General features: G+C 37.4%; 1 long non-coding RNA gene across 1 annotated transcript; it reads right to left on the bottom strand.

Moving 5' to 3' along the window:
- Positions 1-51,856: 51,856 nt before the first annotated feature.
- LOC146768338 (uncharacterized) lies at positions 51,857-124,533 on the bottom strand. Its single transcript, XR_014952808.1, has 3 exons — positions 101,405-124,533; positions 59,422-59,605; positions 51,857-58,159 (listed from the first exon to the last, which is right to left on the bottom strand). It is a non-coding gene; the product is annotated as an uncharacterized LOC146768338 (long non-coding RNA).
- Positions 124,534-144,179: the final 19,646 nt, after the last annotated feature.

Genomic DNA, 144,179 nt, shown 5'->3' with positions numbered 1-144,179 from the left:
TTTGTGCTGTCTTTCCATCTTGGTAACATAGAAATTGACCTCTTTTTTGGTACAGGAAATAAGTAGGTCCTCACCAGCACTATTTTTAAGAGTTCGCCATGGTTTCTTTTGATCAGTATGTATTTTTCATGATTTTTGCTCCCAGAACAGGCTGTGCAAGAACTACATTTTGCAACAAACTTTTGTACGTTCTTAGAGTTCATCCTTTCCAGGACTTTTGTGCATGGATGAATGAGCCTTTTTTAATTTTATTGCAATTTTTTTAGAAAATCCCTTTTGTTGAACACACATTGAATTCATCTACTGCTTATGCAATATGACCATTACGTTTGGGCATTATCCTGTTTCTGGAAAATGACACAACCTTCACAGCTTTTAGATTTGATCCATCTTGGATCCATCTCATGTCCTTGCCTGATCTAGAACCCTGGTGTTCAGTATATGGCATCATAAATTTTAAGGAAAATAATGCTAAGTCACCAACTTGCTTGATATTACCTATCTACCTGTGTCTTCCACTTTTTGAATAGTCATAAGACGTTTTTCTTAGCACTTTCTGCATATAATTTAAAAAGTTCAACAGATAAGTATACAGCTGGATATGTGAAAGTCTATTCACTGCCACAAACTGCTGACAAGTATGCAGGTGATTATTAAAGCAGGAACTCCAGGAGATGCTTTGGAATTTGGGTAATCTGACAGCATCTGTCCAATACTGACCTTTTTCAGAAGTATCAAATGTTATAAATTATCAGCTAAACAGGTGGTTAACAGGTGGTCTCATTTGTATAGTTAAATTTTGCTTATATGTTTTCTCTGGTAAACACCAAAAACAATACATCCCCCTTCCTTTTGCTGACCTGATGGCTCTGCTTCACCTCATCACTTTTGTTCTCTTGGTCTCCAGCACAAGTTGCTCTGATGAGCATCCGAGTGATCAGAATTTACTATGAAGCAATATAAAGAAATGAGAAATCGCCTAAGAAATTACTCTCTGAATATTTTAACATAAACAAACCCTATTTTTTGTGGGGTTTTTTATTTTAATTTTTATTCATATGGAGGTGTAAGGTAAATTAGCACAGAAACTTTGTGTTTGAAAGTTGACATTGGTTCAAAATATAAATAACTGCCATCTTTAGTAAGAGAATGGTCTGGCTCTGTTAATAAAGAATGTTGTTCATATTCATATTTAATAAGCTTATTAGTGTGTACAAATAAACAAGTAAAAGCATTTTAGGGGAGGTAGAGGTCTTTCACCTTCTGATTGATACATTAAATCAGGCTTTAATTGCTCTCATACACATACACATACATGATATTTTTAGTAAATACAGTGAGAATTGTAAACTTTTTTTTGATAGAAAATAAGCAAATGACACAGTTTGATGAAAAGACTGTATTTCTTAAATAATCCTAATCGTGGAATCAGCACTCATTTGGCCCATATGCATGCACATGGGTAGTTACGAGGATGGAACCAGCAGTAGGTTAGAAATTTATGTCTACTTGGATGTATTTCAGATCCTATATTCACCAAAATCATGAATTAGGACAGTCCCATCTCTGCTACAATGCAGGAACACAATTAGCCTAAAGGACTAATTTTTATCAAACCACAAATTAGAACAAGACAACTCTGAAAATACACATGATTTAAACTGAGCTGGAGAACAAGAAAATGGCCAAAAAATATTTGAAGAGGAAATCTGCTGCCCATTACCCACAGCCACCCTTTTCTCAGCAGCTGGCAGTAGTCTCCTGAAGAGCACAAATTCTCCCCACTCCCTCCTGCGAGGGTCACCTGCCTGTGGCCACCCCTGCCTGGGGCATGGCTGGGGGTCTGTGCCGTGCTGCAGGGGACAGACCACTCCAACCCCACTTCCACACAGCATAACAGTCTCCTTGTGACAGAAGTATTTTCTCTTGTGCCCACCCTCTTACAGGTTTTACCACAGGAGGGAGTGATTTTTCACATTTTATATTGAAGTTTCCATTAAATTATATCTTTTTTAGAGTAACTTCTGTGGAAACCTATTAATCTCTATAGCAGGTTTTTATCCCTATTAAGTTACATATAATTTATTTTTTCCATAAGGATAGTCTTTTATCTTCATTTTTACTGTACGAGGGGGAAAAAGAGGAAAGATTTCAAAATCAAGGGATAACAGGAATATTAAAAAAGCAGAAAAGAGGACTTTATTTGGTATTTATTTTACTGTTATGGGAGTGAGTTTTTTCAAAGCTTGGTTTTTCACAGTTTCAGGGACCAAACCATTTTTTAAAATTAATTTTTAATAATGTGTAATAATCTGAGTGGCTCTGGTCTGTGTGTGGAATTAGAATTCCTCTGATAGAAAAAGAAATATTTGTGCAGAGTTTTATGAGCAAAGTTGACCTGAGGCTTCCCGAGGCTGATTGAGAAATTGCAGTCAACGAAGATCCTTAACCCCTTCCCAGCTCCATTTTTCAATATAATAACAAAAAAGTCTCTGTGGTTTAACATACAAAGAAACCAACAAAGGCTTGAAAAGAGAGATAAACTCATATATGATTACCAGAAATTCATACTCCTTTTAAATTTACCTTAATGACCAAACTGGTTTTGAAGCACAGAAAGTTGCAAACCTTCATTTATGTATTTCAGAGCTTTATTTAATAGAGCACTACATTTCAAACAAAATGTCCTGAGGTCAATTCTCTACTAACCAAGAATTTTCTGTTCATTTCCCTTCCTTTGGTTAAGAGACGGGAGCAGCTATCAACAAATCACATTTGATACAGGCCCAAAATAAGTGTCCAAGAAGCTGGGCAATTCTGAGCCAATAGCCAGGAGGGGAGAAACCCTGAGCTGCATGTGCCTAATCCTGACAATAACCATGGAGCTAGCTGTCCTAATTCTTTCTAGAAAAGCCTGAAACATGGGTGTTAGCAGGGGTTAAGGAGAATATTTATGAGACCTAAAGATAAAGACCCTGCTAATGTTGTTGCCTGTTGCCACACATTTCCATTAACCTGCAACAACCTACCAGTGGGCTAGCTCTGTGGGTGTTAATCTCCGTAAACTTTTTCATCCAGTCAAATGTGTTCTGCCAGGGCATTGTACTCACCTCAAAGCTTCCCCTGTTTCGGCACTGCTAGTGATAATCACATTTATTAATGATTTCCGGTTACTCAAGGATACTGGATCTGCAGTGCAAAGAATGCACCCTGTAAAACAACGTTGAAAAAGAAAGTAAAACCATCCCTATCAAGGAACATTCCTAATCTCCAAATGTTGCCAGATTTAAAATTGATATTGTTATGTTTAACCCAGTGGGAAATATGATCAGGAAATCATAATGTAAACCAAGAAGCATATTGCACAGCTAGTGAATTATTTTGCATATATTGTTATTAAAGAAAATTATTTTCAGTGTAGAGGTTTTGTAAATTTGGTAAGGTTTTACACAAATTCATTTTTTAAATTAAGATTTATTGCAAAATTTGCTCAAAAAATTGAAGATATGGAAATTCTTTAAAAGATTGTAACTAGAAATTAACTTCTCCTGGAATATGTCACTGTATGTTCATTACTTAAAGGAAATAAGCATGATGTGCAATTTAATTTTCACCCGTTATCTGACATCTTTGATATTAGACGACTTGAGGCCTACATAGTAGAAAATTTATAATGCTGGTGCAAGAAAAAAAATGAAATCTAACAAATTCTGCTCATCTACAATGCTTAACTCTATACTAGCTGATTTAGGAATTAGAAGAATGGGGAAGTGGCAGAAAGACCATTCTCCTAGGTGCACTCTATGCCTTTTCCTAGAAAGCCTAATGAAATTGTGAGTGCCCTGGGGCAAATGGGATTTTTGTTGCTGAACTTCTCTTGAGTAAGGATATTACTGGAGATGAGGCTTGAAGTGTCTGCCAGGAAAATTAGGAATACTTTGTAATATGTTAGCCACTATGATTTAATTCATATGCTTGATATCATTATCCACATCTGCTGGTGTTTGCTGGTCCAATCTGAACTCACTGGCAGTAGCCTCTGCTCAGACACCAAAGTATTGATAGGAGATACTGACACATCTATCTGAGAGCAAGAGGAGGAGTCACTTCAAGAAAGTAACACTTTTCTGTAGTTAGGCCTTAAATAAATGCACACATGGGGAAGTATGTTAGAAATGTGTGTTAAGATAAGAGAAAGAAAATTTCCTGCTCATCAAAGAAGACAGAGGGGATATCAAGGCTAGCAAGGACGATACATGTGGAAGAAACCTGCACGGTTATCTACCACTACAAGTTTTCTTGCTCTGATGGCACAGTGAGCTTTGTGCAAGCTGCAGTTTGGCTGAATGACACATGAAGGAGGCCAAAGACAGGGATAAGGGCTGTAAGGCTGGTACATTACTGGTTCTTAGGAGGTTGAATGCCCATGATAGTGAATCACAATAAAGGTATCAACTTGCTGTGCAAGATTCAAAGTGGGACCAAGATGAAACAAAGTCAGACACAACAGACTTGGATGAAGGTTTCTTCATTAGTCCTCACACAATTTCTTCATCTGTTACTTGCTTTCATACCTATCTGCCAAGGATTCTTACGAAGTTTATTGCACAAATGTTTTGTGTATTAATAATAAAAATTTTCAGCTAGTGTAGAAACTGCATAATTTGCTTTCCTAATCATGTTTGTATTAAAATTTTACCTATACTTTGTAAAAAATATATAGATAATAGCACCATTTTTACTGATGCATCCAAAATAGAAATTATGTTGTCTTCAGTAAAGAAGCTGGAAAAAAGATGGCAGACAAAAATGAAAAGGTTTCTGTTTGAGTGGAATTAAAAAATTATAGCTGTTAGTTACACATCCGTAAACATGTACCTTTTTAACATTCAGTTTTTCCACTTTTGGGCTGGGGTTCCACCATTGCATTAGGCTCATCTAAATAAAACATGAAAATTCGACCTCCACCCAACCCCCAGACAAGGTATCCTTTTTGTGCTGAGGTTGGCTAGTAGGACAGGCAGGTGAGGGCAGCAGTCTAGCTTACCATGGGCATGCACACATGCCAGTGCTAATGTTGACATGAGAGAAGTGGAAGAAAAGCATGGTGAGACACAACAGATAGCAGACAAGAATTACCAACTTTAACAGCAGCCAATATTTTGATTAGCTTAAACCAGTTACAAATCACCAATCTCAGGTTTCACCCAAATTGAAATTATCTCTTTGATGAGGAAAAGGCTATCCTTTTGTTTATATCAAGGATAAAGGTGTTAATATTTCAATTTATAATAGTTTTAATAAATGAAAAGCATAGTCTTACTGCAAATTCTCTAGAAGTCAGAAGGAAAAGCAAGCAATATTAATTTACAAAGATTAAAGAAAATAACATGCTATAGTGAATGTTTACTCCTAAGAGAGCAGGAAAGACCATCTAAGTCTACATAAATATCAACAATACTTGTGTTCACAAAAGCAGAAATCAGTTTTGCCATTTCAAGCTCCTTATGTTCCTGATTTCATAGACATACAACAGGCCCTTTGAATTTAAAGGAGTACTTGGAAACATGTTCCAATTCAATGGCAGAAGTGTCAGCAGGAGAAATGGGCAGTGCTGCCAATTCTGGGAGAGAAAGGAGGCCAGTGACACTCTGGAAGGTGAAGCTGCTCCGTGCTGCACTGAGCAGGGCGTTCTGCAGAAGCCACTGCAATTTGGCAGCAGCTCAAGGGCCAGAAGAAAATGCAGGGTTATGCCACCACTCATAGTTTACCTTCCCTCTCCCAGGCACACCTGTCTGTCAAGTTTCCCTCTGCACAGGTTTTCTTTGCGGGACACATAAGTTCTTAAGACTGGAAAAGGAAAGATATGCTCTCTTGCTTCCCTCTGTGTCATAGCACTGGAGAAGGAAGAGTTCAGAAGGAGCAGGTGGCTGTAGAGCACTGAGGGGAAGCCTAACATCCGTGCCTGTTGTCATAAAGGTCCTGGAAATCCTGGTTGTTGATAAGAAAGGGAAAATGATGGTACCCCCAAGACCCTGTCACATAGTGCAAAGCAGACTGATTATGCCAATTCAGTTACTAGAGTCTCCATCTAAACAGCTGTCTGAATCTCTACTGCTCATTGTACACACAACTGAGTTTCAAATGTCTTGACCATTCAGGCAGCTTCATACAGGCTTCAAAATACCACCACCCTCACATCATCTTGTCATTTTTATGTAAAGGTGAGTTTATCCTAATAAGAAGGATGCAGGAGATGTAAATCAGTCGATGTGGCAGCTGATACCCTGGCAGGGTTTGTGAAACAGAGACATCTACTGGCTAAGCTTCGGGGGGAAATATTTTGTTTTGTTTTGTTACTTCACACTGCAGTGCTCTCCACCTTTTCTTTGATCTGAAACATTAATCTGTTATGATAGGCCTGTCACTAATCCATGGCCTCAGAAAATATGCACACGTGTTAAAATGAGTTTTGCCATAAATTATTTAATGAATTACAAAGCAATCTTCAATACGTGCCACCAGGTGATTTTTAAACTTCTTTATGCTTACAGTATTTTTTAAAAAGGCCTTAGTGAAAATTAATCATTTATCACAACATAGAATCACTAAAGCTTGTGGGAGGGCTACAAGGTTTTAGGGAAGCCCATAAAGAGGGAAAGGCAGAATTACAAATCTCATCATTTTTAGCTCAGCACCATAACCACTCAAGTTACAAAGACTATATCTTGCTTACTTATTAAGACTTAAAGCATGATATAGACGAATAAAAGATCCTTAAAAATAAAAGGAATATTGTATTTCATGTTTACATAATGACTACATATTCCTACCTTCTGAAAAGTAATAGAGGATCTTCAGAGGCTTAGGGGCTTGAGACATTGTAAGCAAAAGCTTGATTTTCTATTTAAACTTCATTTAAATTATCTGTTCTTCATATGTCTGCAAAAATAGTCTGGACATTCTTGTATGCACATTTTTTTGAGGTTTTCTCAGTATCTCTTTACGCTGGGAAAACGAGAAATAATATAAGACTTGTCTTACTGACCAGAGTCTTTTGGGTAAAAAGCATTTTTACATTGACTCCATCTGGATTTAGCATATAAAAGAGAGAAAAATGTTGTTAGAAAATAAAATTCCTATAATCCATGAATACAGTGAAAAAATCAGCTAGATTTTTTTAAATGAAGGCATTTAATTCAATAAAAAATAACTACTTCCTTGAAAAAGATTGAAAGGGCTGTATACCATCAGACAAATGCCACTTCCATTAAACTTAAGATTTTCAGTAAGCCAGTGCTCTGTGCATTTAAGGAACTAATACTCATCTGCAGTAGTAAGGACCATGTAAAATTATTAGAGAGGTTGTGAAACAGGTAAGTAGACAGATAGACAGGCAGGTATGCAGGTAGGCAGAATCCTTTTAGCTTTTCACCTTTCAGCTGATTACATTTCATTTCAGAGCCTCTTAATCCATTATGTCCTCTTGTGGAAAAAAAAAATAGCTTATGCTAAAATGCAGCACTGCTTCAATGAATTGTATTTATTCACCAAACTATTATGCCTGCTGGAACATTTCCCAGAGGATAGAAATATCATCTAAATACTTAAGTGGGAAGAAGTTCCCTATGAAACTTTCTTCCCTCTCTAGTAATTCTATTGCTAAAAGTGAGTACCAGTTGTGGCTCACCTCTCAAAATGTATGTAGTATCATGACTGATGTCACTCTTTGGGGTTAAGCTAGGGTGGTAGGAGCCAGTTTGGGTCTAATTGTTGAAATGTATGCTCAGTTCAAGTTAAACAATAGACCCATAGGGGAAAAAAAATCAGCACAGAGGTGCTGAGCTGTGAAAAGAGTGTTGTTTTGGGCCCAGTCGCCTGAATAGACTTGTTAAAGCCCATGGCTGATGTATGCTAAGCAGAGCCAGGCAGTATGTGGAGAGAAAGGGAGGGCAGGCCAGTTGAGCGGGCACATCACTCTCTGAGCCAGGGCACACACACTTTGATGGCTCCTTTGGAGGTATGAGTGAAAGCCAAACCTCTGTTCCCTCCTTTTTTTCATTTCTGCCATGCAAAGATAATCAGGTTTATGTAAAGTATGTGTGCTCTTTTGACAGTCCACGATATCTCATTAATTCAATCACACCAAACACCATTGTTCCCAAAGTGTTTGAAATGCGGATAGGCATGGAGGCTTTCTTAATCCTGTCAATCAATGTTAACATTTTTCTTGCAGTTGCCATGGCCAGGGCCAGAGTTCATGAAAACACAGAATAAGAGCCAACAAAACAAGAATAAAGACTTATTTGAGATACTCTTTTTAAAGGACATCTACCATGCACAAAACATGGGAAGTAAATGTAGACAAGTTTGGACACTATGGCTCACTGAGAGGAAAAAGGGGGAAAAAGAATTTGAAAATCAAATAGGCCTATAAAAACTTGACCCAAGAGTCTCTGGGAAAAACCCGATGAATTGCTCCCTAGTAGAACAATGTTCTTTCTTTCGTGCGTTCTTCAGGAGTACAATGCTCAATATATTATAACACATGCCACTGATGTCTTTACACTGTTGTAAGCCAGCTCAGACCATCGGAATGCTGATCACCGACAACAAGAGATTGTGCGGCAGTAATTCTCTCTTTCTCCCGCTCAGCTACAAACAAGCACTGGGAAAATTATTCATGCATATAGACCAACAAAGCAGAGATGGGAGATTTGCGATGTCACGCAGCGAGATCATGTGACAAACGTTAAAGTAAAACCCCCAAGCCTTCACCCTTTGAGACTTTGTAAAATAACCAATTTATCCCTCTGAATGTAGCAGCCAACATGTCTTATCACGCTGGTGGAAATCACGGCCACTTTAGTATTGCTGCGCTGATTAATGAGACCGCGGAGCACATGCTAAACAAAGAAACACAACAGTTACATAATTACCCAATTGCTAAAGCTATGAGACAAAAGTCTTTACTGAGACTTTTTTACAACTCTGCTTGTTCCTTACAGGCCTCAGAGCAAGTTTTTATATACTTCTTAATTAAATAAGAGAAAAGCTGTGCCATGAAAGTGTATACAGATTTTTACCCAAGCACATACAGAATCTTTGGACATCCATGGGGGTGCCCTGTTTCCACTTTAAATTAAATTTCATTTGCTGTCTAAAAAAACCTAGCAAAACAAAACAAAGCACACAACAAACCAAACAATAAACTCAACAACAAGAACTTGTGTGTGGTTGGAGGTGTACCTAGAACAGCTGTTATCTTAGCTGTGCAAAGGAGAAAAGCACTAGCTCCTTGGAACTTGTCCCAGATATCACTTCAAGGTTTGCTCTTCAAGATTTCTGCTGGGGAAAAAGTCCTTTCATCACTGGCAATTATGGCGTGCTCTGTTAGTATTGTGGCAGATGTCCACTGATCTAGAAATATACATCCACACATATCAATAAAGCCTGATATGATACAGAGCACATCGGTGGAATGGCACAGCAGAACAGCCTCTCTACTGAGAATAGCCCCTCAGCACAATAGTGTCTGACTCTTGTATTTGTAAGCATGTAAGGAGAAAAATTAAATTTTTACCTTTGCTCTAGAGAAATGGAACTGGGATACAGTGTCTACATCTGATGATTAGGCTCTTTAAACAGTAGTGGAAATGTTTGAGCTGTATTTATGTCCTGTCTTATAAGAAGGCAACACCTGCTGCTCCCACAGATTCCAGGCTTGTCACTGAGTATTCAGCTGCCAGGTATTTATAATATATCTTTCATCTTAAGAAGTCAAGGTAAAGCATCTGACCCCAGAGGTCATTCACATTAGATTTCCCAAAATCACCATGAGTACTGAACCTAGAGGAGTTAAGTTTAATTATCTTTGTTCTTCATTCCCATAATCTATTCTTTCTTCTCTCCCTGCTTACACGCTGGGTTGATGTTCTCTAGATGAAGCCATTGCAACCACAGCACTCTCTGAACTGGGCTGTCAGCACCATGGAGCTGTAAATATCTCTACTGCATATTTCCAGGGACATTTCAGGTAAGCCAAAGGCCACATCACAGAGGCAGAGCATGTGGCTTAGAAACCCTCCCAATGAAATGCCAGGAGTTTTTGCACAATTTTAGATCTATTTAAATTAGCAGATTTCTTAACAATGCAGAATTAAGTTATTTGGGATGGAAGATTGTTTGGGGTTTTTTTATTTATTAGTTTTATCCTGAAACATCTGCAAGATCAAATAATTTAATATATGGGAGGTCTTCTACTGATGGATGTAGCATGAGACTGTTTTCCTTTGGTAGGAGAAAAAGAATAAAAAATAGCAAAATTTATGGCTACATGTCTACTCAGGAAAATATAGCTACAGTTGACCTAATGAAAGTAAGTTTTCAGTTGCAGAGTATTCCAGGAGCTTTTGTCTCCTACTTTCAGCTCTGCAGTGCTTTACTTACTATCAAGCATAGTCAGAATATTCCATATTCAATACACATGAATTCCTGAAATCAACACCTAAGAAATTAAACGTACAAAAGATGTTATAGCCAAAAATGGATAAGTAAATATGTTCTGGAGAATGGATGATTATCAATTGAATTTTTATGATTGCCTTACACTCAATTCCAGTGGATAGATCTTATTTCTGCAAATATCTTCAGCTGAAAATGAACTCTGTGTCTGTCATGTTGTTTTCATCACTGCCCATCTCCTTTTTTTTATCCCTTGCCCTGCATCAGCTTTCCCTCACTCCATGTTTCTGTTTGATCCCTGTTGCTTTCCCCAGTGTCTTGTGCATAAAAGAGAGTGGGAAGCTTTGGCCACTCCATTATTCTTTCCCCACTCCTCTAGCTTCAATAATATTCCATTTTGGAATATTCATTCAAGATGACAGGAATAAATACTGACTGCTTTTTTAATGTCTCTTTGATGCTCCTATCTATTTAAATATTCACCTGGAATTATAACTGATGAATCCACCTTGGTCACACCCCAGGAATGACTCACCTCTTTAGAACTTTGGACCATGAGTCTACGTTAGTTTCCCAATGTGGTTGCAGTGATAAAGCTGCAAAACTAATTTACTACAAAGGCAAGAAATTACATATTTAGAATGCTAAATGAATGACATTGATACAGTTTCTGCAGATGTCATAATGATACTTTAAACAGTGTTCATAGCATATATAAACATTAATAGACAGCAGGTCCATTCACTGTTTCCTAGTTGTCTGATTTCCAAAGGAGTCCCAAAGAATTATTGTATGTATTCTAGACATCATCTTATGAGTGCTGAGTTTGGAGGCATAAACAATTCCCTCCATCTATTTTCTATTGTCCTGTTGGTAACAGCAAGTTATGCTGTGGACTCAGTGCTGCCAGGGTATGATGGCTCCTGTCCAGTCTGCTGTCCACCAAGCCCCCGAGGCACCTGTCCACAGAGCTGTTCCCCCACATTCAGGCACAAGCCTGTAGTGGTGTAAGGGGTATTTTATTCTCCAGCACACAGCATAATATTTGTCCCTGTTAGAATTCAGAAGGTTCTTTTTGGCCCCCTCCTCCAGCTTGCCTGGATATCTCTGAATGGGACCCCTGTCCTTGAGCAGAGTGAGTGCTCCTCACATCTTGTTGTCACCTGAACACTTGGTAAGGCTGGTGTCCATCATCTCCACATCATTACTGAAAGAGTCCAGTCCCTTGTAGACAGCATGGCAGTTCTCCACTGGTCACCAGCCTGAAGGCAAAGCTTGACCCATTAACCACTATCATCTGAGCCTGGACATCCTACACTTATTTTCAACCATCTGGTTAAGTCTGATAACTTGAAGATCTTTGTAACATAAAAAAATTACAGACAGACCTCAAAATTGTGAAAACACTGTCATGATTTTCTCACCATTCTTCTTCAAAGAGTGAGAACACACATAAAATAATTTGTTTCTGAAGCTACAAATTTCTCTGGAGAGGTGTCCTTGCAACTGACTTCATGTTTCTGTAAGCTCAGGAAAAAAAAAAGAAAGGGGAAAAAAAAGTAAAGAGATAAAACTTTAGAGAGGCTTAATTACACTTTGCTATAACATATTTATAGTTACCAGATGAGCAGTCACAGAACTAATTTTAACACCTCATTAGAATATATATTTCAACACAAATTAACTAAAGGCATTGATCTTCTACACATATACATAAATCCAGACTGCAATTCTTTTAACGTTTTCCTTTATTATAATTTAACACTGCTTTTAATTTAGAATGCTGTAAGACTATTGGTTACACTTTTCCATTTGCAAAACAAAAAATATTCCATAATTCAAGAGCATTCTAAATATTTTACCTGTAATTTTTAATTTAAAGACCCAAGTATACCTCAGAACATAACCCTGCCTTCAAAGGGGGATGAAATGAGGAAGATCATATCTGTAAGAATGAACATACTTGAGAAAGTATGAGAACTTAAAAAAAAAAAAAACAAACAATGATCTTTATAGATGTTGTTCTGAAAGTCTAATTAGAGGAAAAAACAGACACATCAAATACTTTTGGTAATCCCTTCTCTCCTCCTCCATCCATTTCAAAGTAGCTTCTTTCTCCACTCCTACATGAGCCTGAAGGACAAGCAGACAGCAATTCCTTCTCCTTCATTACTCACACCTCAATAGCTGGACAAACCTTGACTCTTAACTACCAACTCAAGATGAAGTTTTCTAGAATGAAAGCACCCTGTTCCTTCAGTTCATCACACATCTTCACTTGAGTCATCCTTATTTCTGCTCTTCTGACAAGGAGAATATTAGATGCTCATTTAACCTCAGATCATGGTCATAAATGCAAAGCAGCTACAGCCATTTAAGAGATTGCCAGCCCACATCAGTGACTCTGGTCAGGGTCAGGGCAAAGCAGGAGAGATTAGCTCAGTAAAAATCCTGGCACTGAACTGAAGTGAAAGTCTCTGATGCTCTGTGAGTTGTGATGTCTCATCTAGGGGCAATAGTGGGCAGGAAGATGTGGTGATTTCTTCAGCTGTGACAGCAGCTTTAGGAACACACCTGCTTCAAGGATATTGTGGACAGGTTCTAACAAGTACAGCAGGAAGAGCTTACAGTGCTATAGGAGTAACTACAGGGCAAAGAGATATAAACAGGCACCAAGGTCAATAGTAGTTTAGGAGATTATCCCAAGTGATAAGTTTTAATGAGCTGAGGACTGTAGTGTTTACCAGAATGTAAGGAGAAAAGACAGAGCTGGGCATGACCACCCCAATATGCTACTACTAAAGGCCTCACAACACGTCTACCAAGGTTTTAAGTCTCACAATGCTGTTTTCAGAAACAGATGGCAAAATATCCTGAAATTTATTATAATCACATTCATATAAGCACAAAAGGTTTTTTGAGTTTTGCTGTTTGTGTTTTAGAATCCTTTTTGTGTGATTTTTTTTTCTCCCTGGTGGTATTCTCTTCTCTCTGTCAGGTATATTTTGAAAAATAAAACATCTGCCTGAAAAACCAGAGCCAAACACAATTAAGCAGAACTAGGTAGCTCATACTGGGAATGCACATTGGAAAAAAACATATTTTTCTTTGAATTTCTTGTCTTGAATTTTTTATACTCAGAGGCACTTAAAACCACAAATGTTTTTAGGACGCACGGGTATCTCTCCTAAATAGTCTTAAGGGATTGGAGAACAGTTGTATTGAAAGATGGCAACTGAGACATGGCTGTTTGTAATTGATTTTCATAAGGTTTAGAAAACAAGCTTGGCAAGACTCTGTAAATGCAGCAAAATGCATAGCACCTAGTGGAGTAGTACCCTCTTTCTGTGAAATAAAGAACCTATCCTAAGACCTGATAATGGCTAATATGAAATTGCACTCTGACATGTAATAAATCCATCAATTAAGAGGGTAAAAAGAGCTCAGATTTTTGAAGAATTTTCATGTACAGAATGCTCTGTCAGTTTCAGTTAGACAGGTTTTGGTTTACTTTTATGACACCATATAAAGAAGTAATAGGTTATAAAGCTTTCAGAACCCTAGCATAGGTGGCAGAGTCTTTATGCCCTCTCTGCTCAAGTGGATGAGAAACAGATGCCAGAGCACTTTCCTACACACTCTCCTCCATGTCAAAAACTGTCAAAGGAGGAGAGGAATGAGCTGTTTGCCCACTGCTTTGTAAAGCTGATATATTCATTTTGGCCACAGCCTGTACAGAGATATAAGACTACAACTGGACACATATCTGATTTCCAACAGTAGCTTCTAATCCTTTGCAAGCAGTGAAATTACAGGCACCAAGTTTATTTTAGCTGAAAAGAGTTTATTAGGAAAGTATTACTTCATATGCAGTTAAATTTTCTTTCAATCTGACAGAGGTTTCAATCTTCATCTAGCACCTCCTTCACTGGAGGGTAGACTGAAGATTTTACTGTTACATGCTTCAGTTATTGCCAGGAAAGACAAAGGCACACTGGCAGAGCAATATCAAATAGCTGGTGGTCGCAATATCAAATAGCTGGTGGTCGCAATATCAGGTGGTCCTAAAATTTATGAACAAAAATATTTTCAAGCTTTGAAAAGGAAACAGCTGACCAGAACTTTTCGGTACTTTTGGAATGCATGGAGGAAAACAAAGGTTTTATACTGGGAAGGATGACCTCTCAGCTGTCAAGAACTGTTTACCTGCTGGATGTTACGCTTGTTCAGCACATAGAGCGCAATGCTTCCACAGCCCTCTCAGAATTTCTCTCTGTGTGCATGCAGTAAAAGGGGACATGAACATGTTGTACAAAATGTTAAATAACTAAAAATGCCCCAGAAAATTAATAGGAACCAAAGGGAACAGAGTTCTTGATCCACATGAATGTGCACAGCAAAAGTGTAGATAAATTTGGATTAGCAAGCAAAACTGAGCCCTGTTGTTAAATAGCACTTGATTCCATTAGACTGTGTCGGATTGTTAAAAATGCTAACATTATGTGTGACTATTCATTTTCATCACCTGCTCTTGATTAATCCAGTCCTAAATGGCATCTGTGGACCTTGCCATCTCATACTACTTAATTAAATTAGCAACACATTTGTCTCCCCCGTTTTCCTATCAAAGGGTTGTGCTCAGGAGAAATAAAACCTTTGTTCACTGCATCTCCGTATAATTTACACTCCTTTTTCCCTTTTTCCTCCAGCTCCTGGCTCAGATGCTAAATTGTAACTGGTAATAGGGAGCTATTAGGTCTAGTGAAGCATGTCAAAGAAGTCAGTAGAAAACTAGACCTGAAAGGAGGCCTCAGATCTCATAAAACAGGGTCAAGATTCTAGATTCAGGATTACATTGTACCAACTTTCATTCATTTTGCAATTTAAAAAAAATTTATTACCTTCACATGTATATATTTGGGGCAGAAAGATGGGAAAAAGGCTGAAAGAAAAGAGGAGAGAGAAGAATGCTGAAACAGGTATAAAACCTTTTATTTAGTTTTTTGGGTTTTTTCCCAAGAAGGTAAAAAATATACTTGTCAATAACAGGCACCCATGTCTGATTAATGGGGTACAGTATATTGTATCTCCAGGATAAAGAATTAATATAATTTGCACCACTATAAAACAGCACCAAGAAGTACAATCATACTGGACAATATGTAGCCAGAAAATGTGATGTATGTGAAAACAAAGCATCCACCTTATAATTAGTCACAAGCTTCAATCATGAATTAATATCATCTTCTATGTAATTTCCTATGTAGTTTCCTCCAAACTTTGGTCCTCATCCCAAAAGTGAAAAATCCTTTCATCCCCACCAGTCCCTAGGGCAACCTGTGGTATGTGTTGCACATCAATCAGGAAAGGATAAACTAAATACCTGCAACTGGTTCTTAGGTTCTTTTTTTTCTTCCAGTGAATATGAGCAGACTGAGATAGAGAGCACTTTTGTTCTGAATTGCAAGTGAGCTGCAGAAGCCAGGCTGGCAGGAATATTCCACAGGCTCTGCCATGTTCCTCATCCAGTTATCCCTTCACTAAAAGTCATTTTCCCTGCTGAGACATGAACTTAGTGGGTTGCAAATCTTTCAACCACCCTTGCCTTCCTGCAAGTAGCTCTCTGCAAGCAAAGGATGGGGAACCTGACACTGCTGAGAATGGGACACCTTCACCTTTCTGTGCCACTCTTCCCTATTTGGAAATTACCCATCAAAGTAATTTCACTCATATTTGTGAAACGCTCTCAATAGGTGTGAAAATGCAGGGTAATCCATGAAGACAATGATACACTGAGGAATCTGGGACAGGAATAATAAATTAGATCCTGCAAGATACAGTGCTTTTGCACACTTTGTAAAAGTATTCTGTATCCTTCATTTGGTATGTGTTCTTACCATATACACACAGGTGAGCAAGAGTCCTGACAAAGAGGTTTCCAGAAAGCTTCTACTGAGGGAAGTATCCATGCTAGGCAGTGTGAGACACTGAAGACAGACAGCTTCCTCAGTGTTTCAGGTCTCTTCCACCTGTGATTAAATGGCAGAGAAATGACACAAAGGCAACACCCAGTAATCCTGATTGAGGTTCTTCATTGGGATACAAGATCTGCATTTTCCAGTTTTTTATATTTTTATCATTTTGGGTCAGGGATGTGAACTTATGTCTTTTTAGTATCTCTCAGCCCCAACTCTGTTAGTATCTTCTTCACTTCTCTGTGTAATAGAAATATTTAATAGGTCTGAAGAGGAACAACTGTCTCAATAGCACAGCGTTCTAGAAAGAGTGACTCACATCCTTCTTGAAGCAGGAATACATTTCCAATTCTCCAACATTGCAAGTCCATGAAGGAGGCAGTCTGCTCAAAGCTGTCCCTGTCCTTTCTGCCCCATCTGCTTTGAGCACACCCAAAGGGCAACACCCAACTTGTCAAAGAGCCATTCCCCTAAAAAACTCAGAATCTTGCGTCAGGGCTGAACAGCAGACCAAGGCCAATACTGTGAGATTCCATAAGGCAAGGTGCTGGGTCCTGCCTTTGGACTGCTTACAGCACTACAGACAGAGTGGCTGGAAAGCTGCACAGCAGAACAGAAGCTGAGGGTGCTGGTCAACATCAGACAAAAATGAGCCAGGTTTGTGCCCAGGTGGCCAAGAAAGCCAATGGCATCCTTGTCTGTATCAAGACTAGGGAAGTGACTGTCCCCGGGCCTCTCACTTAAAGACAGACATTGAGATGCAGGAGCATGTCCAGAGAATGGCAAGGGAATCGGTGGAGGGTCTGGAGAATAAGTCCTGCGAGGGAGATAGGGGGGTTTAGCCTGGAGAAAAGGAGTTTCTGGGGGGTCCTTACCACTCTCTACAACTGCTTGAAAGGAGAGTGTATCCAGGTGGGGCCAGTCTCTTCTCCCAGGCAAGTAGCATCAGACAACAGGAAATAGCCTCAAGCTGCACCAGGTGAGGTTCATGTTGGACATCAGGAAGAATTTCTTCCCTGAAGGGATGGTCAGGCATTGGAACAAGCTGCCCAAGGAAGTAGTAGAGTCATCATCCCTTGAAATGTTCAGCAAATGACTGGATGTGGCACTAAGTCCTATAGTTTATTTGGCATGGCAGTGTTTGGTCAGAGGTTGGTCTTAATTATCATGGTGGTTTTTTTTCCAATCTCAGTGCTTCCATAATTCTATTATATTTCTGGCAGAACTAAAACCTGAACAGTTCTGAGCATGCCAGCCTGTCAAAACACCAGTAGTGAGCAGAGGGCTAAAGCATCTCTGTAAACTTGTGAAAAGGGAGTGCATTTTTCTGTTTGAGACAGAAATATGTCAGAAATACATATGCATCTCTCTCATCAAAATGTGAATGGTTTCTCTTAGAGCAGAATTTGGAAGAAATCTGAAGAACAATTGATGTTCCCTATCCACTGTCTTCTCTATCTATTGGATAAAACAAAGACCAAGTGTATTCAAGTAATTTTATAGTGATCGTCTACTTAATTGGGTCATAATTTATGTGCATAAGCAGATGAGTGAATTTTTTTGTGTCCAGCCTTGGGCTTGGCATATTCTATTTTCTGGGTGCTTTAATTTTTAGCAATATTTTTTTTTTTAGTTTGCTGATTGCTGAGTAAATAGTCTCAAATATACAATGATGTCAAAAAAGATCATGAAGAAAAATACAGAGCTTTCATCAGAACAACAGCATGATGCATCTTTAAAACTTCTATTTTTAAAAATGTGATTACGTTTCTCCTTTTTTGCAAAAGTGCATTTGGTGCTGTTGCAAGTATATGTTTTGCATTTAAGTCTTCTCATATTGAGGTGACATGCACAATCAATCTTGCTGGTGACATTGTATCAAAGCAGAAATTATTAATGCTTACTAGCTGCAGGATCATAAATAAGGAAATGGAAATTGATGCTTAAGTGATAAAGTACTTTCCTTTCCACTTAATAAAATTTCTAATTGCCTCATAGAAAGACAAAAAAAGCTAATGAATGCATGTGGACAAACATATAGAAATAAAGGGTAAAAAACCCCCAAAACATTAACCAACTTTCCATGTGGTCTTTATTTTTCAAAAAAATCCCAAAGAGCCTTTCATGTGTATTTTCTGTCCTCTGCATATTAAGGATAAATTTCGATTATTTGGCTAACCATTTTTTATTTAAGTCACTTCTTTTGTTAGTTTATCCTTTATTATGCAAATGTTTGATGCAAAATAAAAGTGCCACATGTTCATCATGTTTTGAGCTCTACCAAATACTCAGTAGAGATTAAAGCTCCCACTAAGGAAATCATTCCTGTTGGGATACTTTAATATTAATGCTAAAAATATGTATATGTTTTGTTTTCCAAACATATGCATATTTATATGTGTATGTTTTGTTTTGTTTTCCAAAGGGTTGAATTTAAACACATGCTTTCTTTAAATGGCATCTACTGTGGAAACACAAGCCTAACTCTGTTATTTGGATTTGATTTTGAAAATGAAGAATATTAAAGATGAGGATAGCATCTTTATAACAAATATTTATAGTGAACAATCATAGCCAGATAACTCTAAAAAGGCAAGTGTCCTCTGACATTACTGAGGGATGTTTCCAATAAGTCAGCAAACAAATCAGCTTCAGCTGAGTGGTTGAACATACCTGTTTCGCAGAGAGCTGATGGTGCCTTTCAGGTGAGAGAGAAAACAGAGCACCTGAGTGGTGCTGGTCTGTTTCGGAGTAATTTTTATCAGTGCAGTGCTGCCTGATGTATCTATATATCTTATCTCCTCTCCTTAATTGTCAACATTTATTCAAACCTAGCTTATTGACTTATTAAGCATTAGTTTATAGACTAAACTGATTCTCAGATAATACAGGAATTCAAATATGTATCTGTGTATTTCCTATGGAACAAAACATCCCGAGAAATAAAATCTGAAACAATATCTCAAAGATCATTACTTCATTACTTCTGTGAAGTCTTGCCCTTCTGTTCCAAGTGGTAACAAGTAATGGGAACGTAATAGGTAACAAGTGGTCATTTTGCTGCTCCCTTGTGGATATGCTGTGGCAGAAGTTAATTCTGTTTTTATATCTTCCACTCAAAGAGCATAACTTCATTGGATCAACAAAAGATTTTTTTTGTAATTAATACATTTATCAATCCAAATCTAGCATTATATGTTGATGACAGAGTACAGACTGGAGTATGAAATTTTATGAGTTCAGGAATAACCTTCATTAGAAACATTTCATAGACCCATATACTATCAAGAAGCTGTATCATACAGATCTTATCTGTTGTATAATAAATCAAAGAGCTTCCCATTAATTTATATCTTCTAAAGTGCCTTTTGTGCTGTTTCATTTCATATATTCTTGGATTGATTTGAAAATTAAGAGACAGTGATAGATTTTTAGTTTGTATCCTTAAGGCAAAGTCAAAATATAATAAAATCAACATCAATTAAAATTTATCGTCACATGCTTCCATTCAGAAAAATAGCAGGAATTTGAACACAGGCAAGCAATTGCAAAACCCTAACGCAAAACACTCTGATCATGACACAGACAGTTATAAAATAAAAGAAGGTGTAAATCAGAGACAAAGAAAAGCTACAGAAGAGTAAAAGATAATAACAGTTTTAATAAGAAATCATTACTTCTTAGGAAAAAATAACAGAAAATACTGTGCAATATTGTCACCTGCACTATTTATTATTTTAGTTTTATTTTGTTATGGAGAAAGAGGACTTATTTTAGTGAAAGATATATTTTAGAGAGGAAAAATATAGTAGGTTAATAAAAATGTATATTAGTAGAGAAGCACAACTGTAAGCAAGTCATGTCACAGATGTTTATGGGTAAGTTTGAAAACTATTTTCTCCTGTGGAAAGTTATTTAAAGTATTAGAAGATTCCCTAAAGCCAAGAGCATTTGCCATCCTTTTGTCTGCTGGAAAATATGGAGAACTGCCATGTTTTGTTTAACAAACTCTTTCTGGGTAATACAACTTTACTGGCAAAGTTAAGGAATTATATTAAGTGCAGTTCCTGTGTAATATTCTCAGGTGGTTAAAAAGTCATTCTAGATCTACTACTTTGATAGTACTTCACTGAACAGCTAGGACTGGAGGCATGAACAAAATGCAGTTTTACTGGTTATTTCTGGTCTTGTAAGCCTGTGTCTGCTTTAAACAAATAAGAAAACTATTGCTTCTTGGCAGGAGGTTTGCCAAGAGCAGGGATGTAGTTGTGTGCAGCCCTACCCCTGAGTGTCTGAGAAGATGCAGACCATGAAGCAGCTACAGCCACATTGACCTACCCAGGAAGCCAGCAACTGCCTAAGACAACATGCATAAGTGATGGCATGCAAACATACCTCTCTCTGTTCCAACGTGGTTATGCTGGTATTTTTGCTAAAGTTACTCAACAAACCAAATTTTTTATTATCTATCCTATTGATCTTAATACGTGACATGCTGTGATACGACATTGTGTGTCTGTACGTGTTTTCCAGTATTGAAATTTCCCAGTTGGGAAGCACTCTGTGTTTCCAGTAAAACATTTTTTTTTATCATCTGTTCTTTTACAGCTTGTAAACTCCAGTCTTACAGTTTTTCTTAGGGTGCAGTTTGCTGATTGCTGCTTTGCTTTGTGGAATGTTTTCATTGCGGTTATGTCACAATCAAATGTTCCCATTCAGACACAAGTAGGCCTAAGAAAGGCCTCAGAAAATTGTGTTTCTTTACAGATTTCTCAGGCTGAGTCCCAAAAACAGGAAAGGAAGGAAGACAGGGAAGTGGACTGCCTCCAGCTTTCATCTCAAAATGGAGACAGGACACAGATTTGGAATGCACCTTGAATTTGCAGATAAAATACAATCAATGTGAAACAGTATCTGTGGAGACCTGGCACTGAATCATTAAATAATTTATGGTGGGCTGGACCCCGATCAACACACCAGGAGATGGCTCAAATTGAGCTCAAGAGTGAGTAAAATACACATAAACTCTGCTGTGTCATTGGATCCTACAGTTCTTCTCACTGTCTCTGGCAGCAGTTTCTTTCACATTTAGATAATAATTTAGATAAATTATTATCCCAGGCATAGTAGAGATCTGCTCACAGGTACAGCAGTACTTGCTTGTCATAATTCTTGGTCTGGGATGATCTCTGAGGGTGGAAACAGAACGGACATTCGGCTCAAAGCTAGTCAGAACTTGGCATCGGACACGCTGACACCATTCCTGATTTCATGCTCTTAGAAGGCCAACTCAACAGGCAGAGCTTCGATCTTGAGCATCAGTGGTGATGACTGCCTAACCAGTTCCTGAAGTAACCATTCTGCAGACAAGCTGAATCATTTAAATCCCAAAATTGCACAGTTCAAGAAGCATTTGGACAATACTCTTAGGCACATCGTGTGACTCTTGGGAACGGTCCTGTGCAGGGCTGGGAGTTGGACTCAGTTATGCTTGTGGGACTCTTGCAATACTGTTTATTCTGTGATTCTGTGATTAAACTTTCACAAACAGGGTTCATGTCCTATAATGCTATCCACGATCACATGTAGACTGTTATTTTGAATAGGTTGTGATTTTACCACTTTTGAGAGGTGAAAAAATATTTTATGGGAATCTTTTTTTGTTTCTGGTTATGAAAATACCTTTATTTTATTTGTGAAAAAACATTAATATTGTCAAATTAAATGAATACGGGGGAAAAAATCAGGATTTTATGCATAAGATTTGTGGGTAAACTTTTGTTTGGGGAGATTTTGTGCTAGGCACAGTAAGCATAAAAGGTAGCAAAAAATTCTTGTTCTCTAAATAGACAAAAAAGTAAAAGTAGCAGAAAATAGCAAGTGTATTCCATTATATCTTTGGGGGATGGAGGCAGGGATGTAAAAGAAAGAACTGGGAGGTTACCTGGGGGTATGTGAAAGGAATAAAGAAAAAGAGAATATTGAATTTGAGGCAGAGGAGAAAAATAGCAAAAGAACCAGGTGAGCATAAACATTGGATACAGAGACTATGAAAAAAGAGGAAAGTCAGACAAAGTAGAGAAACAAGAAAATGGCCAGATTTTAAATAGTCTCTGAATGTAGGAAATCTCAGATTTTGGATACAGCTGCTCTCACTGACTAGTGTTTCTGACCCTATTTTTTTTTACCTGAGAGACAAATAAAGTGAGGTGGAGAACAGAAGAGGAAAATATTAATCTCAGTGTGTTAGCCTTAATCCAATTAAATTCTGGAGCTATTGAAAAGCACAAAAAACACTTGGGATCCAAAACCAAACTAAGAACAATCAAACTCCCCCATTTCCTAGCTGGATAAATAGAGTTAAATTTTAAAAAGCAACTGTAAGTATTCATGTGTAGCTCTTTTCTGTCCTCTGTGTAAAGAAATCCACTATTAATCCTCAGACTATATTTGCATATATGAGTTACATACATCTTGAATGAAAATGCAGTTTGTATATGGGTTACATGGTCTTCTGAATATGCGCCAATTTGGATAAGACAAATTGCACACACACAGTTTTAGATACTGCTTAGAGGCACCCTTGAAAGGCACCCTTGATTCAAAAGCTATTAGCTACTCATCTTAAATCTCACAAGTCATGCAGGATTAGTCCTAGTATTATTAATGCAGAGAACAAAGTGATTGGAGATTCAAAAGTCATTTTAGATGAATTTAGTAAATTTTATAGCAATCTTTTCACATCAAAGGGTTAAGAGGATAATGGTTATGAATATATTCCTTGATGTTTAAAGGATCCTTCAATTCTACCTGAGGACAGTATAGGTCTGGAATAATCTATTACCCATAATCAGATGGATCATGCAATTTATTTTGGGTGAAATTCTCTTCATCTGCATAATTGGTCTTTATATACAGGAACTTTAGGGAAGGGAAATTCATCTTGACTACTTGGGGTCAGGATGCATCATATGCCCCTTTGCAAAAATTCCACAAAAATAACGAAGGGAAGGGAAGGGAAGGGAAGGGAAGGGAAGGGAAGGGAAGGGAAGGGAAGGGAAGGGAAGGGAAGGGAAGGGAAGGGAAGGGAAGGGAAGGGAAGGGAAGGGAAGGGAAGGGAAGGGAAGGGAAGGGAAGGGAAGGGAAGGGAAGGGAAGGGAAGGGAAGGGAAGGGAAGGGAAGGGAAGGGAAGGGAAGGGAAGGGAAGGGAAATTTTTTTCATCATGATTCATGCTCACCCATTGACATCTAAGATCTATCACACAATATCAGTGCATTTTCCTCCTTAATCTTATCTGTAAATGGAGTGTAGGTGTTTAAAAATGTTGGTACATAACCTTTATACTAAAAAACTTCCCGATTCCTTCCTTTTCAATAATTTCAATTTTAAAAATTATATTTATTTATATTCAATGTTCATTTGCGTGTCAACTTTGTCTACAAGTTTTTAAGCCAAAAGAGGACTCACCCATTTTTAAATTCCTATTTTAGGCATTTAAATATCAGGCATCGTTATTAAAGTGTTGAATCCAGTGTTACATCTGCATAACTACAGTGTAATTATATTGTAATTACATTGCAATTCAAATTCTGAACTGATGAGATATATAGATACAGATATAGATATAGATTAGATATAGATGTAGATATAGATATATAGATATATAATTTCCACTTATGAATAAACTGCAAAAATCTCTTTCTCTGACTTTAATTTCAGATCATTACATTAAAATTTTAATTGTTTTATTGGTTTGGGCACAAAGATTTTTCCAAAGATCCTAAAATCACATATTTAGGTAGCAGGCTGAGTTTGTTTAAATGCATATTTTTCAGTTCCTTTCCACTACTTTCTTATGGTTCTTTTTTGCAGTTTGACAACTTCTGTGTGCTTCCTTGTGTAGCCCACCTGTACTTTGTTTTCAAGCGAAATTCTGGGTCCGTGTAAAATTATGTCTAGGGTAATCAATCTACATGTTTCTTCAGTAAGAAAAAAAGTAATTTGTTCTCTTTTATCCCTTTCATACAGGTCCTTTGGAGAGTAAAGCTGTATTTTTATGTTTGACACCCTTATATATGTGCCACTACATTATGAAAGTGAGCAATTCTAGTATGAAAATCTAAACATCATGCAGCTCCACATAGGTTCTTCAGGACAGAACAGTGAGGGATGGCTTCTAGGAACCTTATCTGAGAGTAGTTATCAAGCCTTATCTGAAAATATCTTTATAAATAATGAAATCAAAGTTCCTAAAGGCATTTACATCCTGGCTTCCAAGGATAAAGGATAGGCCCCTAATAAAGAGAGAGGAGTCACAATTCCGGAACACTCCATTTTTGTTTTCCAGCCAGCACAGCAAGCAAGCACATGTGGCCATGTGGATTGTGTTTAGGACTCCAAAGAAGCTTCTTTTTGAACCACTTCTGTGGTAAATATATGTGATTAATTTCCAGATCCAGTACGTTAATTATGAGGGAAGGAACAGGATGCAGAATGGAAATATCTAAATGAACATGCACAGGTTTTTGAGGAATTCCTGATATGTTTCATCTGTCATGGCTTAAAACAATCTCAGCACTGCCATGGTCCTAACATGGTCAAGCATGAAAACGCACATCTGCTTCACTCATTTTTTTCAACTTTATTGTGGTTTCTTTGCTTTTTGCTTTGTTTGCTACAGCATAATGATTTAAATTTTCCTATGTGGCTTTCATAATTTTTTTTAAATACATGTTTATTAAATTAATATTATTGTCCTTGAATTTATTGTAAAAAGACACACATACATGGATAATATGAATTTGTACTTTCCATCATCCAAATCTTTAGATGAGTTGATATACTATTTATAATCAAGGAATGTTTTCAAAAATCATATCTCCCAGGAAGAAGCCTGAAAACTGCAGATACTTCCTATTTATATTATTTTTCAACAACCATTTTTTTTCCATTGGAATTGGGTTGATGAGGAAACAATGTCATAAACTCTCTTGTGCAAAACTTTGCTAGAAGTGAAGTTCCTTCTTAGTTGGTGCTCCACCACTTCTCCAGATAGTCACTGCATATGGTTATAGAACAAGAAATGGATTCCTCTGAAGTGTAAGAATATTTCATATCTACCTCAAAAAAAAACAAAAAACAAACAAACAAACAAAAAACAAACAAAAAAAAACCAACAAAAAAAAAAACATCTGCTTGGAGCTTCCGCTATAGCCCAATTCTCAACAAATTACCTCATTATGTTTGTGTTGAGCATAAGTAAAACTCTCTGACTACTTACACAGCTGCTGGGAATCACTGAGTTTTGCAATATAACAGCCTTGTAAGTTCAGTGTAGCTGAGCTCTGGCTAATGAACTCAGTCTCTGACTCCAAAACAACAGGAGGACACAAGTTCAATTCACTAAAAATCCACAGAAGTTGCTGTCACTACCATCCCTTCAGTCCATCTCCCTTTCTATTTAAAAGGGGTTTTACTTTTTAGCCTTAGGAGATGTCTTCCTGGGCTTTTGTGGTGTCTTGGGCTTTGGTGATTAGGGAAATAATCATCTTGTAAAGTGCTGGAGATAAGGAAGATATTTAAATAGTGGTTTTCTTCTTTGTTTACCTCTGCAAAAAGCTGAGGGACCAGACAGCTGAGGGAAACATTTTGCAAGCTTTTCAAATTTACAGAGTAAATACAACAGAGATGCCATGAATGTTGTCAGTTTTTGTATTCATGCTTGATTCTTTACCAAATTAGCTCTTCTGTGAGTAAATATATCATTCTCAGTTGCACTCCTCAATCTATGTCCTGAATGTAACAAAACTGATGGAGTAGGTTCCAGATATGCAAACCAATTAGCCTACATAGCTAAAAAAAAAATCAGTAAAATAAGTGGTATCCAGCTTAAAAGAATCAGATATGAAATCCAGGTTATATAATTTTCTTTGCATCATTGTGTGCCAACTATAAAATCTTACATTATTTAATGAACAGTTACATCATTAATCTTGTATACTGCAGTGGAAATTTGTAGAGAGCTGAAAGTATATTTGAAAACAAAACAATGCAATGAAAAGAAAACCAGTACACTTGTCAAAAAACCCACCCTACCTCTAATTTTTAATTTGTGATCTTTTCACATCTGATTTATTTAGTAATTAAGATTTGAAGGGGAAAAAAACATGCATTATCAAATTATTAAGTTGTAATAACATTTTCATGGTATTTTCTTCAAAATAATAATAATAATAAGGAGTACACAATCTTTGCATTGTGACAATATCATCAAATCTGAACAATAATGTGTAGATTATATATATATATACATATATATACATAGGAAAAGATAAAAGCAACATACTCTATCAATAGGTAAGTATACTGATGTGTATTATTTATATCTATTTGGGAGAAAAGAAGGCAATAAAATGCAAAATTTAATCCATCATGGCTTTAGTTTTTACAGATCCCCAAAACATTATGCACAGATCTTTTTGGCAATAACAAAAGCTTGGATTTTCCTTCCAATTTCTGCATAGAGCTTTTAACTGAAAATCTTCTGTTCCTCCAGAAGAATGCTGCCTCTCTCTTCAAATTAAATATTTTGATAGGTTTGTTGTTAGTATGAATAACTCCCACTACTTTTTGAATATTATGCTATAATTTGATATTTGTCCGATTTCAGTGTTACTTTTGCAATTACAATATATTATAAAAAACATATGAAGCCTTCTTTTTTTTTTTTTTAAATAAACAGTCATCATGGTATTCACATGATGCTACCTCCAAAGAAAAAATAAATAATTTCATGCACAGTACTTTCATGACATGGGTCTTCTAACTTCATTGACTTTAGGACCCAAGGGAAGCCCAGGCACAATTGTCAATAGACCTCCTTGAAATAAAAACATCATTTTTCCTTCTGCCCATTGCAAGGAAGACTGAAACTGCCACTGATAATTAATCCACTGAGAGAAATCAATATTGCAACCGGTTGGAGATGAAACAACCCATAGCAAAATAAACTTTTGCCATGACAGTGCAGCAGTTCTTCGAAGCATACTCTGTCTGTGGGCAGATGTGGAATCTTGAAAAATGATTGTAAAAAACTAGAAGGCAGCTGTATCAAACTCTTGTATTTTGTGCCATAAAATGCAGTTATTGTTCTTGTATGTGCTGACTACTATGTTCAAGACATAGTAATGGCCCATATTTGTAAAGTCTGAAAATGTTGTGAATAAAAGAAGACAGCACAGCTTGCAAACATCCAACTGACTGTAAGAAAAAGCAGCAGTGTGATATTGCATTCCACTTGTACCAGTTCTAGAATTAGCCTACAGGAAGTTAGATTTTGGTATGAAACTAGATTTTGAGTGAACCGCTCAACATGCAGAGTTGTGTATTCATTTCAGGTGAAGGTTCAAATATTTATTGTAGAAAAGATTTAAATATGGATTAGAGTTTCAAAGAATTGAAAAGTAGCTGTTTTAATATAGACCTTTGATTGAAGACAAAACAGTTAGATAAAATCAATGAAAATAATAATGAGCTGTGTGCCACTACACATGGAAATCAAGCCTTTAGCTGCTCTGGGAGTGGCATTTAGCAGGAAATACTATGGCAGTCAGTGACAGAGTTCACTGATGCTGTCTCCTAGGAGCCCAGACTTTAGGGCCAAATGGCTAACACTAGATCCTGTGGTCTCAGCACAGGTATTCAGTGAGCACAGGATCATCCATGTTCCTTTGTACAAAAGGTCATTGCATCTTATCCCCTGTATAGACCTATGTCTTGGTTTGACAAGACAGGAGTCTGTGAAGGAGGGCAAAAGCCTCCTGTGCAATGGAGAAGGTAAACCCCCTCCCTCGAATTACTAGGATTTTTAAATTAAAAGGCTCTCAGGCAAAGATATGGGAATGGGAGTAACAATTCTTTACTAGGAGAAAACCAGATAACAATTTAAAAAGGCAAATGCAATTGGCACAAACAAAACTAGTGATAAAGTCCACAACCTGAGGAGTCGGGATGTTGGTAGCAGTCCGGTTGAAATGATAGCTGCTCCTCTTGCAGTGGCTGATGAATTGCAGCTGCAGTGGTGATCTTTAGAAGGGTATAGTTTTCTCTGAAGATCTGGTGGCAGTTGGGCCGGTCTTCCTCTGCGCCGGAGCCGCCTCTGAGCTCCGCCGCCGCCGCCTCACCGCGCTCCGGCTGCTTCTCTCGGGAGTCCTGCCGAAGGAGCTGCTTCTCTGGGAAATCCTGCAAAGAGAGAGCTGCTCTGTCTCCCAAAAAGGTACCACTTTATACAGTAAAAGAGTGCTTGGCTTCCCCTTCTGGGTGGAGCATCTCACAATGGGATGGTGTTACGTTAGCAGCCCTGCAGTGAGTCAGTCAATGGCCCATTAACAAACCATTACCTCTTCGAGCAAACCATTGTTCTTGGAAGAGATAAAAAGCCAGCCCAACCTCAAACAGATGGCAAATAGAATACAAGCTTATCTTACAAACCAGGACAACCTAACAGGTTGATTTAGCTGATGCATAGCTTCCAGAAGGCAACCAGGATAGGTTTGCCTGCTATTTCCTCTGGCACCTTTTATCAATGGTAAAAAGATATGCACCTTATTTCAATTTACAGGCATTGTTTTGGGACATTTAGGATGTTCCACAGCAATTTAATTTCCTTTATCAGCCTCCTCCTCATCATAATGTCTGGTCTACATTGTTTGTTGTAACCATTTTATCAATTTATCCCTTGGAATTGGGGTCCTTCTAATTGGATTACAACTGAATTTTGGCTGACCTAAATAAGGCATATGCCTTTGCTGGCAATACCATTTTAAGAGCTTAATATTTTTTCCTTATATTAGTCACACTTGAAAATATCATGAAGATATAACAAATTAGAATTCATTCATTTGCCCTGTCTGAAACATTTTGTGGGTTTGTTTTGTTTGTTTTCACTTTGGTTGTTGGCTGATTTTTGGTTTGGCTTTTTTGTTCTGCTTGGAATTTTTTGTCACTTTCTCATTTTGAACACTATTTACTGCTGGCTTGGTCATTCTACTTTTCTGTACTGAACCTAAAGGGATCTTTGATATCCAAGGAACCATCCTCTTCCATCTCAATGATTATGATGCCATAAAGAATTTCAAAACAGAGTTACCACTTACTGTTTGTAAATTCTTTGATGTGGAAATAAATTTAGTTTCCAAAAATTCAACCAACAACATTTTGTTAGACTGAATACGTTTTCACATCTACATATACACAAATATGCAGCATGCAAACGTGCATGCATACACATATATGCTGTACTTTTATTTAAGTCTGTCAAACTGATACTTCCAGTAGCCTCTAAAGGGTTCATCCTAAGTGCTCCCTCCCTGCCCAAGGCAGCCACACACTCAGGACACCCAGCTCCATATCTCCTTTCAGCAGCAGAGAGAATTCTGTTTCCACATTGCAGCAGGTTCTAAGAAAATAAGAAAGGAGTAAAAAATGATTGGGAAAAATCATTTGCCTTTGAAAATCATTTGACTTTGAAAATAAGGCAGGAATGTTGCAAAAACAGGGTTGGGGGTGTTTTTTCCCCTGAGAATGAACAAGTAATATAGCTTCACTTTCCAATGAGAGTTCTATTATGAGTAGCGTCCAGCCAGCATTAGAGGCCAGAAAATATTTCTGCAAGTCCTTTGGAGGTTAGAGTTATCCTTTTTCTTTATACACTTTTCATCATAGGGTAATCCATTCTCTTATCAGATCAGGGAGAGATTTTTCTTCAGTCAGTAGCAAATCAGAAGAGTCCTTACAACAAGCTTGCAACAGACTGGAAGACAAAGGATCACTGATAAAGGCTAATCTGCCTTGGTTTCCATTCAAGTTTCAGTTCCAAATCAACATCCCATTATGATACGGGCTAAAACTGACTTTTCAGTCTCCACTCTGCCTCTAGTTTCAAGATTTTTTGATCTTTGGGGAGATTACAGCTGAGCTTTTCAGGCACAGAAAAGTCTATGCCATTAGCCTCAAAGTAGTGGCTGTTAGCAAAGCTCAAGTACATCACAGGAGATACCTGGAACATCTGAAAATGTCTGTGTGTGTGTGTGTGTGTGTGTGTGTGTGTGTGTGTGTGTGTGTGTGTGTGTGTGTGTTTATTTATGTGTACATGTATATTCTGGTACATAATCCTGTGCTCTGGCATCTGAAGGTACAGATTTTAAAACAGTTTTCACAAAACCTCTGCAAGTCATATTTTTCTGTACAGTTTTTAAAGGAACAAACCTAAATGCAGCAAAGCAGGGAAGTCACCTTCAAGCAGGTAACAGGGTGCAGAGCTCTGAGTCTTGTGATTCCCACTCCCCTTTTATTAAAAGCAACATTTTAGTAATGGCAAGACAAACAGGAATGCTCCTCTAGAGAGAATTTTCTAGTGTTATGTTGTCCTAGTGTTGTTCTAGTGTTGTGTTTTTTAACCTCTCCTGTCCTTTGGAGAAACTGCAGTTTGAAGTTAGGTTTTATAGAAGCCCACAGCACTCATGGAAACAGAATAATGATGTGTCTGATCTGTAGATAGCATGAGCCTGGGCATAATTCATTACTTTACTTGTAGCTTCTCTGCTTGGGTAAGACTAGTGGAAAAGATATTACAAACTTCACAGGAAACATCTCTTTTCATCAGAACTGAGTTTCAGAAATCAGACTGTGATTCCTCCCCTCAGTCACATAGAGGGGAGCTTTCCCCAGAGGGGACACTAGATTGAACCCAGTTTGGAATCTTCCTCTGAGAAAGGAGAGTGTGTGCTCCTTTCTAATCACAAGTTACCCTTCTCCTGTTGATCCTGCTGTCCTACACCACTCAATTCTCTGGCCACCCCCTTTATTTACTACTTGCAGCTTTTCTGGTTCCAGATATTATTTCCTTGATAAATATTCATTATGTCCCATGATTTCTGTTCTCAATCTCACCAGCAAAGTATAAAAAGCTTTTTCCTTGGGCTGCAGACACTACAGTAGCTTTCAAATTCACTAGTCTCTCTACAAGAGGATATTTGTCTGCAGAATTGGCCCTAAGGGTAGTCAAACTTGCCTGATGAGCCAAATTTTGGAGGAAAGGTGTGGCTCACAGAAGCCGTTGCACACTGAGCATTTATTGTCAGCGTTTCTTCTGTTCAAATGAATCACCACTGGGTATTGTGACTAGAGGAGGAGTTGAAACTTACAGGTTATGAATGTTGGCTAAAACATTTTGATCTCATCTTCCCCCTCTAGGATGCAGGAAGCCTGACTTGGCCCTCAAATCACATGCCCTTGAAGGAAGCACACAGTGCTACAGCTCAGGCAAAGGTTGCAGCAATACAACTATGGGACAAGTAAGAAAGGGAGAGGAATCAAGCCTCTAAACCACAGGGCAGGCCCCATTTATCTGACAGCGAAGCACAAGCAAATGTGTGGTCATGTTCAGCACTGGTACTGAGAAGCTGCAGCGGGATGCCCCGGTGGGATGCTCTCACCTCTGAGTAGCAGCTCGATCTGTGTTGTTTCTGGGCTGAAGTACATCTGCTAACCCACCACATTCCCAACTCCATGTGTTGACCTGAGGAGGTTTGATGAGAAGGACTGATTTCAAGAATAGATGGCCTGTGTGGCTGATTTATTTCTGCTGAAGTAGACTACCAGATCCTCTGAAGCTGTCTCAATTACCTCTATGTAAAGGCTGTTATTCTTCTCCTACAAGTAGTAGTCATGTTTGAGTGGCCCGATTTGTGCAGATTTGGCCTGCCTTGTCCACTTAAAAGACTATTAATCACCACTCCAGTTTATAAATCAAGGAGGCCAAGTTGCTGAGAGCAATTGAGAGGCTGAGGCTCCGCAGAAGCACTTAGCCAATTCCCAGACCCAGGCTTAGCATTTCTTTCTCCCCGCCTTTAGTCGTCAGACAATTCATCATCCTTCTCCCACTGAGGCAGAATGAGCCTGACAGAAGAATGCCTGAAAGCTAATCAATATGATCAACTTCAGGGGGAGAGCACATCAAAATTTTTTTTTGGTTTCTAAGTCCTTTAAATAAACACAACCTATTCACTTTAAGATTTGGTAGTTTGAATTTATAGAAGGCAAAACCCAAAGACAAAGAGCAAACCAAAGAAAGCATGCGGTAACAGAGGAAAAACATACCACAGTCAGCCTTCTGCAGTAGCTATCTGTGAAGAATAAAATGTCAGGCAAGGAATAGGACTATTATGATTGTGGATTATCAGTTTTGGGTACTACAGTCACACAAGATCGCTTTTCTTTTACAGCAGTGTCAAGTGCAATTGGCAGGCCAGAAGTCACAAGGAGGTCTGCTCCTGCTAAATAAACATCAGCCTGTTCTGTGCTTGCATGTGGACTAATGAGGTTATGATAGAAAATGGATCTGCTCTGTAATAAGGCAGATTGAGGGAACTTGAACAGGAGGTTTATTTTCCTATTCTGTGATAAGTTGCTTTTACATATTTCAAGCACAGCCTTTTTTTGGAAAGAGAAAAAACATAAATTGTTCATTGTACAGAGGAAAACATGAGTGACAACTGTAAGTGGAATAGACAGTTTCCATTACCCCCTCACACTTGCTGAAGAATAATTTGCAAAGGCTGGGTAAATTGTGTTTTAAGAAGTGTAATGACGTGTAATAATTTCCTGTCAGCATGTCAGTTACAAGCAGAGTGAGTTTGATAATTTTGGGATAGGAGATAGAAAGAATTGAGGATGGGGGGGAGGGAAGACAGAAAGAAGAAATGGGAAGGTCTTTTAGGATCGCTGGCTTCAGAAACTAATGAAAGCATAATTGTAAAAAAAATAAAAAACAGGTGGAGTGCTAGATAAAAGCAAGAGCTGTGCAGCAACCCGCCCAGATACTAATTCCCATTTGCTTTCCCATTAATCTTGCATAAAGATTCCAGGTCACAGGTCCAGCTACAGGGAGTATTAAGCAATTTAGTAGGATGGAAAATGGCTCAGAAATCAGAAAATGGATGATCAGAAAAAATTCCTTTTCTTGTCCTGCAAAAGGCATCTGTAGCATAATGAAGAAAAATGTTTCTGCACTCAGTCTCTCTGAAAAAGGGAAAAAACCAAAACAAATATGAAAAAAAAAAAGAAGGACAAAAAAAAAAAAAAAAGAAGAATAAACAGTTGGGATGTATTTGACTGCCTACTCATCTTTGAGGATGCACAGTGTGGTAGAGATCAGTAAATGCCACAGCTTATAGATCACCCTAAGATGAATGAGCCAGTTATTTTCACACTGTTTCACTCCTTCTTCTCATTTTTATCTTAAAGACAATATTGTCTGAGATTTATTATTTATTAATTTTGTTATTTTATCATGTTGGCACTTCTGTCAGGAGCATAATATTTACTTTAATCCAGCCATGATTTAATCAAATTTCCACTCTCCACTATACATATATTCACCTAAAGTTAGTCTGCTGACCTCATGACACTTATGACTGATTTGCATTGTTGCAAAGTAAAGGAAATTTGACACTCAACATGCAAAACTTATATTATCCTCCCCACCTTCCTGACAGATCCTGATTTCCCTTCTTCAGTACATATGGTTCTCCATACCCTTTTCTTAAAAATAAAAAGGACTGTTGCTACCATTTCTTAATTTTTGGTGGTGGATTGGGTGTAAAATAAACATTTTTCTTAAAGAAGCTACTTTAGTATTGAGTATAACAATTGACAGTATTTTCTGAACAATCTATTTCTCTTCTTATTGCTATCTTAATGGTGGTCTTGCACAACTTCCACTGCTCTCTGAGATTTGAGCTTTTAGAGGATAGAGTACTTTCAGTCTTAAATGTGCCTTAGAAAGTAGTCTTCTTTATATCAAATATTGATATAAAGAATATGTTGATATATATATAAAGAAGTGTTGATATATATCACTGGTTAAAATAGAATATTTAGCCCTCCATATGCAGCAAGGTGAGTCCTTTGTTTTTATTTATGCCACTTTGTGGCAAAACAGATATTAAAATGCTCTGGGTTTTGTATTTTTGATTTGGGTGGTTTGTGTTTTTCTCTATAAAATATCAAAGGCTTTTGCCTCCAAATAGGTTTGAATGGAAATGTCACATCAATTTCTGGGGTTTTTTTCTAATATTTAAGATGTAGTCACATCTTGGGACTGAGCATGGAACCACTCAGCACTGCTGCATGCTGACTTCAAGAAAGAACCTGACATATCTTAATTGTGTGATAGTGCATTTGTCACCACTGATTTTGAAACTGATTGCATTGGAATAGTTAGGTTATGAATGCAAACATATGCCAGACAGCTGGAAAAGTGTGATAAGTCTTGTTTGTCTTCAAGGTGTGCCACTGAAGTAGCTTTCCTCTTCCTTCCTTATACTCAACTAGCATCATCTGAAAAAAAAAAAAAAAGAAAAAAGCAACAAACCAGAGGAAGTTGTTTTAAATAAAGTTAAAAAACAATACAGACACAAAATAACTATAATTGTCATTATGTTACACATCATACCAGATGAAAACATCTTATGAATGTGACAGCACAAGTAATAGCTCCCAAGAGGGAGTTTCAATGAAGAACAGTTTTCACATGAGTGTTTTTTCTGTGAGAACCTTCAAGAATCATCATTTCAACTCCAATCCTACAGAATTCTATCAACACCCATTTGGTCATTCAACCCAGGTTTCCTTTAAAATGTCACAATGTAAAGTTCTATGCACTGTTGCCAGGCAAGTTAAACCACCAGAAGGAGACATCCTATTCTACTAAGGAACAACTCCAAGAAACATTTTGGGATCTGGACCGAGAAGCAACCAAACATGGACTACAAGTAAAATGTAATGGTAAACAGCATATAAATGGGGAGAGGGATGGGATGCAGGTGGACCAAACAGGGGACACCTAAAGGAGCCAGGAATCCACTTTACTTCTGTGAAGAGCTTCACCAAAGTGGTGCTGAATCATTGCAAATTGTCCCATCTTTTGGATGGATGTTGATGATATTGTGAGGTTACATAAAGTAACAATAGAAATAATCCATATGCTGTATAATCTGCCATGTGGTAAAACATTAAAGGAAATCAAGCGGTTTGGCTTATCAGAAGACAAAAAATAAAATATGAACGTGGCTTAATTATAGTTGTATAAGAACTGTGCACTCAAGTGTCTTCTCATCTACTAAAGAAAGAATAAAAAGAATCAACAGCCATAAGATAAAGAAGACAGATAAATTCATATTTAGTACTAAGTTATGCTTTTACAGTGACACTAACTACCAAGGGAAGTGGTGGATTCTCCACAACTTAATATATCTAAAGCAGGGTCTGGAAGTCTGCCTGGAAGATACACTTTAGTCAAACATAAATCACTGAGCTCAGGAAATAAATCTATATGATCTAATGGGTTTTTTTCTAGCCCTTAGATCCAATGTATTTATAAAATATGGTATAGATTAAAATTTAACTAATAGCTTTGAGACTTTCTTTGGTTTCTGTTAAATTATTTTCTGTTTTTAAATACTTAGTGGGTATCATGGCCTGTCTCTGTTTTCCCTAAGGCTCTGGGGTCGATTCAGAAGTATTTCTCTTAACTTTAGAGAATAATTTTAAAGGCAGCTTAAGCCATACTACACACAGATGGTTCATACCGGACTGAAGAGCAGACCATGAAAAAAAAAAAAATACATGTTTCATATTAGAACATCTCCCTAAGCTGCACAAAAAAAAAAAAAAATTGAAGTGGTTTGAAGTTTATGTTCTTTCACAGGTTACAGAATTTATTTCAAATGAGAGAAGGGAAAGCACCAAAGTTTATTTTTAATTCCTGCTCTTCTTTGGCTAGAATTTGTTGAAAAATAATTCTTCAAGAGTCTTCTTTTGCAAAGAGTTATCACTGGGCCTCCCTTCAATCAATATGGAGATAAACAAAAAAATACTTAAATGTCTAAGGCTTTCACTGCTGTAATATATAAGCATGGATTAAAAGGTTTGTAAAATTGCACCTTCATGTTTCCAAAGTGGCTATCATTTTCAATTAGGAAAATAATCTATTATAATAAACTATTAAATATTCTTTAAGGAAAAATAAGTATAAATGTGATCCCTGAAAAATCAGAATTTCAATGGAAGAGATATAAAGGAATCTAAATACAAATGCAAATCACAGATAAGTGGAGAAATTAGCAAGTTATTAGTGTTTTCTCTAATTCCTCAATTTCTCTCCTTTTAATATTGCTATCATTACTGCAGTGGTTCTCATTATGTTTGTGACTATAATTAGAATTTTCCATGTGACAGACACTCTTGAGATAGAAAGGAAGATGTAGATTCTGTTTGGAAGCGCATATTAATGATCACTGTGTTTCATATTGTTTCCATTTTTAAGAATATCTAAACAATGAAACTTTAAAATGTTTTCACTTAAATGTGGTGGAAGTAATCACTGTTTGCAAAAGAGAGATCAAACACAGACTAGGCTTACAAATCTTTCTTTCCCATAAAGATCAATTCTGCCACACATGGAAATAAGGAGCATGCATTCTTGACAGATACGCTGATCCTTGCTATTGTTATGCAGTGAGCTCGGACACATGGTGTGCACTGGTCTGTGAATTGCCCTGGACTGACAGGAAACTGAGCAGATGCTCATCAGGACTGTTACAGATATTTTCACCCTCTCTTGGTGGCTTCAGGCATGACCATATTCCAAGCCAGGGTCTCTCCCACCACAAAGAAGTTTTGAGTGAGGGAGGTTAAACCCATTGATGATGGAACCCCGGCCTGGTTCAGGGGTTCCGTGTGGTGGAAAGTCTCTCCTCCAACCCGTGCTTCCAAAGAAAGACTCAGCAGTCTCCTGTTGTTTGGTCTCAAGGCAGTTTATCGTAAGCTATCTAAAAGATTGTTTCCTCGGGCTGCTGCGGTTTGGTCGGCAGCTCAGGCAGAGGCACACACATTCTTGACACCCTCTCTGTCCCTTGACTTCTTGTTCTCTCCCCCCACCCCTGGCTGCTGCTCTCTTTTATATGGTACATTACGTGATAAATGTTTATAGTTTTTCCCCAATGGCTATTACCTATATTAAATGATGCTTTTCTACTGTAAACCAATCTGTGAATGCCAACGTCACCAAAAACATGGAAGTAAGGAAGAAGAAAGAGGAAGGACAGGACCGGCCAAAAATCCCTCCATCTTAAAACCTCCAACCCCCATGTACAAAGTAAAACCCCCCCTGCACAGGTGTTAAAACCCCCCTGTACAACACTAAAAAATTCTTCCCTCTACTTTGTAACTACTTATCCTATAATATCTAAAGTTTTGTGACTTCTTGTTCTTCCTGCAAAGTTGGTAAATCATTCCATGACTCAAACTCAAAATCACAGCTGTTTCCAGCTGCCTGCCAGGGTCTCAAATGCTTCTGACCGAGGCCTGGAACCTCCAAAAATGTCTGAGGGACATTTTGAGTTCCAACACATTGAAGGAACCGCTTTGTCTCAGAGACATGGGTTGACCAGCAGTGGATCTGGAGCGTTAGGATTCCAAACCCTCTTCTTTGAGAGTTTATATCTTCCTTCCAGCACCAGTATAATATCTTCCACAGCTACAGCAATCTGAAAATTGTCATTCTTTTGATGCAAATCAGACAAACACTTTGTCAGAAATATGGAGTGGCTGAGGTCTGCTCTTTGCCTCTAGAGATACTTTGCTCCTGTACAGTCCTCAGTACTGTATTTCTCCATGTCATGTGGAACTTTACTCATCTGACAGGATTCACATGGCCCTCACATCAACCTTACACTGTTGAAACGGTGGCATCTTGACTACATCAGTAGTTACCCTACTGATTTTGCATCACCCATTCTGTTTACATCTTGGAGTCTGATGAAAGGAATAGATCAATTTCTTCTTTCTCCAGAATACACTGTCCTCCAAAAAGTCAGGATTCTAGTTCATGACGTAAGGAACACCAAAAATTCTCTATACTCCGAATCACATAGCTATTTCAAATATTTGAGGACCACAGCTGCTTTATAACAAGGTCCCAAACTCCTGTACAGTCAAGGTGAAAGGTTAATTCAGGTGGTCGAGTGAATAACACAGGACAGAGCTCTGAGATAGATACACCTGACCTTGGATAGGAGGGTAAGTGAAGTCTACTGAGCCGTGACCCTTCTGCACAAGGGGGATGACCAGCCATATCACAGCATCACACCCAGAGTTGGAAGGGACCTCCAGAGACTATCTCATCCCAGCCCTCTGCTAAAGCATGTTCACATACAGCAAGTTGCACAGGATCACATCCATGCACATTTTGAATATTTCCAGGGACAGAGACTCTGTAACCTTTATGGACAGTCCCACATTCTTCTGTCATGCCTTTGAGCAGCCTGATAATCTAGATAAATCTTCAGCTAAACAAGAGCCAAAGTTACAAAATAAAATGCAGACAATTTTGGCCATATTGGTCTAATGGAGGCTGCATTTACATGTGCAGTGCATTTCCATTCAGTATGCTTTAACCATAAACCCCTCACAGTAAGCTATGGGAAGGCAGTAGAGCTAGAACCAAGCTCTGCTCACTGCAGGTGCCTATGACAGCAAGGAGTGTGACAGTGACACTTTAACAGCATTAACTTCATACAGTACTCCATGCATCCTTGCCAGCTTCCTGAAGGAACAGTACCCCAACACAAAAAATGTCTAACAATGGGCAAAACAGTAGGTTAGTCTCACTGCTGGACATGTCCAAATAAGAAGAGAAATGTGAAAATGCTCTTAGGCTGCTCTGCTGTGCAGTTGCTGCACACTGCTGTTACGTGGGATTCTCTGACTGAGTGCCAGCACGGTGTGGCAGCAGCACTGCTCTGACCATTGCACGGTGTCTCAGCTGATGTGCAATCACTTGCACCCAAGTTCCCCCTGAGATAATTGCAAATTCAGAAACAGCTGGTCTCATTTGATGAGGTATACAAGGCCAGTTCTGTTTAAGCTGCCCACAGCTGCATTATTTCTGTTTTATAGACACTGTGTAAAGCTAGATTTCTACTCAAAATTTCAGAGACTATGCAAAACGTATGATGAAATCCTGAGCTGCAGGCACTCTGGCCATGTTACAAGTATAGAAATTATTTCTAAATGCATTTAAAATTATGAAAGCTCTATTATTTATGATGACACTGATTATCTTCCCCCATAGCTCACTGACAAATTCAGCCAGTGCTTTTAGATGAGATATCATACTTTGTCCACAGACAGCCCTAGAGGTAGGAATTAATTATTAAATACTGGTTGATGATAATTACATGATAACTTTATTGACCAAAATCAGAAAGGAATGTGTGATGTGTTCTAAATCTTCTCTATAAAATGAATCCTTAGAGAAAAGAGAATGTCTATTCTGAAACAAAAACTTATCTCTTATATAAACCATCTTTAGAAACCTCTTTGTCAAAAATACTAGCATCATGTTTTTAAAACATAAATTGGGAGAACACATTTTAGTCCAAAGGTTTTACTTGTCAGCATTAAATGAAATCTAGATAATAAAACAGAACAGTAATTCAAATTCAGTACTGAGGCTCACATACAAACTGTGTGTCCCTGCAAAAATTCATATTTAAATTTAGGTTTGTATATTCTTGTGCCTTTCAATATCCTTTTTCAGAAGGAACATCTGACTTAAGGCTCTTTAATGAGACTTCCAAAAAGGCTTCTAAAGTAGTCTTCCAAAAATCAGATAACATGTACCAAAAAAAGGAAAAAAATCAAGTTTCTACATTATAATACACTACATTATTATTCCTTACAATTACAGTCAGTAAAAATTTAAATGCTATTGATTAGTTTTCTGTAATTTTAGAAGAGAAAGTGCTTCATGAAGTACAGCTACTACTTTTCTAGTCTTTGTGGATATCATTACAATAACAGAATTTCCAAATACAAAGGGGAATACAAAGAGAATTTAGGTTTAAAATAACAGGTTTGATAGCTGCATATTGCCTATTTCAGAATTATTTAGACTATTATTATTAATGATAATTTAGATTATTATTAATTATTAATTATTTATTATTTATTATTATTTATTTCAGAATTATTTTTAATTTAGATCTGGGGACCACTACTTTCGCTTTACAGTATTTTACATATATACAGAACTAAATTAAGAGAGGAGGCATGGCAGGAATAAAAATCCACAAATGTAGACGAGTGTGTGTGACAGTAGTATGAGAAGTTAATTTTAACATGCATAAAAAAAAATCAGACCTAGAAAAAAAAGGTGTCTCAGAAGCCCAGGAAAATGCTGCCCTAGCATTTGAACAAAGCTTTAATCTTAACATATCCAAGGTGGCAAATTCTCCCAAATAATGGGCCTAGAGAATGAAATTAGAATCACATGGATCTACAACTTTATGAAGTTAGATGCAAGTGACAATTAAAGGTAGGGTTAAACAGTTTAGTGAGGCTCTTTCTCAAACCTTGGCAGGCAATGTGGCTCAGTCCCTGTTCAACTGCAAATCCCAACCATCCTCACCACATAAACTCTCACTCTGTGCCCAGATTTGAGCTGAGCACAAGACAACCATTTCCTTCCAAGAGGAAACTCAGCTGAGTTGAGAGGATGATTTGCAATGGGATCCATGCCTTACCAATAGTCTTAGGGCACACAGTGCCATCCATGTTACCTACTGAATCAACACAAACTTGTTTCAGCTGGGGAAAAGGGCCTGATTCTAATGAGACATCAAGGACTCATACACATGGCATAATACAGCACTGCATCCATCCCTCTTACATTCCGAAGGACCAGCTTTCCCAGGATGGTGACATCTGTGCACACTTGCATAGCTTTTCTCCTATGGCCTACTCAAGCACATGCAGCAGAGTCAGGGATGGCAGAAATGGCAAGCAGTTGGTGAACTCAGAAGAGAGCTCATTGCCTCAAACAAGGCTGCCAACATGTTTTCCCCATGGTTTCCTAACTTGAACCCTCTCCATGTGGTCATGTGCTAGGTATGAAGCAGGGCACACCAAGCAGATTTGTGGGTGAGAAGATGCAAGAGCATAGGGGACAGGTACTGAGCCAGGCCTTGAGAACAAGGGATACACCCTGAGGACATAACCAGTCTGCCTTTAGCCAGTGCCTGCCTTGAACACAGTGGCATGGACAGCATCCCCATCCAGCTGCCCTAGAAGTCAGAAGTTAGCCCTGGAATGGGTCACATGATTGTATAGATATATCTTTGTCTTAATTTTGGATTGATAGCCCCAAGCACAAGTGTAAGGAACTCAGAACCTCCTTCACTACCTGTTCTTTCAGAGTACATGACAAAAATCATATGCCTTAACATGAGAGATATTGGAAGAAGGTTGTGGGGGATACAGAATAAGAACTGTCTATTTTTATTCTGGAAGTGGGCCATCCACCCATTTCTCCAAGAAAGTAATGCTTACTACAAGTGTAATCACTGCAACTGAATCATTATGTTGTCTGGATTTCTTTTTTTTTTCCTCTCCTCCTGCCTTGTTCAATACTCTGTCCTTGACAGTATATCTTTCCAAAGTCTATTTCACTGAATAGTCTTTAGACAGTTCTGGTACTTTTTAAATACCAGACTAAAAGTCAAGATAACAGATAGAAATCATATATAATGACAAGAGAACAGAATTAGTGGAAGCTCTCTAACAAAAGCGGTATTTAGAAAAGAAATTATTAATCAGTATCGGTTGGAATCTCCTATAATGAATAATTCAATATATAACTGGTAGGAGTATCACTAGCCTGTATCCCTATACATTTGGTTCATCTGAGAAAATCACAATGTAAATAGAAAGAGCACAGAAGCACTCTAAGGCCTCTGTAACAATGGGAAATTCTTTATTTAAATGATGGAATTAACATCAGCCTGAGGCTTTCCTGTGAATTTCTGATGTAAAGCTGCAATTTGCATATCTGTGAGTGTGTATGATATAGATTATCACATATAATCTCTGAATTTTTCCTGTGCAGATCTATGAGTAAGTAATAATGTATTGCCTATTTTGGATTTCTCTCTGTGCAAAGGAGCATTAACTTCTGAGTATACAAGAGTAATTTAAATTAGTGGTGTATAATATATGGGTGGACAACAGACTCTCCACAGTGGCTCTGCAGTGCTCCTGTGCAGAAGCAGCAACAGCCCAATCCAAACTGAGAGTCTGCACCCAAATACCTCCTTTCCCTGATTTCCCCTATCCCTGAAATTACCTGTTAGTACACGGTGGAGGACAACTATGCCTGTGGTGTTGCCTCCCTGAAACTCCAAGCAACAGCAAGCAAGCAGAACAAACCCACAAACTCACAGCATCCCATCCTTCCCAGTGACTGACAAAAAATGTCACCATCACCTGCACCCTGCCTCAGGCAAGTGCAGAAGAGAGCCATCACAGTCAGGTGACAAGCTCTACCTCTGACAGGGGAACCCAAAGATAGGGGCTAGGGGTCCTATTGCTCCTTTGGCATCATCTGACAAATGCAATGGGACAAGGCAGAAAATGGCCTCAGAGTACAGACTGTACAATCCTAGGTCATGCATTAGCAACTGTCTGATCATTTTGCTGGAGTGGTAACCTTACACTAGTGAGGAATTAACACCAAGGTGGAAGATAGGGATCTCCCCATATGTAGGAGGCAGTCTTCATACTCTAATCCACTCCTAACTAGGATTTGAACTGCTGGTAACATCTGCATCCCCACTAGTAATTCATCCAGCTGTCCATGCTCCCCTTTGTTTATGTGGTGCCCCACTCTGCTCATCTAATCCTGCACTGATAATGGGAATCATTATACAAATGAGAGGATATAGTACAGATGACAACATAATCTATCATTTCTTCCTATAACTGCAATGTTGTATGATATTCATGCAGGCAGATACAGAAAGAAAACCTTGACATATAAAGGGGCAGTACCACACTCACTTTGCCCATCTTTGAAAATAAACACAAAGAGTATGAAACGCAATTGCAAAAAAGTGTGAACATAATTGCAAAAAATTGTGCAGAATATTGGTGTTATTGCTCATAAACTTGACTTGTTTGACTTGCTCACAGACCATCGATTGGTCTATGAACTGCCACCAGTTTAAATGAAATAACTAATTTTTTCAGATATTAGAATTCTAGACTAGCTGAAGGATTTTCTATTGAAAAATTTTAACACCTGGAAGTGAATTTGGATTTTGCATTAATATTTCGCAGTTACATATTCAGGGATAATACTTAGGCTAATGAAATACAAATTTTCAAAAAAGAATAGAGAAGTAGAGTGTGTTTAAGACCTCACTTATGATATGGATGGACTAGTTTTTATGCCAGCTAGATAAGGTGTTCACTGAGAAGGAACTTACTTGAAGAAGATAACTAAAGATAAAATTTTTTCATAAAAAATTATAGCAAGGATCCTTACAGAGGTCAGTAAAAGGTACCAGGATCATATGACATTCCTAAAAGAGCCTTAAAGGAAGGTATTATGTGAACAAGTACTAGTGACACATTGACTATAATTTACAGAAATTGGGAAGAATATCCTCACTTTTATTGGTGTGGTAGACAACTGCAAACAGGGTGCATTAGCATATTGTGAAAACCTCCAATGAAACCTGCTGATAAAACCAGAGAGGGGTTTGATGCAGCTTTAGTAAGAAAATCATGCCCTAAAGATCTCCTTGAAGATGTTGAAGGTATGAGCAAGTATGAGTAAGCTTGAATAAAATGATTGAAGTTTCATAGGTCTTATCCAGGATTCCTTACCATTGCATTCAAAAGAAAGCAAACTCTTCTGGAATAAAAGGGAAGATGTAGGGATATACAAAGATAGAAAATAAAGAGTGTGAAAGGAAGGTTACCAGGGTGTGCCATGAGACTACACTGTCATCTATGCCCTGCACCATACTGCAAAAAAAAAAAAAAATGTTGAAATAAGGAAAATACCGAGATGACAAAGTCTGCAGAGACAGAAAGTTATTTACAGTAGTCAGAACCAACACTGTTTATAAAGTATGTCAGGGGAATGTGCAACTTAGTGATTGATCACATGACAGAATGTAATTAGAGATGCAACACCAATGCAAGAAAAAGGGAGGCATACACAAAAAATATTCTTAACTACACAGTTCTGGACTCTCTGTTATCTACTACCACTCGCAAAGACAGCAGTTCACAGTTTATTGCTCTGTACCAGGCAAAAAAAAAAAAAAAAAAAAAAAGCAAAAGTCACTATTAAGAAGGAAAAACAGCAAACCAAAGTAAACTCATTCTACTACCATTATATTTTTTTAGTTCATATCCTGGATACTCATGAGGTGCTAGTTGTCATGTTTCACAAACTGACCTTACCCCAAAACACTCCAAAAGTAATTTAAAGAAAAAAAAAGTAGAAAGAGGAAAAAAATACAAAAGGGTGGAGAATAACACAAGGAAACACATCAAACCCAGGATTTTTGGCCTGCAAAATAACCTGCTGAAGAAGGATGTAATGAAGATCTGTAAAATAATAAATGTTCTTGATAAGGTAACTAGGGAACCATGGTTCATTTTCACTCCTGGCAAAAGAATTAGGAATACCAAAGCAAATAATAACTTTGAAACAACAGAGTATTTTTTTAATACAATGCACAACTAAATACTGGAAGTTAATGTAAGATGAATTTATTAAACCCAACAGCTGTAACAAATGATTTTCCAAATATGATACATGGATCATAAATGAGTTAAGTCAGTAAATTATAGAAAATCAAAGGTTAAGTCAAGAGGATTATCACTCTGTGTTGTTCTCCTCCTTAATAAAAGCTCCATTTATTTTTCCACTGCCCAAAAGAGGTTAGACAGATCTTTGACAGGGCCCAGACATCATGGATCACCAAAAATGACCAACACTTTATACTGGCAACCACATCTCCCCCTTGTTCTTGATTCAAACTTGGTGCACTGGAAAAATAGAAGACCTAACTGCTTCAGTTTTCATCTGAATACTACAGTACATTTTGAAATACTAAAAAAAAAAAAAAAAAAAAAATTGCAAACACATTCAAACAAGTGTAAACAAAGAAAGCAGTGTAGATTTGCAGTGACTGAAGGGGACATGGTCACATACAATAGCATTACTCAAAAACACAGCTTTGCACTACCTCACCTGGGCTGCCATCCATTATGCATCCTGGGATGCATCCATGATGATGGAGACTCAGGAATGAGTACTGGAATGAGCAACAGATGAAAAACAAAAGTTAAATGCTTAGTTGCAAGGCTTTGTCTTTTGATAAAGTTGCTGGGAGGTCAGCCAAAAGAAATGAAAGAAAAGAAACAAGCAGCAAGCCAGAGGAGGTTCATATTTGGTAAAGAGGAAATGTGTCAATACAAGGGTTTGGAGGTGACTGTGCAGAAGCAGAAGTGTAAGTGAAATAGCTTATTTTGATGTGACAGCATTCTTGCTAGATTTAAAGCAATAAGTGAAGTGTTGCTAGAAGGTTTCTAATAAGCAATTTAAGAAGTCCCAAGAGCCTGAACAAAAGCTGTGTAATGAAGGGCATGAAGGGGATTCAAAGATGTTAAACAGGAAGGAAAACATACAGCACTATATATAGGAAGAGGCAATGAGAAGGGAGAAGTACAAGGAGCATTTGAACACAGTAATTTTAGGTTTTAGTTTTCTAGACTAGAACTTTTGCCATCTACAGCAGTGAAGGCAGGCCAGAGCAGAACAGAGTAACTCCAGAGTCATCAAGAGAAATTAAAACAGATTAGAAAAAATTAAGACAGAAGAGAAAAAACCAAAAAAGCAGCGATTACAGATAGAACAAAAGAGGGATTAGATATACTTTTTTTTTAAGCTTTATGTTTTATATATTTTATTTAAATGAAGCTTTGGGTATTTCTAATAAGAAAAGATGTTACTGAGGTAGCCAGAAATTACTTTTACCAAGGCTTGATGTTATTGCTAAAAGTTGCCAGAACTAGGAAGCTAAGGATAGTTAAGAATAGGAAAGCTGGGGTAGCAGCTGTAAACATCTGTAGTGTGAAGTAAAATCACATAATGATTGAACTCTATCAGGAGTTTCTAGAGGGCAGAGAGATATATAATTCTACACTAGAGGACAGAAATAGCCAGAGTACTAAATAACACAGCACATAATGTGATTAATGAGGCAAACATTTTAACAGGTTTGAGTTACTAATTGAAACCTTGCAAAAGACTGCACCCAAGAAACAAGTTCATTTGAAGTCATCCTTGTTTCATTTTCTAATTTTATGCAAGGACCGGAAATTATGCATTTGTGCAATGCCCAATAAACTTTTTTTTTAATATATTAACTAAGAGATAAAAAATGAAGAGGTTTTTCTGTCTGAAGTTTGTGAAGCAGCTGTTTACAGAGCGTTCTGAGGTTGAGAGAGGTTTCCTGGTATAAATCAAAGCCGGTCACATGCTATGTGGTATTTCCACTGTGTCCTTGATTATCTAAGAGCACAGCAAGTAATCAAGAGTATCTTTCTAGCTCAGCAGAAGCTATTTCCACTGACTTTCTCTGAAAAAGAGGCTCCACTTCAGCTGAAGTATCTGCTGCAGCTGGAAAAATTGAAGGCTTTCTATTTTCCCCTAGGGGCTATGTGGCTTGTGTCCATCAGTAACCCAGCACATTATTAGCTACAGAAGTATTTACCACTTATGGGAACCTGCTTTTCTTCTTCCTCCTCACTTACAAAATGCTGGGTTTTATATAACTGCTCACAGATTGAATTCACGCCGCCCTCGCTGTTAAAATCCCTTTGTAAACACACGCTACTGTCAAGAGCTGCGGGCGCGGCCACCAGCGCTGGAAGCGGCGGCTCCGCAGGGAGCTGGGAGGCACCTGAGGAAAAGCAGCTCACGGAATGCTGCTCTGCTTCTGGTGCTCCCCCTGCCCAGGCAATGCTTTCTCAGCTCACACGGGATGAGGCACCTTCTTGCCACCACCCCGCATTAGCTTCACAAAGGGGCCTCTTTCCCTAGTCCTGAGTTTCCCCTGAAGGACCAGAATGGTATAATTTGAAGTCCTTATCCTTCTTTTCCAGTCTTCCTAGTCTAGTGCGGCAAGGATACCTGTGTCTTTATCTCCTCTGGTATCTTCTCTGTTGAAAGTGAAAAAGGCATCCAATGCCAGACTGCAAACATCCAGAATTAGCTGTCCAACCATCATTAAGCACACAACATCCAGCCTGGAAATGCCTAACTACTAGAAACACAGAGCAGTTGCAAAACTTTCCTAGAAATATGTTACTATGCCTTAATTTTCCAACACCCAGGAGTGCTAACTCTCCAATCATACTGAATTTCATCTCCTAGTTTTCCCCGGGCATCGAGAAAGACGTTATTAGAAAATTTCGGTTTATACACATCATCAGAAATACAGTTATTTGAAGTTTTGCATAGATCAATTTATCATTTCAGGAAGAAGCATTACATAGGATAGTACCTTCCAAAACTTAAAAAAAAAAAAAAAAAAAAACAAAAAAAAAACACAAAGAAAAAAGAAACAAATTAAATTTTCCCATGAAAGCTACTTAATATAAAGAGTGCCATCTGCTGGCACTGTTGAAGTGAGGCGTTGCTCATAGGCATTGAGGTTCAATAAAGTTTTGCTATGCCCTGGTAAGGGCACATTTCGACTCTAAGCTGTTTCACACTTCCAGCTTTATTTATTCATGGTATTGCCTTCATGGAATAAAAGGGCAGTCAAGCACAGTGGTGTAGACAGCTCTTGTATGAACATGGGGAAGAAAAGCATCGTCTATTAATTCACATTTTTATATTCAAAGACTGTCTTTGTTATTTTGGGATTTCTGCATCTATTTTGCCTTCTTTATAATTAATAGATTTTTGAAACAATCATTTTGGACAACATGAAAATTAAAAATATAATATAAATTTCTAAAATATTGTGGGTGAGACTTTCAAAAGAACCTACTTCACCTTGTGCCAAATGTATTTGTGCAAATGTCAAACAGCTTCAAAAATCCAACTTGCAGGTCTCAGGTTGAGAAGCACATTACTGATAAAATACTATTGTATACCTGCTTGATCATATGAATTTTCTACAAAAGCATGTGGATCAAGCCTCCTAAAATGTTACATAAATGTCTTATAGTATTACTGCCTCCTCCATAACCAGGATAAAAAAATGATGCCTGCAATGAGATGTTCCCTGTGTCCCGGGTCCTGAGCTGTGTCAACAATGAGCTGAATAGTGAGAATAACTAGAGGGGATGAGGATGAAGGAAAAAGGGAGATAATGTACTACCTTGCAAAATACCCTTTTGTCTAAAACCAAATTTAAAGTAACATTTTAAAGTAACATTCCCCTTTATTAGCTCAGTAACTGCTTACTGAAGAAGTCTACTTTGCTCTTGAGTGTCAGCATTATTTTTAACATTTACACTTCATGCTGCCCTGATGAAGTTAAAAAAAAATATCTTAGAAAGACTACATCCTCTGTGGAGACAACAGAGATTGTTAATATTCTGAGACATTTGAGTTCAGTTTCTGATTTCCAGTATGTTCACAACACAAAGTATTTTATTGTCTTCCCTAAAAATTTCCATTTCGATTTCAACTCACTCCCACTCCCTCCTCTAACTTTTTTAGAGGCCATTACATTACAAACTGTACCAGATCAGTTCCTGAATATTTAAGATCCTTCCATCTCTCATACTGATAACAGCTATTCCATTTTGCTTTTCTTATAATGTTTTTTCACATCTGACTCTCTGTTTGACTTCCTCCACTTTGTTGTGCAGTTCCTATGAATTATTGAGGCAATTTCCAGTTAAATCTCTCTATCCAAATTAAGCACCCCTGTTTTTAACTACCCACTTTGCTATTATCCTCATAGCGTTTACTTCCTCTCTACTGTCCATTTTCTTAACAGTCAGATTAGCAAAAAGCCAAGAAGGTTGCTTTGCCAGGTACTAAATGAAGCAAATATCTCTGCATTGGTGCTTTCACAGGTCTGATGATACACACTATTTTCCTAAATATTTGCCCTCTAGGTCTAGAAAATAGAAGAATTCCAGCAAACCTCTTTGAACATCTTCTCCCATCTAGCACAACTCTTTGAGCTGCTCCAGCTAGTTTCTTATTCTTACAGTCAAATGAAGAACTGACGGTGAAAGGATTCCGCCCCAGCCCGTTTAGAATGACTCTCACACTCTCCCAGTCCCTCACAGCATTATACTTGGACAGATTTCACAAAAGACTGTTTTCCATTTCCATCCACTTTGATGGTCAGTGTCTTAATATTTTATAGCCAAAAAGTCATCTTTCAGAACAGCCTTTGGTTCCTGTGAAACTTTGGCCATCTTTCTTCCTTTTTGCTTTCTGCTTCGTCTTCTTTTCTTCTTCAGCCACTAGCCCCTGCTGTTACCATTTATTCAATCTCTTCCTTCTTGCTGCTCAATATTCTGTCTCTAGAGATTGCACCTCATCATTCCTTTCACCGAACTAACTCTTTCCACAGAGCAAACTCCTTCCACAGATTTCCTTCACATTCTGGTATTTTCCTCTGCCTTGTCTTCATTTTAATATATTTCTAGAGGTCTCCTTTTCATCTGGGGATCTGCCAATCAACTCATCTGCAACTACAGTTATGTTCATGCTCTTTCCTTTCATCTTATCTGTCACATTCAAATGCATTTCTGTATTCTACCCTCATTTCTAGCTGCATTTCAATCTCTCACATTTTTTTTACCTGAACATTATGAGATGACCCTTCATGCATATGTAAATTCTGTCAGAAACTCACTGAAGGATAACATACACTTACAGCTTCTGCATCCAGTCATCTTCATGGTTTCTGCCATATTTTGGTCTTCTCCACTGGTGCCCAAGCTACTACATTTTTTTCTTCCTTACTTTAGGTTAAAATTGAACAAATCATCTGCATACCAGTGACCTCCCCAAAATTCTTTTACTAGACTCATACCAGCCTCTAGTTGCTTTGATTCTGACACCTTCTTACCTACATTAGTCCACCACTTCATTTAGGGTTAACTCTGATCAAAGGCCATGATCAAAGACTTCCTCCTTGTGCTGTTTAAACTAAGCCATATGGCTTTGAAACACAGCTTATCTAGTCTTGTTTGAACTGGTTGTGCACTTCCATGCACAGCAATCATTTCCAATCATACTAAGAAATTCATGTGGATTTTCTGATGCACTTATGCCAAAGCTCACATTCCAGTTACCCCAGGCAGAGAAGCTGCCTGGTGCTTTGGAAGTCTGAACTGGAATTTTATAACTCCTCACTCATCTAGCAGTAAACACCTGAAAGAAGGTGGGTATGCTTTGCTTGTGAGGTAGAGTTTGTTGGAATTTCTGCTTTTTCAAAACTAAAACATCAAAGCAGAGTTCAAGCATGAAAAATGGACGGGGCTATGCTGCTGATAATTTGAGAAAAATATACCAAGACTCTAAAACCTCCCTAATGAATCTGCAGATATTGTTAAATACAGGGGAGGACTTAAAACAATATAATGCCTGTCTCAGTCCAGGCAGGGTGAGCTACTTAGATGTCCTCTGATGAAGCCAGTAATTTTCACTGAATAGTTTATTTGTGTCTAGACATTACTGATTCTTCCTCTCACCTCTTTTTATTCTCAAAGTAAAAATGTGAACCGAATTTTAAATTTGAACTTAACTCTGCAGAGGTAAAGGTGAAAAAAAGTGTATTTTGTTTTGCTTTAAAATGCCTAGAAACATTTTGGTTGCAATAGAAAAATCCTTTTCTGGAAAAAACACACCAGTATTCAAGATCTTAATCAACACTGCAATAGATTATAAGAATTTATAGGAAAGCCATGTCTGCAAAAAGAACCAAGAGTGAAAAATAGGACTGGATACACAACTCTTGATGAACTTTGAGTGTTTTTACATCTGAAGCTTAGACCATTAAATCATTGGATCAGAAATCATTATGCTGACTTCAGAACCCATAGCCTTTTCTTAGTTTTGGTGCTATCATTTTTTTTTTAATCTGGAGATTAAAGTGCTGTATGCTATACCCACCTTCTTCTGGAATTTCATTTTACAATAATGTACATATTATCATCTTTCTAATCTTTACAATTTCTATAATGAAAACATCATATTCAGAAATTACGCATTCATGCAGCATCCAAAACTCTAATAACATGAACACTAATGTATTGTACTGTTACAGCTAAAACTTGGACTTAAGAATCAAAATAAAATGTTTATAAGTGCCATATATTAGACTGCCTGGTTTGTTATAAGGTAATAAACAGAAAAGCTTGCATCTAGTCATTCGTGGTTGTTAAATAAGATTCTTTGTGACTTGCAAAAAAACTAGAACACAATGAAGAATTATCAGTGCATTCTCCACGGAAGTCATCTACATGTGTTTATTTAATAAACAGAAGATGGCTTTATTATACACATTTGATTTCCATATGCAATCGTCTCCTTATCTGTCACTTGTATCTAAGCAGGGTGCTTTATACAAATCTGAAAATGAAAAATTCAGAGCAGGGCACAGGAAACTCATTTAATGTCGAGTGCAGTCAAAATCAAGATTTCTTTATTTGTAGTAACAACGCTGTTAAATCAGAAAATTACTCTCCTTTTCTGCATGTCCTTCTTCCTTTACAATTCAGTTGTTTGATCATAAATTGTCGAGTGCAATGACTTGTCTCCTCCACTTTCCACACTGGTCGAGACAGATTAAAAACTCCGGCATACCACCAACCAGTCTCAGCATACCATTAGCATATATATGAGATTTGAGACATTTTCTAATATTCTCCAGCAGAACTCATCTGTCAGCCAGGTGATGAATTATAAAAACTCTTAGCTTGTTTAGAAAAGAGGGGGAGACTGAGAGAGAGAAAGAGAGAGAAGAGAGAGAGACAGAAGAGGAAAACACGATCCCACCTTTCTTTTTCATTTTACCCATCCACCCTTGCAGTTAGTCTTACAAATAAACACTAATCTCAATAAAAGATACATAGTGTGAGACATTTAAATACATGAGCATCAGAGCACAATTAAAGGCTCATGGAAGTAGACAGAATTACGGGGTGGTCAATGATCTACATAAATAATTTTGCACACACTTTTTTCCACCTCATATTAACAAGGACTCATAAGGTGCATTTAAAAAATCCATAGAACCATCATAAGCTGGCAAACCAACACAAGGAGTGTGTCAAAAGTAGTGGAATAATTAAAATGCAGAATCCATCCAAATTAGAGAAGATGGGGATATTTTTTGCAATTATTCATGAGCTCAACAAGTTTTCATGCACATTCTGAAAATGTCGTGTACTAAACTAAAAAAAAATTAGCATTCTTTATTTGCATTTCATTAACCTGTTTAATTTTTTTTGCTTACTAGAAGGTGGAAATTGGACAATGATCTCTTGTGACTTAAATGAAGATACTATGAGCACTAGGAGTAGGAAATAGCAAATACATGATATCACAAATAATGAATACTCCTTCAAATATGTCAGTAGATAATTACGGTTTATGAGTATACTTGAAAATTATCAAATTGCTACATGGATGATTTATATTAAAGAAAGGGTAATGTCTATCATAATAATTTACACAATCACTTTTAGTGTCTAATATTAACTAAAAATAATTTATATTTCCTATGGACTCTTAGAATTAGAACTGGGAAAATATTAAAACATTGATACATATATTTTTCCACAGAAAAAATTCCCAGGAATAAAACTCACCACAGGCTCTAGAAAAATTTGGTAAATAATGTCATAAAAGGGAGAAAGGAGATCTTTTAAACTGTAATTTCATTTCATGTCAACATTTTTAATATATTAACTTATGAGTGTGACAAAACAGGGTTTTTTCCTATATTTTGAGGGGTTAAAAAAATGATTCAACTTTTGTTTTCAAAATAGCATTTTTATTTAAAAATTAAACTACCCATAAAAATAAAGGAAAAAAAAAACATTTAGAAAGAATTAAATAAAGCATTTATTTTTCATGAGTTGCACTAAAAAAGAATTCATAATATATTCCAAGTATGTTACTGTGCAAGTATGACAAGACAAATTCCTTTAGAATTTAACTAGAAGTTCTGTTAATAAATGTACAGGTAAAACTGCATATAATAACTTGGTTTTTTACAAGAAATGCATTTGAGATTTAGGGCACTACACATCAAGCTGGTATAAACTCTGCAATAAAGACATAGTTATTTTTTATGTTGGAATGCATATACAAAAAGGGACAGATTTATGTTAGTAAACAATTTGATAGAAGGTTGGGATACAATCCTATTAACAATAGTATGTTATTTGTGTTAATATACATGAGATGTGTGTCAGAGGATCAAGGTTTTAGCCAGTAGAGTGATGACATCTATGCATACCTGAACTAAGAAATTAATGTATATAAATATTGAAGTATAAAAAAGCATGATTAAGGAATAACTATTTGGAACTGATACTGAATGCCAAGTAATCAATATTTTTCTACTAAGCTGTGAAGCTTTTGAGAACATAAGTTAGCAGCTAGTGAGCTATTTTTCCAGTTGGAGCACTTGTTCCAAGTTTTAGTGAGAAACAGAGTGATCAAAATCATAATCTGTTTTGGTTTCCATTTGCAGCTGTACACAATATCATTATTAATTCTTGCATTTAGAATGCTGAATTAATTTAAGGAACAGATGTGTAACTGGTCCTTTCTCCACATAATAGTCACTGTCTGGTTGCAGTACATCAGCATTTTTCAGGCATTTAATTTTTAAAATTATAAAATAATTTTTAAAAATTTGGACTCAGACCAATACTTCCCCCACCAAATACTTGCATTTACCATCAAAGAAAAGCAACTGCACATTACTAGACATAGTAATAGACATTAATTAATAAATATAAAAAAAAATATATATATATATAAACTATGCTTCAATTAGAGCACAATAAGAAATGTAGAACAAAATGGTACTGAATTGCCAGGTTTCACTAAAGTCATAAAAAAGAAAGTGTGATGTGGACATCCAGCTGTTTCTTTGTCCATTTACACTGAATATATTCAGTGAAATTATCAGCACAAGAAACATTACACTGAGGTACTTCATTCTGATTTTCATTATGCTTTGGAGCTATAACTAAGGCCCTTTAAGATTCTGAAAAAAATCCCCTACAACACTAAAGAAGAGTGTTTTAGGGCTAAAAAAGATAGCTTTGGAAATGAAAACAGATGTTCTTGCAAGACTGCAAAGCCAGTGTTGTAGATTTAAATGATCCGGATAAGTTGCAAGCTGAAACTTTCAGAGATTTGCCAGCAAAACTTAGCAGTAAAAATCTGGTTAATATTAAAAGCAGAGATGCTTTTCCAACATAATCCTAAATGGATTTGTTGTATCTCATTTTCTTAAGCAGCTTCAGCAAAGAAGTAGAATGAGAAAAGCAGCACGCTTTTACTGTTTCCACTACAGAAAACAATGTGGAAAAAAACCCCAAACCTGTAGGTCTAAATCAAGTCCCAGAAAACTCCTATTTTCACTTGATTATAATGAGCAGTAGAGTATTAAATAAGAATAAGAAATCTAAACTGACTTAACTTTGTAAACTCAGGCCCATCTGCTGAACAAAGATCTCACATTTATGTTTAAGGAAGCTTGAGTCCGGCTGTGCACCAGGCGTTAGAGCATGTTAGGCATTTCTTCTCCTAACACATCACAAAACTGTCTCTGCAAAACAGAGATCTTGCTAATTTCAGTGTAGATAATATATACTTAGTAGTTTTCCCTTTAACAAAGTCAAGCAAATGGTTAATTCTCCATTGATCTGTTCTGGTATTCCCAGCTGTACAAGGAAAAAAGAAGTGGAGAATAAAGCAGAGACAGTTTCATTGTATGATATAATAAGCAAGATTATTGGCTGAAGAAGTCTTTTATCAATGCAAAATTCGTGGAGGAAAAAATATCACAGAAATTATGTTATTGGCACATTGATAAATGACATGCCTACTTAACTGGGATCACTGCCAAGGGACAGATCCAGTTTCATGCAGGGTTTCAGTCCCCCTTAACAGCACCAGCAGATAAAGTGGCAAGCAGTTTATTTTGTGGTGCTTGCAGATCTCTCCATATGTGGAACGGTAGGATAAATGTCCTTTAGTCATGCCATTATTGATCATTCTGGCATTAGTCTTACCAAGTCAAAGTCATCTAATATAGATGTTACACGTGTTGCAATTGATTTAAAATTTTTAATTATTTGCCTGGGTGCTGCTTGAAATAATTTAAATAATCCCAACATAGTGGGAATTAATATGTCATAATCAAGAGATTTGTTAATTATGGATAGGTACATTTCAAATACAAAGACAGTAACAACAGACACTTCCATTGCTGCCACAATGCTTTTACCCCATGTTAACAACAACCCAGAAACATTGGTGAACCACTGGGCATCTTCAATTGCACAGAGGAAAACATACAAAATGTGGCACTCTGACTAAGCATTCTTCTATTTAAGATTATTGAACCAGGTCCTCTCTAAACTATGCCATTCCCCATCTGGAATAGTTTAGAGAAGGAAGAATGCATATTTAAGACCAATTGTCTTTATAATAAATTAATGATGATGGTGGAAAACAGGGACTGCATTTGCCATCAAATCCTCTTTAAAGCCACCTTTTCACAGCAAATTATCAAAAACTAACCATTTCGACAGAACTTGCTGAATCAAATTCTCCTTTCATTATGAACTCTTCTGCTGTTTGCTATTATCTCTTTCATCTCCTCTTTCCTTCTTTGTTTTTTTGGTTCCCTTGGCTACTTAATAAACAGACCTTTGCACAACAAATGGATCCCCCATCTTCCCCTCCCAAGTGAATACTGTAACCACTAGGCTGTAAAATGTCTCTCTCAAACTACTCTACGCACAGCAGTGCAGTTTTAACAGGAAGGGAGAAAAGTGATTCCAGTTCAGCCCCTATGCAGGCAGAGTTGTAGAAGATTTGAAGTCTGGCTCAGACTTCTCAGTAATGTCAGCAAAATTGAATTTTGCCTTCTGAACACTACCATGAGACACCCTTGCCAAGGTAAGGATGCAGGGAGGAGGAGTGGCACCAGACTGAGTAGGACAATGGAGAGCTCACAGATCCTCTCATGTCTGCACCAATGTGAGACATTGCAGCACTGACTGTGTGTGAATCCATTCCAGCCTGCCCCATCACACCCACCTTTCTTTGCTTTACCTGTTTCTGGAGATAGCCCTATCAGCACTGAAGGTCTTCCAATCCCACTTTCTACTGACCTGAGCATGTTCAGAAACTGCTTTGCTAACTGTGAACTTCTCCAGCCAAATGCCAATAAAGTCATTATCTTTCCCTGTGTTTTCAGAAGAATCTCATACCAGCAGTCACTATCCAGTACCATCTCCAAACACTTCCTAGAGTCAGATTTTTAAAGGATTCAGAATTTGATAGATCTACTTTCTTGCTTCCAGATGGTCTAAACTGTTCTTATTGATCAAACCTGGGACAATTCTGATTGAGTAAAAGGAGCCAAGATGCCTGGGAGCCAACATTCAGCAGATGAGATGCAGTTTACAGTCTCAGATTTCAATCCACAGGCTGAAATTAATCCTAACTCTTTCTTTAGGTACATTCATGTTTGGACAGTTTGGAAGTCTGATGTAAACATCATCAATTGCAGTACACACATTAAACAACAGACCTGTACCTGGAGGTACAGGTGCACTTTATACAGCACTAACAACATGCCACAAGATATCAGCATGTCACAAAAATAAACCTTCTTTGATAATAAATCTTTTTGACCATACAGCTTGCTCACCAAACCTGCATGTGCAACAAAGAATGACTTAGGTTAACATAATGGTGAAATGGAGGCCAACAATTGGAGCCTCATAACCTCGAAAAACATAACGCAACACAACCTCCAAAAACATAACCTATTGACATGAAGACTAATGCACTGTGTGAAGGTGTAAAACAATGCCCAAACCCTGCTCTTTCTTTCTCCCTGCTTATAGAAGATTAACACTTTGCAAATGTATTTCCAAAAGTCAAATTTTGAGAAAAGGCTGATACATTTTGTAGATAGTATTGCACCCAAAAAACAGTACATCATCCCGTACTGAAAAATACAGGAATACCAAGACATCTAAACACCTAATAAGGTGAGTAACTATGATGATCAGCTTGCCTTTATAACAATCAGAGGTCTGCTATTTTGGCAAAATTTTATTATTTATTATTATTTTTAATTTTTGAAAAAATTATTTATTATTTATTATTTTACTATATTGTTGGAACAATATTATTATTTTACAATGGAAAAAACATGAAACAGGGTACAAAGATATAAATATAACAGTTAATTATCCAAATTTCTGAATAGTTTGTTTCATCAGATAAATTTAATTATAACTACAGAACTATTTAGACCTATTAAGAGCTAGAATACAAAACTAAGTTTTATTAGACAAAAATAGCATTTTTTACAACGTTTAGTTTTTTAAGTCATATAAATTACTTCAAGTATTTTCAAAACATACTGACAGCTAGATATGGAAAAATAATGCCCATTTAAAAAAAAGAAATATGTAATTTCTGGGTAGACCTTGAAGCAATCACCAGCTAGGACAGGACTCCATAACCTTCAGGTTTCAGGAGAGAATATCCCTGTAATTAAAATGGAATAGAGCTTGGGGAGTCAAGAAATTGCAAGAGAACAAAAACATCAGGCTAAAAGCAGTAAATCAAGAGCTGACTCCAGGGAGAAAGGGGTAGATCAACTGGGGCTGGAAGATTGGACTAAAATTCATAAGAGTTAGGCAGACATGTGCAAACTGAAAAGCACAGTAACACAATAGGAGAACTGAGAGGAGCACTCAGCAGAAAATGTAACATTTGTATTCCTTGGTTCCAACTAGACTGTCCAGAGAATCAGGACCAACAAGTACTGCCTCATTAATTTTTTTTTTTTTAATTCATGTTCCTAATGTATTAAGGCTCTTTGTAAATTTTAGTAAAACAATTATGCTATTATAAATTTAGCATTCATGGATACCGATTAAAGACACGTTTTCCAAAAAGACTGCATGGCTCAACTCTAAAGGCATATGAGACATTCTACTTTCATCCAGAGGGGGACTGTTACCACAGCACACACAAAAACATTTTACAGTAGGCTAGTTCTGGATTTAATTTGTTAAATTCTGCCAGTTCTTCTCTTCCTGGCTTATTTCCTGTGAAGAAAGATGACTTTAAAGGGTCTCAACATATGTTTGAGTGAGGACTTTGGTCAGGCAAGAGGGAATTTTCATGCCTACATAAGGTCAGAAAAGCAATTTGTGGTTGAACATGTCAGATATATTGTCAGAAAAGGTCCAGCTCCAACTCAGGGAATTGACATGCATACATTTTTTAGGTTTGAACTGTGCTGTAAGATGCAGATCATATGAGTTCCACCTGAACTACGATGAAGACTCAATGACTCTCTGATAAATGTCTGCTCTCCAGCACAATGTCCAGGGGGGCCTGCAGTCAACTTGTATCTCCATTTTGGATGACAGTCGTGCAAATGCATTACCTTTTTCTAAGGTAACCCCAACACATATCTTAATCTATGATGGGGTGGGAGATGGTTGAAGACACATGTAATTGTCTCTGTTCCATCATGCACACATAGACCTTCTCTCAAGGCACTTGGACAATGATGAATTCAGTCTAGCCCAGTGCTCAGTCACACACATGGTAAAATACCTTTCTTTCCCAGAAACAGAGCACCAGAAAAACTCACTCAGCTAAAAGCTAAGAGACAAAAGTCCTGGATACTCCTGCAGCCTGCAGGAGTTGAAATCCATAGCTCTCACTTTTCCAGGAAAGATCCTTTACCCCTGGAATATTGCTTAGGCTTAGGACTGGTTCACTTTTCATCTTACCTGAAAAGATGAGGGCAGTGTCAGAAAATGGGCTGAGTAGCTCAATGTCCAGGTTCAGCTTATGCAGCCTCAGCTCAGACACCCAAATTTCAGGAGCAGTAGTACTCCATGTGCCATTGATCCACATAGGCCAGCATCCAGCTTTAAGCATTCTTCACTCTTTGAGTTCTTATCTCTTTATTACCTAGGTAGATAGGGAGTTAGATAACTAGTTTATATGTTTTAAATTATACTTGCTATGACCTTAGGTCTGTGTTCATTCAGGTGCTATGTGTCCAACATGGGACCTCTAATCCTGACCACGACTGGAACCTTGCTATTGTTTAAGCCCACTGCAGCAGCAGAAGAATGCTGATAAACATTGCAGACACTGTAAAAAAAAACACAGCATATCAAATACAAATATGAAAAATTATAAAACACTTCTGATGGTTGTGAAAGGAAGGATTAAAATTATTCACTGATTATAGTTGTTGCTAGTTTGTTCCCAACATAGTAGTCTACTACTTCATCCTCATATGTATCCTTTTCATAAACCATCAGAAAAAGCTTACCACATGCTTGGAATAATAATGCTATCCAGAATGGCAAAAATCTCATTCTTAGCAAGAGAAGACATAAAGTCAACATCTTTCAAGACCATCAAGGACCTCAGCTCTATGCAGGTCTATTTTCTACTGACAAATGCAAATTATAAGAAGGAAAATTTGCATTAGTAAAGACATTTTCTTGATAAAATTCATTTACAGTTACATCTTCTACAACATCTGCAGATTTGACTGAGTATACTTCTTCATAATGCACCTTAAAACAGTAAGCATCATATGAAGCGTGTTTCAGAAACAGCTGTAGTAGAAATTGTTTTCCCTTGGCAAGATCCTGTCCAGTACCCAGTGTCACAACTTAGCTCTAGAAGTTACTATCAAAGTTAGTTCAGACCTTTATGAACCTAACTACAGTGAATCTAAATTATGTATTTAAATAACTGCTAAAATCAATGAAATATGTTCTCCAACAAGTGAGAGTTCTACACCTCATATCTGCTTTCTGGTATCCTATAGATAGGAATGTAGAAGTAAGTGAAACTACACCTCACTGGAATCAGAATTACTAGTTTTACTCCCAGTAAAATTTGAAAGGATTGTGTAGGATGGCCAGATTGATATTTACAAAGCCCTATCCTATGCTGTCACATACAATCCTAAAAGATTGAGAAGAAAGACTATGTTCCTTTGCACCATGCATCTATCAAATTGATATGTACCAATTTATCTCTTTTTCTGTCATAATAAACTAAGCAACAAGAGCAAATTTCAGCTGGCAAATGACATGGTCAGAAGACTGGAACTGGACTACACATGGCTGCAATCTGAATCTCACTCCTCTCCTCAAATGTGAAACTTTCTTATAAAAATGTTCTGTGACTATGGAAATGTATCTGCATTCTAGCCTTCCCTGAGCCCATTAAGGTAACCGATAGACTTTAGATTACAGTGACTTGAAAAAAATTAGTTTTTTCGTATAAAAAAAAAGACATTCAGAGGATAGAAAAGAACAAAAACCTACCTTTTCAGTAAAAACAGAAGGCAACAGAAGCTTTGGAAAAAGTGCTTGCCAATAGAAGGATTTCATGCTCTTGTTAATTAAAGGAACAAAGAAAAAACAGTGCAGTAGGCTGTATCCTACATAACAGCTTCTACTAATAAAAAGTAATAGACAATTTCCTGCATTCAATTCTTTTGAATACTATTATACCAGGTAATAGAGTTTTGGAAATGGAAGTCCTAGCAGCCTGTCAGAAAGAGCTTTCTTCCACTTTTTTTATTAAATGACTAAGTGCAGCAGTCTGTGTCCTATCTCTCCCTCTTGCATCTATTGGATTGTATTATTTTACATTTTGATTGAAATGATGTCACCAGCAGATAAAAGCCTGGCCCAGGCATTGTAATTGAATCAGCCTGAGTTGTTTATTCTAGTGATCTACAGCGATGCTTTCCTTGTCCTAACACAGAATACATAAAAGATCCCCTCTTGTTTAACATGCTGCTGATTAGATCTATTTTTTTTAGAAGGAGGAGAAATCAAATTGGGGGGTCGAGAGAGTAAGAACTAGAGTTTAGGGGGAAAATTGGAAAAAACAGATGAGAAGAGACACCATCTGCAAAACTTTCCATGTGTGACTGAAAGTTTAAACAAATAAATTTCACATGGCATCAGTACCAGATGCAAACAGATTTGATTGACAACATTTAAATAGCAGTTTATGGGAACATCTACAATATTTGGAAGGTTTTTCATGCTTAGGTCCTAAAGACACATTCAAGTTTTTATTTAAAAATAATGCTATGTTGAAAGAAGAAATATTTTAAATTACTGCAGGGTATACTGCTCTAAAAATATGGTATGTTGGATATTAAATTATTGTAATTAACATGTTTTGTTTTCACTTAAAGAATTTTGCATTTTAAAAAGAGTTAAAACAAGCATCCATTTTACAAGTTGTTTCAAAAGTTGTGTTCTTTGGTAATTATTTTAAGTCTTTTATGCTAAGTGCTTTCTTTGTTTTTTGTAGCTGCTCCCACCACATGCCCCTGACAAAAAGCCTCAGTCAAATAAAGGAAAATTTGTATATTTTATGTATGCCATGTGCATACCTTCACCCAAAACTTTAACAGCATTTTTGGTGGTGGTAGGGGTGGTGGCTGATTTTCTGGTTTTGGGTTTTTTGCTTCTGGGTCTTTCCTCAAAATAAAGTACAATCAAAAGAGGTTTAGTAGTAGTGCCAAGATGAAAATAAGCCAAGCACATTAGACAATTTCCAATACTGTTTTCTACTTTAAATCTATGTTTTTAATTGTTTTCCTCAAGTCTGAAGCTGGGAGCTTATTTAATTTGCTGTCTCTATGAGAAGGAAACAAAAATGTAATTTCAGAATGCATTAAAGAGATAAATAGGTTTTTTGAATGCAAGTAATGAACTACTACAATTAATAAAGTATTGCCATGGAAATAGCTATTAAAGATATTAGTGAAATTTTTAATTTTGGGAACTTTTTATAATCCATTTTTTAACATGGGCAACATCTGTAACAAGACTATTTTCCACATGTGAAAATTTAAGCTATCAAAAACAGTTTTTTTAAAAGTAAAATTAAAATCTATCTACAATCTCTCTATATATCTAAATTTACCATTATTTTCAGAAAATTTGCTACAATGTATAGATAAAAAATACATTTCCCATACCATTTGCAGTATATTTAGCACTTCTAATAACTGAACTATGAAATTCACTTCATAATAATTGCAGATACGTACCAAAAAGACCTTAGAGACCTTCATTTTTTGTTAATCATTTACTGTCCTGAAGGTATCATTATTTGAAAGCATTTGTAAAATGTACTTATTAATATTTCTAGTCAGTTATGAACTCTGATCTAGGAAGGTACAAAATGCACTATCTACATCAATGAGTGTGTTTGTTTGCAGTGTATTGTAATGAATGCATTTTGACGGAAGTTAACCCTTTAATGTGCATTGATTAGATCATGTTGGGTAATACTCCTTGCAGTTATCTTGGTTTTCAACACTGCTACTAACTATGAAAGTACTCAATTTATAAAAACAAAACTGAAATAATGAAGAAATTAATTCAGATTGGTCATTAATAACTTTAAAACAAACTCACTTCTTTATTTATATACCAATGTGTATCACAGTTAGCCTTGTAACATAGAGACCTACTGACCAAATAGAGAGACACAGATTCACCAAAGCACCAACCCATATTCAGTCCCCAGAGCTGGTTAAATATAATTTGCATCACAGAGGTTACACATTTGGTCTCTGGGAAAAAAAAAAATGTAAGCAATGTTGATTTAGCCTCCCTTCAATACTCTCCAGCAGCTGCCTCAGGGAATAGCACTCAGAGGAACATCCCAATATGCCATGCTTTTTCTCACCATCACATTACTTTCTTGTTAAGGCATAAATGGTTGGTAAAGGCAAATTGATTTCAACAAAGGAAAACCATTGCGAACATGAGCTCCAGCATTCAATCCCCTTAAACATGAACAGAGGTTTATTTATAATTCAAAGGTGCAGAATTAACTTTTTAATAGCAATTTTCATGATTTTTGGAGTCTCCACTGTGAATTCCTCTGATGTCTGGAGGTCTGGCAAGCATCCTAATACCATCAATGGGATTCCCTATTTTAATGGGAGTTGTTTCAGACACTGCCAGCATGAAGGTGTGAAAAAAAAGGAAAAGACTATAACTTCCATTGATTGTGTGTAGTAATTTCCTTTTACTATTTGTAGACAGTATCTTTTGAGAGTCTTTCCTTGTGAGATTTGCAGCCACAAGCACATTTGATAAACTAGTTAGGGACTTGTGCAATCTGATCAAAATCAAATTAAACTTTCAAACCTCTTAAAGCTTGCAAAAAGAAATGTAAACTGGCAAATCATAACACCAAGAAGTGAAAAAAGTGACCAGAAAACAGACTGCCAAACAGTAGTGCATGTGTCAGAAATGCAGCAAAACGTGAGACAAATGATGCATGGCTTTTGCTTGATTTAAATAACTTCATATTAAAAGACACTCAAATCCCAGTATTAATGACGTTTAAGCTGGAAATAGACCCAACACCCTTCCTTCCTTCAGTCCTCCAAAGCATGTGGAAGTCATCTCTATGATCATCAACAAGATCACATAAGAGATTTGTTGGGGTTTATGGGTGGGAACAGCAAAACTGAGGTTCAGAACAATGTAGGTTTCACATTAAATAATGTGCTTTTAAATCCTGAAATTTTTTTCCTTTCTTGAACTCATTCAGGAACCTGAAATTTGTATTGAAAGAAAGATTACTAATAGTTTAGGTCTGTCTTTAATCACAAAACCAGTCTTGAATACAAAATACAACAACAAGCAAGATGCTGAAATTTCAAGTATATCCTGTCTCTAACCAAGGTATGGAATACAGGAAGAAATAGGGTGTTCATGATAAGAAATGGCAGTTTCCTTAATCAATTGTCTTGTTTTGTGTATAAACAATATATCACAAACTAAATTCAACTCTTGCTAAAGCAACTCAAGTAAGAGACTGGATTTTCAAAAATGCTGTGCCCCAGCAGACTGCCCTGAAGTCAATTTAGAAAGCTAATTGAGAAATCCAATATACTATCATGCTTTTGAAAATTCTGATCTAGACAACATAAATAAGCACTGAGATAGCCAAATACACATAGGTCCTCCTGTTTTTTCTCAAAACTGATACTGCAGCTCTGTTCTTTCTTTTCCTTTAAAAAATTGTTGTAGCAGCTATGCAACTCCTTCATAAAATCAAAATAAAACAAAAAAAAAAAACTGTGTTACAGTCTTAGTATTTAGGAACAGTAGGAAAATCTAGAAAAATAAAGATGTTAGTGGGTTTTTACCTGTTAGTGGATCTTTAAGGGGTTATTTTACACTAAAACAAATGCAGAGATATGAATAATTGTTTGGCTATATATATGCATATATACACACATGAACATACAGATCAGAAAAGCACAGGGTGTCATTTCCTTCTATATTTTTTATGAAAATATCTAAAACCTGATTAATTGCATTGTACAAAATGTGATTCTTTCATAAAATATACGGCAGCTGAGAGAAAATGTGTCTGTGTAGCATATTTTTTCCTCCAAAGTGTGAATATTTTAAAAAAGTTTACATGTCATCCTGTTCCATCTTTGCATGTACGTGCTCTTTATCTCTAAAGCAGCATACGTTCCATATGAGAGAGGGGGTTGCCATGGTATCTGCACTTTAAAAAATTGAATAGCAGATCTAAAAGAAGCATAAAATCGATTTAACAAGTTGTCATGTAAGTTACCCTGGCCCATAAGGATGAAGTCTGTGCACCTATTTCTACATAAAAAAATGTTTATTAAAAAAAAAAACCACACAATTGTATTTTTTTAGTTACAGAATTAAATACACTTCCCATTAGATTGGTGTCACCAGCTTACAAATCATTTGGGTGTGCATGTGGATTTTCAATCTTTTTTTTTTTTCCTTGTCTCTTTAAAAATACAATAAAACACATAAGAAGTATAAAAATAACTCTAAGCAGTGGTTCTAATATAGAAGACAAAATGCTGACATATAATCTGAGACAAAAATAAAGCTTACTTAAAAAATTAATTTATTAACTTCTTACTCATTCTAAAGAAAAGACATTTCAATAAATTCCTTCAAAGTGGGTACATTTTCTTAACTACTCAGAAGACAAGGGTACATAACTCTCTGGGACTTCTTTTAGGCTCAGGTACAAAATAGTCACAATTCGAGTGCCCAGTCTGCAGGGGAGTTCTTGCCTACTTTCACAGGCAAATTAAAGAAACTGTGGTTTACCTCTGTTTGTTTGTTGGTTGATTGGGGTTTGTTTGGTTGTTTTTTTTGTTTTCTAGAGAGAGACATATAAATGGAAGAGCACAACTGGAAGATGACAACTTGTTCCAATACTACATCCTCTCAACTTCCCTGCAGGATAGTTTACCACCAATGCATTGAGTAAGCCTCACACAGAATCATTACCTCTACCAAAGACCTTCCTTGGAGCAGTACAGCCTTTTGGAAAAGGTCAATGTTACCTAGCAACTAAGAGCCAGTGCCTTTTAATAAATTAACCCCTTCATATGAGCTTTGGTGACATCTCAAATCTCAAAAGGACACTGGATGTTTTATTTTCATTTTAATGGGTTCAACTGTCAAAAATTGCCTGACAGAATCATGGCTGAACCCAGAAATTCTTTTAAGGATTGGATTTATTCAGTGGAATACATAATCCTAACTATGCTCAAATAGAGTTATGCTGATCTCCTGTAAACCCATACAAAAAATCAAACGCTGCTTCACAGAGAGTTTCAGAATATTGTATGCCATTTTTATGTTTCCATGGAGGTGGAAACTTGGCTGAAGTTAAGTCCCAGAACAGGACAGTCCTAAAACACAGCCAAGGCTGATGTCAAGACAAAGTCCCCAGAGAAGCCACAGACACTGCTCCTGCTGCAAGGTGGGTGTGCCGTCTTATCGGCTTGCTCCCCACTTTGAATCTTACTTCGAATGTAAATCCCATATTGAAATAGGAGGTGAGTATGACTGGAAATAGGAGAGGCTCTCTGGCTCAAAGATCCCAAATAGCTGACATTCTGGGGATTATAGAGCTCAAGGTAAATGTCAGCACCATCAAATAGGGGAAGTAGGAGTCAGTGTTAGGGAATGCAGGCAGAAACTGTGCTAAGAGTAACTAAGAAGGGGACAATCTCTTTACCCGATTATTTACTTACATCCTAGGACTCAGTCACAGCCCATTGTTTGCCTAGGTTTGCCCTCCCTCAATGAAATACCTCTAGATCAACAAACTAGCTCACAAATTTATATACAGCTCAACTACCTACTGGCCTGTACAACCTGAGGAACTGGGATTCTCCCAGACATATCTCCCTATGCCATGAGGCACCAGAAGAAGCATCAGAAAGATCAAAGATATCCAGTGGTGGAACCACAGAACAACCATTACTGCAGGCTGTGTCAAAGGGACAAATGTGCATCCCTTTAGACACAGCCATTACCTGCATAACTCCTCTGTTTTTCTCAGAGAGATTGATATAGATGCACTTTTTTGAAGTTGGGCGAGAGGTGCATTAGCTTTTTTTTGCTTCTTACAACATAGCAAATATTTACTTAGTTTTGTTAAGGCAAGCTCATGTTCTAAATACTTTGTGTGGAAAAGGAGGGAAGTATAATTAACATCCACCTATCTAAAAGATTACTATTCTCACAAAACACCTGAAGTATTCCACTGGATTTAAATCCAATGTCTCAACCAAAGAGCTCCCCTCTGCCTGAAGTCTTTAGCCTAATTTATGGTACAGAAATACAGTCTTGTACAGTTATTCTCTAGCCAGCAGTAAAACTCACTTGGCTTTTTATCCTAGTTCTGCCTCAGTGAGAAAAATATCTAGTTAGCTAAATAGAGCTAAGATCTTCCCCTTACATGGGTTCAGAAAACCAGGTTTATCTCCATGTCTCACAGTGTTTTGCAAAAGTATGTATGCAAGAGTAAAAATACATTTGACACAAAAGAGCCAATTGTATCAATTGTGCACACTCCATTTGATGTTTTATGTACTTTCCCAGGGACACCAAACTAAAGTTTATGGGACAAATTTATAGAATTCTCTCTCTTCTTTTTAAAAGGAAATGTAAGAATGTTACCCAAAACTGTGACTTCAAGAATACATCTAAACCCAACACTCCTCCCAAAACATGTCAAAACCATGATAAAACTTGTAAAAGATGGTGACCCTGACTGACATGGATGAAAGGAATGCATTATTCTAGAAAGAGAAGTACCTTTGTCATAAATGACATTTCATAATTTATTTTCCATATTATTCTGAGTTTCTTTACATGTTTTATTACTTTGGACTCAACTTAGTATATTAATACTGTCATCTTTCTACCAGCTCAGAACTATTTATTTTGTATCTAGTAAGGCATTAAGTATTTCGAATTACTTCACCCAACACACATTAGACATAATAGGTTTGCCAGCAATGGATTGTCCATTTGTTATTGTATTATATCCTTCCTCAAGTCTTAGTCTTCAGTGTTTCTTAATAACCTAAGTTTAGGTCATGTACATTCCTCATCACCATCCTGATTGCTCTGCAGGGGTAAAACATATGAAGTATCAGTAGAACCACCATAAGTAATGTCAGGATTTTCTTCTTAAGACATTTGATAAATTGTCTAAATATATATGTGCTTTGAGTTACAGGACTCATTAAAAAATAATCCTTTTTAAGGCTGAGAACCATAATTAGATCAGGATTCGTGTCTGTCAAGTTGCCTTTTTTGGTATCACTAGATTAGGAATTTAATACATAATATATAATAGACCCCAGGCCTTCTCCAGAGCTAATTTGGATTGGATCCACAAAGAAGGTAAGGGTAGAATTTATTTCAACTAATCTTTAATGCCTACAAAGTACTTATCAACATCTGAACTATACATTTGTTATTTTTTTATAGCCAGTGGATGAAAAGGCATTTCCGAGATACACATTACCTTCTCAAAACGTAGATGCCTCAGCTGGGTGAGAGGACTCCCATGAAGTGTTCACTGGCTGTAAAGGGATTCTAGATGACTACCCCAGGTCTGGAAGGACAAATCTGAAGTGAAGTGGAATCAGCCACATCCCAAGAGTTCAGAAGAGATCATTCTCTGTACAGTATGTATGACTGCTTTGGTCTTGAGACAACAATTGTGTCTAACAGGAATCAAATATAAGATTATCTTTTACATATTTCATATATTAATTGTGTTCTGCTGTGGTAAGCCTTCCAATGTACCAGATCAAGCCAAAATGAAAGTCATCAACTGAAATGAAGTACTGCATAGGTCCTAATCCTGCTGCTCATTCTTAAGAAAACATAAAATATTTCCCAAAGATAATATTCAGTCAACTTTTTTATAATGTATGTTTTAAAGAAACAGAGCATGTATATACATAAAAATACACACTCACAGACATATATATATATATATATATCCACATATATGTGAAGTCAAAAAAGGAGCATAATGGGCACAGAAGCAAAGTTAGAAACAGAAGAATTAAGCACAAAAATCTTTGACACTGGGGTGTTAAAGTACTATTTGGATGCAGACCTTCCCACCTTTAGTTGAAATCCTACCACAAAAGAATTTGATTACATTTTCATTAAGTTGAATTTTTAAAAGTAATTTATCCTTAAATATCTTAGTTACAATTTGCAACACATTTTGGTGTTTTGCCCTGTCTACCTACTTCCCTGAAGTTTTGATTTTGTGCTGTTGGGTTTTTTTCTCACTCTCCCATCTCAATGTTGTGAATTCTGTGTCTTATTCTGTATCCTTCTCCTGGCAGGCTGGACAAACAGAAACAACAAGAAAATTTTGAGAGCAGAAAAGAACAATTAAAAATATGTATCACAAGCAATTCCTTTAAAGCAGTTCTTGGGAAACGCTGATTATGCATAACAAGCTCTTTGTGTAGAAGTATAAGGTCTCAAGAATGCCTCCTGCACTGAAAAGGAACAAAAGATTACTGAGCTGCTAAAATACCACTGTGAACCTGGTGTTTTGTTCTGAGAGCTTGCATCCTAATTATAGCATTTTTCTTTTTTCTTTATTTAAGTGTCTTTTTTATCACAGTGCAGACTGGACATAAACATTCCTTTGGATCGTGTGTGTAAATAATGAAAACATAAAAACTATGGATTTTTTTCCCCTATCAAGCAGGTTAATAGTTTAATTGTATACTGTTATTCTTACATTAAAAGCTGCATACCTGGCAAGCTTTATCGGGTAACAGGGACTTTTAAATGTGCCAATGTTTCTACAGAAGTAACGTGGGTCAATTGCAAAAGGGATAACCATAATGATTAAATCATTAAAATTTTGTCTATGCTTCACAGAGCATAGAGAAAATTAACTTCCCACCAACCTCATTTTTCTGCTGAACATGAAATAATGATTTTCTGCCAGTATAATTACAAAGCTAACATCTGATAGAGTCAGCATCCAGGGGGGATTATCACATGCATGAGTATTAGACCTCATTACCAGCTTGACTGCAAAATTATTACATCTTGTAATTGGATGGTGAGATTTATATACAGATTGGCTGGGTTCTCTGTAAGATTGTAATTACAAGCTTCGTTGGTTCGCTACTTATCACACGGTGCAGGAGGAGGCAAAAACAAGCAGAGGAAAGACCATTTCATTAAGCCATAACCCTATCAAGGGAGGAGCACTGTAACATCCCTGTATTTATTAGGCCAAACAGAGCTGTTTGCAGAAGGGGAGGCCATTTATTACCGCCTGACAAATGGGATTTCATTTATTTAACCTCAGTGATCTATTTCAGTAAAATGTACAAACGAGCCATCCATTTTATGATTCCGGAGTCAACGCCTCAATTATCTAAAGGCTAACTGACTGTTAAAGCACCCATCTGCTAGGATGAATTCATTGATTTAATTTGCTTCATGTTACTGAATGATTCTTAGCAGACAGGGAGGGGATGGAAGGGGAAGGGAAGAAGGGAAGGAAGCAAGGGGGTGGCTGATGGTTTAGGAGAATGCATTGGAGTGATTCAGCACACCGGTGTCTGTCTGCGTGTCTGCGCGCGCGCACCCCTGGTTGTTTTTTTTTTTTTTAATCCTTCAGCACAATAGAAGAAGGAGATCAATAGCAGCTTAAATTTTATGAGACAAGGAGTTAAGTTGTTCAGCTCAAGCCAAAACACCTTTGTTCTACCATAACAAGTAATCTCTGTGGCGGAATTAATATTGACAAGCTGGCTTCTTTGTAGCTAATTTTGTGGGTGCCTGAACCAATCGGGAGCCTCGCAGTAATAGAGTTGTTATTAGAGTTCATTATAAAAGCTGTGGATCAATGGCTACACTGGGAGGGAGAGGACATGCTGCAGCAGAATGCATATGTATGCTCAAGGAAATGAAATCCTTTTAATGTCCTTGTAATAATTTATTCTATAGTTCTCTTTGACTTAAAAAAAAAAAAAAAAGTCTTTCAGAAACAAAATTAAAAATGGTCCCTTGTGAGGCTTTTAATTTAATCATAACACTGAAACTGATACGAAATAAAGCAGGATTTCAGGGGTGGGGAAATTCAGGGAGATCTGAATTTTATTAGAACTGGATTTTGTCTGGAAAATACCACCGTTCCCATTTTATCTGAATCACAGGCTGGTTTGTTGAAAGCTTATGGTGCTATAAGTGTAGCATTGATGTATTTTAAAATACCTCTTTTTTCCGTCCTCTCTAAACCCTCTGTCTCATTAAATCTGATTTTTTACTTTTTTTTTCTTTGACAGGGTGTCATTTTGTAGAAAACATCTTTACACTCAAGGAGAATAAGTCACAAATATCACGCTAAAGCTTTTTTCCCATGTTTCTGAGTAGGAATGACCTGTATGCTGTGAGTTAGCACTTTCAGCAAGCTGACAAGGAGTTCAGAGAACACAGCTCTTTGTAAAAGGTTGCCTCTTTCAGCTGTAAAAGGGCCCTCCTTGATGTAAGTGTTCCCAAAGTAATAATCCATTTCTCTTGTGGCAGGCACCAGCTCATGCTATAATCTTTCCCACAAGCTCCAAATCAGTACAAGAAAGCTGTTTACTGGACAAATTTCCCTACATCTCAATATTAAATGATACTGCATTAAAATGTGAGAATATCACACTCTAAGAAAGTCAGAAGGATCAAAGGGAGCCCTCACAGTGAGTGAGTTGAAGCAAATTAGCATCTTTTGGTCATGGTTTCCAAGATATAAAAATATGGCATTTCAGGGCCATGAGTTGTTTGCTTTGCTTTCCCTTCTTTATTTCACTATAAAAAATAGCCATTTATTTCTTCCATCTCCCTATGCTTGTCTCTGACAAAAAAATTGAATCACTTTCAATTGATGCAATTAGATGGGGTAAGTCCCTTGTGTAGACACTGTTGTTTCAATTCCAGCAGATATCATTAAGTCAATATAAGAGAGTCTTCCACAAAAATAAGGCCATCAACTATGAGCACTGTTTAGTCTGCTAGGTTTGGAGTCTTTTTTCAATTACCACATTTTTCACAAGGATTGACAAAAACCAATCATTTAAATTTTCTCTTTTTTTTTTCTTCCAGACATCTGTCTTAAAACTTAGATTCCTGCTATTTGGTACAGTAACAGAAAATATTATGTGATAAAAAACCAGTGTGTTAAAGATACCTTGTCATCACATTTACCACCCTCTTTATCTTCCATTTTCTCCCCCCAGCTAGAAGAAAGTAGAGGTATAGTGTCTGGAACCAGTGACAGGAGTCATAGAAAATGAGGGAAAAGTTCAAAACACAGGCACTGTAGAAAGCCAAAAGCCCTAGGGAGAACTTTTTTTTTCCTTAAATAGAACATTTTTGATTTTGCAGTTTCTTTCTTTTCCTTTAACACAAACCCTATGAACCTGTACACGAAGGGGCTTGACTGGTGGACAGCAGCTCTATAGGGAAGGGCCTGGGGGCTCTGGTGAGCAACAAACTGTCCATTAGCCAGCAGTGTGCTCTGGAGGACAAGAATGGTATCCTTGGTGATATTAGGAAGAGCACTGCCATCAGGTTGGGGTAGGTGAAAGGCTGAGGGTGCTGGGCCTGTTCACAGCCTCAGAAATAACAGAATGAGAGGGGACCTCATCAACATAGAAGTATCTGGAGGAAGAGGATGGAGGATGGAGCCAGGCTCTTCTTGGTGGTCCCAAGCAATAGGACAAGAGGCAATGGGCAGCAACTGATGCACAGGAAATTCCATCTGAATATGAGAATGAACTTCTTTATTGTGCACCTCTTATGACTGTGAACTGGAACAGAGTGCCCAGAGAGGTTGTGGGGTCTCTGGAAATAGTCAAGAACCATCTGGACACAATCCTGTGCCATTTGGTCTAGGATGGCCCTTGGCTTGAATAGGGAGGTTGGACCAGATGACCCGCGGTGGTCCCTTTCAACCTTACCTGTTCTGTGCTTCTGTGATGATAAGCTTAAATTTCAGAATTTGAACTGAATATACCTTTACTGGAATTTTGCTTTGAAGAAGACTGAAAGGAGAGGTAAGTGTGACATTCCCTTTTCCCCCCAGTGCAAATAAATAATCTTTCTTCTCTGTTGATTTCCTCTTCTCTTCATGACAGCTAATTTCTAATAGTGAAAGAATATAAAAATTAATTTATCTGTGCTTTTTATGGCTTGTCATGCTGTTGTCTGGCATTCACATCCCTCCTGGGATCTTTTTGAGGGATCCTTCTGAACCTCAGACTTGATGATTTCATTGCTCTTTGGTGCTTCTTATTTGTCCAGTATGGAAACACTTTAAGGAAAGAGAATTGCTAAATGTATCTCAGAGGTCAAAAGGAGTTTCCATGGAAAGAAAATTATTGCAAAATGAGTAAGATCCTGAAATAATAATAATGAGAAAAAATAGCAAAAAACTTTTCAGCCACATAAAAGACATGTAAAGTTAGATCACAATGAGACTGAAACAGAAATTAAAGGCAATATGGATCTGGCTCAAAAATTAAATTACCATCCTTATACAAAATGGATAAAATACCATCCTTAGATATAAGAGCAAGACAGCTACTGGAAATGCAAAGCAGAATTTCCTCTAACAAATTAATAGCTAGATATTTTAGCTAGAGATATATTCTGGTAGAGCACCCCTTTTTTAGCATACTGCTGTAAGTACTCTGTGGTCAGAGTGGCCAAGAACTGCACACAGCTGACGTATGGGAGGCCCAGTATAGTAATTGCAAAATTAGGATTATGATTTCTCCCATGCATCTGCCCTCACTAACATATTTGTCAGGCCCTCAGCAAGGCCTTTTCAGTGTTGGTCTGAAGTTCCTTAGAACACCAAATTTCTTTTTGCAACATCTTTTGAGACACTCCACGTCAGTGTAACACAAGCATAGAAATCTTAACAATTTGTTTTTAGTTCTCCATTCTCTTTCTACCAAATTTCACTGCTCTGAACCACTATTAGTCACTCTTTTATTATTATTATTATTATTATTATTATTATTATTATTATTATCCTACTTTACCCCATTTAAAGTTTGGAATTTAAAGAATTTAATTCCAATTTAATTCCCATTAAAGAGAACTCTGTTCTCTTTTTCTGCTTGATGGAGCACAGAAAGTCCCTTTTGCCTTGAATCCTTGATTGCTGACTTTAAAAGTTACTTCTGTACACCACTGAAGCCCACTATAATTTCTAGTAACATATCTGCAGCTGAAATCCCTCCAGCACCAACATCAGTCTCTAATTCTCCTGGATTTCAATGGAGAGAGAGTTTCATGATGCAGATATGATGCTCTTTCACAGCACTTGCTGCAATAATTTCACTGTGCCAGTCCAGATTTACACTACACTAGAAGCAAAGGACAATCAGACCACTGTAGTAAATGGGTAATTCGTAGGAGAGACTCTTTCTTTGACACACGTTCATCCCTAGTGGAGATGAAATAGATTATAGAGCTGTGTTTGCTAAGCTGTTTTGTCACTACAAGAAATGTAGCAACATTTAAGCTGCTGTTTTAACTGGATATTCCATAATACTATTACTATAGCAACAACTTTAGAACTATACACTTTTGAGTCCTCAAATGCAATTGGTATGTCTTTCACTGAAGTTTCTGCTTGCTTTCTGAAAATATTTGAAAGCAGGGGAAGCCCTTCTTTAGAACATACATTCTCCAACCTTACTGCTCACAATTAACACAGGCAATAAACCACTGAATACAGTTGAGTGCTGCATATGCAGCTACAGTAAAAGGCATCTACTTTTCAAGTTTCAAAGCCACTTGTCCTTTCATCCTACACCTCAGAACAGGTCTGAGGCAGGAATGTATTGCAGTATTAATACAGGCCTCAGAGCATGCTATTCTTTAGTAAAATATGTGTTGTAATGAGATAACACTGCACCTCTAATAGTTTACCATATCATGGAGGCCTACAGTTATCTCAATCTGAAGTCTGTTCAGCCTAGTCTTATCTACTCATTCAGTTACTTTTTTATTTACATATTTTCAATACAACTCAATTGTCCATAAACAAATAGATGTTCAGTACCAGTTAGTCAGTGTTACTTCAATGCAAGGGCCAATATTTCCACTAATTTTCATGAGAACAGCATACATGCTGAGATTTTTGAAAGAGCTGTTTTTCTCTTTTACGTACTCATACTTAATCTAATCTACATGCACTAAGATACAAAGCATTTCACAAATTAAATATGTCCACAACTCAGAAAAGACATTTGCCAGGGAAAAAAAGATTCAAACAATGTAGTCATGGTAACCCATAGTTAAAGATGAGATCCAAAAGCTTATCACAGAACTGGTATCCACAATATGCACATTCTTTCTCATCTTATTAGAAATAAATTCTAGAGAAAAACGGTATCCAAAACCAGTTTTCTTTCTAGTAAATGTAGGTCAAAGGGTTCCTTAATGTAGCACGTAGGATAGCATGATCTGAACCAAAGAGACACCAAATTGGGATGTGTGTTGATAGCTCTAAGGAAATTTACTAAAAGGCATGTTCATTGAATGGGCTTAGGAAGGCATCAAACTGTGAAGGTGTGTAGAGTGCCAGATGTCTCTCAATAAGTCTTTAAAAGCAAACATAACAAAAAACTCTGACTGGGTGAGATAAAATCACATGATAGCCCTGGTTGGAAGGCTTTTGAAAGATCACCTCAACATCTTATGGAAAAGGTAACCTAGATGAAATTTGCTAATAACCTTCCCAGTTTTGTCTTGAAAACCTCTAGTGATGGGGACTCACACCCTTACAGAAGTTGTTTAAGTAATTGATTACTCTCACTCTGAACATTTTCTTTCTCATGTCAAGATGAAACCTACCCTGGAACCTGTTGCCCTTTGTCATCTCCACATTACTCCTTAGGAAGAGAAAGCCTCCATCCTCTTTTCATCCACCCTTTAAGTACAGGAAGATGGTTATGAGATCTCCTGTGAGACTTTTCTTCTCCAGAGGGAAAATACCTCTCTCCTTCAGTTTTTCCAGATGTTTGATCATTTTCATGGCTTCCTTTGGTAATGAGATTGAATATTTGTGTTATCACTTACTCTGCCTCATAACTACAAAAAATGGTTAGATGTATTTGGGAAGGACAGAGTTGTAGTTTGAGAGTCACTGTTGTCCCACCTGCTACTGCCATACCTGCCTGGTAATTACTTTGTTGATGGAAAAGTGCCCTAACTTGGACAAGAAAGTACTCAAATAAGTGTTAGATTTTATGTGACAATCAAGAGATTCCTAATCCTAAATGCATTTTCACCAAGAAGACCTGGAATTCTGGTGGGGCATTTGGGAACTACCATCTCTTATAATAATGAGAGTGACACAATGATCTACCCAAGTGTGTGCTTTCAGCTTTGCTTTAATCACTGGGTGTGGAAAAGACTCCAAAGATGTCATCTATCAGATCAAAACCTACCTGGTTGTTGAATGAGAAAAATACAGCTCTGGATGCAGGTATTTTTAAGAATGTGCTTTCCACAGCCTAGTTAAACATAAGAATATTTTAATTCTTAAGGATATGTTCCTTCCCCTGATTAGGAGGATAGGATTAACACACTGATTTTAATGTAGCAGTAATATTAATCATTTACTATCACTTAGGCAGAAAATTGGTATTCTTGGTTATATATTTTAAATTAAGCCTGTAGTTCTGGTAATGAATCCTCAAGAGTTCTTCAGAGTGACTTCACATGAACAACTCATATCACAAGATTAATACAAGACTAGGATAATTTTGTATAACATATAAAGAGCTCTATCCTCATTTGCACAAAACCAAAATGAGTAAATGTCAGGAATGCACCAACACACAAAGAAAGTAGTTTTAACTAAAAACTGGTAAACTCATGTTTCTGCTTTTGCCATTACCTATAAGTCTATTCATTTTCTGAAACAAAGGGGATTATTACTTCAAGGATGATGAAAACACTGCAGAACTAGCAAAGCACTCGCTCATCAAGAGTATTTTCCTTCATTGTCCTTGTTCTATTTTACCCATTGTGGTTTTTTCATCCATATCATTTCTCTGCTGACAGTAAATGCCAATAGAGGTTCATACTAACAATCTTTGAGATCAAGAAAGATATACATCCAAACTACTATTGTTTCTTGTTTTGAGAAAAAGGCATTCATTTAACACATATTTTTAAAGTCAGATATTTCTATATAGTAAGTTCCTCAAAAACATTTTCTAACATTTCTTTTTTGCATACTAGCCTTGACAACTGTGATCTCAAAGAAACCATCAGTGTTTGGGCACAGTCATAAGCCCTTAGGAGTTCTGAAAAACCATGTTTTCTTGAAGACAAACACCTTTGTGGAGTGTGGGGGAGGGCTAGGGAAGAGGAGAAGACTAGTGACAAATTTTCTTCACAAAAATCTATAGCATCCCATGAGCTCTCCCACCTCAGTCAACCCCCAAGTTCTTGGCCTTGACAACAGCAGTAACTACTTACCATGGAGTCAGTCCTCCTGGAGGGAAAAGAAACTCCCAAATGGACTTCTGTGTCAACGTCCCCTGTGTAACTTCCCCTGGTTTCTCCTTTCCCTGTCCCTTCACTGGATTGGTATCTCTGGTGACCACCCCCTTTCCCCTGGAGACAAAACCCCTCTGCCCAGCCCTTAGCTCTGCCCCCTACCCCTTCCCCTGCTTAAGCTGCTTTCTCTACGTGGTTGCATCTTTTTTACCTCACTGTGTTCCCTCACATGTGATATCCTTCACTGGAATAAAACTCTACAAAAAGTGCCTTTCTTGCCTCTATCACTGAGCCTGCTATGGTGAGTGTTGAGTGAGGGTCTGACTGCATTGTCTGAAGGTTAACTCAACTTTTCCACAGGTGAGGCGCGTGGGGGACAGATTATAGGCAGCAGCAACCACTACTCTAACTCCCACATTTTTAAAAAACTATTTGGGAAAAACACTTAGAATTAGAGTCAATTCTTAGGCAACAATCTGTCCTCACCAGCTTTCCACAAGCCATAAGAGAGTGTCAAAATTATATCTATCTACTTGTTCAGTCTCTGATGTAAGTGACAAAGCAATACTCTTTAGTTTGTTCTTCTGCTTTCTGTGATTTCCTAGAAACTCTTATTCAAGGACTGAGCAGACCTATGACTATGTAACTTCCAAAAGTCAGAAAAGAAAAAAAGGACTTCAGTTGGGCCATCTGACCTCTATAACACTGCAAATCACTGGTGGGGACCAAAATGAGTTTTCTATGTCACTGTTTTATGCAGAAGATCATCCTCCCTCCTCATGTAAGCATGATTTGTGTTCCCTTAACAAAACAACCAGTTTCAGTCAAACAAAATTAAATTACAACATGGAACAGAACCTAGTCTTTTTGGCTGAATAAAGTAATCAAATAATGCTTATAACTTAATTATAAGTAGCTAATGGAGGGGAAGGGCATGAGACCTATTGCTTTGCTCTCTCAGATAAACACACAAGTCAGCAGCCTGCATTGCTGCACTCACCTGTAGGCATAACAATGCTGAAATCTGTTGTGCACAGCAGATCAGCTTCAACAAGGGACCAGGGAGCACTCACCTTGGAATGTCCTACATCCCAAAAGTGAAAAGCTAGAACTGTTCAGTATATGACAAAGTAGGCTCACAGTAATCTTAGCTGTGTATGAAAAGGTAGAAATAAAGATAATGGAGTCAGTCATATTCAGTGGCATGGCAAGAGGCAAGGGGCACAGACTGTAATAGAAGAAATTTCATTTTAACATCAGACAAAAAATTCATTATTCAAACACTGGAACAGGCTGCCCAGAGAAACTTAACTGGGCACAGTCTTAACAACTTGCTTTAGCTGCTCATGCTCTGTGCATGTCAGGTGGAATAGGCCATCTCCTGAGGCCCTTCCAAACTCAGTGATACTATTACAAGCACTTTACACCTATTTCCCACTCTTTTACCAATTCCTATACGGAAGGAATATGTATGCCAAATTTCACAAGGCCATAAGTCCATGGGCTGCAAAGAAAGAAGCTTTTTCCTCCCTCAACCTTGGGATAAGAGAACTTTCCTTCCACTAAAAATATCCACCAACCAATCTGTTTTATCTTTTGCGTTTCTTTCTGTCTGTGAGTCATTTCTATGGTGGACTGAACATTTCTAGGAAAATAAATCAATAATTAACTTATATCACACATTCTCTTCCATATCTACAATGACTGAGGCCAGTCTTGTCAAGACGGGAGCCTTGCTTACTAAACAGAGTTGCTGGGGTTTTGCTTCTTGACAAAACTATTCTTAATCATTCCTATCCTCTTCCTTTTGTGGGAAAATAGCAGTGGAAAAAGAAACAGCAAGGCATGACAAATGGAAATCTAGGGAGAAGAGTGCATAAATAATATGCTAAACTCTGCATTCCTGTGAGAGCAGGACTGAGTCCAGTTGAATGTAGGAACAGTCAAGGTACTGGCTCCCTATGCTTAGGATGAAAAGTGGGCATCAGCTCCAGCAAAAATAGCTGCCAAACTAAAAAGAGGAAAAGAAGTATCTGCCCTATCTCCCTACCTTGTTCCTTCCTAGGATGGTTCCCTGTTCCCTCTATACCACATCCACCCAGATCCCCTCAGGGATAATTCAGCCCATGTCTGAAGAGAAGGCATTCCTCCTGGGACTCTCCATGAGACTCTGGCCCTGAGGAGGCCCCAGATGCTCCTATCTGAACGGAGTAACCCCATCCTACCCCAGGCACAAAATATCCCACTACAGCTCTGAAAATAGCATTTCATATATAACATACATTTCATATATAACATATGGCATAGCTTCCCCTCTTATGCTGCAGGACTGTCAAATAAAGTCAATGAAATTGCAATGATGTAAAATATGCACAAGTATGGTAAGACCCCTTTCTGCCCTCTGCAGCCTGATCATATGAGAAGTTGAACATTTCCCACTAAGTGCTTAATGCCCTCTGCTCACATCTATTTGGTTTCAGCGAGAATTCAGCTAGCAGAGTTAATCTCTTACAACCTACTATTCTGATACAATATGTTGTTCACATTCAGGAAATCTAAACTGAGTTTAAAAATTCCCAGGTCCTCTGACAGTCAATAATTTACTATTTTAGTGCAATGAGCACATTAGCCCCGAACAGCTTGAGACTGCATTCTCCATTGATCAGATAAACAATTTGTGAGATATTTTATTACAAAATGACGCACCAATTTAGCCATCTTTTCATCAATGATGTGCTTAAATTGGATGTGAAATGCCAAGAAAGTTGCCTCCCCAGGGTGCCATCAGTGAGAAATGTAAAGCAGAGGCTTTCAGTTAATACAGTTCATGTAGCAGAGTTTTATCTTTCAGTCAAATCAAATTTAAGTCAGTTGGTAATACATGTTTGACCTCCCATTATCTAAAGCCATAAATTGCATTGTAGTGATTTGTTAATCTCACCTTAAATCATCCAGCAACCTTTATTTCGGTTTTTTATGAATCATGGGAGGGTTTATTTTTCATTTACTTACGAGTCCATAAAGACAGTTGATTACATCTCTGGTTTTTTCTACCTACCCCAGTCATTCAAGAACCCTTACCTCTGTTGAATATAAGATGCATTATTGTTTCTAAATTAATTTAGGTATAGAATATCCCACTCTGGCTAGAAGTGTTTCATTCCAGAGATAGTATGGATGATCTCAACAGCCCACTTTCAGATTGCATCTCTGAATCACAAAACCAATGGAAAATGAATCATACAGTATTTGTGATCTTTTCTCAAAAAATATCTAAGCCTCTATTAGCATATTTACTAATGCAAATTTAATTAACAGAACGGATGCCCTGTTTTATGTCACAGCCACTTCATATTGCACTTCTATCGCAGTTTCATCATGGAATTTCAGGAATGACACAAACCATCATGGTTCAATACATGACATAAATAAACAGGCAACATTATTCATTTCCCTCACCACTGCTTTTGAAACAAGAAAGATACAGAAAACTGTGGAATAAAAAGTACATGCAGAACTACGTTAAATGCAGTATCTTTGTGGTATTCCTAGAAGAAAAAGTTCAAAAGCCAAAAGTCAAGAGATTATGAGAAATGTATTTTTTTTAATGTGAACATTCAGTCTCAATTATTCACTATAATCAGACTTTCTAATAATTGCTTTGCTTCAACATCCGAGGGATACTGAGTTTTGCCAGCTTTTAGAAACTTGCAGCCTGAAATCAACATAAGAGGATCCAAAAAAGGCGTAGTCCTGTGTGCTGGGCCTTGTAAACAGCTCTATGGAGAGATGCATCATAATCAGTGTCACAGAGACTCACCAAACTCATTTAAAGGTGTAGCTACTAAGCCTTCATTAGATGAGTCCACTTTCAATCCTGGCTGATCTAAACAGGATTCAGACTACTTATGTGTAAGATGGTAATTAGCAATGAATTGAGAGATTTAGTCTCTGAGCTTGCAAAAAAAAAATTTAAAAAAAACCAGCTTTTTTATCTTGGAAATGCAGTTTTTCCATCCTTAAAAGATGCCTCAGATAGACTTTTCTCTTGGCTTGATTAACAGGCAAAACGTCCCCTTTCCTCAGGTCAGGCCTCCTCTTTGCCACACTAAGTTTTACAGGGATCTCTCCCACTGACCAAAGCACAGATGGCAATGTACATATAGGCACAGCATTCAAACTTCTTGTTATTACAGTTCAGAGCACTTAAGCTAACTTTTATAAAGTCAAGCTTTATCCTTTGGTCTTGCAGGATGTCTCAGAAGGTTTAAAATCAATTTTTCCTACATCATCACTGTCCTTTACTTCAGCTATCATCTCTGTTACTGTCTGTGTGGACTCCTCTTGCAAAAGAGCTTATGACACCAATAGCAAAAGAAAACACTGATACCACAAGAGACCTGTAATCACACCTAAGCTTGCATTCACACTTCAGGGACATTCAAACATCTAACCTAAATCATCCTCCCTTTCACTTCTGCCACTGCATATGAAAACCTTTAGGATAGGATGCTAGAGATAAGCCCTATTTCAGGATCTGCCTCTAAAAAGCAGAGCTGCCAGTCAAACAGATAGAAACTCGGGCAATTAATCTTGTAATTAGAGATTAAAAAGCAATACTGTTAGTTATTCTAAAGAGTTATATTCCAAAGAGTCATATTTCATAGAGTTATTCCCATGCAGTAACAATTCACATTAACAACCTTTCTCTTGTACCTTTGACCTTGGTTCTCAATGTTTAGCACAAAATTCAAACACAAAAACATAAAATCAAGATAGGAAAATAAGTTCTGACTGGCCTTTGCTTTTTGATACAGCTCTAAAGAGTTCTCTGTTCATTGCATCTCTCTGTGTCACCAAGACTACCTAAGAACTAGCAATAAAGGCAGCAATACATAAATACCATAAAGGCAATACAATAAAGACAGGTAGAGAAGTGTTATGGGGCTTACATCTCATTCAGTTTATCAACATTACATCATTACATTACATCATTACAGCTTATCAACATTTTTGCTAAAACACAGGTGCAACATTAATAAGCATCTAATTGAAATTTTGTGTTAAGAACACAGATGAGTAATTAGCAAAAAAGCAGTTGTTAGATGTTACATTTCAATACATTTGGGAGGTGGGGGTGATATACTGGAGTTGGGCTTAGTACTCGTAGCAGCTAAACATTTGCTGAATGTCTGAGTGTTATTGTGACTAACATCAAACGCTAAACAAGAAATCATTGCTGGGACCCCAAAACCATCATCATAATGTTAAAAACCCAACCAAACAAACAACAACAACAACAACAACAACAAAAACAACAAAAAACAAACAAACAAAACAACAAAACAAAACAAAACAAAACAAAACAAACAAGTCACACACACACACAAAAATCCCCAGACCAAGAACCATAAGGATAGAGAAAATCAGAAAATATTTTTAATTTGACCTTTTGGTTTGGTGCAGTAGGACTCTTCTCAAGTTCTTCACAGCACTAGGAATACTGAAAACATTCTCAAATTTCTGAATGAACACTAAGATGATAAAATAATCACTCATTTCTGGCAATTAAGATGATAAAATAATCACTCATTTCTGGCAATTAAGGATTGAAATAAATGTATTGCTAAACTGGTACTAAATAATATTCTCATGGTATTATCAACTAATGAACAATCAGGACTCAGTACAAGCTACATAGCTAACTCAGAGCAGGTAAAGATTGAAAGCTCAAAGGCAGCTCCTGAGTCCTGCTTTATTCCCTGAGTGTTGTTAAGACATCAGGCCCACTCAGTGTAGACACAAATGCTATTTGAGAGAGAAGGGACACACCCCAACATGCACCCATGGATCCTAATGCTACAGTTCTACCCCTTTTACAGCTTCTCTACAAAAGCACTTGAAAGGTATGGTTCTGGGGAGGAGCCCAGAACGTCAGTACTTAATTAAAATCACTTTTGCAACAAATAAACTGCTGTTTTAGTTTTGAAAAAGCTGAAGTCAGATAAAACTAATCTAAAACATGAACATTTACCTAACATCATTCTTTCACTAAATGGTAAATTACCTCAGCTTACAGATATACTTAAAAAATTGAGAATCCATTGCAACAAAATGCATACAAAACCAAACTAAATGTAAAGCCATAAAGATGACCTTATCTTCCCAATGGGACAAAAAATCACTATCCAGAAGACACTGGAAGTATTTCATAGAAACACAGGATCATTTCATTTGGAATAAAACCTTTAAGATCATTGAGTCCAATTTACAAAGAAAAACAAAGAGTTCTTCATCCTCAGACTGACAACAGTAATTAAAATATTTGTATTTTTATTTGAAATTATTGTATTTGTACATATGGGAAAAAAATCACTAGGAACAAAGTGATCTTGTAAACAATTGTGTAGTGTAAGTTTCAAATGTTACAGAAGCAATCTGGCAGATTTATTATAGGTCAGTAGTCAGAGCTGATTTTTTGAAAAAACACCAGAAGTGTTATGAAACTATTATACTTTCTGTGATCTCAAAATTCAGAGAGTCTGCTTGTGAAAACCTTGCAGGTTTGGTAAAATTTTTTTTTTGTTTTTTCTCATTATTAATTTTAGCATGTATTACATCCAAAAGTGATCTTGTTTTTATCTCCATATTCCTCTCTTACTGCATGCTTTCAAATTTCATAAGATTCTCTTTAAACTAAATTATTTCAATCTTCTATTCATACACTCAAGACTTCAATCACTATGGCTATTTGAAAAATTATGTCACCAGCAAGAGCAAACAAGAATTTATCTTTTGTAAGCTATAAAAGAGGAAGATATTTATTTTCATTCCTGTAGGATGGAAAGGTTTTGACAACAAAAGGTAAATGACACCCACAGATTTCAACTGCAAAGTCAAAACCTGGGTTTGTTTTCAGAAAAACCATGAAAATTGTCACACATTTTTACAGCTTTGCAGTTGCCATTTATATTCACTAATTCAGCCCTGTGTTTAGATTTATTTTTTTAGTATCAAATCAAACTAAAAATATTACATCTACTTGTGAAAAAACTAAAATATTCAAGACTGCAAACACAGAGTACGTGATTAATTAATAGGATCTTATTAATATCATTAATACGATCTTATTAATGTTAACTCATACACATGGATATGCAGAACCAGACAGAGTAGCATCTTTCCAAATAACTCAATCATTTATTTTTTCAGGTGACTGTACCAATATGGATAATTCTCATCAGCAAGGGTTTTTAATGTATTAAATGGAAGCATGATTCAATGAGAGCAACAGTGTCTGTCCCGCCACTGCTTGATAGAGAGGAGCTCAACCATAATAATGTGGGATGCTTAAAAAAAAAGGTACCTTTTCGTACCTTGGAACTGGTCTGTTCTAAACAGGATAAAAACAACACAGACCAAACAAAATTTAAAAATAACCAGAAAAAAAAATTCCTTTAATTTGAATTCTCCACTGCGAGGAAAACTATGTTGCCTTAAGGTTATGCTGGCTGGAAATTCAGATGGCTTCCTGAACAACAGAAAATTCAGGAACTTCTGGATGTTACTTTAAAATTTGGTCTTTTTGTTAAAAAAAAAATCAATGTTGCACAGTTGTGTTAAACAAAACACATGAAATTTCACTTATTTTCCACTATGCCGGATATAAACATTATTCACTTTTGAAATTCATAATTTTAAGAACTTTGAATGTATATGGGTAGCCAGGGAGCTATCAATGAAGTCAGAGAACAAAAATTCATAAAATAAATAGATCTACCATTGTCTAGTTCCTTTGTCATTGTGCCTCAAACTCTTGCATCACTAATACAGCTCAGAATTGTATTAGCACATGACCAAATCCACTGGGAAAATAATTTAGGGAGAAAAATCGAATGATATCTGGAAATTTTGTAAAAGTATTTCAGTACAAGTCTGAAACTCTTCTGCCTGAAGCAATTAAGAAAAATGCTTTCACCAATTAAAACTACTCTAACAGGTATGAGAGCGGCTATGAAAGCATTGCTTGTTGATTAAAGAAACAAGAAGCTGATGATAAATATAAATTGTAGAAAATTGATAAGGGAAGGGAAGAAAAATCACTCAATCTATCGTTATGCCAGAGCTAAGAAAAATATTTCTTCACTGAAAGAGTGACTGGGCACTGAAATCATGGAGGTGGTGAAGTCACTATCCTTGGAAATGTTTTAAAAAAGACTGAACATGGGACTCAGTTTAAGAAAGACTGAATGTGGCCATGGTTTAGCTGATGAGGAGGTGCTAGGTCACAGGTTGGACTTGAGGATCTCAAAGTTCTTTTCCAAACTAGTTCACTCTCTGATTCTGTAATTTAAAGTCCTATTTCTCCATGAAAGCATACTTAAGTAAGAAAAGGCCAATCAGAACTTATTTTTTCAGCCAAAAGTGAAAGAAGCTTTGACTTCTGACATCATTAAGAGACATACTGCACTCCATAGATGCTGGTAATTCTGCTCCCCACTGTATTCTTGCTCCTTCTACTGCCAACTACCCTATCCTGCTGTTAAATCTTCCCAAGTCCCTGCAGGAAAAAAGGAAGGCTAAAAGAAGGAGCAATAATGCAAGGGCATGGTTTCCAAACTTTTCTCAAACTTTTTACTTGTGTCATTTTCTCTGATGGATGGCTGACATCCAATTTACATTGTCTAGTGACTGCTAGAACTTCCTTCCTCCAACATTTCCCCAAATGTATCATCACACTTTACACACTTCTGCTGACTGAGTTAACACATTACTGTGCCTTTCATATTAGACTTCACTTCATTGCCCTGCTCTAGCTACCAGATAGATGAATTCACTTCTCTGTCAAGTTTCCCCCTCAGTCTCCAAATCTCTTCAGCCCCAAACAGGGAAAAACACCCACACACCCACACACACATACACACACCCTTTTTCTCTGTCCAACTGCATTGCTGGTCCATGCAATAAGAAAAACACCTTTGAAAATCCTGCTTTGCAGTCAACCTTCAAGCACACTTCTCTCACAATGCCTACAGATAATGGCAGTCCCTAGTGGCAAGGACAGGAGTGGTCTGAGTTTCTGAGATGATTAGGAGAGAATTAAAGAAACAGTCAGAAGGCATTGCTTGAGGATAGTCTCTTCCAAGAAAAAAAAAGTGGCTCTAATACACTGTAGCCACATTAGGCACAGGTTTAGCAAACTTCATCAACTCATTTTCCCCGAGCACCCAGCGTGAACAGGGCCCCTGTTTGCATTACTACACTTGCACTTGCCAATATATTCACAGCATCTTATCTGTTGCAGCCTTCAGCTGCATCTGGTCTGAAACACTGACATGTGTTCATGCAGTATCTAGAGTAAGGTAACTCTGAACTTTTAATGTGGTTCTTAGATGCTACCTTGATATAGGTGGCTAAGAGAAACAGCAGCAATAAGACTACATATTTAGGGAGCAACAGCCATCTCCCCACTATGGTTGGTTTAAATCCTACAAGAACTATGGGCTATATGACTCTTCCAGCACATAACCATTTTGCAGACAAATTAAGTTTTGTTCACTGGATGTCTACTCTTCCTTTAGCCACTGAGGTACTGGACAAGAACAGTTTAAATATAAATTTAAATTTTGTTCATTGGTTCTAGCTCATCTCTATTTCCAGTGTAATCAAACATAAATCTGATCACACAGCTCGGATAATATCACTGTTCACTTTCTAGCCATGGCTCACCGTCACACTGGACAAGATCACACAGGGGATAAGGTCACGGAAACTCTCTGTGTGTCTTCTACCCTGTGATGTTATCAGGTACTCGACCCTAAAGCAATAGAAATACACTGATAAAAGAGGGGAAAGGGAACTGTGATAATAAATCAACTCAACTGCAGAGAAAGTGCCAGGGAAAACAATATTGATTTTTTTTTACAAGTCAGTGCACAGATTTGTCAGATAAAAGAATAGAGATGTCAAAACCCACAGAATCAAACAAACTAATATTAAGAGAAAAACATCCACACTACCTACAGATGCTAGAATGTGTGCATAGCGATGTTTATCAGGAAGATGAATGTATTTTATCATACTCAGAAAATTTAAAGTAAATATTTATATGATCTGTATTTAGAAGCTACTGTTTGCCCCACACTGATTTCACATTAAGACATCTAAGTAGAGTTAGGCAGAAAGGGAGTCCACTGCAAAAGGAAAGTGCCTCTGGCCCAGTGAACAAAAGATGCTTCACTCCTCACCTAGGGGAGGTGACTCAGTGGTCACCACCTCCCCAGGTGATAGCAAATTATCTTGCTTCTCTTCAGTGACTTAGAAGAGCTTGCTTTCTGAAATGGCCATGTTATGCTCCTGGAAAATAGGGGATTGGTCAGGGGAGGTCAAGCAGACAAGACTATATTGGAGAGAGAAGACATTTAAGTTCTATTCTGCTAATAAAATGAAATACTGAAATTATATAACCTATTAAAATAAGTATAATAGATGAAATCATACACTTTGATTCTCTCAGTGAGGATCATAAGCAGGTAGTAGTTACATGAAATGCTGAGTGTAAGAATAAGAATAACTAGCAGTTCAGAACAGTGATTCATCTGCTATCCAACACTTATCTTTAATAAATTCAGAGAAAATAAGGTCAGAAGGACTCTTAGTTCACATATTATGTGGAACAGAAGCCCTTAAATGCAGTTTCCCTTATTTGTATTCCCAAAGCCTGTTTGGAAAAATCAGTTATTTTAGAAAGACATTTAACATTGATTTGAAGACTTTATAAGATGTAGAAATCATCACATCCACTGCTAAACTGTGCTAGTACTTCCATGCCTTCACTGTTACAAATTGCTACTAATTTCTTATTCAAATTTGGATGCCTTTAACTTCCCACCAATAATCTTTTCTCTCTTAAAGTACAGAGGCAAGATTTTCTCACCATAAAGGCATTTGGGCATTATAATCAGAGCACTTTTAAATCTTCTTTTTCTAAAAAAGGAGAGACTGAATTCCTTAAAACTCCCATTATAACTTGTATTTCTCAGCACAAGAGCTATTTTTGTGGCTCCTTTTATGAATACCTTTAACCCTTTGCAATTCTGGAGCTGCAAGGGGTTGTGGGTTGCATGGATGTGGGTTGCACCTGTGAGCATCTGGAGATAAACTGATGCCATTTCCCCAGTTCACAGGACTTCAGCACCTTAAATGCTACTGCCAGTGGGGCACCAGGCATACCCACAGCTACATGCCATGGAATGTGTGCCAGGTACAAACTAATACTGAACCACAAATCAGGACACTGTAAAAACATTCTGCTTTAGCGAACATTTATATTCTTTAAATTGGACATGCTGTTTTCATTTGCTTGGCCTTTTTTTTATTACCGTGCTTTTATTTCCATTGAATGAGAAGCAGTGCCAAAAAAGAAGAAAATAAACTGTGTTTCATCTTTGCAGGATGGTCACAAGAGTCTTGTTTAGGGAAAAAAAAAAAAAAAAAAAAAAAAACAAAAAAAAAAAAAACTATAGTAGAAGTAGCAGACCAGTTCTAGACATCACTGGAAAGGTAAGCAACAACCTTGATTTTCAGCACCTATACTTCACCAGCTGCCAGCATGCTAAAAGAATTATGAACTTTCAATACTCCTGAATTTTATATGTACATTCTTTTCTGCAATAGGATTTTCATTTTCTTTTGCCATTTTTTCAGTCTCTGAAAGGGTTATTCAAGAATAAGAAATGCAATGCAGAGAGATATGTATAATTTTATACCCAATTATTTGATAGTGCATCTCTGAATAGTCAGAAAATCTATTAAAAGAGAGACTGTAATTAAACTCTTTTTATGACAGTAGTTTCCCCTCTACAAATTTCCCAAGTTTAAAACACATCCATGCTATTAGACAGCAGAACACTTGTGCTTGAGGTTCCCTTCTCATGGGACACTTCCAATTACTAAAGAAAAGTGAAGTGCATCGTAGCCAAAGTTTTCATAGCTTTCAGCACAGTGAAGCAGCTGCCTGTGCTATGAATCCTTCTCAGCGAAGGAATCCCACTACTGAATTAGAACCCTTTCATGATGGGGACACAGCACACAATTTGAAACATGGTCTGATTAAAATGCCAGTATTTGAGAAGGCTTACAGCTAATTTTGTTTGCTTGGCACAGAACCGCAGAACGGAAGTTGTCTTTCCATGATCGCTTCATGAAAAAGCAGTTCAGTGGTAAACAATATTTCAGAAGCAGAATCTGTGTCTTCCCTGTTTGTTTTAATCTTTAAAAGCCAAGTAAAATCGTGCTGAAGCAAGGACTATTAAGGCAGCCATCCTTCAGCAACATAAATGCTCTGATAGTCCCTAGAACCTTTGGGGAAAAGGGTGATAGTGCTAAATGCACTATGGACAGGAGAAATACAAACCACTAGATCAAGAGAGAAAGACTTTTGAATAAATACCTATATGTGATAAATGATACAAGCAGGAAATAACAAGTCTTGCTGAAAATACTTTTTTCCAAACAACTGGTTTGTTCTTGTTTATCAGGCCTCCCAAACATAGAAAAGTTTTTTATTTGGATATTGTACAGGATATTTACTACCTGGACTTCTGAATTCAAGCCCACAGTTAAAGCCTATGGAGTCTTGGAAAAATTCCACCAAGAGCTCTAACACTGGATTCCTTGTACTTATCTTTGCATTTTTATGAAAACATGTGGACCTCAAAAAACACTCCATGGAACCATACTTCTTAGACATAAACAAAATCCTACCTACTATTTTAGCAAGAAATTGTCCTTCCTATTAATTTCCTTGGAAATCTCTTTCCTATTCTGACATCTAATGATTCAAGTAAATGCTTTCCTTCCTTCCACTTTCCTGCAAAAATTAAGATAATTCTCTCTGAACAAAAAACAGATTTTAAAAAACCCTAATCATTCTTAAAGAGTTTAGAAAGCTCAATTGTCTAGGTGCAATTTGAGGTTTTTATATGACAACTTCATATTACTTATGTTACTAGAAACAATTTAAAATTACATTTATGTTCAAAATTCTTGGGGGAAGAAAACTACACTCCACTGATTTCATCATTTAATGCTTTATTTTTCCATTTCAAGTGTGTGACTTACAACATGGGCAGCTATACAGAATATTTCACGGGAGACTACATCTTTACTCTCTTCCTGAATGTTCTGGTTTTGGCTGGGATAATGTTAGTAAAACTGAGTGCCTGTTCCAAATCATCCAATACTTACCACCTTTAGAGTCTCCTGCCTGGCTCACTTTTCCCTGTCTGCTGACATAACATCAGTAATGAATGGCAACAACCAAAACACTCATGACAAACTTATCTTGCTCAGCCTGTGCAGCTATTTGTCTGTTTTGGAGACAAGTTATTCTTATGAAAATCTAACATGAGCACAAAATGCCTGCTGGCATTTTTCCTTTGCACCAGCACATCTTATGAGCATAACAAGGCTCATCCATCATCTGCACTAACCATGGACTGAGGTGAAAGGTCAGGAGTCAGGGATTGGAGAAAGTCAACTGTAAGGGGACAGAGGCATGCTGATAGGTAAAAGACTGTATCACTGTCATCTACTGGCAGCAGTGATTGACAAAGACAATATTGTTTAGTAATACATGACAATTATCCATTTATTTCACATTTTCCTTTTGCTCTTCACAGTCGGGGAGATGCAATAGCTTCTGCTGAAAGTCCATGAGAGACTTTTATGATTTCTGCCATGTCTATAGTGCACAGCATCTGCTCAGCTTTTAGAGGTGACCCCTCAGTGAGAGGTTCATAATTTTAGGTTCCAGGTTCAGTCATTTTGCCCTATACAGATAAGATTTCTTATTCCTCCAGAGGATTCAAGAAAGTCATGTGAAAGAAAATGGTCTTGCCAATGTCAGATGTTCCTGATAGCATTGGTCTGGAGATTTTTCTCTGCAGGGTTGTTCTTTGTAAAAACACATCATTATGTTAAGACTTCCTTAAATCCCACAAGCTTTACAAAATAAGCCTCTCTCTCTCTCTGAGCAGGGCTTCTCTTTCATTCCCAACTATCCATTCTAGAATATCTCAGCAACAGCTTTCCAATATCTAAGAAAATTACTTTCCATTATTCTAAATCTCTTAATCATAAGATATGACAACCTAACCAGTAAAAAAAACACGTTCCAGATTTTTTAATGTCATTTTTTCACAAAATTAAGAAGCAAAAGAACAGTATATTTGGGATTATTTCAAGAAGAGAGATGTTTCAGCAGTCTACTAAACAATTGCATGTCCTTATCTCTCAAAAAGATTCTAAGTTTTAAAAGCAGTAAACAGTAATATTAAGAAAGTTTCCTAAATTACGTGACCTTCCTTTCAATGCTTCACAGCCCAATGAGCAAAGGAGAAGACCACTGATCTCAGAGGGGTATTTTAGGAAAACAATCCTACAAAAAATACACAGAAATATGGTATCCTGGATCTAAAGGAAATAGTCTTCAGGTCTTAAACTTCTGAAAAAGATAAAAATAGAACCAGGATCTCTGACTTACTTTTGAAAAGCCTAGGTTGAAATGTAAATTTCCTTAAAATTTAAATGTCCTTAAAGAAATAATCAGGGTTTAAGCCCTGAAGGGATCTCTTAATCAGTCAGCCTGACTTATTTTAACATTCATTATGTATCTTTCAGCTATCCTATGTGAGACTGAAAAACTTTATCTTGGCTAAAGAACTGTTTGCCCAACAATTGCAGAGATTTTTGCCCTAGGACTTGCCAAGATGTGTGAGAGGAAGAAGCCCCTGTCCAACCCATAGTACTTGCCCCTTCTCACTGTGTGGTAACAGCTCCCAGAGAGCCTCACTCGTGTTTTCCAGCCAGAATGCAGAGCTTTTCAACAGCTAGCAATTTTTTTACCTCAGAAATACTTACATGCAGCAATCAAGTTACTGCAACCTTTTGTTTTTCCTTCTCTCAGCCTAACAGCTGGAGGTTTCTAAGTCTGCCTTTCAAAAGCCTTTACATCATCTTTGCAGCTCATTTATGCACTGGCCCCACATTTAAAATATGATCACAGCCAGACTGTGGGGAACAGAGTCATATTTAGCTTCTCAATATCTGTCTCACTGACTTGGTTTAAAGAGGTAAAAATCACCTACTTATTGATCCTCTGTGCTCATGCCTAAGGATCACATTTGCCATTTTGTCAGCATAGTACTGAACTCAGTAGTTGAAAATAATGCTGCAAAAATGCTGTTAATGTTCCAGTATGACAGAGTTTATAGCCAGAAATTATGTCGCCTATTATATGAGTGTCAAAAATATCACATTCCTTTTTCAGTATTCCAGCCCAGAATTAAATGGAAGTCCAGAACGAAGGAGATGCAAGTGTATACAGTACAGCGTACTAGTCTTCCTTTCAGTTACAGCTTTTTAATGTTTTACATGCATGTCTTCATTCCCACAAAAAGATAAATATTTAATCTTTCATAATTTTACATCCTGTTTTATTCTGTTTCAAGCAGGATTTATTCTAGTAGAGCTACCATACAGTCTTGGAAATGGTCAAATCACCAGAAAGTTATTAATCTTGGATGTGTACCCCAGGAAAACTCAGTATAAAAGATAAAGAGTAACGTAAGGATTTTAGTCTTTAGTGGAACATTCTTTTTATGTGCCCAGATCCTGAAATCTTACATCAGCCAGCACATTAAACTCCCAGAAGGCAGCAGAGGAAAGGTTCAAGTGAAAAAGCACTTGACTGCTGAAGGAGCCACTCCATAAAACTATTAATCCTCAAGAAGGACAACAGAGCTTACACTAAAAGTGAAATATGTGCAATTGAGGGTGCTACCCATTTCATTATTGATTACTAGTGACCCAACACAGTCTGCTGCAAGGAAGCAATGGTTTTACTCTCCTCCATCACCTAATTCTTAACAGTGAAGTTCTGAAGGTTCAGGTTATACATCGGAGTCATGTTGCTTTTTCTTTAGGATGTCTGGATCTTGTTTTTGCAGGCACATTAAGACTATTTAAATGGTAATGCTTGATTATGAAACACTGGAGGAAAAAAAAATAAAAAAGCACCAACAAAAACAACCTGCACCAAAATAAACCTACCAATCATATAGAAATATTTTTTATTAGCAATTGCATAATGCATGTAGGTATTTTTGACTATTAAAATTAGTATCAGTCTTACCTCTGAATTCAAACTTCCCCATGTTGAGAACAGCTCAAAACCCTTTCTTCTTCTGAGAAAGGCTCTTTATTACCCATCAGGCATAGCAAAATCTAATGTCAACATAAGGTTGTGAGGTTTTTCTCTTGTTGCTAAATTCAAAGTAGTTGCAGGAGCTGATGAGGCATGCTCAGAGCACACTTAGCCATTCTATCTCCTCAGGGAGCTTAAAGCTGCCCAGAGAGTAAGATCTTAGACTGCTGAGACCAAATGTGTAAAATAAGGGCAGAAATATTAACTTAGGAAATAGCTCAAATCTTCTTCCTCCTTTTATCTAAAAAAGTTGTCATTTTCTTTTGATCACAACAGAAATTCCAGGCTCATTCACACCATTTAATGCTAATCCCTGCAAGACGGTGGATTTCTTAGCTGTCCTTCTGACTACATAAGGGAAATTTTCTGTTCAAATACTATTAAGCTTAGAGTCTTGAGCTTCTCTGACTCTACTCTCAATTACCTGTTCGCCTCTGGTTGTACAGTAAGGTCATCCAGATGACTCAAGTTGCTTCAAGCACGCTGTTTTTAGCACCTCAGAAAAATCTCACTAGGCACTTATATGTCTGCCAAATATATGTTTCAGTGTTTTAAATTTGTCCTTTAATGAAGTCTCCAGGTAATATCTGGGCTTCATTATGTGCTTAATGAATAGGTATCTTTGGGAAAAAGTACTTTGAAATAATCTCTGAATGGAGTTGTTGGAATCCATATATAAAAATGGATATATCATGTAATTTTATTGATGTAAGTAATGCAAAAATACTTTTCCCAATTCAGTTTCAGATTTGCAACATTTGGTTTTTGTAACAGAAAAATCATACTTTTAAGGTGTTTAAATTAATTGTACATTTCTCTCTTTCTGGCTTTCACAATGACTCTCTATTTAGAAATGTGACTTCCCTACATGGACAGTACAAACATCTGAATTCCACAGATTCACTTACAGTGGGAATTGCTGGGTTTTCAAGCCCAAATCACTGTCAATTCTTATGTATTGCTGGTGTGCTTCAAACAGTGACTAAAGAACAAGAGGATGGCCCTTGTTCCAAAAGGGATACACAATCTATGACTCAGCATCAGAAAACAGATAGATTAGATAAACAGAGAAACACAGAAAGACAATGAAATATGAGTTTGTATGATTTATCAGTTAAACAGTACAAATAATATGGAAAGGTAGATGGAAACAATACCTGCTTTTATCAAAGACTTGCAGTGTCCAAACTGTAAGCAAGTTATGTACCCTCCACCTGTTCAAAGGAGACAGTGAAGTCACTGGTTTGTCATAAATTTGTTTTTGCTTGACTACAATTTGGCTTTGCAAGGTTACTTCTGATTCCTATTCCAAGAATTTAAAAGTTGACAGATTTGCAGGGGCAAAGATCCTGTGTCAAATTACTAATACGTCACATTATTTCAGATTGCTTAAAATATTTTGAAACAGCAACTGCCAAGTATTTGAAAATCAAATTCTTACAAGTGATCCAACTCAGAAGAACCTTTCTGTTTCCCTGATGTGTGCCTGCATCAGACCTATTTCCAAGTTCTTTCCCAAGGTGTGTTTTCTCTCAATATTTTTTGAAATCTCTATGTCTCCATTTGATGTGAAAAATAATGTCTAGGTAACCCCTCTGTGCATCCTGTGACATTTTAGAACTGTCCTTGGTTAGCAGTTACCTGGCTTTGTTTTGCAATGAAGAAAAAGTCAGCAAAGTCTAACAGGATATACTATTAGATCAAATTATATATCACCAGCTATACAAATAAACTTTTGGTCTCAACATTTGGTTACTCTTTTCAGTTTGACAATGAGGTTAGTAAGATCACTCCATACATAAATCTGTCTCTATACAACTGCCAGCGACACACTTCACCAGATCTTAGCATTCTTCAGACATTTTGATAAGGCTTAATTTCACCTTCATGCTACAATTTGTCTAATGCATCACACACTGCAACATTTTTCCTTTAAAAAAAAAAAAAAAAAAAGCAAAGGCAAAAAAATAGCCTTGCTTGGCAAAACTGAAATAGAATCAGAATATTTCAAGTTGGAAGAGACCCATAAGGACCATAGATGTAGATATTTCTATGGATTTTGAGTCTAAATCTACAGTCTCCTTTGGCAAGGAGCATCATGGGTTTCTGCATCTGTAGAGGATTGCATTACATAGCTTTAAATATTCTGTATCTGATCCTATAATATTCTAAACATTTTTAAATACTCTTATCTGGTAATAAAATCATACATAATAAAACAGCACCAAACTCTACTTTGGTCTGCTCTATCTCTCTATTATAAAGTATTAAATATTAAACAATTTAGATAAAAGAAAGATGAAAAAGAGGTACTCTTCCTATCATAACTTAGCATTAATATTTCATTAAAGTCCAGATGTGACATATTATTAAATAGTGACATTTTTCTTCAGGAGTATTTCTTCTTATCACTGAATTTTTTAATAATTGTACTAAAAATTTTTTTTCCCTATGAACTGTTTAAATTTTGAAATAGAAAAGTTAAAGAATTCTGTATTTTTATTAACTGTGCAAAACAGAACCATGGCCAAAATCACTGTACTTGGCAGATTCCAAATATTTTTTTTTTTTTATCATTTATTGTAAATTTAGAGTAGCATTGAAGGACATTCTCTTCTACTTTTGAAGCCGACCATATTTTTTTGCCACAGAGGTGTAAAACTTCAAGTGCAAATCTGCTCAAAACACAAGGAATGAGTTGTCATTTTATCTAGGGATCTGAATGAGAGTAAGGCAGGAAAGTAATCTTTCATTCAAATGTTGGGGTGGGTTTTTTTCAAAATATATGACAGTAAACAAATAAATTCAGTTATCAAGGTTTTCTTTCCTTCCAATTGCTGAACATGCCCTTCCCACTTCTCCTAGCTAAAGTTGTTGCCACCAGGTTTTCCACAGCCTTTTGCTGAGTGCACAAGCATTTGTATCAATGGCTTTTTTTTTCTTAAATATATGATCTGTAACCTGTTTCCACCTTTATTTGTATCACCATGAGATCTTTCCATTCTATACTTGTTAGTACCAAGGCTGTATTAATGTTCTGTTGTGATGCTTTGTTAGTTAGTCACATATGCTTCGGCCAATGCAACTCCAGCACTTAATTGTTGTCTTATCCTCTCAGGCTAGGAACTATTCAAAAAATAAGAATTTAATTAAGTTGCAGCTGAAATTTTATCTCACTTAAAGTACATTATAGTTTATATGTACTTTCTTCATCCTAAGGCTGGTTCTTAATAACTCTAGCCTGACAGTAAATAATGCAGCAATTGCTTGCATCACTTTCAGTGTATTGTGTAGGAAAGGCAAGTGACCCTTGGAGCCTGTACTATTTTGCTGAGATAAATGCACAGTGAAATAGCTTGTAACACATCACAGACACAAAAAAAGAGAAGAGTTGGTAAGACAGGTACGTGTATCACATAGCACAACAGACAAGGTTGAGATTAGTGACGATGTGCTTATCATCCCTGGACAGTGTACATCCTTGCAGTTAGTTACACTCCTGATGATCAGGAGCTTTTGGGTACACACACATCATATAGTAAAAAATATTTCAAACTTCATGGCAGCGAATCAATGCATCATCAATGCTAGAAGAGACCTGCAAGATCATCCAATGTGACTGTCACCCAGCACCACCACTGTAACCCCTAAACCACATCACCCAGCACCACATCCAGATGCCTCTTAAACACATCTAAGGACAGTGATTCCATCACTTCCCTGGGAAACCTATACCAATGCCTGACTGTGGGAAGAACACGCTCCAGCACGGTGTGGGTGGAGGGAGGCAGAGATCTCTGAAGTTTGCTCTTGGGGAAAGAGGTTTATTGGGGGTGCAGGAAGGCCCGAGCTTCGTGCTCTCAGGTGTAGCACGTGGCCAGGCCTGAGGCGGGGGAGGGGAGAGAAAAAAGGAGGGTTTAGGAGGGGGGAAGCCCCAGGAGGGGAGGAAGTTCTAGGAGGGGGGAGTGGGGTTCCAATAGGGGAGGAAGTTCCAAGAGAACGTGTGGCCCCTCGGAGCTCCCTTATCAGGGTCTCCTAGGTGGGCTGGGATAAGGCATGGGCCAATGGGGTTACGGACACTGATGTTTTAGGGGAAGGTACAGAGGTGTGGGATGAGCCATACATCTTTTGGGGGGTGGGATGGAACAGTCCATTTTACCCCAGGACCCATCCAAGGGCAGGGGCATTGTCCGGCTAGCTGGGAGAACTGTTCTCATCCTAGCTGTATTATTTATGAACAACCATATCTATCTATCATCTGCAACAGCTGACCACTCTTACAGTGAATTTTTTTTTCTATTAGTTAATCTCCCTGTCTCTGCTTAAGGTCATTTCCTCTTGTCCTCTCACTGCAGTCAAGGCAGAAGAGACCAGCCCTGCTTCTCAGGGGGCTGTAGAGAGCAGTAAAGTCCCCCCTGAGCATCTCCTTCTCCAAGCTAAATAACCCCAGCTCCCTCATCTGTTCTTCATAAGGCTTGTTTTCTAGAGCCTCCACGAGCATTGTTGTCATTATCTGGACATGCTTTGGCCTTTTTAATGTCCTTTTTAAAGTACGGAGCTTAAACCTGGTGCAGTTTTTGAGGTATGGGTTGACCAGTGCCACGTACAGGGACACCATTTTTTTTTTCCTTCAGGATAAAAAATGTATTTGTTTTTGCTGCCACTGTCCACTGCCTTCGTCATAAATACTTGACTCACAGTGTCAGGCCCTGTTCACACACATGCACACATAACCTTGGCACATAAAAGCTCATGGACTGTAAGTATAGTAGGTCACTAAAGAAAAAAAACAACACAAAACAAACAAGCAACAAAAAAAATAAAGACAGGAAAAGACACATTGCAAAGATTATGAGTCATAGATTTGTGTTATCCCATCCTACAAAGTTCTTCTAAGAAAGTGGAAAGCACTTGTTAGTAGATAAACAAACTGAATTGTAGAGACATTTTTCATCTTGTTCTCTTTGTTTATTCAAGTGAGAAAAAAAGAGATCAATATTCATGAAGGTAAAAGCACAAATATCATTGGGGCAGGATTACCACAAGCACTGCAATTTCATTCCAATTACTTTCTACACAGACAAAGTGTAAAATTAGTTTTAGCTACTTTTGCTCTCTATGGCCATATTAAACAAAGCCACAGAAGTTGTTTGCTTTCTTATATGCTCATTAATAACAGACATTGATCAGTCTAATTGCAAGTGCACATTTATACATCACTGCTGAAGTTATTTATCTCTGCTAAAGGTATTCACTTTTCCCATTAAGTTATTAAGTCACAGTTGTTCTCAAGAACATTTTATAAGGGCTTCCATAAAATTACAGTATTTAGAAAGAATGCTGCTTGACATCTCCCATGTAATTGTTTTCTGTAGAAGACAGTAATTAAAGATCAACTCCACAAAACTAAAAATGTATTATAATCCATAAAATGTATTCACCATAATGTGGACCTGTGATGGAGTTTATATTGCCCAGGAAACATTTCTGTATATAAACACAGGAGAATCTATCACTTTCATAACTCATCATCATGTCACTGTATTATAGAGCTCAGCTTTTGTACAAGATGGAGTTAATCAGCATCCTTAATTGACTGTCATATGGGAGTGTTTCTTCTCTTCACTTTATTTTCATGTACATCACAGACAGCAGGGGAACTGCTGCCCTTGTCATTTAATCAGACACAAGTTCACAGGTAAGCTCAACTAAGTCTGCCAAATTGATTCACTCCCTGGTTTGCTGGAATGAACTAATCCCATAGCCAACTTCAACATAATTTATTCCTAAATTCCAACGTGAAATAAACTGACCTGATCCCTTGAGAGACAAACAGAGATACATGAGACACAGACAATATGATTATGAACCATGTCACATTACAATCCGCTAAGATGGTCCTTCAGTGTTATTCTTGCTACTTCATAAACCCCAAAATACCTCATAAAAACAGAATATCCTCTTGTTGGCATAGTGTAAAATCCCAGTCTCTTAAGCTGCCAAGCAGCCTTCTGATGAGCTGACTAATAGAAATTGATTACAAAAATAACAAACAAACAAACAAACAAACAAAAATAACCATGTCAAATGGCAAACCCAAAGCAGTCTTTGGGGTGACAGAGATTGCAGACTTGATAAACATCTGCAGGGAACTACACTGAAACTTTGATACCAGAAAGGCACCATGGTTAAGAAACAAGGGAACAGTCTGTCAGCTTGGTGCTGCTAACTCCCAAAGAAGCATCAAGAAATGCAACTTCAAAGTAAAAAATATGAAATCTCTATAAAAGTGGTTATGAAATACCAGTAGCATTCTGAAGCAGTTACACACATGTGCCCGCAATAACTGGAGCTTCACAGTATCACTAGCCAGGAAGCAGGAAAAGAGGCTTTTGTGTTCCCTCACCCTGGCAATTACATATTTTGGGGGTTTACTTTTTATATTGCTTTCAGTCCATTTACCAATTTAAACATTACCTCACAGCTCAAAGAATCTCTGAAGATCACGACAGAAACACTTTCAAGTCCCCAGAGCAGTTAAACCTACAGCAAACCACTTGTACATACCTCATCTCCATGCCCTTGGCAGTTTCTGCCATGGCCAGTCCCTGTCTCCAGTGAAGGAGATCACTCCCCTGGCTGTGGGTGTTCTCTGCTTGTGCAACTACCTGCAAACACTGGTGTCCTTGTCTAAATCAAGCAGAAGACAAAGGAGTGCAAAAGGCACCAACAGGGATGGCTCTCTTCAGCAGCACAGATTTCAAGCCAGCTACATCCCCCACAATGGACCATCTGTGGGAACCAGAGATATCTGAAGAGCTGTGCAAAGCTTGGTGTTTTGCACACTACTGATGAGCTTCCTTGGATGGCACTCTCCTAAAGACTAACATAACACTGAAAAAGAAAGGCAGTGTACCTGCAGTTTGCAGGGTGTACCACATGCTTTTCAGAAGTTTATATTATAGGTTTGATCTTCTGACTCCTAAGATGACTGTGTAGAGCAGCAGATTATACATGCATATCCCTCCTGGTTTATTCTTGCCCTTTATGAATTATTTTCTGATCATAGGGCTATAAAATGAAAACATAGACTGTACAATTTTAGTTGACCTTTTATATCTTCCGTATGTTTGAGCAATTTTAATGTTATACTCCAAAGAAAACTTCAAATTACTTAAATTTCAGAGGATTTATTTTTATTTTTCTTGTGAAAAGGAGAGTTTTAAAAAGTTTCAGAATTTAAGTAATTTGTGAGTCTTCCTTAATTTAATAATTTTACTGATTGTTAATAGAAGTCTTGTAGAATTGGGTTTTGACATAAAGTTTATGAATTATCTTTTAGATTTCCTTCAATCTTTTACTTACCTCCTTTGCCCATCTCAATTCTTCTTTTCTTGCCTTATTTTATTCCTTACTTTCTCCATTATTATTTAGTTCATTCCTACATTGCCATTGAAACAAATATAAATATACCATTTCAGACTTTTGAGAAAAATCTTCCTGAAGTCCTTTCCCTTGTTGAGGACATCCAGTTTACTGAACACTGAGACTTACCTTTGAAGTCACTGACATTAGGGGTGAATGGCTGCTGCCAAATAGAAGCAACAAGCACTGTTTTGGAGACCTTAGGTGAAGGTCTGGAAGAGATCTGAACTCTGGAGACAGACAGGAAGGCAGCTGTGAAGGCATCAGAAGGCAAAGAAACCAGTGGATTAGTTGCAATAGATTATCCAGACTGTCTAAAACCTATTTCCCATTTATGTATGGGTTGAATAAACAATATTATAGATAAAATATGTAAGAAATTGTATTATTTCTTACAACCCCATGCAATGATTTTTAAGTCCAAGCAACCTGTCAAACAAACAAGCTGCTTTTATATCTGAAATTGAAGCACAAATTTTTGAGCTAAGTACAAATCTAACACAACTTCTTAGTCAGGAAAAGTCTACTACTTGTACACAAAAGAAAATACTTTTTCTTCCCTTCAGTTGCACATTAGAAAAATCCCAGCCTCCCATATAGTTTCCTTATATCCTTTTAGGGAAAGCACTAACAAAACAAAGAAGAGAAGTGAAATTTTCTGGCCATTCACGATAATCTTCAGCTTCCTTCATGAGTTGTCATAGTCAATGCCTGCACTATGTTCTGTCTGTTCTCTTTTATTTCAAGCTCCAGCTGGAAAGAAGACTGGAAATACTTTGTCAGCTCTGAACCACTGGAGAAATCTACTACCAATAAAAAATTTTCCATCAGGATTTTTTATTTTTTTACTTTTTACCGTGCGTACAGGTTTTTCATTCCTTGGGAGCAACACTAAGCCACTGGATGATATCAGTTAATCATGACATACTATACCTACTACTTTTAAGTATAAAAATAGAAAAAAATGTAATCCTTCTCATCTCTGCCTCCCTCTCAAATAGCCCAGAACCAACAGATCATCATTCCTTCTTAAGACATCACAAACAAAAATTTAAAAGGCCAGATCTACTATTTTTCCTTTCCTGTCAAGTTAATGCTGAGAGTTTGATACAGTATTATTTTTTCTTTACCTAATTTCTAGCAAGTGCCTTTCCTCAAAGAAGGAAAGATTTGAGATATATATTCAACACAAATTAATTCCTCAGGAAAATGGCTTACACCAGATGTCTGTGAGCTGTTAGCCACATGTTGCCAGTTGAGCCTTTTGTTGTCATAAGCTACACACAGTTCTTCCAAGTATCGTTCCTTCCTTCTAGTATCACCAAGTTATCTGATTGAAAGACCAGACAGTAGGTTCCAAATCCCCAGATGGGGACTGCCTGTAGCTGGTAATAATTTTCACACCAGGAAAAAATAAAAAGCTCGTTTCATGTTAAGGGTGTTTTATTTTATTTTAAAAAGATACCTCAGATCCACATCTTTCCACATACCCATTCAAACCACTTGCAAACATTCTTGCACATTTTCACAGTCTGTTGTCAAAATATCTAAGACAAACAGCATCAAATTACCTCCCCATCTTTTTGATTTTCAGACTCACACTTTTTTTTTGGCTAGTGTGATGGCTGAGGAAATTGAAAGGTGCTAAAACAATCAGATAAAACAAAACAGACCATTACCTCCTCTTACTGGCATATCCTGCTCTCCTTATGGAACTTTCATATTTGAATAATTATAGAATTGGCTGTCTTCTAGCCACCTCTATTATAAAGCCAATGCACTTACAAGAATGGAATTAGATGGAAAAGAGAAATAGGAAATATCTCAAAAAAACATAAACCTTCAATCAGAGGGAACCTGAGCTAAAACAGCACATCCAGAATGAATTTTCTCATGCAGTTTTCCCTAAACTCCTAATGTTTGCACTGAGCTATATGCATTTTTCAGCTGTATACAGTATCTAAATATAATACAGTTGCATAAACCTTTTCAATTTTACTGAATTCATTTCTTTATTAAAATTGAAATCTTAACATTAAAAAAATGTACTTTTTTTCCTCCAACAAGCACTCTTTTTTTTTTTTTCTTACCATATTGCAGGTCTGGAATATTTGTGACTTCTAATCTGTCTCCACAGAACTGATGTCAAAGTATGGTGCAGCCTAATTTTAAAAAACAGAAATTGTAGTAAATCTCCCTTCCCAAACTTCAGCAGCTGAGCACTGAGGACCACCATAAGAAGGCAAAATGTAAGAGGTTATTTTTCCCTTGCTATCTCTGAAAATGCAACAACATGTAAAATGTGTTATCTTTCCCATTAATGCAAAATGAAATGTGGTTTTGCATGCTGTCTTATAGAGATCTGTGAAACAGGAAATGATTTCTTGATGGGGACAATGGCAATCAGAAGCATCAACTGTGTTACTATACAAGATGGAAGTTATCTTTTATCATAGAAAGCTGCTTTTGCTTGAGTTGAAGGCATATTCATTGACCTAGAGGCCTGTCAGGAATTATATCATACGAAGAGAAACTCAGTATGATCAAAGATTATTTTCTACAATCCATTTAGATTTCCAGCTGCCCTACACTTTAATGCTCTTCATTCAAAGCCAAAACTTCACCGATAAATTTGCTTCTCCTTTTCCAAATTTTTTCATTTATGTTTTTCCACATACCTGTATTTCCATGTTCAGACAGACATTAAAGGAAATAAAAATTCTGTAGTATTTTGACTTAACCCAGAAATTTACAACCCTAACTTTAAAACAGTTATATTCCTCCACTATGTGCAGTTCCAAGTCCTTTGTTGTTGGCAATCAAATTTACAAATGCTTTCTGAATGGTTGTTCTTACGGAATATATCCTCCAGGCTCAAGAATGATCCATCTCCACCTGTAGGAAGTTGGGCAAAGATTGCAGGAGACCCATATAGTTAAACAAGGAGATCCTGACTAAACTTAAACATGAAAAAGAGCCATGCAAGGGAGGGATGCAAGCTCAGGTCACACAGGAGAAATATGTAGGTACTGAACACCAAGGACATAATTAGGAAAGCCAAAGCCCACCTGAAGTCAAATCTAGTGAGGGACATGAAAGGCAATAAGGACTTCCAGAGGCACACCAACAGCAAAACTAATCATACGTGAAAAAGCAGGACTGACACTGAATGGGGCAGGGAACCCAGTAATAATGGACATGGGTAAAATCCAAGGTGCTTCACCTAGAACTTCATTAATAGGACTCCCTTCAAGAATCCCTGGATCGATTCTAATGAAAGGACATGAAGACTGGAGCATATTTGAAAAGTAAGCACTTGAGAAAGCTAGAACTGTTCAGTATATGACAGAGTAGGCTCACAGTAATCTTAGCAATGTGTATGAAAAGGTAGAAATAAAGATGATGGAGTCATTCATATTCAGTGGCATGGCAATCGGCAAGAGGCACACACTGTAATAGAAGAAATTTCATTTTAACATCAAACAAAAAAATTCATTATTCAAACACTGGAGCAGGCTGCCCAGAGGTGTTATGGAGTAACTTAACTGGGCACAGTCCTGAGCAATTTGCTTTAGCTGCCTCTGCTTTGTTCATGTCAGATGAAATAGGCTATCTCCTGAGGCCCTTCCAAACTCAGTGATACTGTGATTCCAGAAAGGGCTACAAAGTACCTCAAAAATAAAAGCTAGGAACTTCAAACATTTGGTTTGAGAATGTGTTTCACTGACCACATAAGACAGATGTCCACAGTGGAAAAGAAGTCTCTGAAACTTTTTTTTCAAAGGGGCAAAAGAATCTAGCACTTTGTTCTGCCATGCAAAATCTCATTATTCAATAAAGATCTGAACAACTTAGTGAACTTAAATAGTAATTATTAGTGATGTAACGAGTCACTAACAATCATCAAATGGTAATGATTTTGTGTGTTGTAAACCTTGATGCCTTTCAATACTTTGTAAATGGTCTAGAATTAAGTAAAAACTGACTCATTATCAGATTTTTAAATCCAAAAGTCTGTAGAATATTAAGTAAGGTATTCAGGGCAACTGTGAAGAGGGATCTCTGAGTAAGTTTAAGCCCATTCTTACAGCACATACCTAAATACAGTCAAATAGACACAGAAGCAAGGAATACCTGCTTTAACTTTACTCAAGGACTCTATCCAGTAAAATAGTGACTTCATCCCTTAAGAGTCCTAAATAATTATGAAACTTCAGAACAAAAACTTCAGCCCAGTTCTGCCACCCAAAAAAGGCTACTGTGAGTGTGTGTAAACAGAATACCAGCATGTGAGAATACCAAGATACACTTTACCTCTTTGTGCCCTTGATAAGAACTACAGTGAAGATACTGTAATTCTACTCTCAGAAATAATATGCAATTATATATGGACAGAGGAAGTGCAGAAGTGATTTAGACTGAACAAAGCCTCAAATTAATTTCAAGTACTGCATTGGCTTAGTTTACCAAAAGAGGGTTAAGTTGTGATTTTGAGTGAATGACTATTTTCATTGAAATAAGCAGTTTACAAGGCTATTTAGTGGAGAAGAGTAAAAGCAGAACCCACAAATGATCACAATCACTAAACAAATTCAAATAGAATTAAGTTATAATTTTTTAACAATGAGATAGAAAATTTAATCATCTCTTAGAGGTTTGAAATTTAGGTTACCTACACTTCTAAAAGAGTAGGATAGATTGTTAAGCTCTATGCATGTAATGATCTAGGGATTTGCTATCTTGCCATCTGGAACTAAACGATCTAATGGTCCTTTCTAAGAAAAGATCATTTACTTTGTGGAAGTATAAAAACAGTTACATTTAATTAGAATTCAGTTTATCCTTGTCAAAACTGCAGTTCATTATGAGGACACCTGTGTGACATGGGTTAAGTCTGGGGAGAAAAAAATGCAAGTAATCAGTATCCCCAGGTTCCAGTAACCTCATTTAAAGTTATATCCTCCAATAAAAGCTGAACACTGATTGGCTATTTATTGTAGCATAAAACATTTCCTATATTTATTCTATGCTGTCTGATTGCTCAGACAGAATTTGCTAATGTGAGTTTTAGAACTTTACTTATCTACAGAATGCTTATAGACTCCTGATATTTTTCCAATCAGAAGCATGCAATTTTAACAAAGACATAGCATTAATGCCATTAACCAGTATTAAAAGTCTCATGAATAAAAATATTTCAATTGATATGTTTCTTATTCTAATTTAGATGGTTTAATTACATTCCAGTGAAAGTACCATGTTATTCCTTCTACCCTCTACCCTGTCTCCACTACAAGAAAGCATCTGTATAGAGGTGGACACTGGTTTTACACTGCACTGAGTTCAGCAGCATGCAGGTTGCCACAGCCCCTTCCCCCTGGTGTGTAGGGCCTTATTAAAGTTCTGTTCTTCATTCTGCAAATGACTGGGGAGCAGATGATCGCTGAGAGAGAGCAAGGCTGAGAGAACAATGGATTTCTTGGGAAATTACTATTAAACCTGACCAAACAAAACAAGAAATTCATCTTGACAGTAGCGGGTAAGAACGTGTTTGTTTTGTCTTCAACAATATGCGAAAGCAAAGCTACTTCCATTTTGAACCAAACCAAAATATTTCATTTTCTCTGGCAAGAAACATTTTATTATTACCACAGGTCTTGCTAAAGCAGGCAATGCAATGGATTGCAGAGCTAGAGTTTAGGCACAAAACCAAGATGGGAGATGGCTCTTTTTCTCTAAACAGCCCTGGATTTAAAACATCCAACTCATTGCATGCACAAAGCTACTTAATTGACCTCCTTCTGAGAGATCTGAACTCAGTAACTGCTCTTTGCAGAACACCTGACACACAAAAACCTTAGTAAGTCTTCTGGCATGTTCTGCTGCTTTTCCTGTTTAAGCTATTCTAATCTGAAATATCTATTGAGGCAATGAGAGAAAACCATTCTGTATCTTCTTGTAATGTTCAGAGCCAGGAAGCCTGGCAAATTTTTTCTATTTACTTTTTATTTAATGTATGAGATCTTACCAATTGGCTATCGCTTACATGAGTTTTTACACTGGCCAACAACCATTTCCAAAAACCTCTTGCAAAGGCACTTTTAGGAATTTTATGTTTATCTTCCTTCCCAAATAATATATTAAATAATTCACTACCTAACCCTCTGAGACATCCTGTGATACTATCACACAGTGGTAAGTCACTACTCCATCTCCATTTCAGAAAATGACACCCTAAAATAGTTGCAGAGAATTGTTTTTAACCCATAGGTCCCCTCCTGCCCCAAAGACACCCTACCCACTACATCTGTTTTCTAACATTTTTCTTGAGCAACATGGCTGGTTGAGTGACTACTAATTCATCGCCTGCTGAATGCAGAGCAGAAAACATCTACTCCTCTGCAGTACATGCTGATATATAAGAAATTATGTGTTTTCCAACACAGTGTTTAAAACTATATCTGTTTCTCCAACACTATCTGAATCATTCAGCTCTGTAACATCATAGCACAGTGTTGTTTCTATGAGTTATGGGTCTCTCCTGAACACCAAAATGCTGAAGTTTTTTATTTTGCTCTGCCAAGATACACCTGCAGCTCAAATACAACAACCTAAGTCTACAGACATGCATCTTTTCGGTTTTCTGAGCTAAACAAAAAAGTGGTAGCAGATAGCAAACCAAGCTTTGTTTTGTCCATCTCTGGCTGAAATACACTGTTGACTGGACCCTGTATTCCTCTTCAGCTCTAGGAGGGTCTTTATTTTCTTCACAATTATGTGGTACAATAGCTGTATGCACACTTTGTTGTATTAACAGCCTAATCTCCCAATAGGAGCTATTATTAAATTAAACAAGGGCTAGTCCGACTGGATTTGGTTTTATGGTGACCTTTTTAGTGACAGCATGTTCAGGGAGAGCTTTCTCAGAGGAGTGAAAGAACAGATGGGCAGCAAAGCTAGCATTTTACTGTATAGGATATTTTCTGCTCATTGTACTGTATAGGATATTTTTTCCCCCCTGTACTCCCTAGATGTATTTTGCTTTATATTTTGCCTGCAGTGTCAATACATTTCTCAGTCATTATTTATACATATATTCTTATGATCCAAGTCCTAATGCATAGCATAATAATAACACAGTTTATCTGAAGGCTTTTTAAAGCAAGACTGACCCTTCCAGGAAGCAATGTTAGACATGACAGTGGATATGTTTCCTTCATTCACTTTGGCTTAGGGCTCTGTCTCTTGTCTCTTCTTTCTGTCTCTTCTTTCTGTAGCAAGAAGTCTCTAAAGTTTTGTTCTAAATCAAAATTCAGTATACATGCCTTAGTACTCACTCCAGGACTAACTTTTTCTCACTCCTGAAATGTATTGGATGCCAATGATAACTAATGCAGCACTCTGAAGAAACAGTGTTCTCCAAACAGATTGCTGAAAACACACAGATGTTTGTACAGCACCTCTTTCTCCCAGGATGCTTACCAGAGTGCTATCACTGCATCAAGAAAAAATTAAAAAGCAAAATAAAACACAAACAACAAAAAACTGGGCTCAAGCATTGACTACCAGATAGCTCTAACTGCAGTACTGAAAATAATTTTCTTTTCTTTTCTTTAGCAGTTATTACAGATATATGAATTCAAAAAATATTTTTTCATGTGAGGGTTTTTTCCACCCTTACAGAGAACAGCAACTGCACTCACACTATGGATTATTTACCCTAGACCCTGCAGAGCAACAGGGTTATCACACTCTGCTGCAGGACACATATCATGATAGAATTGAAGGAATTCAACTTTTTGTGCGTGTTAAAACTTCCTTTCTCTTTCCAGGATGGAAATATTTCCTCAAATATTTATTCAAATGTTCTTATTCCTCTAGCTGTTACTCCCTCCTGTTGAAAAGGATTTGCCATTATTTTACTATAACTAACATCTTTTCAAGCTGAGCCCTTTGCATATTTTCACACAGTTTTTGCATATTCAAATGCATATGCTTTTCTTCAAATAGGATTATTTTTACGACATTCCCTTAGTATATTGTTTAAAAGCCTGTACCCTGAAGTTTATCCATCTTCCTTTGCTACATCTGTCTTCTGTTTCAATGCTTGTCCTTGGCCTCATTGTGGCTTCTGCGACAAGGTTCAAGTCATCTAAAAATTAAAAAAAAAAAATTATATCAGATTACTATTATATTATTATCCATTTTCTTTATAAGGGGAAGGGGAAGGGGAAGGGGAAGGGGAAGGGGAAGGGGAAGGGGAAGGGGAAGGGGAAGGGGAAGGGGAAGGGAAGGGAAGGGAAGGGAAGGGAAGGGAAGGGAAGGGAAGGGAAGGGGACAGAAAAAATGGCTCTTCCGTCACATCACAGGCAAACAAGTTCATATTTATTTTCTATTATTTTCAGTTTAAAAATGAAACTCAGATACTTCATTCTTACATCACCCCCATCTCCTTTTATTTTCTTTTCAACTGCTTTTCCTCATTTGGTAATATTCTTTTTAATTTGAGAAACTAGCATTTCATACTATATTCACAATGATTGTACATGATGAATTTGCAAAGTGGCATAATGAGGTTCAGATTTGTTCTCTGTTCCTTTCACAATAATTCATAATATTCGATCTGATTTTTGACTGCCACTCAGTGCTGCTCTCCTGTTTCCATAAGCATATCTATTACCAGTCAGAATGAGATTTAGAGTTGTAATAGTCAGCTCACAACCCAAACAAGAATGCGTCAAATTAGGACCATTCTTTCCTCACCGTGCCCCCTCCCCCACTCCCAAGGGCATAATTATCTATTAATCTATATTGAATTTAATCAGCTGGTTTATCATAGCATTCTTGGATTGCTTTGCAGCTCTTTATCATGACTAGATGGTATCACCAGCAAACTGTTGCCTCAGTATTCTTTCTTCAAATCATTTAGGAATATTCTAAAGAACATACTGCAGCACAGAATAGTTGACTTTGTTGGCAAATTCCATCTACTGTGACAAATGATGTTTTACCCTCATTTATAATCCACTATTAGTCTATATGAAAACCTGACCTGTGATCTCATGGTCTCTTAGTTCTTAGATTTTTGCAAGAAATCATGATAAACTGCTTTGAGGAAATACATTTACCAAATCCAGAAATCAGGTCAGACCTGATTTTCTTGGGTTTTTGGGGGTTTTTTTCTTAGTTTGTTGGTTTTAACAGAAGATGAAGCCTTATCCCTACATATGTTTTCCACTTGTCCATCTAATATGTATATTCTTTAAAAAAGTTTGCTCTAGCTTACCAGTGAATTTACTTACAAGTGATAATGTTTTAGCTGTTTTATCTCCAGGTTTCTTTAGAGTTCTTAAGTGAATGTTATCTCTGTCTGTAGATGTATCTTTTCTTTTTTTAATCCATTTGCTCAGAGATTTTATCCATACAAACAATTAGATTTCAGAAAGATCCATCAATAAACAGATTTGAGAAAAATCCTCCAACATTTTTCTCCATCTAAAAGCCTTACCATTTGAATAATCTCAACCAGTTCTTCCTGAATGTACATTAAAAAAATAAAAAAATTCATCCATATTGTCTCCTCTTTCAAATGTTAGTCACTTCTTGGACTTGCACACACTTACTTACAAGATCTCCACAACACTTTTTGAACACACACAGAACAATGATTTATTAGTCATGTTTATGCTTTCAATTCTTCCCTAAAAGCATTTTTTTAAACTCATGCTCTTTATCCACAGCATCCTTCTTTCTGTAATCAAAGAATTCCCTTCACAACACACACCAGCAATATGCATTTGCTCCAAGTTGTCACTATGTTATGGGTAGTGAAAGAAATGACCACACAGTCTCATATGCATTAAACAAAAAGTCTTGTAGAGCAAGAGAGGCATCACTTGTCCCTGCCTCATTTAATAGTACAACAGCATACACAGTGTGTAAGTGTGCAGTATCTTTACCAAGACAGAATTTTCAGGGCACAAGTAGTAACACACAGGATGATGATTACATCCTCCTTGAAAACAGCAAATAATTTGTAAATTCAAAACACCCAAGTAGTTCAACATTAATTAAAGAAATTTAAAAAAATATTACTGCAAAATGAGTGCAGATGAATGACCACATCTTCTGGTCACAACTCTAAAAATGAATGGTTAGGTAAAGGCAATTAGACTTTATTGAAGGATGATGATTATCCCTGAAGTGTAGGATAAGGATACAAGATAATGAAAGACTGGGATCATTATTATCATTCAGTGGGATACCTGGAAAATGCACACACAATGAGCTCAGAAGGGCTCAGAATTTAATTGATGATGTTAGAGACAACACGTCTTTTAGAACAAAGGGGAAGAGAGGAACATCTCTATGAAACCTTCAGCTGTAAACCAGAACAAGAAGTGAAAAACATTGCTAGCTGAGGATAACTGCCAATATAAGAAAAAGACAAGGAGAACTTGAAGGACTATAGTAACTTGTGAATATGAAAAGAACAGAAAAGGAGGTTTGATGCCCCAGAGGAAAAAAAAAAAAAAAGTAAAAAAATAAGGGTAGCATGAAGGAACAAAATACATGCTAACTCTGAAATAAGACAAAAAGAATATCAGATATTGGCAACTCAAGGCAAATCAAGTCAGTACATAGGATCGCACAAAGAAAAAAGGAACATTCAGAGTTCCAGATGGAATTAAAAATTATGCTCATAGGTAAAGGCTGGAGATTCACAGCAACACGTGGAGAAGCAGGTAGTCCAGGTGTAATCTCCAGCTGAGCTCAAAATCACAAGAGCAGGTCTGTGCAATCACAGTCCCCTTGCTACTTGTGACAGTCTGCTCATGGAAAGGGATCAAAAAACCAAAATGGCATCATGTCTGTAACATGCAACTGGCAGGTGGACCTACAACTGGGAAGCATCACAAGAAACCTGAGAAAAAATTACAACCCCTCAAAATTAGTACTGCCCAGTTCCCACTGAAAAAAAAAAAAAATATAAGGAACTAATTCTTTCATGGAATACTTGAAAACAAATAAATATTTGTGTGAACTTCAGAGGCATCAAGTCACAAGAGGAGTAAAATGTCTAATAAGAGATTAGACTAACCAATAGTTAAATGATGAGTGGTATGAGAAGTATCTGTAGCGTTTGACTGTTGAGGTGCATTTATTGAAGGAAGTAACAGGAAGTAACTCTTCAAGAGATAAATTTGACTTGAACATTCCAGGGAATAGCTAACTAGGATCAAAGCTGACACAACTGTTAAGAACAGCTTCAAACTAAGAAATGATAGCTCTCCAAACACTACAGAAAGGAAAAAAATATAGCATAAATGGGAACCCAGACGTGGATTAAATAATCCTGTGGTAATGGAGCACATATGGTAAAGAAAAATAATTTACTGTGAACAACAATCAGGTAAAAGAAGATTACATGCCTGAGTTTGCTCTATATAACAATGAAGTAAGAAACAACTCTGGTGTGTAAAGCTTTCTCAAACACAATAGAAGATCTTGAATTACATTTATAGGATGTAAAAAAAACCAAAAACATTAAGGAGAAAACATAAGCTTGACAACATGGAATTCAGAACTGGAGCATAGATACAGAAGGACAGATACCATTCAGGAAAGATAACACTAAAGATGACAGCTGTGGGGCACTCACTAAGCTATAAGGCATTATGAAGGAAACACTTTTTATCACATCCGTGGTCAGATATAATCTTGGATAATGAACACTGGAACATCACTGGCAAGTGAAATATTATTTGCTATTGTGACAGGAGACAAACTTCCTGATGAAAACTAGAACTGACTACAGTATCAGGTAATAACTGCAGCAGAGAGTGGAGGTGACTCGCTATTGGATGTTACAACAAACAAATGTGTGTAACAAATACCCAGAGCTAACAAAAACTTACATTGTCAAAATTTTATTTTGCCATGTAATAAAGACTTAAATACTTTAACATTGAAAGATGAGTTAGTATAAATTAAATGAAAGGGCAGAAAAAAAGTTTCATAACACAATTATCATAAACTTTAGTAAACCTATGGGCCTCTTCAGGGAACCCAAATGAACTAAGGAATTTAGACACCAAAATATCTTTCAAAGGTAATAGGATACATAGGAAACTGAATTCCAGACAGCTAGAGCAGAGTCCAAATCTGATTAAATGAAGAAATGTTACAAAGTAGGCTATCAACTACAACTGAAGAGCTGAAAAATGCTGCAAGGATTATGAGGGTCATTTAACCTAAACAATAACATGGAAATTGAATGGAACTTGCCAGCTTTTTTCCTGGCACAGTATAGCAAGGTAGAGCCAAAAAATAATAAGAAAAAAAAATGAAAAAGAGACAATATTAAAAAAAAAAAAAAAAAGAAAAAAGAAAATAAAAGGACAAAAATGGCATATCATGATTTGTGGTGAGTTTGGGGAAAAAAAAAAAAAAGATTATATAAATTGGGCCAGGAGCTGAATTAGTGTTTCATCTGTTTTACAGTTTGATGACAGACTACAAAGATTGGCATGGGTAGCAAGAGGAATACAAAACATAAACTATCACAAATACAATAAGACGGAGGCTGCAATCTCTCCCTTTTTTCCTCATCTGAGGATATAGTTGACAACACATAAGAAAAGATTTGAAAAATACTCTAGTGGTTGAGCTCTGTTTTTAAGGCAGTAGAGTTTCTCACACACTTGGCTTTGCAAGACAGTTCTGGCAACTTTCTTTGCCATTCCACAAACTCAACAAGGAATTGGACATGCCAGCCCACAGTAACTATGGTTTTCCATCACCACATGTAAATACAGGTGCAAAAATCCTGAGGATCTTGACCATTCAGCAGCCTCAGGATCACCTTTCACTCATGCTTTGACCAGGCATGCTTCAAATTTTTCATGCTGCTGAAAAATTGACTACAATCTGCAATGTCACTTAGCCATGATCTTCAGGCAGATCTTTAAAAGCAGCACACCTCTCCCAAACCAAAGTACTAAATAACAAAAAGGTCTGAAGCATCACCAAGAATATGCCCAAACCTAATGACAGGACAAACTGAGGAAATTTTCAAGAATTTCTGGAAGCCGCACCTTCTAAACACCTCACTCCACTAATGGTCCAACACTGCTGACAAGCATCACCACTGGTGGCATCTGACCATACATTGAAGGCACAATTAACCAGTGGCTTAAGCAGTAGAAGCGAGTGCATGAAGTGCATGAAACCAAGAAGTTTCATGGTGAAGAAATGGGATGAAAAGGGAGACAGGAAAAATCTCATAATTTTATTTCATTTCCTGTTCTTTGGAAGTTTCTAAGCTTACGATGTCTGAGTTTCAACATTTCAGGTACATGCTGTAACTGGTATGATGTCCCACAGATTACCCACATTTAAGTTAATCCTTATACTTTTTTATCCAGATGGCCCCTATATATCCACTACTGACATTGGCATACTCTGCAGTGCAGTCATTGAACAGGCCTGAACCACAGCAGGGTCTAATTTCAGATTAAATGGATCTCTAAGTACTTCTTCAGCATATCCATACATCAGTTTATGCAATTTTGAGTATTTCTAAGAAAAATTAAGCAATTTCACTTTCTATTTTCCTGCAGAATTCTAACCAAATCTGCCACTCCCTTGCAAGCCTGGAATTAAATGTTAAAGACTCAGGAAGTTTTTTCTTGAAGAAGAATTCTGGTTTACAAAGGTCTTAATTAAGGACACAAACTAGCCCGTATACAAAATTTCAGCCATTTGTATATACAACCTGTGTAATGAGATCAGAGTTCATGCCTTATTGCACAAATAGCATTTTTATTACAATAAAACAGTATAATACTACTTCTTTTTTAAAGTACACCTATTACACAGTGAAGTCATTTAAGCTACAGTAAACAAATACCTGAATAAATGCTCTGCATCAACATCACGTTATCAAATACCATCATTTCTCCTAATTTGGAAAATGATCCCACTAAACTTATGCTTTGGTTCCTCTCACTTTGATCATGTCCAAAATGGTATGAACAGAAGTTGCTGACACTTATGACTTCTAAAATTACACTCACTATGTTCTATAAAAGTGTGCATCTGTGTGTCTATATATATGTATGCAAACTAATGTATATTTTAGCAGAATTTAACAAACACTTCACTTTCTTAACATATCTTAATCATTTTTACAATATGCAGTACAGTGGCAGAGTCCAAAAAAACTGGTATTGCACTGTTTCTTTTGGCTACATTCTCAATGGAATCAAGAGGGATTTTTAATTAAACAAACAATGACACATCATATAACAAAAGCATAGCATGGAACAACCACTGAGGGCAAAATATGCTTCTATCTTCATTCTCTGGAACTGAGCTCTTTAATTTTATACTGATCTCTGCTAAAAATGTCCTAGTACTCCATAGCTCCTTATTGTTACCCTGTACTAGAAGTCTGAATTCTCACAAAATCTGCTCAATATATACACCAAGTATTTATGAAATGCTTCATTAACCAGTATTTCTCTTACAACATAGTCCACAGGAAGCTTTACATTTCAACACATGGAATAAATAGCAGTGAAAGAATGTCACATCTGATTTTTATGTATAATGGATATGTCACAAATTTCTCAGAATGATTTTTTATTTTAGATCTTGATTCTGCCAAGAAGACAAAAATAGACAAAATAGGAACATCACCCAGTGACAAAAATTTATTTCAGCTATATTTTATCCCAAAAGAGAGAACCACCTTTTCTGCAGTCAGTTTTCAGAGCCACTGTGTTATCAGTTAGAATAAGAAAAAATTTCTGATCTCACTTAGAGCAATCACTTCAGCCCCAGATCCAAAAACTAAACGTGGCCTACTGCCAAGTGGGAAAGTCCTGCACACCTTCCTACTCCTCAGCCATGCTTACATACAATCTGCCTTGCCCAGGTGTTAATACAGCTGCAGTGTGAATCTAGATCAGGGTCTGATCTCATCTTTTTTCCCTCGGGTCGCTACAGATTGAGCTCACAGCATTGCTACCTGAAGACTTTTGCCAGCAGAAGGGATGGGATAGAGCTGTATGCAAGAGACGGCCTGGATCTAAGAGACAAAACCACATCTAGTATTAGCAGCATGTACTTCAATCATCTAAGAGTGATTATAGACACTTCTTACTCTAAGGTACTCCGTGACACTTTTCACAACCACACCATTAGATTCCTGTCTCAGTAATTACTGTATTAATAGCTGTTTAATCTTCAGTTCATGTAATCAGAAAAAGATTCTTATCGCACACAAAGTCGTTTTGTAGTGCCGAAGACAAAAAAGCAGGTTCAGCCCTTCTCTCAAAGCACGAGGAGATATTCAGTAACTGCAGACTGTGGCAGGATGTGCTGGACCCACACATAGCCTGGTCCCCACCATTCTGTAGGTGACAGAATCATTTCTGTGAGACCCTCTGACTTGTATGTGCACCCACAGATGCTGAAAAGCAGAACAAGCGGCAGCTTCTGAATCCACTGGCACCAGGACTGAGACACACAGACAAGGATGCATGTGCACACACCTAGAGAAACATGCAGTAGAAAATAACACTTATGCAGCAGTATGTAACTGCTGTATTTCTACAGTACTTCTGTATTTGCCTTACATGTGTTTTTATGAAATTATGCTCTCTTTATCAATAAGACTCTATTCCAGAAATTTATCTTTGTTGCATGTGTGTAAATACAAAATACATGTAGATGCTATATATCTATCCAGCATCTCTGCACAGAGATCTTTACATCATACACACACACACATACATACACACACTTATTTTTCTCCAATATACTACCCAAACATCTCTTAATTTAGCAAAGGATAAAAATCTTACCTAAAGTTTTTAAACCACATTTAAAAAGTATTATTCTGTTATGAAAAATAGCTTTGAGATATTGATTTTAAATACCATAAAAATAAAACTTTGATCTAGTTTACTTTCCACAGATGTCAAGACTGAAATGTTAATGAATCAAACAATCTGCCATTCTGCCATTTACAAAAGCAGCAGAATGCTTTGCTGAAACCAATTTTGCACCACCCCCCCCCTCCGCCAACCTAAGGAGAGGAGAGATTGTGTGTTGGAAAAACCTCTGATCTGCATAAGACAAGGGGCTGCATTTCCACTGCCAGAGGATGACCATGACAAACCAACCTTTGTTTAGCAACAAGCTTGGTTTTGAGCCAGATAAGAGAGAAGGCTGATAAGAAGCAAATCCTGCTAGGTGGGATTGTGCTTTTTATCTTGCCAATGTGCTCCCTTACACAGCTGGCTCAGGTGAGAAAACTCCCCATGGTATTCACACACAGGCCTGAAGGTGTTCATCCCTTCTAAAGGGGCATGACTGGCTCAACTACCCTGATGTGAGAGGCAGCTGTCATGTCTTGGAGGGTGTCACAAACCATCAAAGACCCCCAAAGTTCCCCTAGACTTTTTTCTGAGGCCATCCATCTGAGGACTCTGCATTATCCAAGGTGTTGCAAGAAACTGTTAAACTTGCCTCTAGGGGCAGTACCTGGGTGCTCCCACCTGAACTGAACTTATTTTAATCCACTGAACTTTATCCGGTGGGAGCTTCCCCCATTCCCAAAGAATCAAGACTGTGACCATCATTTTGACCAACACATATCTAAATTGCAACAATCAAGTCTCATTGCTGGATCCACCAGTGGTGATATCTTTCTATCATCTTATCCTTTCTCCTTCTTTTCCTCATATATCTTCTTAAGTGATACCCTTATACTTTGTTATATTACTATAGATAATAATCAAAATGGCTACATATCTCCTTTCCATTGCATGCAAAGTGTTTTAAAGTAAACCCTACATACAGATTAGATAGATAGATAGATAGATAGATAGATAGATAGATAGATAGATAAAAACTAGTCATTCAGTGTCATTTCACTCTAATCCACACCAAGGGATCTATTAACAAGAACCTCAGTTATACTTGCCTTTAGGGGCGGGTTGTAACAGAGAACAACACTGACTAGAAAAAAAATACCACTTTAATGACTACTACATTTGATGTGTTTTTACTAAACAGACCACCAGTTTCAGGCTAGAATTAGAACTATTCTATACTTGCTCTAAATTTAGTACAGGAATGAATTTATGGACACTGATATTCCCAGCTGTCAAGGATGCAAATTAAACAGCCCAAGTAAAACCTATAACTCAGTGACTATCTCTAAACTAGCAACTACCATAAGAAAAATGTCTCTAAAGTCCTTTAGTGTGCCAGCTGCACATCTTTAGATGCAGGAGAGCAAAGCCACACAAATCTAATCACTGGTGGGAAACTGGAATAACTTTGTAGAACAGGAAGCTATGTCACTCCCCAGTGACAGAAAAGCAGAAGACAAAATAACTTCAAGTAACAATACAATTTTCACTTCATTTGCCAACACAGAGCACACACACTACAAGGCCATGAGCAACCACACTATCCCAGGTCTGGCTGCAGAGGCAGTTGATTACAGCAGATAATTCTGCAGTCACCCTGGGAGGAGGCACCACGGGCTCAGCCAATTCAGGAGAATCTACCAATCTTATCTGCCTGCTAGGTGGGATAGTGTAAACTGTACATGCCTCATTCAAAGCTGAGATTCTCCCTTCTTTCTCACTGGACTGCAATGAATTAGCTACCTCTTGTAGATGGTCATTTTAGTGAAGATTGATTAAAAAAAAACATTAATGACATCTGCCTCCTAGGTGTAGTTTGTCCAAATTAATCAAATTCATCTCTCCAGAGATGACAATTTCCTTGACTTTTCTCTTAATGCTAGGGTACATAGACAATTATTTCCTGTGACCTCTCCAATTTGTTTCTTTTTTGTGCCATTATCTTCCTAGTTTTGCTATGCTTCTAAGAATAACCTGATCTTTTATTTTCCTTTCTGTGTCTTTCTTTTACCAGACATAAAGAACAATTTTGAAAAGATGCTATCTTACTATATTTCTTATTTTTCATGCAGAATGGGAAATTATGTATGTCTTTACTACTCATGTATTCAAGGGATATCTGTCTCCCTTTGGGTCTCTTATCTCTCAGACCAGTTTCCTGGAAAACTGTATCTTCCACATATTTGAGTTTACTGGTCTACTTCCCTAAAATCCACCTCTGTTTCTCTAGAAACTCTTCTAGATATTGGCCTGATGATCTTTTCAGACATCTCTAAACCAACTGGAATCAGACAACCATTAAACAGCCATTAGAAAATGGTTCCAGTGGAGGTTTCGACCTTGAAAGAATCCAGTGTAGGATTTTTGACAATTGACATTTTGGTTGTATATTAAATTATTAGTTTTAAATGAATGACCCTTTAGGAAGACTATTTGGGCTATGAGAATATCAACTGATTATACAGTGTCTGGTTAAAGAAGCATTGAGAAGATTATGCACTATATTTCCTAAGAACTATAATTGGTCCTTGGAACAAATTACAGATCTCTGAAGTGATTCACACACACTAGGTCCAAGGAATAAACAGCATGATAAAAAGCACATAACACATTTCAGATCACATTTGCATAGAGAATGTCATTAATCAGTCACAATTCATATGAGATACTGGTATCCCCATGTAAGAGGCAGACAGAAGTCTGGAGATATTGAATCATGACATAACCTTGGAAACCCCCTTTCAGTTGCACCAATAAGCATACTAATCAATCACTAATAATTCCTAGTTCTTAAAACAATTATTTAAACTCTAATAAGATGCAAGTTTTTTTTATTTTATCAAGAAGTCTCTAACCATGCAAGTTATATCTTCCTTTTTTTCTTTTAAACATATGTCTTCTGGTATATCTTTTCTCAGACTTTACGTATTATTTTTATATTTTATGTAAACTGTAATAAATATTTAACCACCAGTCATCATCAAACCTATTAGTTTTCAGACAGCCATCTCAGGTACCCTACTATTACATATTTTGGCTCCACTTGGGCCCTTACACCTTAATTTAGGTTCATGGATAGCTTCACTTGAATTTCATAACTTGTGTTGGGTTTTGTGCAGCCATAGGCAAACTCATCAGCTGCTTACAGTGATCAAATCCCATTTGTGACTACAGAACCTACAACCACACAGACCTTCAAAGAATATATGAGTACACTTACTTTAGCCCAGCACCTTGTATCCAACTTCAAGAAAAACCCAGCAATTAACTTTTCCCCACCTTCTACTGTGCCCCACCCTTCAGCAGTGCTGCATCTCTGTCCAACATCCATGTCAGATGCCATGACATCATCACTTTGCAGATTTTCCAGCTGGCCAGGGGTCTGAGGATTGCTGATTCCAAGGAGCCAAATGCATACAGTGACTTAGTCACAAAGATTCCTTATACTCCTTAGACTTACCCAATACTCAGTGGTGCATTTACTTCTATTTTTATAGAGCTCAGATTTTCTGTTTGAGTCATTGATCTTGTCTTGTTAGCCTTTTTGTTTGTTTCAAGACCATCCAAGCTCATGAATGCAAGAATCCGTTTTGAAACCCAAGGAGGCCAACACAGATGGTTTTAACCATGTCAGTGTCAAGTCACATTCAAATGGATTTCCTTCTCCTTGCACAAAAGCAGCTATTTTTAAAAACTGTAAAACTACACACATCTGGGAGTGTTTACAGTACTAGTAATCCCTATATAGTATATGTTGTCATCGCTAGTAGGAATTCCCTCTTCCTTGACCACAAGCCAAAAGAACACAACTTCTTTTTGAAGCAGCTCCATTTTATGTCAGCTTAATTTCAGATTTTTTGCCTTATACCTATCACAGATTATTCATAATGTTTCAGTCCCAGAGGTATCTACTGCACAACACAGTCATCATACTATGCCATAAATACAGACAAGTATGAATACAGACACTGTATTCTTTATTACCCTACCTGTTTCAGCTCATGCTGAAGAACAAACCACAATGAAGAGTCAGGGATAGTGAATCTCCACATTTCTTGAGAGACTTGCAATAACCTTTGTCAACTCTCTTCTCTGATGGCAGTAGTTGGTCAGAGAACTACTGACTGGTTCAGTATTCATCAGAAAACAGCTTATGCTAACACCTTTCATTACATCTATGTTGGCTTTTTTGGTCCCTTTAGAAAATTTTAGCTATGTTCTAGAAGAAGAGTTTCTTGCTCCCTTCTGTGCTTTTTTCCCTTTCTAACACATCCACAGCTTCATTCCATGCAGCAACCCTCACTTTTGTTGAGTATTTGCTAATTTTGAGGGTTATTTAGCAAAATAACTGTCAGGGAGTTTCTATTTAAAGGAATTCTGCTAATTTCATCCCATTAAGAAAGATTCAAGACAAGAGGCAAGACTAAACAAATCCCTCCACTTCACTGAGCTCCCACTCATTATGGTTTCTATCCCTGGAGCCAGGAAACACATTCAGTGAAAGAAACAACTTTGAAATCATACTTCTTTCCTGCAATTTGCCTCACCTAGCCCACACCTGCATGAGGAACTCACATGGGTGAAACTTCAGGATGTTTTCCCTGACACTTACTAAAAAGTTGTTTATCATACAGAAGTCCAAACTATTATTTTAGCCCTTGTATTTTCACTTTCTTAATAAATTTTACAGGTAAAACAGCCAGGCTCAGTTAGCTCAGTCTTGGTTAAATGCATGTTATCAACTACCACCCAACTGATTTAAATGAGTTGGAAGGATTTCCATTGTGTCAGGAAGCAGCCAGGGCCAGCTGCTCCCTGAGGTAGAACAAACCCCAAGGTGAGGAGGATGACCCAGTACAGGCAGTGCCTTGCAGTGACCACAGCAGTGTCTCACATCTGAACCCAGGACACAGATCACACAGGGAACAGGGCCCTCTGGTAGTCCCAGAGATGGAAAAATGATGAATCAATATGATGAGCCTGTACAAGAGAAAGAAGTGGAAATGATGTTACAACACAGGTCTAAAGTCAACCCAGACAACAAAGACAAGACAGAAGACAGGCAATAAAGAATGTCTAAAGGCATCCATTTGGGAGACTACCTACAACACAGGTCTGAGGTCTCTTCAGGAGTTAGGGTCACACCAGCAGTCCCAAGCTGGAAATGAAGAGAGGCTTCTGGGTCCATGGACACAGTTGTGGACAGAGGCCCCATGGAGGCTGCTTAGAGCAGTTAAAGCCTATTGGAGCTCTCAGAACCCAGATCTTTTGCTGTTTCTATTTATTTCCTACATGTTTATTCCTTCAATTTCATTTTTACCACATCTAATACCAGGTTTCCTTGCCCAGAGTCACCATGCCAGTGCACTTTATAGCCAGACCTATGTTATTGCTCTCCAGCTATCTAGACCAGACCTGATATTTTAGGTTCACCCTTGCAATTTTATTTGCTGCTTCTATTTTATATCCTTCCATTCCTCCAACAACTGAATAACTTTTCATGTCTGACACTTGTGAATGTCAGCTCTACCCAAATTTACAAGTATGTTTTTTTGTGTCCAGGTCGTTGTTTTATTTTCTGGTTTTTTTGCACAAAAAGGCCAAATAACTGGGTTTGGGTTTTTTTCCTCCTTCATTTGCATAGTGGTATAATTTGATTGCTCTCTGAGATCCAATTGAAGATCCCTTTTGGTTAGTGGCAGCACATTAGCCATTTGCTACCATGATTGCTCCAGCTTGGATCCACAGGAACAGAGATCATCAGTTTGCACCTTGGAAACTGGATCCTGTTTCAAGCACAGGATCTGCTCACTAAGAAGCTGACATTTTTGACATTTATCTACCTGAAGGTTGGCTCTATTACAGGTCACAGCTGATGGGCTCACAATTTGTTTAATTAGGAACAAAACTGTAAAGTGGCATGAATTAATATCTTTTATCCCAGGCTCAAGTCTTTTACAGAACTTTGCCACAAATGTCTATGCAAAACTAGCCCTCCCATTTACTTATGGCAATTGCCCAATTTTTCTTTCACATCTCCTTCTTTGTCTCCCAGTCAATTTAGCAAACCAGGCATCTAGAAACTTTCTGAAAATGCCTTTGACTTGCATGTAAGTCTCAGGTTTAGCTGTACCACTGCGTAAGAATTCAAGCCATTTATATGTCTTCTACATTCAGGTCTGGAAACAAAAATGTCAGTAAAACTCCACCTGACTCACTACAATAATTTAGTAGCAAATGAAGACAGTAACCACAGAATTCATGTCACACAGTTTTGAACCTACTCATAAGGCCTGGACTAACATTTTAGCATTTCAACAATTAACATTCACCGTATGAAAACACGGATTTAATGGTTTGAGTTGCAAGAGGCATTAAAGATCATCTAGCTCCAACATGACTGTCATGGGCAGGATCACCTTTCACTAAACCAGGTTGCTCAAAGCATCGTCCAACCTGGCCTTCAACACTTCCAGAGATGGGGAATCCACGGGTTGTCTGGGCAACTTGTTCCAGTGTCTCTGCATCTTCACAGTAAAAAATTTCATTGCAACATCCAATCTAAATCTCTCCTCTTTTAGCTTAAAACCCTTCCTCCTTGCCATATTACTGTGCAAGAACTCATCCTCTCTCTTATGTAAGTCCCTTTACATGTGTTTAGTACACTCCAAGCTGGAAGACTGAGCCGTGATTGCAACTCGTGGGTGTCACTATGCCAGGCAACTCTTGCCTTTATAACGCTCCTTGTCCACAGGTGTCTGCGAACCCTCATTTCTCCTCCCTCTCCACACAAACCTCCAGGACAAACCCATCTTAAAAACATCTCAGTTGCCTTCTCAGGGGTTCAAAGCCACCATCAGTGCTGCCTAGCGCTGAAGGACCAAGATCTTTACCCGTGGGTTTATTTACGGCGGGTTTATTTATTTATGGGGGCTGCTCCGGGGTTAGTGTGAGCCTCTCTCTCCCCCCTCCTCCCATCCCCTCTCCGCTTACTCCGGGCGGACCACAAGCAGGCAGTGCTGGCGGGAGCAGCTCCGGGCCCCGCTCCCGGCCCCGCTCCGGGCCCCGCTCCCGGCCCCGCTCCCGGCCCCGCTCCGGGCCCCGCTCCCGGCCCCGCTCCGGGCCCCGCTCCCGGCCCCGCTCCCGGCCCCGCTCCGGGCCCCGCTCCCGGCCCCGCTCCCGGCCCCGCTCCCGGCCCCGCTCCCGGCCCCGCTCCGGGCCCCGCTCCGGGCCCCGCTCCCGGCCCCGCTCCCGGCCCCGCTCCGGGCCCCGCTCCCGGCCCCGCTCCCGGCCCCGCGGCGGCCAGCGGAGGGCGCCCGCCCCGCTTCCCTCCCTGCCGCCAGCCGGGGCCGTGGGTTTGGGGGCCTGAGGGGGTGTACGGCCTTCGCCCGGCCGCCGCCTCCTGCCGCCGGCCGAGCCGCTGCCGAGAAGGGCGAGGGAAGCGCCGTGTCGCCTGCCGGGGCTCCGGGGCCCGGCTGCCCGGGGCGGCCCGGGGGCAGCGAGCCGCGGGGCTCGCCCCGCTGCTCGGCACAGGCGGGCGTCGTTCGCCGCTTCGGGATAACGCGTCTCCCTTTTTTCCTTACCCCCACCCCTCCGCCTTTGTTTGTTTTTTTTTTTTTTGTTTGTTTTTTTTTTTGTTTTGTTTTCTTTTTTTTTTTTTTTACTAAAAATGTCCCCGTACTTTATTTGCTAATTTAACGGCATATGATTTAAATCAATATAAAATTCAAATACTTTTGTGCCACCTGTTGGATTTTGCCACTAATTACACGTCGCTGGAAGTGCTACATGTACTGCTGTGTTCAGCCTTAGAAGTGTTGCCCTTCGTGTCGCCGATTGCCCTTATGGAAATACTACTTTGTTTGTTATTTTGAAATATTTTCTCTCTGGGCACGCAGATGGAGCTGGCTTTTTCCTCATAAAAATCTAACCTATACATTACAGACTGCATTCAATGAAGGGGCAGCGTGATGCAGGGCTGGAGTCAGGATTCCTGTGATAATGCAGTAATAATTATTTGGGAATTTTATTATCAGAGGAGCTCCAATCTGAGGGCCTGGGAGGCAGAAATGGCTGGTTCTAGGTACACAAAGCCTTAAATGCACTTGGACAGTCTTCATGGTTCAGGAAAGAGAGGAGTACTCCAGGCCTGTGCTTTCCTCATGCACGTGAATACACAAGTACCAGCACTACTGCTCAGACTATCAATCATGGGCCGTCATACAACACAAAGCATGCCAAGTGTTATACAGCTGAGACTCTCTCAAAAAATAATTTTGTCTGACCCTTCTTCAATAGCTGTCAAGTTGTAATGTCAGGACACATTTTATCATATAAGAATAAGCTGGTTTCATTTCATATTGCAGTGTGCAGATGTTCATTATAGAGTAATATTTTTTAGCATGACCAGGGATAAATAAGATGTAAGTAATACATTCCTCCTCTAAGAATCTGAAAATTAACCAATGATTTTATGTGGATTTCACTGGAAGAGAAAATTAATGACCTCTGGGTTATCAGCTGTCTTACTTGTTATTCCTTATCTGCTTGTAATCACACCGCTGACACCTTACAGTTCTTTGAGATCAAGAGGTGCAGAAGCAAGTGGAGAAGGAGTGGCCACTTGCTCTTCTTCGCAGCTGTAACTGCAAAAAACTGGATGTGGAAGTCTCCATGATGACCCTTCCTTACAGCAGCTATCTGGGTGAAGGGCCCATCGCTGCTTCTCATGACTGATGGGTTATGGCCACCTCTTCAACAGATGGGTAAGTACATTGCAGCCAAGAAACATTCTTCCAGAGCAGCATCAGAAATAAGTAAAGCCCCAAAATTGCTTAATTCGCCTCCATTTAAATTTTCTTACATTATTTTCTCATTTTTAAGCAGAAGGTACACAGGACAAGTAATGCATAAAATTCGGGTTTGTCATTGGTATTGGTTTTGGTTTTGCATACAAGTGCAACTATCTCTTTGGTATGTACGTTTCCATAGTGTACTCTGCTTTTATGTTAAAATGCAAAAGTTTAGAAAGATATGAATTATTGTTTAATGAAAATACAAATGCTTTCTAAATTTTTTGTGCTGTTTAACCCAACCCATTTGAGGATAAAAAATACCAAATTAGATTACAAAATTAATAAACTATGTCAGTATCTAATGTGTAAAGTACCGTGTCTCAGTGCTGACATCTGTCAGTCTGATTCAGAGAAAGCTTTAGTGATATATTTGTCTAAGTCTTTTATTAGCAGAGAGCGTCTTTAAAGTGTTTAAATTGACCCCAATTTTATTGACTTTCGTTTTTGCAATAATCCTGCTTCAAAACCTTCTGTGTTTTTATGAGAACAATTTTCCACTGTTCAAGCAGTCATAAATGCCTACAAAATTTACAAGATGACAGAAAAACACACCAAGTAAAATTAAAGTGTTTACACACCCCACCAATACTTTGCTCTTGGCAAGTGCATAAGTGACTTCACAAGATGCAAATCAGTGCACATTACATATTACACATTGTCTTTTTAGACCAGTCTGTAGGCAACTTAAGCACGTCCTGGGGCCCCAATAACATTTTTTTGTTCAGTTTCTACAGGCTCATAAATAGTATCTCAGGCTTAAGCTCATAGTGTGGTAAAAAAAGGATGCCTTTCAATAAACTGAAGTCCAGTTATTTTAAAAATGCACAATTGACTTCTTTGTTTTCATTCCCATCAACTTCTCTCTCATGTGGATTATATTAATTATTTCTTGTCAATTTATTTCTACATATTCAAACAAGCCAAGAAGCATGGAAATAAAAAAATGGTTTAAAGAAGTAACTGCTAATTGTTCCTATTTAGCTAGTACTTCTAAAACCAATTGTAAATTGATGAAATCTCTTTTGCAGTGGAATTTAAGATTTAAGGAGCCTTTCTTGGAGTGAAGGAGTCAGTAAAAGTTTAGTCATTGTAAGCCAAAATCCAAAAGAAATACATCAGTTAAAGAGAAAACAGTGAATTTTCTAATCCTCTTTCTTTATAAAGCTAGGTAGATTTCTTTGATGCAGACAAGGTTAGGAGATAAACATTTGGCTTGGTATTGATACCAATCCTTTCTTAAGGATTGAGGGAAGGACTATCAAAGAACTAAAAGTGGCACCCTGCAATAATGTCAAGAGACCTGCCGAAGTCATGACATACGTGATGCCTCAGCTGCATAAAGTCACAAGGAATGCAAATGCAGACGTTCAGTGGGAGTGAGGGAGGCCAGGAGGGAGGGAGGGAGGGAGGGAAGGAGACCTTCACTTGCTGCCTGATCCCTTTGCAATTTCAGCTGCAGAATGCGGTAGCCCTTTCTTGTGACAGCCATGCTTGGAGGCGAGCCCAGAGAAGGAAATCCTGCACTGAAAGAGGAGGAAGGGAGAAAAGAAGAAGGAAAATTAATGGTTTTCCTTCAACCAGGAGAACCTTATGGACTAATCTAGGAAGCCATCTTAGTTGGAAACTGTTGCCCATAGCCTCTTTTTCCTGGCAAGGAGCTTAACACTACCTAGGTTGTGACTTTCATCAAAAGACATCCTTTCCAATTCTTCCATGATTTTTATTGCTGTGCTATGATTTATCAGCTCATAACATAATTTTAGTTTTAATGCCTTTATTTTACAGATCACTTAGAAGGGAGTGAAGTTCCTTTTTTCTGTTCCTCTGTATTGCAAAAACCTTATGCTTTTCTCTCTTCATTTTTTTCCCTCTTCTTTCTTATCATATATTCCTTTGGTTACCCCAGGAGCACCAATTTTGTTAACTGATCTGTGTGATACATTGCTCAATCTATGCCCTTCCTTGCTTTCCAAGTAGAAATAAGAATAGGCTAATTATGGGGGCAGAAGAGTTGAAAGCATAGAAGACTAATATTTCTTTCCTGGAATAGCAAGAGTTACAACTACAATTCAGGCTTAATTTTGCCTGGGAAAATGGTTCTGCAATGACTCCAAACAGGCTGTAAAATATTTTTGGTAGATGTGGAAATATACTAGTGTGGGCAGAGTTTGGAGAAATGTGCACAGACCTTGCAGAAACATATGAGATATCATTTTCCTGGTTCGTAAGGGATGCATTTTAGGTGATGGTCTCTGTGTTTCAATAACTGTGGGAGGAAACCTGACATTAGAAAGTGCATCCATCTTCCTGGACAAAAGAAAAGATCAACTTCCAAGAAACTTTTTTCATGGAGTCAATTCTTACACAATGACATGTAATGCTAATTAAATAATTTTTTGAATTACAAAATCCTTCACCCTGGATAAATGTTATTTATCAGGGGGAGGGCAGGGCAGAATCACTTAAGAATAATTGTCTGCAAATATTGAGAAGAGAATCCGATTTGTCACTCCCATTTTGAAATGCCAGTGCAAAAGTTGTTGCCAGCTTTTAAAATCTCCCCTTTGGATTTCAAGTCATATGCGTATGGTTAAAAGCCAGTTAGAGAATGGATGTGTGATTTGGTGATGCAAGGAAAATGGCACAATTTAAATTTTTGTTAAAATCTGCTCTCTTTGCAGACTTAGGTGAGGCCTTTATTTGTTTTAGTCATACTTGGCTGACCTATTCAGCATAGTTACCAGACTGATACAAACAAGATTCAATGTGTAAAAGTAATGCCATCACTTTGAATTTTCAAACAGGGTCTCTTCAAGGTAAGGTCTTTTTGAGCTACTTAAAAAGTATGGTGACTGACTATACGTTCAAGCAAAAGAAGCTGTTCTCTCTTTCCAAAAAAATGTGACTGTATCGTCCATCACTGCCCTAAGTACCTTTAAGGTAAGGTTGTATTCTTCTCTCCAGTTCACACTAACAGAATTTATCTACAAGTGTCAGCAGGAAACACTCAATTTACCTGACAAATCATAAAACAATATTTTATGTTGTAAAGAAACTTCGGACTCTGCCAATGTGCCAGTCAATAGGTATGTACAATGAATCATCAAACAAATATTTCAATGCATGGGCAAAAAATAAATCTAGATTCAGCCCACATGCCAATCAATCAGAGATTGCCTGAAGAAGCATGGAACACATTTGGAGACAAGTAAAAAATTTCTAGGCTCTGCCAGGATGCTGGGCCAATCAATCATGGTGTGGCTGATGAATCATGAAACACATTCTGCAGCATGTCAGCACACATACGTGGTTGGCACAGTTCTCATCATCCTGAATTTGTCTTGCAGTTAAATTGACTGAAGGTGAGTTATAGGACTGTTGTTTCTCCCACCTACTGACCTCTGCAACCAGCCACTCTTAAATCCTCTTGCCCTGCACTTCGTTAAAAGTGCAGATTCAAGACAAAGGTTCAACACGAGAGCAAACATGGTTTTGATGTCAGACGAGTTGTTAACATGCTGCTGAAAGCTGTTGAACACGTATTTTGACAACAGAACAGACACCTACAAGGGTGTTATTCTCTTCAAAGTTTGCTGTGCTGTTTACATGGAAATTTAACTTAAGACATAATAAATATGTAATATATTGCACAATATTAAAAAAAAAAAGGATAAAAAAGTAAATCTGGACTTTTCAGTCACTGTCCGATTGGCAATCTTTTTACCTAAGGAATTCCTAGCTTTAGTGGCATTCATTCATGAGGTGAAGGTGGGAGGGCACTATGGGACTGTAATAATTTTATTTCTTCTCTCAGCCAAAATTGTTCAGCACAAAATATTTCTCCTGTGTAACAGTTCAACCTTTTACAACTTACATCAAAGTCATCCATGTGAAATTAACATTGTCTACAAGTCTCTTCTCCCTTGTCTTGTGATTAACCCCCATTACAAATATTGGAATAGTGTGCTGCAAAGTATTTTCCCTGATTACATGAATACACATCTTGTGTGATATTCTCCACTTAGGATTTCTGAGTTTAAAAATGTATTTTTGAAGAAGCACGTTTTTTTACTGAATCCCAACTCCTGCAGAATTGTAGTACTTATATCCCACTATGTAATGTTATTTAAGGGTGCATTTTTCTAGACCAAGGCAGAACTTACCACAAGAGTAGGAATAACATTTCCATAAATGACAGTGGCAGTCACATTTCAAAAAGTAAATAGGAGCAAAGAAAACCCCATATTCACACCACATTTTTCCATAGTCAGCAAGGCCATGTGCTGAAATAGTGACAGTTTCTTGAAGGTATTTCATCAGTAGGTGTTCCATTTTTATATTAAAAAGGAACAACCTGGGTTCCTGATTCCACCTGAGTATGCTGTTCAGTTCCATATGGGCTCTTTAACATCATCATCAACATCATCATTTTAATAAACAGATTTCTCAAACTTTCCTAATGATTCTTTAGCTTCCATGCAGCACAGCATGTACAAATATCATAATACAGCATTCAGAAACATCCCAAACTGTGGGAAATTTTATTACAACCTCTTGTTCTACCACATGTAACATTATAATCAATTTGATAGAAAGAAATTTGGTTCCCTATGCCAACAGACAGATAAAACACTACTAATTTCATATGAGTAAATAAAGAAAAATAATGTTTTTAATAGAAACCTCAATTACCAACTAAGCAAAATTTTTAATGACATTTTATGTAACTTCTGATATTTCTTAGTGCCCATTAATAATTTATTTCCTTTTTTTCTGATAGTTATTAGCATCTTTAGTCTTATTCAGAAACGAAAAAAATTGGTAGCATCAGGGTAACAAGCAGTTTGCGTTGCAAAACATTCTATTTGCAAAAATATAATACACAGGAATTATAGTATTACACCTTAAATGTAAGTGGATACCTATAGTCAGATCTCTTTGATGTCAAGGTGGCAGTAAGTATGGTGCCAGATTACATCTATGAATAATATAATACTACTGGAGGAAGTGCTGGGAAAGGATCATAATATCTGAAAAAAATATGCATGTGTATATATTCAATTTCATGTATAATCTGAACACAAATGCATATATGTCGATCATTTTTTTAAGGAATCAAGGGATAGCTGATACTTTTCACCGTTCTTTAAAAAAAAAAATAACTCTTGCCACCATTAGACAGTCCCTAAAATTTGCACATACAGTCCCATCTCAATTTAAAAATTTACTGAGAGGAATAAATAACAATGGTAAATAAATAATTAATGGACAACTTACATTAAAAATACTACTTTTGAGTCTACAGTTTTAACCTCACTTTTCCATCTTTTGAAAAGTGTATTAAAAATATACTCCTCCCATGCTATGCCGGTAATACCAGTCTGATGGTTAAATAATACAATTCACCAGGGCTATGTCCATTTACATTATCAAAGGATACGACCATTTATGTCCATTATTTTAAAGAACAAGTACTTTTCCTACTGTGGTCAGTAAATACCCATTTCTTTATTTCAAGGTGAGTTGTACCACAGTGTCAGCCTTGTTTACTTATGCTTCACTGAATTAGGCTGAGGAGGATGCAGAAAAAATGACTATAATATTTATGAAATAAAGACCTCGTCCAGTTCTCTCCAGGATAAAAATATGGTTTAAAGACATCTGCCAACTTCAGAAACACATTGATTTGCCAGCCAGTGCTTGTTAGAGCCACCACTGAGAAATAAACAACAAAACTTGGAAAAGTGAATCTTTCCCAAACCCAAATGTTGCAAGGCTTATTGTATACAGATGCTGGTTTATTCCAGCAAATGTGTGCCAGATATGCACAGCTGTCTTTCTGTCACTTTTGATCCGCCTCAGTATGTCTCCCCTGCTAGTTCTGTCTGTACCTTGTTGAAGGTGTAAGAAGGGAAAAAGTTCATTTCTCTTTTCAAAACTTTCACTTCTCTAGTATCCATCCCCCTCATACTTCTGTGGGACTTTTATGTGTCTGTTACATGGAGGCCACAAGTGGATCAGAAGGTGTTCCAACACTGATCGGATATAAAAACTCTGAGTTGCCCATGACATGAAATAGAGGCCTAAAACAATAAGGTAGAGGTGCTAGTCCCTCCTCTAAAAAAGCCAGATACTGATAATTTTCACTTAACTGCCCGAAGCTGATTATTTAAAGGCTTGTTTTCTTTGCTGATAGCCCCAAGCCATGCCCAGTTTCTCTACAGACAAAAGAATAAGAGATGTGGTGACAAGCACACACCCCTTTTATGAATCAGAGAAACAGTGCTCTTCTTGTTCCCTAGGCAGTTGAAATCCGAGCCACAGTTTTACAGCTTAGCACTTACCAGCTGGCTTTCACGTGAAAGGTTTTTAAAATGTATACATACGTTCATGCACATACATGCACAAAATAAGACAGTTTTGATTCTGATGACAGTTACAGAAATATAGAAAAAATGTCTCTAAATCATGTTTCTTGTTGCAACTGAAGCTCTTCTGTGCACCTTGGACAGGGGGAACAGATTGTGCCTCTCGACTTTTCATTAATCTTTTATGTATTTGAAGGCTAATGTCATATCCCCGTTCAGATGTTTCTTCTTTAGGATAAATTACTCCCAGGTTGTCCAACTTCTTCTCATAGCTGATATTTCCAAGTAGCTCAGGCTGGATATTTTGCTCTTGCTATTACTTGGAGCATGTTGATAGAACAGAAGGTTTACTTGTGTATCTTGGCATGGCATTTCCATGTTTTATCATCTCAGTGAGGTGTTTGCCTTTCTTTGTGAGAGCCTGGCGTTGCTTCCTACCAGTTTACCCAACAACCAGTCTTACACTTGGTAGAGTGGATGAGTTCTTTAAGTACCTCAACTATCAGCCTAGATTGAAAATGGAGAACCTGACACATTGAGTTTTCTCTGCTTTGTGGATTTATTAGGGCAAAAGAGTGAAATTGAGTTTCTCTAACTCTGTAGATATTTGTAGCTGAACAAGTCATCCGGTAACCCTTTGTAGGTAATGGCAATAAAAGGAAACAGGTGATTCTGTCATACAATTTGTCTTGCTTTGCTATACACATATCAAGTAGGTCAAATGAATCACCCACTATCTGATTCAAAAATCAGGAATGTGAAGAAGGAAAATTGGGAAACAAAGAGAAACAGGTTTATCAGGAGAGAGGGAGAAAATGCTAAGAAAGTGTTAAGGAAAAGACAAGAGAGGAGAAAGGGTGTATGAATTGTGAAGCCATCATTGGTCTTTTAGAAATAGTTGCAAAGATCAAACAAATAACAGCTGTGTGTGAGTGCTGAATGGAGAAATCGCAACGTGAAAATAAGCTACTAAATATGTAATAATATATTATTGCAAATACGTAAGATTCTGTATATATTGAGACCTTCTCAACTAAGCAACTTAACTATACACATGGAGAATTCTCAACAGCAATTGAGAAGTATAACTTTCTGTAAAGGAATATAGCATTTCTTTGAGAAAAAGTTGGTTTGTTATGGAAGATGCAGTAAACAGAAATAAAGAATGGATGCATGTAGGAAGCAAAATTTAGGTCTTTCTGGGTTAGATACTGGTGTGTGAGAAAGAGGAAGAAGCAGAGAAGGGAGGAGAAAGTGGAGCAAATTGAGTGGAAAGGAACCAGAATAAAAGGTGAAGCAGAGGAAGAGAAAGAGATGTGTGGAGAGAGAAAGGCAAACACAAAGCCATGGCTGAATGATATAAAGAAAAGCCAGTCAAATAAAGTTGAATTAGTTTTGTCTACCGTCTACCTTCAGGAAAAAAAAAAATACTCGGGAAGCATTGCATGTAATTACACTGAAAATAATGCCTTTGCGAGTCACTTTTATTCTTCATGGGAAGAAAAAAAACAAGTAAATGTATTACAGGAACACTTTTGTACTTGTTCATCTTGAAATATCCCAGAACAAGATTTTACAGTATGATGTATCTTTTGCAAGATGTCTTAAGCAAATGTTTTAAGTGTTTCTTACTCAAACTAGTCCTTAAATAGATTAAAACAGTAGAAAAATATATGAAACCATTGTAAAAATTGTTTCAAGTTCTATGCTTTTATTACTTTAAACACCTTACCTGAAGGTTTTTTTATATTCTTCTCATGCACAGAAGAAATTGGCCCAAGAAAAGAAACATTCCTGGATAATGGGAAACAACATGTGTGCTTTTCTAAAAGCAGAGAAACTCTTTGAACATCTTCCAAAAAATCCAAATAGATGCACACATTCTTCCAGCTAAAAAGAAAACCAACACTTGCTGTCTTTTTACACATTGCTTCATTTTATCTTTTGTATTTATACAACTACCATTTATATCCTGCAGTCGATCCATTATGAATAGTTTTGGCTGGGTGCTCTTTCTCCCCCACCTCCCTGGTGGATCTTAAGGAGGAATTTTATCTCAGGGGAGAAGAAAGAAATTTATTTTTAGGTAATCCTTTCAGATGGGAAAAAGGGCACTGCTCATTTAACATATTGTAATCATACAGTCTTCTACCTTGCCTTCTGCTTCAGCCCTTGAAAGTGGAAAGCAACAAGGAAGAGAACAGTATCTTCCACCCTGCTCCCCACTCTTGGTGTTGCTCACACCTGGAGAAGCTGGAAGGAATAGCTTAAAGAACAGGGAGATATGAATTAAAAAAAAAAAAAAAAAAAAAAAAAGCAACTACTGCTCTGCTTTCTCCTGGGCTTCTGCAGTTATTTCACACTCATAGTCTCTCAATCAATGAATGTGAATGACTCTTGGAAATTAATGCCAAGGTGTTATCTCCTGACAATGTTGGATGTCCTTTCTCTTATCAAATTATTTAAATTATCCTTTTATTAGCTGGTAAAGTGTAATACTGGGGCACAGTTTAACAAAAGAAATTTTGTGACATCTGAAGTAATTGCTTCTCAGAACCAAGTTCAGAAATATCCAAAGAAAAGGGAGCTACTTCAACCTAATAAAGCATGAAATTCAATAAGAAGTAGTTCTACTGAGAATGGGTAGTAAGGGGCCAGACAATGGAAGCTATGCTCACATGGGTCCAAACCATAATCTTGTGTCCCACCATGAGATATTTAGGGTGTAAATATTCCTTATAAACCTGTTAAGGAGTCAAGAGAGTAGTGAAACATTATTAAGAAGCTAAGTCATTCATGGAACAGAGAGCTTCAGAAACAGCACAATCTGCTTTTTTTTTCTTGCCCAGTATTATTTCAGCCAGAGATGTCTTAAAAATGAGGAAGACAAGCCAAAGACCAAGGCCTGAAAAAGCTCACTTTTACTTCCTTCACTCTAGCTGCATTTTTCTAGTGTTACAAATTGACAATGCATAAAAAGTGATACTAATGGAAAGCAAGATGGTATCTACCATGGACATTGACAGTGGTGGTTGGAAATTGGGAAGGTAATGAGGAAAGCTGAGAGGGAATTAAGAGGGTCAATGAGTAGTATCTCATGAACAAATTTACTCAGTGATGTCAAAGAGGCCAGACATCTGTGGTTTTGTTTATTGTAGGACAAGGATCTAAGGTTTGTATTTAAAAGTCACATGTAACTGCACAGAAAATTCCAGAAGAGTTAAATATCACTGTATCATGTGTAAAACCAGTCTCTCCTTGGTAACTGCAGTAGACCTGCAAAATGTATAGAAAATCCCTCTTTTTTTCCTCAACAGCAGACTCAACTTGAACCTAACCTGGTATATAGAAATAGACCTAAGCCTACAAAGTCCTCTGTCTTACTAGCTGAATTCTGTCTGGTGAGTTGCTCTGCATTTTGATTTTCAGAAACACCCACATAACCATTTCTCCTCTAAATAGAGAATGAGACAACAAATGGGTCATGTGTCATTGAGGGGGTCAGCCTAGTGGTGTTCTAATGTCCTAAAATAAATCACCATATAAAGCAGAGACTCCTCACAGAACTCTCTTTCAGCTTTCCTAGTTAGAAGAGGTGCTAACAGATGCTGTAGGCTTTCATGTAGATGGTGTCATTAAGGAAAAAAAGCAGTCTTTGATGATATTCAGTTACAATCTTATTTACAATTTTGTTTGTTTATTACAAATTATTTGTATTTACTTGCATAAAATCAGAATTCAAGGCAATATGGTTTTATATGTTTGCTCCAAGTGTGAACAAAGCCTCTTATACTCATTCAGAAAATAATTCTATAAGAACCTGTATGAGCAAATACATTATTTATGTACAACTTCTGTTTGGGAGGTAAATTCTTTAGAAAATCTAGTGTCCTTCCAACATGGATAGGCAACTCACATACTTTCCAGTCTTTTGGACAAAAATATTTCATCACTTCTGTTAGCATGGGGATTGATTGACAAGGAGCATTGCTAAGGCCAAAAAAAATAGTAGGCAGGTATGTTAGATAGAATGACAAGAGAAGAGCTTGAGCATCAATTTTCACTTCTTCTGAGTCTCACCTGCCCACTGGTGTGGAGAGCTGGCAGCAACTCTTTCAATGACCTTCTTCTGAGTACAAATCTGCTATCAGGTTGCCTGGTTTGAAAGAAAGGGTTGCACTAGCCCCTTCTAGGAACAATCTAATATACCAAACAAGTTGGATTTCAGTTTTGAGAACTTTTCTGGTTGCTGTTGTTGCCTTGTTACTATTAAACTTTATTGAACTTTTTTCTAAACATGGATATATTTCGAAGCAAAAAATAAACATTACAGCCCTCATTCCCTTGAGAATAATACAACCTTTATGCCAAGGTTACCAGAATAATTGCGATAAAAGAGACACATCAGAGTGGACCCATGTTCAGTTTAATCCAGTATTACTTGCCAAGAGTGCAAGTACAGGACAAGCAAAGAGGGATTTAACTGTCTCTTCCATAAAACTGTCCAAACACCATCCAAGCCATGTGAACTTTTAGCACTCACAGTGTTCTGTATCAGGGAATTCCACTCTTTAGTTTTAGGGAAACTACAGCCTCTTGTTATCTGCTTTGCACTTACCAGTTGGTGGTTTTCACTACTAGGTTTTATAGAGAAGGAAAACAGAGGACAGGCAGTTCTCCTTCTATCCTCTTAATGGCACTCAATATTTAGGCCTCTGTTGTGTACCTCCTCAGACATCTCTCCAGTCTGCTCTGTGGTTCCTGTGTGGCTCAGAACCATCCCAGATTTTTCATTGTCCTTGTTGCCCTTGTCTGAGCCCCTTGCAGTTCTATCATTTTATTTTTGAGATGGAGCAACTAGAAGTACACAGTGTTCAAGCTCTACATGCCTCAGGGATTCATCTCCATCAGGTGGTGGCAGAGTAATGTTAGTCTTCTCTTCTGTTTTATATTGCTTTCCTTAAAATCTCTAACATTCAATTTCTTCTTCTCTCCTTTTACTTTTTTTTTCATACTGAATGACTGTGTTACCTCTATGTTTCAGAGCACAAAACCTTTGTTTCTGGGTAGTAATGATTAGCTCCTGATTAGTAAAATTAGGATTTTTCAAAAGTAGGATTTTTCTCCCACGTACATTATTTTATGTTCATCTCTGGTAATTAGTATCTCTATTTATTTAGTAATTCAGTACTGGGAGATACTTCTGCACCTCTTTGACAGCTAACTTTCCCTTTTCAGTGCCCTAAATTATCAGCAACAAACTGTCACCAAGGTGTGACCTTTCCTGGATCACTTATTAGTTGAACAGCATCAACCACACATCAGTTGCAACTGTGTTCATTCTGAAGTCATCAAGTGTTCCATAGGAAGCCTGAAATTTTATCACGTCTGTCTTTGTTTATCCTTATTATTTACTGTGCATGTATTAGTTCTAGCTTTAGGAGGCAGGGTGTCGGGTGATGTGTAAGCAGACACTGACAAGCCCAATCTTCATTATTTTGGGACTTCTACAGGCATCATTCTTCGATCTGGGAGGTCAAAAGACAAAGGCACCTGCAGTGAAGCAAGAAACAAAGTTGAGAAACCATCATGGGTGATAGAGAGTGAGATAATGGCTTAGAGAAGTGGGAGACTGAAAGAAAAGAAAATCTGGACATAGCCTGGAACCGCATGGCTCATCAGAGTTTCAATGCCAGAAAATGGCAAAGGGGAAGTAGGGAAACAAAAACAAATAAAGAGGTAGAGGGAGTCTCCAAAAATATACTCAGTACCAAGGGACAGAAGAGAAAATCATCCTCCAGAAGCAGAAGAAAAATCAGGTAAGGAAAGGAGGGATTCATTTAAAGGACAGCTGTCCCCAGTCTTTCCATGCAAAACTGTAAAGGATGCTATTTTTTTTTTTTTAATAAGACAATGTGAGAGAAAAGTGGAGTCCTATAGGTCATAAAATCACTAGTTATTCTATTTGCCAGTATAACCAGAGAGAAATCTCCCATCAGCTGACAATGGTTTTGGTAGAAACTGCAGAAAAAATGTGTGTGTATCTCAGAAGTGCTGTAAATTTGTGAAAATAATCTGCAAATAAACAGCCTGTAAAAGAAAATTGTTACAACCTTTCCTAAATCATCTCCAAAAGGAATGGCCCATGCTGCATGTATGGACACTGTTTTATAAGGCAGTACTTGTTAGATAAAAATTTTCTCAGCAAGACCCAATGGATAGAAGACTTAATTGACACTGTCAAAAAAAACCCCCACATTTCTAAACAGCAGTTGTTCACAAAGCACTGAGATCTGTGCATCTCACAAAGCCTCCCTCTGATCTGTAAAATTTTCTCACAAACATTATGCTTGAGTCTAAGGCTGATGTTAAAAATCTGGTTCCTAATGCAGAGCTGTCTCCAAATTGCAGATGAGAAAATCATTTAAGAGACAGCAATCTCCAAGTTGGAGCATGCTTCACATTTTGGTTTTTGTTTCTCATTAGCTGAATTGATATTTCTTGGCTAGTATATTTATCTGATTAATTACCAGTGAGCATCAGAGTGATAACTCTAAAACCTTTGCATCGTTCATTGTACAGAGAGTAGTGCCAGAAAAAAACAGGATTTCCAATTATGAGCTGCCAAATTCCTTTAGCCTTGTTACAGGAGATCCACTCAGAATGACAAAATAATTCATTTTCATTGCCAATCTAGTCATTGTTGTCTCCACTGAGACTGTCAATAACTGCCAATTGTGATGCTGAAAATTGTGATATTTTATGAGACAGTTGATTTGCTTGCTGGTGTCAAGGGATAGGAAGTAGATTTGTCAACTCACATTGAATTTTGCCCTATAGAACTGGTAAAATTTTACACTCAAGGAAGATTTTAATGTCTGAATATGGAACAATGATCCCAAAAAATTGATCTTAAGAATTGAAAATAACTGTCCAAGAAATTAAAATATGTATTTTAGATGTCAGAACTCTCAGGAAAAAGTGATAAAATCACTGACAAAAAAAAAAAAAGCTCTGATGAATTTTTCCAAAGAAAATGCATGAAACAAAATATTTGAGCTGCATGAATTAAAAAAGAAGGAGAAAAAAACACAAGAAACAATAAGAAGTAAGTGAATAAGAATGGAGTAACAGTGAGATGGAGCTTAAAAATACCTGAAATACCTGTTTGTCTTCATACAAAATTAATAGTCTACATTAGACATTAGATTCTCAAAAATTATGAAGTTAGCAACATGGGGCATGGTGGATGAGAATGGGGCCTGTAGAAACAGAAATTAATTCATTTTAAATTGAAGAAAAATTGTAAGATTTAAATGGGGGCAAGAGTGGGGAATAAACAAAAATTACCTTGATAATCTCCATTCCAATACTGTGAGAGAACTGATATTCACACTAGTATTTACAGTGTCACGATGGGTTTGACATAATATCATCTGATTGAATTACAGTGTATGCAATGCATGCAATGTCTGCATTTGTGGAGAAAGGGGGAAAGAAGTGCTCAGACAAGTTTGTGTCTTGTCATACATTATATCATTATACACTAGACATTAGGACAGAGTTTGAAGTAATTAGCAATTAATAAAATGAAGACAAATAGAAAAGGAGATTGAGTGCAATATAGATTTAGCACATTAGACTGTAGCACACAGTCTTTAATCAGGGACATAATGCTTGAAAAAAGAGAATGGGAATGAAACATACCATGGTTACTCAAATTGCTATAAAGCGGTTGGTACAGCCCAGGATGGGAAATTATTACTTAAATGGAAAAAGACAATGAAGTGCAGAAAAACTATAAATGGAGAAAAGTAGTAGGTAAAAGAAAGACATCAATGAGTGGTACTAAAGAGGATGTATGTAGCTAAAGTGAGCATTAGAGTAAGACTTTCTTATAGATTGGTTCTAGGATACTTTTCTATTTATTCAGCATTTTCATTCATTGTCTTGTCACAAGAAGCAGAAGTGAGATAATTAGATGTACTGATGACAAAATATGGGGAAGAACTGTCAATAAAGAGAAGAATCGTGAGTTTCTGTAGGAAGAATTTTAATATAATTAGATGGAATTCAATAGGGGAAAGTCACGGCAAGGAACTTAATAACTAAGACAAAGCATTTCTCTGCTAGAATCCGGTTATTTAAAAAGAAGTGTGAAGCAGAAATACCTGGGTGTATGAAGCAATCACACTGATCTGCTCAGGAACATGAAGCAGTTCTATAAAAGAGAAATGCAACCACCAGGTGTTCTGGTACTAACGATCTTTAGGGATGAATGGCTATTGATAAAGGCAATGAGAAGTGAAAGTTTGTCAAAACAGATGTTTCAGGCAAAAGTGACTAGTATTTTTCAGTGAGATTGGCTTTTGCTAGCAAATTTCCACCCAGCTTCAGCAGTACCACAGTCCTGGATTGTCAGCATCATTCTCTCTTGGGTTATCTTTCAGCTTCTTCATGATACTTTTAAATGACTTGAGATAAATGGCGCATCCAACCTGTACCCGGTGGCCAGTTGATGGCATGTTTTCACTTCCCAAAGCACTCTCAGTAATTTCATTTTTGATTGTCCTTTGACTGACATAATTGCCAAGACTTTTGTTAGCAAGCAAGACTTTTGTTAGCTGAAAGCTCTGCATCTGGGCAATTTCTACATTTCTTTCTTAACCCTTTTTTGAAGCTTTGTAGCATGTGATGCTCTGAACAGCTGGGCCTGCTTGGAAAGAGCACAATATCTAGGTGGTTTTTTAATTCCAAAATGTTTGTAATCAAGTATTAATGTGGAGGTGGATCAAAGATTGACAGGACTTCCAACACAAAATTTTCAAAACTGTAGCTCAGCTTAATAGGTCCATGGGCTTCCTTCAGAATTTTTGACATGGGCATTTCTATAGTGGCTTCTGGAATGTCTGGAGCTTTGTCTCCGAAGACAATAGGTACTCAGCAGGGGGAATTTCAGTCCCCAGTGCTTTCAGTTTTCCTGCATTTCACAATCTTGCTATTTGCTTAAAGATAAGCAGAGTATTCTCTGAAGAGTGTCTTAGAGTAAAAGCAACCAAAATTCAGGATTTCACTTCCATGGGAAAGATCTCCCAAATCCCAAACACTTTATGCAAGACTGATAATACATTATAGTTCAGGGCTCGAATGAAAAATACATTGCGTCAGGGGAGAAAGGAGATTGTCTTTTCCTTAAGGAAAAAATTTAATCATCTCTTTTTCCTATTGCCTGAACAATATATTCATGTTCCTGCCAATTCTTTGTGCTTACCTAGAACCCAAGGGCAGCTTCTCAGGCAAACTCCAAGGTTAGGTGGGCCTTAGAAGTTCCCTGGAAAGACAAGGATAAGCCTTGAAGTGGGAACCTCAAAGTCCTTGGATAAGTCCCCCAAAGCTGTGGCAGCATCTTTACTGCCAGGGCAGACACTCTGATTCACAGCAGAATCTAAAGCTCTCTGCCTTTCCTCTGAAGGGTTTATCTGAAGAATTGTCTGGAAGTGGTGGGTTATTCAGTCTCAAGAGAGTCATCAGTGGCTCAAAAGTCAGGCATCTGTTTAGTGAGCCTTTGACTTCATCCTCACAAAAGCGTTTCAACAAGATATTTTGCCAAAGTCTGGCTTGATTTTGTTTTTAATTGGTTTTAAAATATTTTATTTTAAAAAAATCCTAGGATTTTTACTGCCTGTAGGCCATAACTCTCCACAAAACATATGGCTGTTCATAGAAACTGACTTTGTAACAGTACCTGTGAAATTATGTGCCACAAGTTGTCAGAGTTGCTCTTCAAAGTTCAAAGGGGAGAACTCATTCTTAATATAAACAGCAAACATTTTTTTTTCCCTGAATAAATTGGGTAGCCCCATCCATGTGTTTGTAATGTTTTATATCTATTGCTGTTACAGTGCTTAGCAGTTTGGGTTCAGTGCAGATCCCTGAGTTTATCTCTAACCTCTGTTTATCTCTCATCTCAGCTATGCAAAGCTTAGTTTCTGTGAACATTGAGAAGGATCATCTCTGCAGACTGCTAGCTTCTTGTCACAAACTCCTTGCTTCACAAAGACTGGACTTTAAAAATTTTGTTGGCCTTTTTCCATCTTAAGTTTCTTCACTCACAGTTTGTCTTCCTAAAAGATATTTCATGCTCTGTCAGGATCCTGGACAACAGAGCTGCTTTTCTCTCACACTGAAGAGGATCTGCTTGGCTGGCACTGCTCACTGCCTATCAGTGGGAGACGATATTGTGTGTCTCACGTATGGAGCTGTCTCTAATTAACCAAATGTCTGTGGTTCCAAAGACAAATGTGGGTGCTAGGAGCCTCAGCTCTATGATACAAGTCTGTGTGCCATCTTCAGCATCTTGGGTCTGGGCTTAAGGAAAATGTTTTTCTAATTTCTCATTCTCAGTGGAGTTTTAGTGCTTGTCAAGCAAGAAGAGTGTTTTATCAGCTGTCCTAGTATTTCGGGCGGTATTTCTGGCAAATGTCTCTCACTCTTTTCTCAACAAGAGAGTGAAAAGCTTTACCTTTATAATCATATTTGTATTTTCCAATATCAAGATAATTATATGCAAAATACCTTTGCTTGGGAAAAAAGTGTACTTTGTCACTGAACTCCATGCTAACAGGACAAATTTGTTCAAATTTTAAGGTCTGTTTTCCTGTTAAGCTCTCACTTTTTTTGCTGTCCCAAATCCTCATTAACCAACCAGGATTCATATGACAGTGAGATCTGCATGTTTCAGCTAACTGGTTCAGATATCTACAGATGGTTCAGATATCTACAGATATACTGAGGTCATAACTCACAACCTTACAGGCTTCTGTGTGGATCATCATACATTCCTGTGTGTAACATAAGGCTATATCTAAGCACACACATGCATTATCATGCTGTGGAAAAGTGGGTCAAGACAAGCATACGGGACAAGGACAAACTGATGCATCAGTCAGGTAATTAGCATTCAGCATTGAGGTATATTTTCCCATCATTTTGCTACACAAGAACTCTGACATCCCTCAGTACAAATGCAGGATAACTTTTCCTTCATTTGGAGATCCAAATTCATCGCTTCAGCTACTGATGCACTCGATGCATTTCTTGTTTAGTACACCTTTGTCTGCCCCTTCAGGTACCTTCCTCTCTTTTCTGTCCAGCCCTCTACACCAAAGCCATGGAGTCAGAGAACAGCCAAAGTCTCACACCGCTGAGGCCTCTGCATCCTGCTGAGGGCAGGACCAGGACTAAGATTGTACATGCGGGCAGCTGAGCTATGACCCTGTTTCCCCTTTTTGTGCTTCACACAGGACAAAGATGGTGCCTGTAATGAACAGTTGAGCATTATAGCATCTCAAATGTCATTCATTAAATATTTGCTCATATGCATCTTTCAGCGAGGTGTTTTTGAAAGGCTATAGCACAGCTTTCTATAGATTGGTAAGTTACAACTGAATGACAGGATCATAGAGAGGGCAATGCCAAAAAGCCTGATGAGAAGAGCTAGACACAGTAGAGTAAGGAATTCATAATATTCCATTGAAGACATCTTATGTCCTTCCAACAGCTAGTCATCTTTAATAAAAGAATTTATAGCAAGACTTGTTCTCAGTGTTAGTCTATAGTCCAGATTTAGTAAGAACCTTCATTTTGAGAACAGCATTTTTTAAACATTCAGAGGAGGGAGGAAAATAACACAGTGCTATTATAAAAACTAGCAATTACAGGAGCTAAGAAAAAA

This window comes from Lonchura striata, chromosome 2 (assembly GCF_050655825.1).
Source record: "Lonchura striata isolate lonStrDom1 chromosome 2, ASM5065582v1, whole genome shotgun sequence".
In the NCBI taxonomy this organism is placed as follows: domain Eukaryota; kingdom Metazoa; phylum Chordata; class Aves; order Passeriformes; family Estrildidae; genus Lonchura; species Lonchura striata.
Note: the sequence above shows the minus strand (reverse complement) of the source record. Positions and strands in the feature narration are given on the sequence as shown.